The sequence below is a fragment of the Lepisosteus oculatus genome, chromosome 4 (genome assembly GCF_040954835.1).
Source record: "Lepisosteus oculatus isolate fLepOcu1 chromosome 4, fLepOcu1.hap2, whole genome shotgun sequence".
NCBI classification, from domain to species: Eukaryota; Metazoa; Chordata; class Actinopteri; order Semionotiformes; family Lepisosteidae; genus Lepisosteus; species Lepisosteus oculatus.
The window spans coordinates 29813763-29934075 of NC_090699.1; the positions used below are offsets into that span (position 1 = coordinate 29813763).

The 120313-nt window shown below is 40.9% G+C and overlaps 1 protein-coding gene, 1 long non-coding RNA gene and 1 pseudogene across 4 annotated transcripts; all 3 read right to left on the reverse strand.

Moving 5' to 3' along the window:
- Positions 1-1296: 1296 nt before the first annotated feature.
- On the reverse strand, positions 1297-60937 carry unc5b (unc-5 netrin receptor B). 2 transcript variants are annotated; one of them, XM_015347035.2, is made up of 17 exons: positions 60215-60937; positions 22887-23108; positions 21998-22141; positions 21242-21345; positions 19440-19620; positions 18765-18932; positions 18401-18565; positions 17835-17867; positions 15305-15499; positions 13477-13824; positions 12894-12981; positions 11453-11621; positions 10609-10842; positions 9197-9346; positions 6157-6321; positions 5531-5709; positions 1297-5295 (listed from the first exon to the last, which is right to left on the reverse strand). In XM_015347035.2, exons 1-17 carry the CDS (start codon positions 60297-60299, stop codon positions 5130-5132), a joined length of 2796 nt encoding a protein of 931 aa, XP_015202521.1. In that variant the 5' UTR covers positions 60300-60937; the 3' UTR covers positions 1297-5129. The 2 variants fall into 2 exon arrangements, with proteins under 2 accessions (XP_015202521.1, XP_015202522.1); XM_015347036.2 differs by lacking the exon at positions 17835-17867.
- Positions 8775-8892, reverse strand: LOC138238467 (5S ribosomal RNA; annotated as a pseudogene).
- Positions 60938-76151: 15214 nt separating the features above from the next.
- On the reverse strand, positions 76152-119997 carry LOC107077325 (uncharacterized). 2 transcript variants are annotated; one of them, XR_011189434.1, is made up of 5 exons: positions 119784-119997; positions 118543-118646; positions 82004-82113; positions 80992-81140; positions 76152-78564 (listed from the first exon to the last, which is right to left on the reverse strand). It is a non-coding gene; the product is annotated as an uncharacterized lncRNA (long non-coding RNA). The 2 variants fall into 2 exon arrangements; XR_001478377.2 differs by having other exon boundaries at positions 80992-81175.
- Between the last annotated feature and the right edge of the window lie 316 nt (positions 119998-120313).

Sequence of the window (120313 nt, forward strand, 5' to 3'; positions counted from 1 at the left end):
ATTTAAGTGAAAATAGGTCATTTTACTCCAGGGGGCAAGTTCTAATTGACCATATCTGTTGTTACACAGATTGCAACCTTTTGCAGTTCACTGTCATATAAAACTGCAAGTCCTTTGCTTTAAACTCACCACGGGAGCAGCAGAGTCACTCTTACAGCTGCTGGATTCAGGGACTAGGTAAAGTACAGTACACTCCATAGTCTAAAACGTACAGTCTTTTGTCATTGGTGTCATAATTCCAATTGCGTTTAACAAATGACCTTAAAACTAGCCAAACAAACAAACCTCTTTTCTTAGTCTTTCCACTTTGGCAGGTATGAAGCTCTGTGACTGATTGGTATACAAAAAATCCATTTGTTGCACATTAATAATGCATTAGTACAATTTTGTCCCCAGTGATGAAGGTAATTAATTATGCTGTTGTTTCTCAAGCATGTCAACTCATTACTGCAAACACTCCCCACTGCCAGGCTCTCCCTGCCAGGCTGGCTGCCTCCTCTCCTGGTACTGCCAATCAGGCTGTACTGCAACATCAAATGCACCAGTGCAAGACAAGCCTCTAGTTTCTATGCATTAACAATCGGCAGCTAGTGTCATGTCACAGAGCCATTGATTATTTCAAAAGTGCGGCTCTGTGAAATGATCTGGGCACTGATTGAGGGTCAACCAGCCTCCATCCTGTTCCCTCCCATTCCAGTTGGGAATCTGTGTAAAGAATGTCACTTATGAGCCGGAGTAAAGGAGTAGACAAGAATTTAAGAGCACTTGTGTGAATATTGTTGTATCACAGAAACACCCATGAAAGCATATTCAAGGCCACTGCTTCAATGTGCTTTCACCTAATAATACACTAACATAGGATGTTGTGAAGTGCTACATAAATATTTCAAGATGCTAATTACCTTCATAGGGGATTCTGGTGTGTCCTTTATGTTGTAACATTAGGAGCAAGCTTTTAATTTTTCAATAAAGGACAACAAACTTACCATGTTGGATAATGCTTTGTGAATATTCCCCAGGGTCTCTTTCTCACACTAATAGTTACGGTTCTAACAAGTTTCCGAATCTGAATTATTTTCCTTAGTTCCCATGTGAGAGCACTGCTGTGCTGCTATATTGCATTGCAATGTTGTTTCTCCCTGCTGTGGAGTGTAGCATGCTTCAAAACGTCAGTTATCCAGAATCGAGACACGGGTCCTCCGTGTCTATCTGACCAGCTCTTTACTGAATGGTCATGTGACCCCATCCTCCTCCCTATTAGAAACTCACTTACAAGATATCACAGGAGCCAAGGGATTCTTGTTAAACTAGGAAATATAATTTATTGCATAAAAATTATTTTGTTACAGTAAGAAGGCTAGACATTTATTTACAATTGGTCATTTTTACAGAATTAAAGAAACACTTTATTGTTTGTTTTAAAAAGAGGCGTCGGCTGCATCTAGCATATTCTATTGCTTACAGGTGTCAAAAAGATCAGATTACATACAGGTAAATGAAGCACAGGAGGGAAATAAATATTTTTCTCTTGAAAAAGCAAATGGAAAATAGTTATGTTGCAGCTTCATGGTGTATCACCTATCCAGATTTCTGCATAAAGAAATACAATGTTTTGGTGAAATTAAAAATGTTTAAGTCTGCAATATTAAAGATCTTGTTTTAGTCCAACTAAATGCTTGCCATAATTGCACATTGGTATAAAACTTAGGAAGGTAAGGATGTCTGTTGCTGCTTTGTTTCTGCATGAACGGCAAGGCTGGACAAGACCACTGAGGCTCTCTCAAATGCACATGGAGCTCAGCACTATCAATATCAAAACTATCTAGGGATCGCATTGCACTTACAGGCCAGTCCTTATGTTATTGACTCTTCTTTCCAGGTCAAGACTAAGCCTTACTCACAGCAGCAGTTGGAACAGACCAATGCATCACCTGCTTTCTCTTTTAAAAATACATACTTCCCCTCTGAACAGGCAAGAAAAGTCCTACAATGCGCATTTAATTTGTACTTGCATAGTACTTGTACATAGAAAAAAAAACATACACACTCATGGTTATTCATGGTTGTGAAAGTCGAAAGATACTGCTTAAGTTTTGGTTTTTCTTTTTCAAGAGTTAAACACTTTTCCCCCAATAGTTAGAAAAATAAAAGTGATAAAAAGTAATCATAATAACAGTAATGATATGAAATTCATATAATAGTGATGGTGATCCTGGGCTCAGTGATAGAGCTGTAAAATCTAGTACAGAACATAGTGAAGATTTGTGCCTCTGACACACTGGGGGAAATGGTACAGGCTGGCAGGACTGCCTATCTCTGCCTGCAGGTACTTAATGTGTTGGGCCAGCACTGGCTCATCCTGTTCACAGACAACTCAAGAGTAGCGTAATGTTGACCACTAGAATTATATGCTTTACCTTATAAATACTCCCTACAGATAATTAGGAAAGACCTGTTGATTTGCAATATTAAATTGCCAGCATGGAAAAAGTTGTGCACACTGAATGAAGACACACAGTAGCACCAGAACTGGTCTCTCTTATTCCAGATGTGTTTAGAGTACAGGCAACAAGTGTGAAAAAAGCCAAAAAATAGAAAGTGTCCCATTTGTGATGCACATATGAGTGAAATATTTTTTTTGCTTGAATCTGGAAATTTTTCATGTCTTTTTCCAATGCCACTTCTCATGCCAGTGTGCCAATACGATTACATGCTGTTAATTACAGCAGTTTAACAGTGTCAAACAGCTGTCAGTCATCACCCAGCGTAAACCACAAGACTTGGTGACCACAAGTCAAAACTGCCAGACCACAGAAGGTAAAGACATGTTCTTCACCTCACAGAGGGAAGTGGGGCTTTCTTATCTATTGGGAGATCACCCTGCAGATAGCCATCTGTATCCAACAACTGGCCAATTTGACTGTCCAACAACCATTTCTGGACCAGTTTTAGCTGTGTATGAGGAGGGCACATGACCTCCTAGAGGCCAGACTGTATCCTGACCAGCTTTGCAGTGTATATATATATATCATACTGTACATCTTTAAATTATAAAGAGGGTGGTAGGGGTGAGTTTCAGGCAGTATTCATTAAACACTGGACCTGGAGATTGTGATAAAAGTAACAATTATGTCGATACCATTTGTTTAGTAACATTCATTGCTATAAACAAGGTGATTAAAGTTTGCACTTGGGGTGTTTTAACCTTTGTTACTCTTTTCTGGACAGATTTCACAAATCCGTAACAATTAGCCCATTGTGAAGACCAAGTGTGGATGATGTAATGATGTGTTTGGCTGAGCTGTGTTCAGACAGGACCCCAAACTATAAAGAAGTGGGACATCCCACTGCCCTGATGAGGGTCCTTCACTGGCTGCACATCCCCTTTTTGACCGAATCATCCGATCTGATCCCTCTTCAGGGTGAGTGCCATCTCCTATCAGGACCAGGATGGTGCAATGTGATCAGAACTACACCTAGCTCAGCAAGCAGTGTCCATGAACATTAGTCTAACAAAGCCCTGAGCCTTTTACACTGGAGCATTTTACACAGGACGTTTCTCCCTTCCTGCTACCTTTAGAGGTGCCAATTGTGCTTTAAAATCTCATCAATTTCTTTCCATTATCTCCACTGTCATGAAAACAAATGACAAAATGTGCAAGAAAGTTCTCAAAAGGTTTTTGCTCCACTGCAAAGTTCTGTACCATGAAATAAAACAATTTTACAAAAGAAGATTTCAGAAATGGCATCTCTTTTTTCCATATCTGTGTTAACTTTCTATTTTTGAACTTTCACGTTACCTTCAGAAAAAATGGGATTACATTTTGCCAAAAAATAAACCTGTAAGTATTTAATCCAGAAATTTTCTTCTGCAAGTTCCAGTCATTTATAAGATTTTAAGATGCCCGTTGCATAGTAGCAGACCCATTCTTAGCTTTCCTATAACTTTAAAGGAACATACATGAGTTTGTTACCCCAGCTAACCCGACTCAGAAAAAAATGGAATGGAGCTAAACTGATACGCAATAGGAATCCACAGTGAGTACTGCCAATCTGCAAGATGACGGACACTGAGCTCCAGCCCCAGCAGAATAGCAGTGCAGTCAGTCCAGTCTACACCCCAATCTCCTGCTGCAACGGGCTATGCATCCTCCCAGCACCAAATATCAGACTAGAGCCCACTAACAACCACTGACTCCAACATAATGTGAGAATAAAACACAAAATCCAAAAATATGGATAATAACTTAAAAAGTGCGTTTCCTAGGAAACTCTTAATGGTATTGAAGCTGTGTGTAGCTTATTTTGCAAAATGATGTAAAGATGCAGAGGGAAAGGGAGAGAAGTGAGAAAGATCCAGATGATCCAATTGTTATACCTGGATATTGAGTCTGTCACCAAGACAGTTGAATTATTACTATTCTTATATACTGTGTGCCTCTAGAAGGGCCTCAACAATGTGTCAGCACTGTACTGCAAACAGGAGGAGTTCAAAATAAAAAATAAAAAAAAAAATATGACAAACAGTCCAGACTGTTACTAAAAAAAAACATATCATTCAGGCTCCCCTGGGATTCTTTGTCCAAACCCACCCACTGATCTGGTGTACTGGATCCATACTGGAGTGACCTGGCGAAAGATTCTAAGGCAATAAAAGGGAATCAAGCTCCCTGTGGGGCACAATCACACAAACAAGCAGGCAGCATCCCCACACCCCTACACACACCCCCTGCCCCCTGATCAAATTCCCCCACCCCCCTAAAGCAGCAGAGTCGATCAGGCGAATCGAAGAAGTCCACTGACACGCAGGCACAGGCTTCGCTGTGGGGTACGGCACAGTCTGTGCACAGCCCAGCTCTGCCATTCTGTGCGATGGTACCTGATGCAAATAACACTGCACTGCGAAATCCCTGAGAGACCTGGCCAGAGCGTCCTGTCTGTGATAGGCCTCAGGCGGGCCTGTGCAAGATGATGAGGGTTGCTGTGCACTGAATCGGTAATGGGGAGCTCTCACTTCAATGGGTGCAGAGTGCCACATGTGGAGTTTCTGGGGGACACACGTGGAGCGTGGTCCTCAAGGTTTGTGAGCTCACGGCGCCCCGTTTGTGCTTGCAGTCTCGCCCGCCTGCTTAACAGTCACCCTCGGTTGCCATGACGACCAGCACCTCACTCTTGCCCATCTCTTCCAGCGCGCTGGCCAGCGAGTTCAGGTCGGCGTCGTCATGGTGACACGCCTCCCACAGGTCCAGCAGCACGCCCGTTGGGCTTGGCTTTGTGGCAAAATAATTCAGATACCTGCAAGAGAGACAGAAAGAGGGGTGAATGCTTACGAATGACTGTGCTTCAGTGAGGTTTAGAAAGAAAAGTTAATAAAAATGACAATAGAAAGAGTCTGATGGAAAGAAAAATAATACAATACATTCAGTAAAAAATCAACATTGTGTCAGAGTCACAAAGAAGTTCATTTACCCACTACGCACTATTACAGAGAGAGCGCTTGCCTGACTTTTTGAATTCCATTTGGCAGTACCTGTCAAAGCCTAGTCGGTGAGCCAGAAGTCTCCAGTCACTGCCACGGGCACTGGGGGCATCCAGGCTGGCACAAATCTTGTTGCGAATGGAGGCAGGTAGTCTGAAGGCGTAGGGGCCCACCTGAGTGGAAGGCACACAGCCCCCAGCCACTGGGAACGGATTGAAAGGAGTCACGTCCTTGGAGGACAAACAGAGATGCATGTTACTCGGGGAAGTTTTACAGAACACCCATTTTGAGATGTTTGTCAAAGGTAAAGATGCAGAGTTGAAGACTTCTGTTTATCTCTTTCATTTGTGTGCATCAGCACATGTATCTTCCTCTATTTCTCTCTCCCTGTCTCCTGCCCACAGGACTCCTGTCACTCCTGCTCCCCCCAGCTTTTAGGATTATTTTCTTATTTATTGTGAATCCCACCCTTTTCCAAGTGCAGCTGTTATTTTCTTGCCTGCCGGTTTTCTCAGTTGCCTACCGAGATGAAATCTAATTTTGCAATGAAACAGAGGGAATAAGTTCCTGTGCAAATGTGAACGGCGCCTCACTCCTTGTCCATCTGAGTTTCTGCAGTGTGCGAGTGCGCCTGCTTGGTCTGTCCCCCCGGACCCCGCAGCGCAGTGGAATATTACCTCCTGCAAGGAAGTGTGCAACTGGAAAATCTGCCCCTCCCCTTCCACCTGGCGCACACAGATCTTGCAGGTAAGCTCCGAGACAGCCAGACTGCTCCGTTCCAGACTGAAGGTACAGTGCAGCGTGCGCTGGCTGCCGCTCCAAATGTGATAGAAAGGGATCTCCTAAAGGAGGGAAGGAAAGATGACACATGGTAATGGGGATTCTGCGCGAGCTGCACATCTGTATCGAAGCACAATGCAGTCAGTATCTGCATATCCATGCGCCATCTTGTACGATATATAAGAAGGCTTCAGTAGGAAATAAATCAGTGACTGAACACCAAACCTTTTTCATATTTGTAAAAAAAAATTTTATTTCGTTACAGTAGTTCAGTCTGTCCTGCTGGGCCATGATAAGTACATTCTGTAAGGATGTGGCATTGGAGAAATTCATTATTTTATGTATTGTGTATTTTTATAGTAAGAGTTCTAGAGTGCAGAGTGTTCTAGAGTGCAAATGAGAGAACATTCATTTTGAGATATGGAATGAAAACAATTCAATACTGAAAGAAAACAGCTGAGGTAGAGGAGGGCTAGAAAGCATGAATCTTCATTGCTCCACTACTAAGCATGAAATTCACAGCACAACTGTTTTATAACCATTTTATTTTCCATGTATAGATCATTTGAGATAACTTCTCAGCCAAAACATAAATATTTTTATAATAATATCAATGTAGAAAAACATAACAATTCTCCACACAACAGTTCAATGGGAGAGGGAGGAGCCTGAAGAAAGACTGGAGTGAAACTTGAAAGGGTGGAGGAAAAGGAAAATATACCAATAAACTATATGTTTTAATAAAAGTGAAACAATTTCATGACAATATATTTTCTGAAGGTGACGTAACTTCCATACACTAAGTAATAGCTTTACCATAGACAAAATGGCAATATTTATTTGCTTCAATCGTACTATATCCAGACCAGTACTGTGTTCTAGAACTGTAGAATCCTGTTTCTTAACTCAGGGTGCCCTATCCCAGCAAAGCATTCTGCATTGCTCTGCTGCTCTAAGGACACTGCAGCACAGGAGGGTTATGCCTTCACGAGAATTCCACCTACAGTAATGCTCTCCCATAAGCCACATTTCCATTGTAAATGGTTCCTTATAGAGACAGACTCTCATAAATGAGTTCAAGAGGGTGGCTGTGTCAGCATGCGTAGGCGGCAAAGAAACAAGTAAAGGTTTATTCCATGATGAAAAGAGACGCAACGTTTCGGTTCTGGAGCCTACTTCGGGTGTGGACAACTGAAGAAGGCACCACAGCCAAAATGCTGAGTTTCTTTTCTTCTCTTTTCAGCATGGAATAAACCTTTACTTGTTCGTTTGTTTCATAAATGAGAACAGGAGGCTTATCTTTGTGCAGATGGCTCTCACACCCCTGTGGAAGGATGGGACAAGCTGGCCAGTGATGATATTGCAGCCAATACCCTGTCTACTTTCAAGAAATGGCTGGATGAGATCCTTGGATCACTTAGCTACTTGACGGGCCAAATGGGCACCTCACATGTGTAACTGTTCTTAAAACTCTAAACTAAAGAAAGAAAATTACTGAGAATAATTGGATGCAATTATATTAAAGCACAGCAGTAATCTCTCATTCTTACCCATACTAAATAAAAACTGCAGTAAGGCGATAGAGAATATTGCTCAGTGAGTGCGGAATTTCAAACTAATCCTCACTCTGAAATCTCTCCTCCAGGAATGCTCTTTCTTTGCAGGGTGAAATCTCTATAGCTGCATTCCCTCGTCTCTGTGCTTTGTTTAATATACTCACTGGCTGGAGTGAAATGAAAAACAAATCTCTTGTTGCCTTTTTTTATTTTTAAACCCATAATCAGATCAGAGCCTCTTTTGATGAATTGCAGTGGATTAATTTGTGCTGGTTCGCTCCTTCTCTGCAGACACACTCCCTGCTCCTCCCACCACACCTCACACTGCACACAACTGAAAGCACAATGTGGATCTGAGGAACTAGATCTCTGGTGGTTTAGAAAGCATTCTCTGCAAGCCTTTGCATGCCTTTGTAATAGAAAAACATTTCATATGAGAAGAAATTTCCACACGGTCATTCAGCTACAGCAGAGTGGTGTCCCAGCTGTGAGCAGGGGCTCTCAGGTAAAATAGGGGACTGTTACTGAGCTTAGGAGGTGGATTCAGGAGCTGCAACAGCTCAGATTGGTTGTGACTTAAATAGAAACAGTCTGCAATCAGGAGCTGCAGCTGTTGCTGTTTTGTTGCTCTGATCAGAAAGGTTTTCTAAGCCTATAAGATAAGATAAAGATACTTTATTAGCCATACACAATTTCTTGCTTTAGTAGAATCTATCTTTTCACATACCCCAGCTTGGTCTCCATGAGACACACACACAGGGGAGAGAGAAGCTTGGGGCCAGAGCACAGGGTCAGCAATTTATACAGCGCCCCTGGAGCAGCTGGGGTTAGGGGGTCTTGCTCAGGGGCCCAACAGAGTAGGATTCCTCTGCCAGCCGCGGGATTTGAACCAGCAACCTTCCAGCCAGAGGCACAAATCCTTAGCCACTGTGTGGCCATAGCCATAGCTCTGCCCCTAAAGCTTACAGCACCTGGTATTCCCAGGCGGTCTCCCATCCAAGTACTAACCAGGCCTGACCCTGCTTAGCTTCCAAGATCAGACAAGATTGGGTGTATTCAGGGTGGTATATTGTAGTATCTTTTTTGTGGTGACCAAAATCTAACACGGCATTGTACAAGAGGTTTGAATAGAGCATTTTAGAGCTTAAGCATAACTTCTCTGGATTTAGATTCTACACTTTTTGTTATATACACAAGCTTAATTGCTTCTGCCCACTGTTTATCTAAATAAATGCCCAGATCCCTAATATGAAGCTTTCTATATAGTAACAGCACCTGTACAACATGGATAGTTTATGTTCCTACTACCCAGTGTGGGCCCTTTGCACTTACCAACATTGAATTTCATTTTCCATTTGTCAGACCTTGAACCGTCCCTTACCTGGTACTTGGCAAGCAGTTTGCTCCTCCAGTGGGAGTGAGGGATGTCGTGGATGGACAGCCGCAGGTTATGGTAGCTGTCTTTGAACAGCAGTGGCTTGGGCTCCTCCAGTAGGCAGCCCCCCAGACTGCGCTCTAACTCCACCACCTCCTGCAGCGGGAGAAGGAAAAAGAAGCACTGTAAGCTCCACTCCTACTCAGAGGCACATTATGCTCCAATTCCCCCACCTCCTGAAGCGAGTTACTGCTGTTGCTGCGACTGTGAAGAGGAAGCAGACCGAGGTAGGATGTGTGAGGGGGGTGTCAATGTGTGTTTGTGTGGCTCATTTTTCTTTGATTACTGTTGTTTAATTGCTTTGGCAAAAGTAGGTCAATCTTGTCATGGCAACAGAGTTGTTTTTAAAACAAATAACAGAGACACTTTAGACTCTAAACTTAACTGTGCTGAAAAAACATACAAATATTCCATCTTTACAGTCTGTTGGAATCTGGGTGACAGACTCTCTTGCTTTGCCTGCTTTTCTTTCCATTTAAGAGTGGAAGTAAGACTACTATTAATTGGCAGTGTGAGTCCCTGGCTGTTTTAAAACTAACAATGTAGTAAAAATTAAATATTTTCACACAGGTTTTTAACTTCATTTCAAAGAGTTCCTGTCTTTCCGAGCACACATATACAAAATAACACAACAAGCATGCGTCAGACAGCCCCTCCAGCTTGTAAAACCCGAAATGTCTGAAACTGCTCTGCAACAGAGCTCTTATTTCTGTCTCTGTTTCATGATCTGAACAAGGGGGAAAAGGAACGCAGTGCTATGGCTCATTAGCAGCCCTCTCAGCTAATTGACTAACAAGCCCCAGCAGCAGACAAGCTGATAACATTGCAGCAGACCAAGGTGTTAATTCAATCAACAGCATCTCATCTCGTTTGCAGAGTGTATTATTGGTAATGAGTTTGGCAATAGCTTGACCATGTTCCTCCTGTATCTTCTTTTTAGGTGTGTAATCGTCTTTTTGTCTCACAGTATAGGGTTGTAAGAGGTTTAAGAGGTGTCAGAGAAAGGCAAAAGACAGGGTAACAGAAACATACAAAAAAGGTGAGTGTGAAGAAAATTAACAAGGTGTGGAGAGATTCTGGAAGAAAGGCGGACTGGGACCAAAAATACAGACAGAGTGGCAGAATAAGTGGCAGAATAAAATAATAGTGTAAAAGTTGCTTTTCTAACTCTAAGAAACTCATCTCATCTTCCAAAATGCTTTCTAGTGAGTAAAATGTTTGAATTCTATTCTCCCTTGAGACATTGTCTCCTGCTAGAGCTTCCAACATTAAAATTGTATAACGGCCTCCAAAAACCCCCCTGAAAATCAAGCTGTGCTCTGCAGCCAGAAGCCCTGCCAATCCCCCGGCAGCCTTGCCTTGAGAGCGTGAGGGGTGTCCTGAGTGCAGTAGATCCGGAGGCTGTAGTCGAGCGACAGAGAGGGCATGGGGGCGAAGAGGGCAAGCTGCAGGCGCTTGGAGGCCGGGTGTGAGCCGGACTGCCCAACCAGGCTGTAGGTGCCCAGCTGGTCCAGTAACACGTGGCAGCACCGCGACTCCAGCTGGCAGTAACAGGGCGTGGACAGGTTCTCCTCTCCCAGAGTCACCACCTCCTGCACAGAAACACAGCCAAACACACGCCTGAATGCTTGAAACACACTGATAAATAAATCTCGGACATCATGCTTTTATAGAGAGGTTCTCACTCTACCATCAATGTCCATTCAGCACCCCTAACCCTAGAAACACACTCATCTAGGACTTATAAATATAAATATATATATAAATATATAAAATATCCTGAGAATTCATAGAACCTGGAAATAATTATACAAATGACAAATTCACGCAACAAGAGTCAGAAAAATCGTTTAAAAACCGGATTATACAGAATATTCTACTCACAGTATATTATTTACTCCTGATAGACCAAATGCAAATATAGGGCCTCATACACTCAGCATATTGATCACACCACACACTGGCATACACCAGGCCAAAATGGGATTTTTGTAGTTTTTCCACTTTTTACCATATAAACACCATATACCCCAGATTGCCACAGATTCCCACCGTCTGAAATACACTTTACCCTATACGCTCTACAAGGCTATTACTGTGCAATACTACTCTTTCTTCTACATGGACCAACAGTAAACTTTAATAAGGGTGCAGCAGCCATGCAGTCCAAACACAGACAGGAATGCTATCTGGGTCCCTCACCTCCCATGTGCCCTGGTGGCACTGAGTCTTGAGCTGCAGGGTCCAGTCTGAGCTATCCAGGTCAGCACAGTGCGGGACAGTCAGAAGCACAGGGCGGCACAGCAGCATGCTGGTCGGACCGCAGGTCACCGCTGGGCTCAGCACCGTCTGGGTGCCATCCGAGGGCAGTCTGAAGGCACAGAGGGCATCATCAGATACAGGGCACTGAACTAAAATAATCATGACTCCTTACACTCACATAATGCTTTTCTGGACACTCCACTCAAAGTGCTTTACAGGTAATGGGGACTCCCCTCCACCACCACCGATGTGTAGCCCCACCAGGATGATGTGATCGCAGCCATTGTTCACCAGTACACTCACCACACACCAGCTATTAGTGGGGAGGAGAACAGAGTGATGAAGCCAATTCATAGATGGGGATTATTAGGAGGTCATGATCGGTAAAGGCCAATCGGAAATTTGGCCAGGACACCGGAATTACACCCCTACTCTTTTCAAGAAACACCCTGAGATTTTTAATGACCACAGAGAGTCAGGACCTCGGTTTTACATCTCATCCTTTTTACAACACAGTGTCCCTGTCACTACACTGGGGCATTAGGACTCTCACAGATCGCAGGGTGAGCGCCCCCTACTGCCTCCACTAACACCGCTTTCAGCAGGAACCTTAATTTTTCCCTGGAGATCTTCCATTGTGGTACAGCAGATTTATACCTGCTGAGCTTTAGTGGGATGAGAGTTGCCAGGTGATAAGGCTGCTGCCCTACATGTACAAACTGCTCAAGTGTCCAAGTTGGTGAAGGGTTTACATTAGTGTAATTAAAGTAAAGTCAACATTTGCCATTGTATAGCAAGTTTAGTACATGCTTTTATAGCCTGTCCTGAATATTTCAATGTTGATCTCTTTCCCATTTTTTCACAAACAGTTCACGCACAGTTGAAAATTTCAATTTTGTCCTCATCAATATAATATGCATATTCGGGGAAAAAAAAGAATTTCTTGGAAAAAAATGTAAAATACAGTAAGTTTCCACAAAATGTGCCTTATTCATTAGCAAACATTATACTGACTTTGACAAACCAGGCCCAGTAAAATATTAGAAGTATTTGCCTCATGCAAACCAGCTGTGGAATCAGCAGTGTGCTCCATGCAGTATCATAAAGCCATATTTGATCACTCCACACACCAATTATACCAAAACAACCAGCCACCAGAATATTAGCACTAAAATAAATTTAACATTTTCATGGATTAGGTTTCCTATGAGATTAGATGCTCCAAATGTGACCTCTGCAGCCCATAAAAGACTGAGGAGGGCTGAGTGCCAGGAAGGTGCTGCCTGTTGTCCCAGAATCCCAGAGAAGACTTCACGCACATCTGTCAATGTGCTGTGTTAGTGCAGGTGGGGGTGCGTGGGTGGGGTGCTGTGGTACTCACATGGTATTTTCCCACTTGTTGATGATGAGGTACATTTCATAGAATTTCCCCTGTGGAATTGTTCCTGGAGGGACCAACAAACTGACCCCTAGTGGAGAGAAAAAAACAAGAAAGGACAAAAAAAAGAGTTCATCAGAAAATTATTATTATATTATAATTATATAATTCATGTTGCCTTCAAGTAGGGTGACACATAATATCTGGAATCAGCAGTTATTTTTCTGAGATTCTCACCCAATCTGGAATTGCTAATTGCTTTTTTAGGAATCTGCTTTACAGGTAAGACTCTCACTATGCACAGGGAGAACCATAACCTACAACCGGCCCAGCTCCCATTCACCTTTTGACACCCTGAAAACTATAGCGCCTCACAGTATACTGTGAGTCAGAGTGGTGCGTCTCTCAGCGGCGTCAGTGTAGGTCACTCCAGTAGCTGTTTCACTGGAATCCAAGAGAGGCCTGGCTGACTAATGCCGGGAACAGACAGGCGACATCTGGGCCGCAAAACGAGATAGAGCCCAGTGGAACACGTACACAGCACACTTACTCTAGATAACCTAGACATCCTTCTGTGAGCACTAACCTGTGTTTGGGATGGTCAGCCTCCCGCCAAGGCAGCCCAGAGTGGCACTAGCGCTGTGTCCCGGCTCACGCGGCAGGGTGTGGCTGTAGGGGGTTGGCCCCAGGCCCTGGCCTTTCATGTTCAGAGTCTCGCCGTCCTGCAGCCCGCTCCCATTGGGCAGCTCCAGCGAGGACAGCGTGGAGGAGTTGTACACCTTGATCTTGAGGCTGGGGAGGGGATCCAGCAGGGGCGAGGTGGTCATGGGGATCTTGTCAGCAGAGTCCTGCAGGGAGTACATCGGCCCCCGGTATGAGCCGGCTGTGGCTGTCAGGTCAGGGGGGGCAGAGGGATGAAGGAGCTGGGGGTTATCTGTCATTGAGAGAGAGAGGGATTACTGTTTATGAGACGCAGACTCAAATATGTGAAGCTATGAGATATCAATGCGAGTGGGGAGGGGAAAGATGAGTGGGTATCTGAATGAAAAGAGCAGTTAATTCAAACTGTTGCAGCTATGAACTTTACTCCATTAGACCAAAGAGAACCAAACCAAGTGGGACAATGTACCAAAAGTGCAGGATTACAAGGGAAACAGTGCTGTACCATTCCTGTAACCGAGAGTACAGTATGTTTCTGGAATCTCCCCACTGTCCTGCTCCACACTGTAGCCCACAAGGCCAGGTTACATTGTTTTGGGGGGGTCTGAGAGAATTATTGTCCTCCATCACAGAACAGAATGCAAGCAGGATAAGACTGTTTTATAGGAAGGTAAACCTTATTGTGTGACTAAGCACAGGTCATAAATTCCCACTCAGCTGGATGCGTGTCAGCATGTAGTGTCATGGCCATGAAGGCAATTCTTATCAGAAGCTCAATTTCTGGGAACAGAATTAAGTAACTTTCAGAGTGGTATCATTCTTTCTAGCAGCTCTATTATCTCTGGTATAGTCATAACTTACACCTCCCCCAGATCTACACAGGCTACATTCACATGAGCTAAAATATGAAACACACTCCAAAAGAAAGCTGTTAATTCCGTACTGTGATGTTTTTCTATATAGATGCTCTAGGACAGCTCAGTTTTGACTCCTTTGCTCTGAGCTGCTAATTGGCAATTATATCCCGCACAGGAGTGAGAAGAGTTGTGCAGTTGTGAACTCGGCACTGCACACTACCCAGGAGGCAAATTAAAACGCCGCACTGCAGCTCTGTAGAGCTGAAGACCAATGTCCTACAATGAACACTGTTTCACAGAGGGAGAAGATACAGGACAGAAAGGAGATGTTGGGGTAGTGTATCTGCAAAGGATGAGGCAGGATGAGACATAGTGAACTATAATTGTGCCTGAGGTATATACCTACACTCATGGTAAGCTGGTTGGCTCTATAGGTGTAGAGGTCACACATGAGTACTGAGTCCACCTGATAGGTTGTCACCCAATATAGGGACTTGTTTTAACAGTATCAATAATTAGGCCAGTTAGAGAAATCCCTTTGAGATTGAAGATGGAAGTAAACTGTAGGAAAATCTATATGAGGACATAAGGGGAAGCTACAGTACTGAAGAGAAAGAAGAGACAGTCACTGTCTCATCTTCCCATGCTCAAACAGTCTGACCTCACAGGGTGGAGAAATAGCAGTGTGGAGAGAGGTGGAGAAATAGCACCGTGTGAGACACTGTAGGATAAATAGTATCTTTACTGAATATCGAACAAGGGCTAAAAATGGCATTTTATGTTAACCTGAAAGTTAAAGCTTATAGATCAGGAAGTATAGAGGGTATATTCTGACAGTATCCCTGCCCACGAAGGCAGCAGAGGGGCAGGAGCCCCAGAGCACTGACTGACACTGACCTTGCCGCGGAGGCTTGTAGTTGATGGGGTGGAACCCAGCAGTGAGCGCGGCAGAGGAGTCTGTGATGTCAGTGTCAAAGTCGCGGCAGTGGCGCCGGTATACGACCACGCCCACCACCATCAGGATCACAAACGAGAGGAGTATGGCCACTACCAGGCCAGCGTACAATGCCACATCCCCTGAGGCCTCGACAGCTGTGGACAGCAGAGAGAGACAGAGCCCGGTAACTTGTATCTCATTGCATGTTCCTGTACCTTACAAACAAGTTTGTCTTCCTACATTTGTGGAGACTTCCCACAATGTATTTACTCCACACTGAGTGAAAATTCAGGTTTGAAAACAAATATATTGTGCGAATATAGTTACATCTTCTATCATGAGTTCATATCTTTGGGCGAACATTTACTCTGGGCACAGTGATAGTAATACATGCACACACACTCAGTGCATTGACAAAAAGAGCTCTATCCCCCAGGGAGAATGGTCCCTGGCTTCTACAGCTAGATTTCAAGCACAATGGCAGAAAATCTCAAAACCAACAGTAAAATACAAGCCAGAAGCTAAAAGTAAGTGGAAGTGCTTTTTAAAAAGAGAACCTGGGCAATTTGTTACACAAAGGGTTGGGAACATATGGAACAAGGTACCCAGCACTGCTGTTGAAGCTGAAACCTTGGTTTTCTTTGAGAATTGGCTGGATAAGATCCTTAGATCAATTAGCTAAAGAACAAAAAACAAAGTAGATGATCCAAATGGACTCCCCTTGTTTATAACCATTCTTGTGTACTTAACATACAATAATGTAGAGACAAAAAATAAATAAAAATAACATGTGTACAATACTTTTCATCTCAAAAGATCCCAAAGCACATTATATGCAACAATTTGTTGAGTCTAGTGTATGTTTAATTTCTAAGGTGATGGCAGTAGCCTTTATGTGACAGCAGAACTGAGAAATCGGCTCACTAATGGAATTAAGGAGGAACCTAAGGAAGGTCAGAATGTACAGCCTCAGGTGGAATTTAGCCAGGCCATCATCGTTAACAGCCTTACTCTAACGAGGTCACAAGTTTTTATTTATCACGAAGACAGATTCCCAGCATAAAGATCCGCCTCCTGGTGAGGACAGTGCCTATTGTCACAACACAGATAATTAGCAGTGAGCAACAGCTAAAGTAGGATTTATCTGAAACACCGTCTGTCAGTTCAGGAGGCCAGGGCCATGGAAAAGTACAAGACACTCACGCTGGAACTGTTGTGCATTCATGGAAAAACTGAGCTAATAGGTTTGTTAACATCACCATCGTGATCACCATCATAATATCTACTACTACTAAAAATACATATATATTTCAAATTGAGGCATTTGCAGACAAGAAATCCTAAACCACTGTGCAAACATCTATCCATTTGGCAAAATGAAAAAGTGATTTTAAAAGTGAACGTGACAGTAACCAGCCTTGAGGGACTGACGCCACAGTCTGTATTCCTAAAAGCACAATTCTCTGTCACACTGGCTTCATGGACTTCGTCTTAAACTGAGTATATCTCACCAGTCACGCACAGACTTCAGTCTTCGGGCAAGACTGAGAACAAAAGAAACATTACAAACGAGAGCCATTCATCACATCTAGCCCATTTGGTTGCTCGTAGATAACTGATCTAGGGATCTAATAATCCAGCTCTTTCTTGTGAATACAGAAGTTAGTGACGGATGAGAAGGAGAACTTTGGTTTTGCGGAATCATATGGCAGAGTCAATGTATTCAATGGTATTCAATGCCGCTTTGTATTTTAATGTCAGTGCTGAAGTCAGCACATCAAAAGAGGAGAAACTGCTAAACTGCTCTAAACATACTAGATGACCTGTGAGAACATTATGGGAGATATAATGGAAGACAAGCTTTGCAGCAGTCAGGGACAGCAGAAAATGATGAATTTAGAAAATGGATGGGTGGATATATTACAGCAGTCGGTTCTGCAGTACATAAGGGGATCTAGCTTCTTGGCATCAGGTAAAAAATGACAGTATAACATAGGGAGAACAATTACATTGCAGACACACCACACTCTATACCAACTGCTGCTGGCACATAATGGCTGCATTTTGTCACCTATGTGGATGCTACACTGCAGTAGTGGATGAAATAGGTCCTAACTGTAATGTGATGTTTCTGGATGAAACGACTGTATAAATGCAAAAATGCAAAGTGTTATTATCCTTATTGGCCAATGAGCCTGTGGTGAAAAGTCGCATGACTGGGTGTTGCCACCAGGGGGAGCCATTCGCTAAGCAGGAGATTCATGGCAGAACAGCACTGAGAAGAGCACACTGGTCATGCCCTTAATCAATAACAGTGAACTGTGTGAACTGCACAATCAGGTCTTTAGCCTAATATCCTTCACATGATGTACTCTTCAGTTTAATGTCACCGTTTATACCCCCTCTCTCACCCATCGAGGTAGTGAGTGCACACACATTGAGTGATTAGTAACAGAACAGACACAAAATGAAAATGAAATGAAAACTTACGATGGATTTTATGTTCAACAAAAAGCTTTTTATCTGTTTGAAAGAAAAAACAATAAAATGAGACCAGTGGAAAAAAATCAGGCAATGAAGTTAAAACCAAATATGTAAGATGTTAAAAGAAAAAACAAGAAAAAAATGAAGTTTGCGATATTTTAATAAAAACATATTAATTACAATTTATTAGTTTAATGATCCGATAACTATCACACTGCTCAGCCTGGAGAACCTAAAGTGAAACTAATCCATGATTTCATTACGATTTGGACACTCTCCAGTTGTTATCTCATTAGATCAATTACAATGCAACAGAGCATCACTGGATCAGACAGACAATGTAATTTGGGAAGTAAAAGTAACATACTACTATGTAAAAGATGTGTGTAAAGTTTTGAGGGCAATTACTGCTTTATTCCTTGCTTCCTAGCTGTCTCGGAGCATTTGTGAACATCAGGAAGCCTGAAGTTCATTGACAGCATTAGCAACATCATTCACTTGCTAACAACAACCCCTAAACCGCAGTGCTGCCCCACTGCCGGCCCCCACCTGCCCAGAGGGGCATCACTCACTGTGCATGCAGAGCCCGTCGGTGCAGTTCTTGTTCTCCAGCAGCACGCCGCTGCAGTCGCGGCCCCCGTTACGCGGCGCGGGTGCCTGGCACTCCCGGCTGCGCCAGTGCGTGCACTCCGTGCTGCAGGCCGACCACTTTGTCCACTCGGTCCAGCCTCCATCCACTGCAAGACCCAGACAGAGGGCACTTCCTGTGAGCCGCCGTTTCTACAAAGCGCTCCGAGACGCGCGCGCCCACCTGCTGTACGGTGCCGCCGAGTGATTCCCCCCCCCCCCTAACCCCGCCAGCTCAAGGCGTGGCTGGGATGGTGGGCACACAGTACCTGCACAGCGGGGTTGCACCGCTGGCAGCGGGGTACTAACCTGGGCACAGGGTGGTGCAGGAAATGCGATGGAAGGGGGCCCCGTCACAGAAGGCTCCCCCATTCAGGGGAGCGGGGTTGGTGCAGGTGCGCGTGCGCCTCTGCCAGCCCCTCCCGCACCGGGCGTTGCAGGGAGACCACTCCGTCCATGTTGACCAGCCCCCGTTCACTGGAAGGACAGACAGGCGTGGAGGCACTCAGAAACACAGGCCGGGCCAGACGGGCTTTCATCTCAGCGAAACACCATGATGTTGTTAAAGGTCTTTTAATAAACATGATATCAGACACACCGAGTCAGACGGGCAGACAGAGACTCAGACAGAGCGAGAGGGAGATGGAGAGAGGGAGCAGATATGTGGGTCTGTTGGCTGCAAGTTGCTCTCGGGAGTCATGCTGGCACCGGTTCTTACTTCAAAGCCTTGCTTTTTTAAAAAAGAAAGGTCTAGGTCTATCATCTGGTACTGTGAAGGAGGAATTGGGTCAGGATTGCTAGTTGTGGGGCCGATATTGAGTCAGGGGTATACAGCAATATGGTTTCAGCATCAGCAGGCCTATGGCCTTAGAGGGAAGGTCTGTAGGCATCCCTGAATAAAAATGGCAGAGCTGCACTGATCAGTAATGCGTGGGTTGGATAGCTACAGTGGCATCAGGTTTGATGGAGTGGAGTCCAGCCTACCATATACAACGACAGTGGCTGTGGTACTGCGGCGCTTGGCCACGACGTTGCGCGCCACACATGTATAATTGGCCGTATCGGACAGCCGCGCCTGCCTGATGATCAAGTTGTGATCGATAGTGATCAAGAAGTTAGAATCCATGGACGGATCAATAGGGTCCTCGTTCTTCAGCCACTCCACCTGCATGGAGACAGAGAGACACAGAAATGGCCAGGGTTGGGCCATAAAAATCCAAATAAACACGACCTTGTGCTGTTCTTGGCCTGGGTTCTCTCATGAACAGCTTTTAAAGTGAAAGAGGCAAAAAAAATTTAAGGAAACATTATTTTAAGAAAGAAGGAATTAAAGGATAGCAAACAGTGTTGTAAGACCCAGGTCTCCTAATGTCCAGCTGATGCAGGGCCATGTCCCCTACCAGAACCCTGTGGTCGCGTCCTGCTCTCTCAGCTCTCCTCCTGTCAGCAGGAAATACTCACTATTCATTTATTTAAACTCATTTAAACTAATTCAGCAAAAGGGCCCACTGAGCTGAGAGCACTTCTCACTGTGGCGCCTCTTTAAAATGCTGAAGGACAGTCTAATTACACACATCCTTAAAAACCTCCCCAAACAAACACACAAGCGTGGGCACACACAGACAATAGAATACTTTATTATCCAATAAAGGGAAATTGTGGGTACAACATGAAATGCGAAGCACTGGAGATCTTTAAAAAAACATTACATAACAGAATTATTTAAAACGTAGGAATGCCCCAAAGAGAAAGCTTTTAAAAAAGTTGGTTTTCTAAATGGTATTCCATTAAAAATGATCCTATGAAATGCTAAAGAATACTTAATAATAATGGCCACTGTTTATGGCTTTTTGAGAGGGTGGGGTGGTCTGGTTCACCTGAGTCATGCAAAATCACAAAATGTTTTATCTGAAATGGCCATTTTCAAACCACACTCCTGCTCTAGTGCAATCCCTAACTGCAAACACATTATATCATTCATAAAATTGTATTATACTTGTATCCTACATGACTACAAATAATCCAGCTAACATAAACCAGAAAACCAGATCTGATTGTCTCTAAGCCTTTCTAGTTTAGGGCAATATGCAGTCACAGGCTATCAGAGCATCCTATTCACCATTCCTTTAAAATGTGCATAAATGCAAACCAGAAGGCAATAAATACCAGCTACAAAATCCCTTTATCTTTCCATCCCCTAGTATATTTGGGTGCGTGCTCTCTGGAGTACAGCTCTCCATCTTTAAAGGGCACTGTGCCAGGTAATCTGTCTGCAGCAGAGGAAGGCATTTCTCTGTCATTATGCCTAATGCCTTTCTAATTAACTCACTCAGCCAGTCCTCACACCGAGACATACACACATACACATGCAACAACACGTAGACACTCTTCTACACTCATGCACACATGAACTCAGATACACACAATGACACGCACACACACACACACAGTGCTTGACACTGCGACACAGCAGGACAGCAGCTCCTGTCCCAGCCTCTATTGATAAAGGGCGTGTCATTGAGCATGCAGTAAAATCGACGTATTGCCTTCGCAAGTGTGATACCAATTAACAAAATGAGGGACAAAACTGAGTCAGGTAACAAAGCAATCAGTCTTTCCTCTAGTGTAAAGTTATGGCAACATAACTAATTTCTTTGAGCAAGACACAGTCAAGTAATGATGTGGGGGCATTTAGAGTTTCACATGAAAGAGGGGGGAAGGAAACAAAAAGGTCAGCGGGGATTTTTAAAATCATACAGCAGAAGCCGCAAGGCTTCAACAAGTACCTCAGCGGCGGGAATGCCTTCTGGTGGGCGACACTGCAGTAGCACCTGGTCCTCCAGGGGCACCTCCTTCCCCAGCGGCTCCTGCTCGAAGTTCTTCCGCAGGTCTACAGGAGGCGACAGAGAGCAGGGCAAGGCAGGGAGAGAAAACGATGGAGCCTCAGTGAGGGAGGGAGTGAAGCAGACGCAGAGAACGTTTTTTACAGATAAAGAGAAGGGACAATAAAGCCATCTACACAACCACAGACAGCGGACTTCGGTGCTTTACTGTAATCTTTAGAATTGAGGAACTGTGTAAAATAGGCTTGCCACCAACTAAATCTATCGAGGAATTACCATTTTTTCCTATTGTAATTTTAACATGTTTCATTATAGTTTCTGGTCAATGAACACAGCAGAATAGGGAGATAATTACTGAATGAATTCAACATAAACCGATTACTGCACATGAAATGGGAATCACTACTCTGTCTTCAGAATGAGGAAATCTCTTCTGAATGTGGGTGAAGGATTTCTCTGGTTGCCCACTGGAAAATACTCTTCAGCGAGGTGAAGGCAAACAGATCAATGCAATTGTAAAGATTAATTTGGTTTGTATGGCAATATTCATTGACTGACAGACAGCAGAGCATAAACCATACCTGAAGGATTGTTCTGTGTCAAATATAGAAAAGATGGAGTCTGGAGATACAGAGTGGTAGGTCGATGCAGTTAAACATATAGTCAGCAACCAACAGACAGACTGTCAGACAGACTCACAGGCAATGCGCACATACGCCCGTGTGCTCTTGGTGGTGCCCGCAGAGCTCCAGGCCACACACTGGCACCAATAATCCTCCAGCCCAAACAGCTCCTCCACCTGCGTTCTGGACACAGAGATATCCACCTCTCTCACCACCAGCCCTGACAGAGAGGAAAGGCCACAGCAGAACAGACACTTTAACTCCAGAAAAAAAAGGACAGAATGCTACAGAATATTGAGCATGAGCAGGCACACAACAAGCCTGTTAAATCGAGAGGTTTCCTCTGTAATAGAACTATTGAAGGGTGCACAATGTTATCTGAGTATATACACTTATACAAAATAATTTACAATCTCTGGGCACAGTAAGTAGACATTTTAAAGCAACCTATGGATTTATACATTTAATAAACAAATTTGGAAAACAAAAGGTAAAAAAATGTCACCCTTCCATCTGCACCAGAATTTCTAAACCAATTACCAGTATGTTGACTGCGGACACTTTGCCCTTAAAAGGTGCTCTCCTTTGGATGAGGCCAAAGTGGTCAGTTATATAAAGGAACTGACCTCTTGGTCATTAAAGATCCCTGGTCTCCTGGCTAAAACGCACTCTGGGCCTGTAAAATCCAGTTTCCCTAAATTTCCTCTTAAATGCAACCAGTCAGGTGATTTCTCACTTTCTCTCCTGATGTGCTGTGTGGTGGGACTGGTGCTACGTGTCACCCTGGCTGATGGATGAAGAGGATCTCCTTCAAATATTTAAAGTGCTTTGAGATCCTTTGGAATGGAAAGTACTATATATATCGGTAATGATATACAGGCACTTTTCTCTTATTAAAGGTGTATTTACAGTGTTGGAGTAATCTGTTGCGTCGCAGTAATGACGGAGGGAGCCAGTGTCCGTACCTGTGATCTGGTCCAGGCTCTCGCGGGTCACGTGGTCGTTCTGGTTGACCCACTCGCCGTTGCACTTGAAGTAGATCTGTGTGGCAGGCGTGGCACGGCAGCGGAGGTCCACTGGCTTGTTTTTGACGATGTAGGCATCTTCTGGCTCCTGCTGGAACACCGGCAGAGGCTCTGCGGGGGCAGAGGGGAAGGAATCCGGCAGCACCTCGCTGTAATCACTACCTGGGAGACAGACAGATACATGGACGTTAAGACTACTCTGCAAATTCGATTCACAGGGTGCAACAGCCAGCGCGGCCACTGCTGCAAGCCAACCTAGGCCACTATTTCGAGCCTCGGATAATGTCACCTTCCGCACATCTCCAGCACAGCTCATGACTTTCTCTTAGCACAGACAGTACTTCCTTCTTCACATCTTTTCAGCAACACAATCATAGCATAAACCACACTTACGCAGGTCAGCTGTGCACTTAGCATAAACACATAAACAGGTTCAAAGAAAGGGCAAGAAACACTGTTGTTCATTAGTATCCACATGTTAGGACTGTCGCTACACATTGTGCTAATGGGTTCAAAAGAGAACCAGACAGAATCTTCACTATAGAAAAGAAATCAATTTGTTTTATTACGGTCCAGTAAAAGACAGAGGAATAGATTGTAAAGAACCATTTTTCTGTACCAGGAAAGTGTCTATATACCAATAAATGTGACCTGGAGGACACATGAGATAATTCAGTCACAACAGGACTGAAATGTCTTGCCATTTCAGAAAAGACCAACAAAGCATGGGCCCTGTCTTTGTAGTGAGCTTCTCAAATGGTTTTGGTGTTTGACCAACATCACCTAACCAAGAACAGTGCACTGTGCATTATACAGCTCACAAGAGATGCTGAGGAGTACTCACAGAGACAGACCAGCCTAGCTCTAGCCCCGCTTGTATTGCATTCCGATAAAGTTTTCCAAAGTCACTAGAGGATAAGAGCCTAGTGGCCTATCTTACATTAGATGAGACTCAGCTCACCACTGGAAAAATGGAAAAACTGTGAGGAGTGTTTGTCTACTGCTCATTCCACTCCTCTGTCTCTGAGATTCCCCAAAACTATTGACCTAACCAGGCACCCCTGTCAGGAAGTCCTTCCATCTGTTGACATCACTGCTGAGTTTCTGCAAACATCTAAGCTCAACATTGCACTGAGAATGCAGGCATAGTAATGAGAGATATGAGTATGTGAAATTGTGTGCTCACACTAAGAGATTTCTTACTGACTGTGTGTATACAATGTGTGCATAGAGGCCTGTGTAAGGGAGAGCTGTGGATAACGCAGAAGAAACATCAAAGCCCGAGCAATGCGAGAAAAGATCGAGACTAGGTGTGACTACATATACAACGGGCTCAAAGGCAGGTGATGACATGACCACAGTAAAAGCAGAGATAGTGAAGTCAACAGGATACAGACAGCCAGGCTGCACAAAAGCTCAAAGTGACCCTGGCAGGGAGCAAACAAAGAGCCTACAGTAATGTTGTCAGGGAGTGAACTCAGCCACAGCAGTGCCAGGGGCTACCGTCGCACAGTGTTGTGGGCAAACTACTGTGTTGTTCTGTGTAATATCAGATCTGTTTGCTTGGTTTGCACCATATTTCTCTCTATTACAAACTTTTTGTAGGGTTTTATAGTGCCAGTGCACTTGCATCCAGCTGATCTTTATATTTACAGAATATCTACATGTGTGATTGACCTGCAGTTTTAAAGCACAGAACATACAATCCTAAAAGGTTAACCAGACAGAGTAGAGCAGAGGAGTTTATTGTCATATGTACATGTACATTGGAATTCTTATTTGCATTGATCTCACGGGACATACACAGCACGATAGACAACACCACAGCATGTAGACTATACATTACAAACATAATAAACAATAACACGCTAATAAACACACTTCTCGTGTGTAGCTCTCTCTCAGACAGTACTTTGTTACTCCATAACAATCTCCTCTATCACTTGACAGAGTTGGGGATCTGGGGGCACCATGGACAGCACATATAGATACACAGAGGAATGACGAATGACCAGACTCAATGGCCACAGCTCATAGCGATCCAACCCACAGTCTGTAGAGGGTGGTGAAAAACTAAATACAATTTGGAAGAAGTTCAGTTTTCAGTGGTTATGGAATTTCTTCTTATATGACCAGACAACAACAGCAGATATTTCCTCAGTGTGTTTTTGCCTTGCATCTTATTTTAAGCGAAAGATTCCTTCAGGGGATTGTGTTGAGTGCTTGCATTGACTACTAAGCTTGTTGCAGTCTACAAGGAAAATGCATTTGTTAGTTGGCTGTGCTAAAGAAATATTAATTACAGCTTATTATGCCAAACGACTTTTAATTTACTGACTTGGTGAAGCTGAATAACCCAATCAGCCCTAGCTTCCTGAACTGTGCTTTCGATGCAGGCTAATTTCAGACAAACACTGGAGCGCAGCCCTAATGAGCTAACAAGATTACAGGCTTCTGCCCCTAGAAAAAAAAAATGAAACAGACTGCACAAACACAGTTTAACTCTGAACATGCTACGGCACTCTCCTGAAGACTGCACTTCTACCCACAGGGTTGGAGGTCCAGTTGCACAGACCGGGAGCAGTGCATGGCTTCAACGCCACATCACGCCCGCACCGAAGTGTCAGACTCAATTTAGTTCACTCCTGCACATTCAGTTTCTAAAAGACAGACATGAGAAAGCAGAATTGCTTGCATGAGAAAGGTCACTGGGAGCGAAGACTGGCTTCCTAAACACAGAACACCATGCATGTCTGTCACAGCAGCTCAGCCTCTTCCATAGCAGAATCCAAACACAATGACTCCCGGTCTCACGCAGCACATTTCATTTAGGATGAATGCCAGGTAACAATGGAGAGGTTCCTGCCAGTTGGGATTACACCCTTTTTTTCTTTCCTACATATCTCTGAAGAATTGGAGTGGCACAGGAGAATATTTTGCCACATAAATTACAGGCTGCATTCACAGTCACTTATTCCCCTCTTCCGGTTTGCCTCATCTCTGTTCCTCCAAAAGCTTGTGAAATCACAGCAGGATGGCTGAAGATGTTGGTGCCTGCTTTGCAAAAGGTATTTCACCGCAGATGCTATTGCATGCACTACAACTATACTCGAAAGCCATTGTTGAGCAGTAAGCCTAGAGCCACTCTCCATTCTTCCTTGGGCTGCTCTGTCACATGATTGGTAGATCCCTGCAGCCCAGCACAGCACTCAGCTGTATAGCACAACTTTTGAATGAAAAATACAGATTGCCCCTTGTGTCAGTAAGCAATTGCATTTCTATTTTTACTGGATGCTATTAATTCTAACACAGACAGCAGGGCTAGACAGCAGAGAGAAAGAGAGGGAGAAGTATTGAGAGGCTATGCTGGAAGCAAGCACTGTACATTCACACAACTGTTGAATCCTGTACAGAACAAAACATTAACGCGGATGTCAAAAGATCTTAAGCAAAAGCTACAAAATATTCTCAAATACATACTACTGAAGACTTTAGAATGAAAACAGAGAGCTTGAACAATAAGTAAGCATTTGCAAAACAGGAAAAAACAGATTGCTGGTTTTATTGGAAACTTTGTTTCCTCTAGATGTACACATCTACCAGACCTCACCAGCCAGCAATTTTCCCTGGAATGCCTGCTCTTATAGAGTGCTCTAAGAGCTTTTATTTTCAAGTCTTTTATTACAATAATGACAGGCAGGCTGGGAGGCTCTACTGTTATTTTCTTGTTTTCTTTCCTTCATAAAAAGAAGCCAAACTTGAGAGAGGGATAATGACAGGTTCCACACGGCAGCCAGGGAACAGGATCCTTACTGTCCCTGCGTACTGCGCCAGCTCAGCAGCTTCACACTTCTAAAAAGGAAACAAAGGAAGATGAGACAACCAGGATACAAGAGAAAGATGGACTGAAAACCTGTCCTCCCAATGTGTAAGAAGAGTATATTTGACACCAGTTAAGGGTTTGCTGTTTTCTCATGGTATTATACTGCGAGCAGCTCTTTTCTAGGTTACAGCAATGCACAATAAAAACGCAAAGCTGAGTGTTAGCAGACAAAAGGTCTCCGGCTCCATACTGATTTCTGACATTCCTGGTGTCCTCGTTCCCGCTCCTCACAGGCTCCCAGCTCAGATCCACACACACACTCGGCCCAGGGAGTCTCCAGTCATCTACCGAGCCTGATCCTCTCCAGCCTGTCATTACCTCACCCAGAGACTCAGCCTTTCATTACCACTCCCCCCTCAAAAGCTGCATGCCTGTCTAAAGTTAGTTTTTGAGTTAATTGAAAAGTGTTACTCAGGAAATAAGAGAGCAAAGCACGAAAATCCAGATGACAGAGAGGCAACAGGCAAAGTGGATAATGACAGACCAGGCTGCACTGAGGCTGTGGAGATAATGAACAGCAAAGGTGTCTTCATGGATTCTACGTGCACGACACATACATACACTGCAGCGTGCACAAACATACTGTATCTAGCTACCTCATACAAACATAGAAACTAGTTATAGAAACTAGTTATGACAAAGGTAATGACTATATGGGCCTTCAATCAACGCATCCTATAATATCTTCATAATGAACCTACATCATGCGCAAAAGCCCTAGGTATAACAGTCATTCAAGACTTCCTGTGATGCACAGGGGTACATATCCTGAATTGAATTCCTAAAAGGAAATGAGCGTGAACATAGCAGAAAGGCACAAAACAATCCCAAAGATGACCTTTTTGGCTTGAAAAGACAGCTAGCTATCAGTATTAAGGCCTGTACAATTATTGGTCATCAGGCATAAGAACAAACATTATTTCTAGATCAATTCCTGACTCATTTCCAATTACTGGGCTGAGCATGCAAAGCAAACGGCTCCATTGAAGTTGAGAGGACAGGCCTCAGGCAGCAGCAACTACACATACAGTAGGACACATTTACTTAAATAAAATAAGACTATGAATCTGAACTTTCCCTTGGTCTCCAATTAAGATAACTCACATTTTCTCCTTGGTGCTAGGTAGTGCTGTCATAAGCTAAAGGGCAGCAGTGATGCCAGATAACATTTTCTGCACTGGTATACATCTCTCATGGATGCATAGATCTATGATGTACAGTACATAGATCTCTCATAGCACAGATCAGACCCAACTTTTAATGGGACAGTGTAATTCCAGGCTGTACCAGGCTCTCATGCCTACCTGCCTAGCACTGCTCGGAAGAGTAGGGATGTTAGCCCTGGTGTGTTGGTTGAAACCTGGAAGGGCTATTACATAATCAGGCCAACCTAAATTTAATTGTGAAGAAATGTATCACTTCCCCAGCTGCTGCATACAGGTGACGCTAATGTGTAAAGAGTGATGGCTCTCACCCTTACAGGTGTTGTAAAGTAGCAGTTGATAATGTTGGGTCTCTCCTATACGTAAAGCAAGGGCCTAACCATTACATAACCAAAAATAATACAATTTTTTTTTAATTCAAAAAAAAAAATTCCAAAGGTTTGAATTCAGCATAATCAACAACAAACATCAAAGCCAGCACCTTTTTGCAAAGCTGATGTTGGGAACCTACAGTATGAGCATAACCAGAATTCTGTTGCAATCGTATAGTAATAGTGGCTGGAGACCTGCAAAGTGCAGAAACTGCAGTAGTATTATCATGTGTCTGCAAATAGATCTGAGAATCATCAGCATAGCAATGAAACTCAAGTCCTTGATAGCAAATGATGACCAAGAGGCAATACGTTAAAACTAAATTGCAAAGGTCCCAGCACAGAACCCTATGGAACACCCAGAGTAAGTCGAACAAGAGAAATTAAACAAAAGATATTTAGAAATTGGTTCAAAGTCAAACAAGAGAGAAGTCCCAGTGATCCCCAGATAATTATTTACAGTATATGATCCAGTAGGATAGCAGCACAGTATGTTCAAAAGTGGATTTGATGCACGATTGGACAGTAATGGAGTTGCCTCAACTGTTACAGAAAGTTTTGGAGAAAAAGGCAAATTGGAAATTGGATGGCAGCTAATTATTAGTTGGATCATGGCCAGGTAACTTTACTATAGGTGAGATAATATTTCAGAGCAGGTTTTTCTGTATAACACTATGTCCTTTGTCTAAAGTTTCATTCAAGACTTATGAAGAAAACATTTTGAAATATGAAGAAGTTCATGTGGGGAATGCCATCAGATTGTGAGAAAGTAAGGTCAATGCCTCCCTAAACCGTAGAAAGAAAACAAACCTTAAGCTGTTGAACCTTCTCTATACCCAAAGTTGTAGAATCTTCTCCATACTTGAACAAGGTGGCACAAACTCAGTTTTTTTTTTCCACTCTATAGTGTGACATTAAGCTCTGCTTGTTCCCGTTATGTAATAGGCATCAGTTTGTTATCTCCAAATCATCTCCCTTTTCTAAATGATTTTAATTGGGAGAAATCAGTTTAATGTTAATGTGGTGATATGGAAGCAGTCTTCCAGAGATATGGACTTAAAACACAAATAAGCTGACAAATCAAAATTCTCACCAGGTTAGCTAAATGGGAGTAAAAGAGAAAGGATGGAAAGACCAGGATGCAAACCGTGTAAAATACCATCAGAAAGACAGAGGATAGAAGTTAAACAGCCAAAATAATTAGAATGTAATACAAAACCGATAAGAAAGAAGAAAAAGAACGGGAAATGCACTTTCTGCTCCACTGGATTAGAGAAACATTTTTCTGCAAACTAAATCAAATCTCCGAAATAGAACAGCTATCAATCCTACTGGAGGATGGAGAGAAAAACAGTAGAGGTGTCAGCCAAGTACATGATCTACTGTCACATCCTGGGAGTCAAAGAGCAATTCTCTCAAGTACTAATACTAATAAAATACTAATACTAATAAAATACTAATACGGTACAGCCTTACAGGTTTATATATGTCTTAATACTTGCTATTACTTTGGCAGTGCCATAATTTTTTCAGTCATGGCAATACATCTTTTAAGAAAGACTTTTACAGACTGATGGAAAGATCAGATGGGGGAGGAAGAAAGACAGAAGATGCTAGCCAGGACGTCAGAGGTGAGACTCCACAAGAAAAAGAGAGAGAAAAATAGAAATAGATATGTTAAAGCTAGTCAGCCTCCTCATATTATATATGTCCACAGCTGTACAAGTTACCCCAGCTGTGCCTTATGGGACCTACTGAACCCCCCACTGATACACAGACATAAACATACTGTACAAGGCAAACCAACAAGAGCTCTTCTCATTAAAATGTACCCCAATAGTAGAGGTTTGAACACTTCTCTCAACCTTATGGTCAGTAGTGTGCACCGAGTCTGAGGGTCTGTCCTGCACAAGGTAGCGGTAGCAAATCTGTTCACTGAAAAGCTGGAGAACAGACTCCTAGCATAAGGGAAAACTCAAAAGCCAGTAGTAAAATGGCAATCATTCTGAGAGATCTGAGATCTGTGATCTTGTCAGAGGTACTCGGTTCAACATGCATTTCTGTGTGAAGCTGATGTAGCAGAACTTGGTCACAAAGCTGGAGAGACATAATGTGAGTCAGGCTGTGCACCATCTATTTCCTCTCAGTTTGGGAGCACGACAGTATGACTAATGCCTGTCATTTGCAGCTAATCTTTAATTAAAACTTGCTGTGCTGTTCTGTATCAAATGTGCAAATTATTTTAAAAATCAAGAAGTGTGAATGGGTGACAGGGATTTACAATTATACTAATGTTGCGCCTTTAATTTCTTTTGAGATTTTTAAAAGGAATAGCCATTTTCTGGTGTTAACCTATTTTTATGTGCATAGCAGTTTTAATGATTATACTCTTTGACACTGATCAGTTTAGGGTCAAAAGGAAAATTGAAATTCACAGAGACAGAAATTCTTAGTTTGTCACCATGAGGACAGCAGTCAGCAACACACCAACTCACTGCTACAAAACACATACTCTAACAGCAGGCTGCCAGCACACACACAGCCAAGTACAGCTGTGTGTGACTGCTAACAAGAGATGCAAACCTCTAAACTCTCAACTCATAACATGTTAATACCTAGAGTCTTTTACACTTAACTTATAAGAAAGCATAACTTCTCTGCTGTAGACAGTACCCCACCACCACACTTAAGCCATCAGCTTCTCTACATTCTCCACAAAAAAAGCACTCACATTCCTTTCTTCTAATTGCAAATTATTGTTAATTGCAATTAAATGATGGTGGAAAGGCCAGGGGCTATACAATTATGTATAAAAATACATATATTTTACCTTTACGTAGGACTCTTCAATTTCCATTTAGGCCACAAGACAGAGGCTTATTTTAAACCAAGTAGTTTCTTTAATAGGTTTGAAAATGTTTATACAAGACATTCAATATAGAGTTCCCTCCTGACATAAAAGCACTAGAGACACTCAGAGCAACATTATGATAGCTGCTTTGCTACTAAAGAAGAAAAAATAAAACCAGTAATAAAACAGGCGGATACTGACTCCATTGTGTGAGCACCTCACTGGAGCAAAAAGCAACTTTTAGAGGGATGGATTCCCATCTTCCACTCCACTAAAGAGCCATAAAAATGATAAAGCAGCTTCTCTCTGCTCTCCTGCCTCTTAAAAGCCCACTCTCCCTGCCATGCTGGCCTCACAGGGCAGGGAGATCAATATCCTGACAATATACTGAACAGGCGGGGAGATTAATGAACTTGTCTTCAGCACAACACACACAATGCTGTCTCACTGCCTTTTCACCTGGTAACCAAGCTGCCTTCACTCTGCTGCTATTTCTAACGCAGTCCTAAGCCTTCCTTAGTAAAGAAGTCATTAACTCTTCCTGCATTCCTGGCAGACAGTTTCCAGTGTGGGACAAGTGCCCAACACTGTCCCACAGTAGACCTCTCTACTGCCTGGAGAAGCGGAGGGATCTCAGTATAGGACACACTTAACCGCTGACAGGTGGACAAACATACAGTGTGGAGTTTTAACAGAGTAGAGACACCCATCAGCAGGGATTGTTCACACCTTTCTGCCTGCAGAAACCATGTATTAAAAAGTCATTACTTGAACACAGCAGATCTTTGACAAAGTGGTGCCCCTCTGCTCTCCTCCTGGTCCTGAAGAATTTCTAATGTAGTAGCCTTGGCTAAACTTGAAGGTTTGGTTTAGACAAAAATACGCCTTTCAATACAGGAATCCACTGATGGGCAGCATTTTAATTAAAGACAACAACACATTTTATAGTTTAAAAAAATAGTTTAAAGAGTTTAAAAACACTAAGACCCTGCTAATCATGAAAAAGGTGAGCTGCTTCTCATTGAGCAGCCATTGGCTGTTTTGGAGAGTTACCGCTGAGCAACGCTGTACTCTAATCCAGAACTCACATTGAGGCCTGCAGTTTCCCACCTGTGCATACAGAGGGTTAAAAAGTGAAAGTTATGTCATGAACCACATTCTTGTACCTTCTTCAGACAGATTTAGAGAGACAATACCTACATCTGAGATATAACCAAATATGGCTGTGAAAAAAGAGTTTTAACTGGAAATCCTTTTCACATCCCAAGACGGGACGTTGCAAATGTACTGTATGGCCACTGATGGTAATCAGATTCTGCTTGCGACTGACTGATTCTTCAAATCTGTTCGATCTAGAACAAATGTACTCCCCACTTCCTGGCAGCCAGTATAGTAAAGATAAATTAATTTATGCCCCCCCCCCCCCAACAACATTAACTTTGGAAAATGAATTTTATTGAGAGTTACAAAAAGTGCATTTGTGATGAACATCCTCTGATGTTCAAAAGAAATAACTAACTGCAGATACAAGATGCCAAATACTTTCAAATACAACTCTGCTGATGTCTGGTGGAGTAAATGAATAAATAGTACTGCAGAGTCAAAAATGTGTTCCTTTAAATCCTAAAACAAATATAAAAAGATGTGGTGTTGACAAATTGCAGAGAAACAATGCTGGGAAACTGTGCAGTCAAGTCTTTCTATTCCATTAAACACATCTGTGCATCTAAATCATTGTTCCGTTTCCAACGTCTCCTGTCTGCTGCTCTAAATGACCAGCTGGAAATGACTTGAAGGCTGTTTACCACACACTGCTCCACTATATCACTCTGCACCAGGGCACAGGAGCACAACAGACAAAAATTAAAACAAACAAAACTCAGGAACAATCTCCCAAGACCCGCTCGCCCCTGCACAGAGCTGTCATTGTGTGCTGCTGGGGCTGGTGGCTGGGAGCGGCCCAGAATGTGTGTGTGTGAATGGGGATCTCTGAATTCCATCACTGGGCAGAGGTAACAGTGCCTGCTGCCCCAGGTAGGGGGTACCTCCGCATGCTGAGCCCATTAATCAAGTGCAATCAAAAAAAGAGTCCCATTTCTTCAGCCACAGGGGAGCAAAGGAAGCTCATTCTCCCCTCTGACCACCCACTGCATGGGAACAGAGCTGAGACACTGTAGATCTGCCTCTTCCTGCACTGCTATCCATCATGGCAGTGGTTAACATGTCAGAAAAAGCATTGACTGTCACTTTGATGACACATTTGTGCATACTTATACTGTTCAATAGTAGTTCACGAAAATCTGCAGCCGTCTCTGGTGCTTTTTATAAAGGAGCTTTAAAAAGTTAATAAAATAAAGGCTTTTCTTTTGTATGCCATGTGAAATTAAATAAAGGGATCTATTTGAGGAAGCAAAGCAATTCTATGTGCAATATTACAGGTGAAAGTAAGGGCAAGTATGCTTAGGTTGGAGAATAGAAGCCTCCTCTTTACACAGAGGGATGGCCGTGTGGAACAAATTACTGAGCTACGTTGCCACTGTGGAAGAATCAGCTTCATGAGATTCTTGGATCAATACACTACTAATCACCAGATGTGCATGACAAGACACAGCTTTCTCTACCCTGAAACCTTTCTCATATTTTTGCTTGACTGCCAAGCCTGTTCTAACCGAATCCCGATACTCTGCTTGTGATCAAGCCGGCAAGCTAATTTTGCCTGCTGTCTCTTAGTGGCACGGTAAGGAATGCACTGGACCGTAAATATTTTCCACCTTGCCACAGCTCCCAGGGGGAGTCGCTAATGAATATAATAATTGTAACAGTAAAGCCAGTGACAAATAAACTGTGCATAGCAGTCAGTTGGTGCATTAGTGAACTCCTGTACTCCTTACACTCTGGATGTCTGCTTCCTAGTTTGACCTTGTTACTATATTCCACCCCTGTTTCCCACCCCCGGCTTTCTTCTTCCATTCCAAGGTGTTGTCTTCTCTCTCTTATTGTACAACAGCGGCTGCGTTTTGCATCACCTGTTGGCAGATGGTTGCTCAGTGTGTGCTAGTTGTCAGGGCTCCTCCTGCAGAGAGGTGTGTCCCGCTGGCGCTCTGCACTCATGCTTCTATTCCGGCTCACACTGACACCTCGCCTTCTCCGTTACAGCAAAGCCCAGCCACGCGGCCCAACGGTACGGGGATAAGAAAAGTGCACATCACTCGGTTACCTTTCCACAGCTCAGGAGCCCTCAGACGTGCAACTAGCAGCCAGGAGCCCCTGTTGGAACGGGCGAGTGAGAGAACAAACCTGCTGGGCACTAGCCTGTTGTAGCTATGGATGTTCTCAGCAGAAGCGGCTATATAACAGCGTCAAGGTCTGTTATCATGACTAAGTGCAGGACAAGGTCACAGGTTAACAGACAACTAAATCCCAGGGTCACCTTATGAAAGTTTGCTACTGTGAATCTCTATTTCAAGCTTGTCTTTGTGTCATGGTTTTAACAGGCCTTTCCTGTAGTTTACAGCACTGTTGCTTTTACCATAGTGTGTGAAGGTAAACCTTATTAAGGGTAAATGAGTTCTCAATGTCAGGGTCAGAGAGTACCGTGTTTCAGGGAGAGAAAAACAGTGAGCGAGAGCAGCTGAAATAAAAGACACTGTACACGCCATGGGCACAATGACGAGGACAGACACTCCCTGAGACACCCTGCCTCATTTCCCCTAACTCCCAGAGCCACACAACAGTGAGTGTGTTAGAGCTGGATCCCTTTGCTGCCATTAAAACACTGTAATTATATCACAAGACAAGCTGCATTCCATCCTGAGAGCCATAATTACAGATTGCTCTCTCAGCCCCTGTAATTATAAACTTCACAATGCTTTGCCTTCTTCACCCCGGCAACAGCGCCTCTCTGTAATCCCCCTGCCTTCCTGACTCTGCCACGACTGGTGTGTGTGCGCTGGGGGTTGGGGGGGGGGTTGAGAGTAGACAACACCAGCCTGGAGCTTCATAGTACAAAATCCCATAAACATGGAACAAAAACACAAATGAAAATAGGAACATGAAACAGACAGGCATGAGACAGAAAGAGACGATACACGTGAACAGAAAATCTAATCTCTAAACTTCCTCGGTGGCTTGCACCTAAACATAGAATTTGTACAAGACTTATTGATTCACAAAAATGATGAATGTGCTCTAGAAAAAACTCTAGCAGTCTGTGGGCAGTCAGCTGGGAAGTGTGCTCTCTGTCTATGTCTAACCCTGTTGGCAGCTGTGCGGCCCCACCTCCCACCGAACCCAGGAGCCTCTTGGGGCCGGAGCAACAGCATGGGTCAGCCCGTGTTATTGTTCAGAGTGAATACCTCATTGACTCCCAGTGCTGACAATGGACTCTTCTCTGGGGGTACTAGCAGTGACTCCGCCGTCATTCACACTCACTGAGGGAGCCTTCCTCTCCCTTCCTGAGTGCCACACAATGCCCCGGCTCCTGGCCTTCCTCTTACACACTTATTCAACAGCCTGGAAATGCTTCTGTGGCTTGGGGGGAGGAGGAGACATGACAGAGGAACACAGCCTGAGAGCCTGACTCTGACTGGCCTCCCTTTATTTGCAACCATTCTTATGTTCTTATGAGGGATAAGACATACCCGTTCCACCTGGCACCCCGCCACCATTACACAGCAAGCAGTGCCACCATCAGTTCTCCAGAGGAGACATTACTTCAACAAGACGATGAACAAAGTTTCACAGAGAGAGGCTTTAGGGGTGCACACAGGCAGTAACAGACAGGACAAGCCCACAGGGACAAAACGTAAACTGTGTGGCCGCGGGCACAAGGAGGCTGTTTAGAGCTCTGCAGAGAAAGTGAGTTTAATGCTGCATATGATCTCTCTCTCAGCCCAGGGGAGCAGGCAGGACATTTACTCAGAGATGCGTTGGAGCTTCACACACTGACGCACAAATATCAGCCCCCCCGGGAGGATGCTGCCATTGAGAGAATGGCACGGTGGCAGAGAATGCTATGAACACTGGTAGTTTCCATGTGCTCAGTACTGGAAATAATTAAGAAAACAAAAGTGGGTATGAAATGCAAACATTGTGAAGTAATAGTTTTGGTGTAAAAATGATGTTATGTAATATAGTATTATACTCCTGTACTAAAATCTCATTGGATTGTGGGGCAACCCATCAGAAAGTGCTAAAACTCTAAAAATCTGACATAAGAACAGGCAGCAATACAATCGTAGGGTTTTAAACGATTATGACTTAAGGGAAGGAAGTCTCACATGATAAAAGGACAGAAATAAAAGATTTATCTATCTCCAATCAACTGATTTCAGCCTAACGTTGTGTCACCCTGTGCTGTATATACAGCAACACTGTTGGAGTGGGGTCTATGAAACAGGTAGGGTTCACAATAGAAGCAGCAGAGGAAGAAAACTCCCTTTCCAAAAGTTGAAATCCTCAATATAAATTATCAATATCTTGTAGGTAATAATCCTGTAGAGATCTAACAATTAACCTTACCGCAAGTACGGGTGTTAACAGTAAGATGCACATTGGCACAAAATGACCTCAGTGGGCATGTAGCTGCTGATAAACCTTTGCTTCATCCGTTTGGCTCTGTTCCCTTTCTTCAACAAATGTTCCAGAGCAGCTACACACCCACTGTGACTTCAAGTAACAAATGTTTGCCTGCATTTCAGTATAACCTGAGAGGACCACATTTAAAATAACCTTATTAACCAACCTTTGCTCTTCATCATGTCAGTACCTGACCCTGCGGTGTAATTACAGTAAGTGAGGATCTGCTTGGGAACATTACTGGCTGACAGGTATTCCCCCGAAGATGTTTTTAAGCTCTTTAAACAGGGCCTCTCCGACCCCATTACAAACCGGTTTGTCAACAAGGCCTGGGGATCAGGCTCCGCTACAAGAGCCAGACAGTCTGCCAGCGGGACGGACTCTTTCAATTGCCCATGAAACACTGCAGCAATCCTTGCAAACCAGCCTGTCCCCTCGAGGCAAAGAGCCTTCATCAGAAGGTGTAGTCCTTTGGGTTTCATTAGAGGCTTGTGTGCAACACTGGTTTTTGATTACAAGATTAAAACAAGAGGGTCATGGCTTGAGTTGCCTGAGCATTGTTCCTGAGACACGGAGATGTTATCTAATGGAAGTGAAAAGGCTTGCAGGAGTGCAGGAACTCAGGGTGTGTGGAACATAAGACAGATCAGTCTCACCATTATACCAGCTAAGGTCAAAGCGGTTTTAGATACATGATTCAAGAGAAAAGACCACACAGAGCAATACTACCAGGTACACTTTGAGACAGTCATTTAACAGGATAAAAACAAGTCCCAGACAACAAATAGCTTCTGGTCAACAAATAGGGTATTCACACAAAAACTGCTTTTGCTTCGTTGCTATCAAAGGCAGCATCACTCGCAGAATCTCTCCCAAGCACTTATTCCGCTTGCACCCTGTTATTGTTTGTTGTGGCAGTCCTAGTATTTGCTAGAGTTTTTCTGGAATACTACGGGCAGCCCACCTTACCTCGTTTTCATTTTCAAACCCCGGGTTGTTTGTGTTGTAAGATAACGAAGATAGCGATGGTAATTAACTTCATTAAGTGGTGCTCAAGTGAGTCAAAATAGAAGTGAATCAAAAAGTAAGAGGTTTTCTCTCTCTCCTACCATGTGATTTCTTAGTGTAAAAGAAATTAACTAACCCTGCAGGAAACTGACAGTAGTCCAGAGGGCAGGTTTCAGGTGTTATCTTATTTTACACTCTTTCTTAGAAAGACCCTTATCTAACCTTCCATGCTCTGGTTTGATCTCTCCACTACAAACAGATACCAAAACAGCAAAAGAAATCTACAATAGAACAAGACAGACAGTCTCAAAGCAGATGACAGTGAGGCTTGTGCCCAGGGTGGGCAATGAGAGATCTGGATGATGGGCTCACATGGTTTGAAATTCCTGTAGGACAAACACACAAATGCCTTTCTTCTGCTATATACTTTCCTGAAAAACAGACATGAAGGACTGCAGGGGAAAAAAAAACCTGAGCAGCGCAAAGGATTTTCAATCTATATTTGACCAACTGAATTTTCTCTGTCAAATTTAGATGCCTGTATGGGATTTATAGTACTGATAACACATCAAAGACTGGTTGCATAGTTTTGAAAGAATCAATTGAGAAAAATTCCATCTTTTTCTCATCCCAAGTGATAAAACAGGCAGCCGAGAAAAGCTCATAGTGAAAGGTGACGGAGTCTTGCACCACAGAATTCAGCTGCCTCTAATTAGCGCCCAATAAAATCCAAACCAGAAATCAATTACAGCATAAAACTGCCAAAAGCATTGGCCAGGTTTATGCAGATTCTACTGAGAAGATGCCAATCAGGCTGCAGGTGATCAGCCTGATGATGCCTGGACAGTGCAGTCTGTGCTAAGGGCAGACAGGAAGAGGATGAGATCTGGCTCGTTGCTCTCAGGTTCTGGCACAGAGGTGACAATGAGCTGCCATCTGACCCCTCTCAGTGGGGCTGTGGGCATGCCAGGTCATGCTGCCAGCTCTATATATAGCCCGTGTTTTGGCAGAGACTTCCATATCCTGCAGAGCAGTGTTGGCAGGCAGGGCACCAGAGTAGATCTCACATCATCACACTGCTCAGTGATCCAGGGCGTCAAGGCAAGGGAGGCACACTGGAGAAGACTCCAGACTCCAAATTTAAAGCAAGCACCTTCTTTATGAGTCTGTTATGGAGTGCTACATAGCCCAGCATATTAAACTGTGGAGGAACAAAGGAAATATGTAGGTGATGCAACACCTTGCATAAAACAGGGTTGAGTCTTTCCATATGAGTAATGGAAGACCTGATTGGGTACACAGAATGCTGATATTCCATAAAATGCTGAAATGTTGTGGAAAACTGGATTATTCCTTTGCATGTGGAATGCTTTTCCTGACCACAATTTGGTATTGCTGACAATTTCTGATTGTACAGCCCCTCCCCCAGATGTGGAATCTTCAAAGGTTAATCTAATCAGCTTGACTGCACTCGTGCCCCAGCATGGACTTTTCCCCAAAACACAGTTGGAGCAATCTTCTGTTTTTCTTAATGCGAGTATCACTGCGTCTGTATCAGGTCTGTTATCCAGTTATAGGTGCATCAATTCTTCAAGATCACAGGTGTTCTGCACGGAAGGTTGCTGTTGTGCTGCATGATGGCTGAGGACTCATTCATTCCACTGCATGGGAAATCCCAGTTCCAGTCAGCTATTGCCCGCTCAGTATTGAAGGGCTACAGGAATGCACTCCTGGCATAAGGGCTCAACCTGTATAGTGAGCAAGCAGCTTTACTCACTGAGCCACTCGGTAGTCCTACAGTGCTCATTTTGATATGGCAGATTTTTAAATTGAGATATCAATTAGTATTAATCTAGGCCTACCTCTCTTAAAACATCCTAGATTATAGCTAATAAGAGTATTTGTGAAACTCACACAGAGAGCCAGGGATTAAAGGATAATTCTGCGACTCTTTCACACACTGCAGCCTGGCACTGCCTGCCCTGTGGCCCTGAATGCTGTCTTCTCAGGGATCAGAAAGAAGCCAGAACCTCGGCTGTATTTAAAAGATAAGTGGTCTTTAAAAATAAAGATGACTGTTTTTCTGCTTTTGTTGGAGCCTAGAGGCTCCCTCACTCAAATATTGTTGTTTTTGGGCACATGATCACAAATGTGCATGTGGGTGTACTGTATGTGTAGAGGTCTGGCCCTGTCTGCTGACAGTGTGTGTTTAGGTGCAGTGGTGTCTGTGTGTGTTGCTGTGAAAGGCTGTGTGCAAGTGCTAGTGTTTGTCTGTTCGCAATAAGCTGATGCCTTTCCCCCAGGAGAGCACTTGATCAAACGTACTCCAAAATTACATCAGAAATAAAGCAGTGCCTAGGTAACCACAGGGTGAGAGAGGGAGGAAAAGGAGAGTGAGAGAGTTGCAGAGTGAAGAGAGCAAGAGAGACAGACCCATGCTCACAAAACAAAAAAATCCTTTTATGCGCCAAAATCCTGCTCCACAATGTACATAATCTAACAGAATCCTGTGGCTTTGGATGACCTCACAGCAAAGTTCTGCACACTAACAGCTCTGAAAATACCTACTGAACAATGAATTGTGGATATTACTAAGTTCTGGGAAATGGAAACAGACCAAGACTTATGAGCATAAAGTCAACTGGATTTTATAAGTGAAAAAGGAGAAAGGAGATGAAGACAGACACTAGGTATGGCCTTTAACTGACATATAATTGCATTGTCTTGCATCAGAGCACCCTGCAGAGAGCTTCATGGTATCCCTGGTGTTGCAAACAGACCCAGAAGAGCTATAAGACAGAGGGAGTCAAGCATCAGAGCGAATAGCCCATCCTTTCTGCCATCACATCACACAGCCCTCACCCTGTTGTACAAGCAGATGAGCAGTCCAGGGATTTGATGGCTCCACTCTCTCCACAGTCTTTAAATGGGCTTCAATGGGCAGTGTGGTGGCTCTGTGGCTAAGGATCTGTGCCTGTGGCTGGAAGGTTGCCGGTTCGTATCCAACGGCCAGCAGAGGAATCCTACTATGTTGGGCCCCTGAGCAAGGCCCTTTACCCAAACTGCTTCAGGGATGTTGTATAAATGGCTGACCCTGTGCTCTGACCCCAAGCTTCTCTCCCTGTCTGTGCATCTCATGGAGAGCAAAGTTGGGGTATGCGAAAAGACAAATTCCTAATACTAGAAATTGTATATGGCCAATAAAGTGATCTTATTACGGGAGAAATGTGTAGATGTTCTCTCCTGTGAATGGCCACAACACTTGGACAATGATTTTCTCTACCTTTGTGGATTTAAAGACTCAGCCATAAGTCTGAAGCTCTTGCCCCCATGGAGCAGTGGGTCATGGATTGCCTAGTTCAATAGATGAGGAGATTAACCAAAAAGTTTGGAAAAACAAGATAAATTGTAAATAAGGAGAGAAGACAGATTTAGATATGAGCAAGGAACATGAACAAGGGGTGGTGAGAACATCAAGTGGATGGAAGGAGAGAGGGAGAGAGATATAGATGGGAATTGTGAGGGAATATTGATCCTGTCAGCCTATAAAGCCACCTGGCCTTGTGAAGGGATAAGCCCTCTGTTCTCATTAATTATAGCTAATGCTGGATTTATCCTTTCTGTCTTAATCTCACCACTGATCAGCCTTCATTTCCCTAATGATTTTACTGCTGACCTTTTTAGCTTTTCAAAGTGTCACAAAAAAGTGCTGTGAAAACTCTGCCTTGTTACTGTGCTGATGTTAAAATTTACACAGTTTACAATTCAAAAAAATAAATGACAGCCTCAGTCGTCCTCTCATGTTTTCAGATAAGAGTGTGTTTTTCCTCTTCCTTACGGTTAGACTGTGATCTATCAATTAGTTAATCACTCTTTTCTTGAATTAGTAATTTGTAAGAGCTAGCCCTCCTTCAAAGCAACCTGCACATGTACAGGAGGAGTCAACAGGCACAAACACATAAGTACCAGAACAAAGCACTGTATGTAAACCACATAAATTAATCAAACATTACAAATGCAGTACATTTAAATAACTAAAAACAAATGTGATTTGCAGTAATGTAGTACTTAAATGCACCTGTTTAAAAGAAGCAGCTCTTTCTCTGCTGACTTTCTGTTCGCTCTGGTCCTTCTCCCTGACGTCCCTCCCTCTTGGTTGCATTACTCTGTGATTAAAAGCTCCTTCACCTTGTGCCATCATTTGCAGACTCTCTACACTCCATTACTCATTTAAGCTGTATTTAAACCAACTTCATTAAAATGCCCACCTGGTTCATGGTGTTCATCGCCTGGGATCCCAATCCGGATATTTGAGAGGAAACTGTTTTAAACACAAAGCCCCCATGGGAGAGGCTGTCTAATAACTATACTTTGACAGCTCTAATATCCAAGTTTAAAACATTCTGAGCAGGTGGATAAAATCAGTCTACTTTTAGATGCTTGATTGCAATGAAGTTCATTCAAACAAACCTGAAAAAAATGTCGGGAAGCTGATATCCAATTTTCCACGGGCTCTATCAATTTTTAACTGCACAACTCCCATTTTTACAATGAATATTTAACCATCTAAACCATTTAGATGAATATATGAACCATCTAAATAAAACAAATGACAGCTGAATGCATTGGAAAGTATAAGGTGCACAGTTATTTCTACAGCAAAACCCTTTGGATTTGGTGTTTTAAAATAGATTTTGAATGGCTGTCCACTTTGTGTGAGTCTAAGCTTCTTCAGTTCCATTCATCTTCATGTCAAAATTGATCAAATTCAGTCTAGTTTCACTTCACTTTTAATTGCTCCCCTTTTTTCTTATTTTCACATGCCCTGTTTCTGTTTGTAGAAAGGGAGCTGTCTTTCACTCTCCCGCAGCAATGGATAGTCAGTCCCAACCTTTCTGCTGTGTTACGTGCTGTGTAAAGTGCAGACGACAATGAAATGACAACTCAGTGTCTCTAGGTTCCTCACAGGATAGGAAATGATACAAGATCCAGACCAACAGGCAGACAGACCCATTCAGCCATACAGAGATGTGGAGTCCGGAGTAGTGTGTGGTGGTCTTCTGCATGGTAGTTAAAAGGTTTGTGTTGCTTATTAGAAAAATAAAAAGACCCTTTTCATCAGCATATTGCCTGCAGCTAAACAGACAGAAAAATGAAATGAAGAAGCACTTTTACTCAACATTGAGAGAGCAAACAGTTTATCTCAGCAGCAGTCCCTATGCCGTGCCAGACATGGGGTTATAAGAGGTGGGAAGGCAGAGAGAGAACCCTTCAGTGCTTTTTTTTTTCCAAGCTCTGTGTTGCATCACAAGAAGATTTGATACATTTAGAATACATTTATTTATGTAAGAAAAGTTACCTTCACATTGTGTTGTGCGTTTCCTTCTTTCGCACTAGGCGCTCATAAATAAAAGTTTTTATTATGTCATCGCATTAAGTTTTATACAGAAACATCAGCACTTCAGTCTATGCACCTGTTCCAAAGGATAAGGTCAGGACTGCATCAGCATCCCTGGGCACAATACTGCCATCGCACTTCCTGCTGTTGTCGGAGGAAAGTGTAACGCCCAGTGGCACAGTAGGTGTTAATGGCCAGGCTGGATTGCTCCTGCGAGCCGAGAGGCTGTGTCAGTGCTGACAGGGCAGCCTGTCCACCTGGTTAGAGACAAACCAAGCCTGAACTGAGCTGACACACGCACACATTGAATTAACCTGTTTTTACCCAGTGCCGAGTGGAAAATGTTGCTTTTTTTCCCCAAATCCTGACACACTCCATAGATTTTCCAAAATCAAGATTATGTAAAAAAACTTTTTCAATGACCTAAAACTATACTGTAGCCATTCTGTTTTTATAATTATTTTAAAAAAATACCGAATTGTACTCTGGAGCCAAGCTCTTTAAAAATCACTCCGGGAGACTTGCACACAAACATATACAGTATATTATATAGGATGTCCTGAACTGCTCACTTGCCTTGCAGGCCTGCTTTTGGAATGTATTAAGACAGCAGGAATGGAGTTCACCTGAACCTCTTGAACCGAAGGAAACATTAAGCTAATGCAGACCTGTTGTTGTGATGTCATAAGCATGAAGCTGGACTGACTGAAACTTCTGAAATAAACAGAATCCTCCGCTTTTTCTGTGAAATGAAGCATCATTTCATTTGAGGTTGTTCTGCACCGTGCAGTCCAGCTGTCAACATGTTCCCAGTAACGAATACCTCTGGGCTTCTGTCAGTGAAGCCTTGTGCTCTCCTTGTGTTCTCAATAGAAATAGTCAGCAAATGCTTCTGAAATCTACATCCTTGAAAAATCTGAGAATCAAAGTGGAATCCAGACCTTTAAATTACCTGCAATTTTACATCGCCAACTGATGTATTACAGAAAGCGTGCTTTTTCTTGCCACTTCCTGAATGGTCTCTGAATGAGTACAATTCTATAAAACGCCACCAAGATGTGACATTGTTGTTGCAGCTGACACAAGAATATCACTCCTGCATCCATTTTGAGAGGCAAACTGAACCCCTGCCATTCAATGCAATGATCCCCTGTGCATCTCTAGTCCAAGCCAGATTACTCCAGAGAAGATTGATGTTTGAAGAAGAAGAATCAGTAATCGGTTTATAAAAATCATAGAAAACAGCTGCATATTTGGTCTCTATGTATATCCACTGTTTTCAGTAAATCACAGTTTCTTTGAAGTCTACAGCTGATAATGATCAGTAAGTCAGCCTGTGTTCAGTGCTCAGGCTGTTGTTTTTGTGGAGTGCTCTGGTGGTCTGGAGTGCTGCTTGTTCTTAGATATGAGTGGTATCCTACTGGGGCCCATTACTGTAACTCAGGCCATTTAGCCCTCCACTTCAAATTACTAATGTAAATTAATGCATAATTGACGTCCCCTGGTCCTAAATTATTTAAATTATTTAACAGGCGATTAGTGCAGAGCTCTGAAGGGACAGAAAGGGTGAGAGAGCCCAGGGCCACAAACTGGGATGTCAGAAAATATGTGACAGAAGGGGTTAGCCTGCACAAACACATTTTGAGACTCAGCATCTTAAAATAAAATTGTTATACTGGCTTAACCTGACAGGGGTAAAGAGGAAACCAGGGCCCTTGGTCATTAATAACCACCCTGTTCTACACCAGAGAGAGAAAGAGAGAGGATCTCAAACAAAGAGAATGTCTATAAAATACCCACATCCTGGCAGGAGATTTTTCAAAGAATCTACATACACTCCGAGAAAAAGTAAAGCTCTTCCTTGCAAAGGTGCTATGAGCAAGAAACTGAGATAATCCAACAACTTCTTGGGGCACGCAGGTGTAGTTATGGAAAGAAATGACAGGCATGCAGAGCAACATATTCCAAAGTTTGTTTCCATATGGTCTTTCAAACTAAATCGTCCCTTTCTCTGTGTCAATACAGGCCACTCAATGTGACGTCGTGGAGTTTTCGGTCATGTAATATTTATCTTTTCTAAGATGACAAAAAAAAACAAGTTTGCAAATTAACCTACAGTGGTTCTAGGATCAGTATCCTAAGAGATTTGAAAGACATCCCCCAAATTTGTATAGTGATCGTATTAACAAATAAGCATAATTAGCATGGAGGTGTTACATGGTGTAGTAAAAGGCTTCTCACCTGAATTTACAGGATATCACATGAACAGGATATCGCACAGTAGGGTCAACTTCTGACCTCACAATTCTGTCCTGCTCTGGCCATTTGATTGTCCCAGAACTGTATAATAAATATATTCATAGAAAGCCAAAGATTTTGTTCAATCTGGGACAGCAGTCGGAGTTTAATCAATTCTGAACTGGAAAGCGGACCACTGCAATCCATTTTGTGAACGGGGAATAAGCACAAACAAAACCTAATCTGAATTATAGGCTGAGATGGATTAGGGCGCGATAATCCTGGGATAAACCAGAAATGAAAATCCACATTGCAGCCTTGTACCGGGTCACTGGGAGGGAGGGATAGGGTTAGCACATATGACTGCCTTTATTAAACATCTAAATCAGCCTTGAGTCTCATAACAACAAAACAGATGTTAAGAAGAGCAAAACAGCAAAAGTAGGTTTCTCGTTAGGTCAAACAAAGGCTACTGTACCAAACACTTTTGGAACCAATTATTACAAAACAAAGTCAAATTTGTTCTTACAAATCCAGCTACACACAGTAAGCGATTCTCCCTCCGTGACAGTAATGTACTGAGAGAAAGGACACAGACAGCACACAGTGGAGATGCCGGTGACTGCACAATGACATAATGACATCACTGTACAACCAAAGACCAATAAGTAACTAGTTCCAGAGATAAGGTAATGTTGTTGGTTTTTCTCATTTCTAAAAAAAAAAGTGTGATTTATTGCTGGCTGTGCTTATTTATAAAACGTATAGTTTTTATCTTGATCTTGAAACAGAAAAGTTGCAGAAGTAATTCAAACTTCTGATGGAGCTTTACTCCATTTTTATCCGACATAACTCCTGCCAGAACTTTCCCGAGGGATGCCCATAAATCTGACTAATGGTGGACTAATGGCAGAGTCTACAGATATACACAAGCTATGGAATGATTAAACCGTAGAATAAACATTTTCAGATTCATCTGCTGCCTGCAGTCAGCAACAGCAGGCTTTTAGCGTTCAATGAACTTTGCCCCCCAGAGTCTATCAAACCTATGTCAGACCCTCCCACAAGGCTAGTACACTCCTCCCACTGAATTAGCCCACTGCAGACACACCAGGGCAGCACTACAGACCAGTTCACCCTGACACAAACTCGAAAGGAGAGGAGAGAGGTGAGGCCACAGGGGAAATTAGGATGTAAATTGAGGCTTTAACATAGCAAAGAGGATTGGTAATATTTAAATTCCTTTGAGTCCAGAAGGGTCATTTACTTATGTGTGCTTTGCAATTTGAATGAACAGTGATTTCTGTCTTACAGAGAAGAAGCCCACTCTGTATACTGACACTGCCTCTGAACATGGTTGTTACCTCCTCCCCTGGCCTGTTGACTCCAGACCGGGTCTTAGAGTTAATAAAGCACTGCTGTCCAGGTCTCTCGAGGTCCTGCTGACCACACGCAGAGCAAATGTCCATCCCTGCTGGCTCTCTGGGGAGCTATTCTCATGTAAATAGGGCTACTGTTCTGACAAAGAGCCCGTCAGCCCTCATGCAGTAATGCAACACCCTCTGAGCCCCGTCAGAATCCAAGGACAAGACCTGCTTTCTTTTCCAGCTTTTCAAGTCCAACACTTGATTTCTTAACACCTAGAAACTAAATTCTATTCTCTCTCAAGATCAATAATAATGGGGACGAAACAAGTTCCGCCACTTAGGTTACGGCCTATACAGAGTGTGGTCTTTTCCGTTTTCTGCAGGATGTCCTTGTATTGTGCCATATTCAGTCCCTCAGGCCAGCCTGTTAGGGCCAATAACTTTTAACGTAGCTTGTCAGGTGCAAGGACACTCAACCTGGGTGTGAGAAAGACTGAACAACTCAGGGCTCAATGAGGCCTAAACACTGCCAACTCATATCACAGTCATCACACTCCAGTAATACCATTTCCTCTTCTTTTCTCTATGTTTAAAGTGCTTGTTTTCTTGGATACGAAAAAGGAAGAAGAGGCTCTTTTATATATAGTCCCAGAGGGCACCACCAAGTTTAATCTTCACAATAAAGAGGAGTTCCTGTGTTCGTGAGCTGTGATTTAAAGCCTATTAGAATCTGAATGGAATAAAAGGCTAAAAACAATTCTCACAGGAAGCCTCCTGTTAGAGAGTAATTCTGGGATGCCTGCAAATGCAAAATGGCAGGCAGCTGAGGAAACCTGTTGTCAGAGCTGGGCAAAAAGAAAGGGTTTTTCCCATATGAGGAAATGAAGTCAGAAAAAATCAGTTGAATCTTTTCTGACACACCTTCTGTGTGGAACAGGCTTGTTTCCCCTATGTTAGCGCAGGGTTTGTCGGAGAACACCGCTTTGCTCTCTCCTCCCAAAGACATACCGTAGAATGTGTGAGTAAGCTGAACTGTCCTTTCCATGTCGATCATTAGCAAGACCTGTCTGGAGTAGACCTGCTACATGTACAATTCTGCCTTCAATATAGCTGGGATAAGGTTCAGAAGACAGCATTCCTCCATTCAGAGGAGAACATGTTTCACACTCACTCTTTATCGAACACTGAGCATTTTATTTTCCTTAATTCACACTTTCTATCAATTCTCAGCTGCAAATGGCTTTCTTTGCCTACATGGCCATTGACAGTGAGCTGTCCTCACCTTATCTTTCACCTCTTTTTCACAGCAGTGCTAGGTAGCTTTGATTAATGTCAAATAAATGACAACACCATGCCTTATTAGTGCTTGCTCCTTTGATGAGAGGCCTGCAATGTTTTAAAAAAAGTTGATTTTCGCATCTCTGCAGAATTTCTCCTTACAGACTTTTAATAGCTGAGCGCCAACCCCCCACTGCGCAGCTCCCTTCTGTTCACGGCAGGACTGGCCACTCAGCGATTCAGCCTAAATTCTCCATCAGCACATTGCTGCTTCAGCCCAGAGCTACCAAAGCTCCTTTGTAAATAGAAACCCAAATACTTCCCAATTCACTGATTTCCTTATGCATGGTCTGCGCACTTACACAAGGACCTTTACTAGATATCATCAGCACCTGTATTTTCTCCAGTTTTATACCTTTGCACTTGAATTTGCAAATGCTGTTACAGCCACCAATAAAAAGAATCGTACTGAAACAGTTTCAAATAAAAGATATCTTGAATTTGCAAAAGCTAAAAGGGCATATGGTCTTTTTATTGTCCTATCCGTGAGTAATTTATTGTACCTTGTGTCCTTCATATAAAAATACATGTAATAAAAACTGGCACTCTGGCTGAAGGTCCCATCTGCAGGTGTTGGAAGGTATGCACAGTATACTACACACTGCTGGGGGAGCCGAGAGACCAGTGCTGACACAGGGCTGCTGTCAGAGGGCAGGCATTCAATCGCCCTCTAATTATCTTTGTGTTTCCGTCCCCCTGCCTTTGGGACAGATGTGTAAATTGTTGTGCTAATGCTGAAATAGACTGTGGAGTCTTTTAGGCCAAGATTGATAAACTCTGCAACCCTGAGTGCATTGCTGTCATTTACTTCTTTAGAGTAATGTTGCCAGCCTGCAACTAAAAAAAAAGGAAACGTGGGGGTCAGCTCATTGTAGGAAACCATCTGTCTGTCAGAGTGCCTATCTGTCCAGCCTGCCAGGAGATACTCTGCTATTTCTTTTCATCAAACAAGCCTATCTGTGTGCATTTGTGTAGACCTATTTATCTGTTTCTAGGTCTTGTAGTCAATCTCCATATCAATATAAATGCTTTAATACACCCTACACCTCATCACACTTAATGTCTGTCTGTATGATACATTCGTCTGACTCTGGCTCTGCTCCAGGGAACACTCTGTTTCAATGCTGGGAAATGAAGCTGCTCTTTTGCATTATCCCTTAGTTAGAGTCAGCTAGCATTGTGGCCAAAGTTTGCTGTCAGTCTATCATCTTATTGTGGAGAAAATAAGTGCCCTTCATTCCATAACAAAACGCCATAGAAAAGTGAAAATATGTTTGACTTCTGCCCAGATTTACAGAGGTCAATCCAGGTTTGTCCTGAGCCTGTCAAAACAGTCCTTCTGGAAAAAATGAAGGCTGCTGCACTTTGTGATCCTGAGTCACATAGTGAGCATTCAACATTGTTAGGCTGTCTGACCCTCTACTTTTAGAGTATTGGTTAATTCCATTTCTAAAAGGGGTATGTGTGTGACTGCCTCTTTAAGAAACTGGAAGAGCAGGTCAAGACCCTAGCCCATCTGTTTATTAGCAGGTAAGAAGCTTGAATTGCAGGCGCCAGACTGGGATCTTATCTCTGACTGTCAACCAGAGCCACACACCCACACCACTGGGGCTGTCCTGCAGAGCACAGCACTGACTACCTATATACCTGCATGTCAGCGCTTCCTCTCCCTCAGCTCAGACTCTATTCAAGTCAAACACACACACACCTATAACAGAGTGCAGCAGAAGGGAGTAACCCTGAATCACTGTCATATTCTCACTTAAAAACAGTTTCTCTGAATAGTAGCTGAAAACTTCACTGTCTATGGACACAGAGACTTGGGTAAGGGTCTTTCTGTGTGTCATTCTGAATTTTCCCATATTCTTATAAAGTAAGCCAACAAAAACACCGAGCTATAAAAACACAATCGCAAGAAAAAAAAACTGCACCAAACAAGCTCTCTAAGTCTGGCAAATTCCATTTCTGATATAGCTCAGCTTAGGACAGGATCAGAAAAATTTGTCTACAGGTATTCTACAAACTTACATCTGAACAGCTTTAATTGATCTCTTATGCAAACCCGCTGTTACAATGTGTGCTCAATTTCCCTAAACAAACACGTAAAACAACATCTACAAGTTACACACAATAGCCCGGGCGTGTGGTATCAATTTGCATATCAAATCAAAGTAAATCAGTAGTGAAATAAGATTTGCTTCACTGCTTATCAGTGAACATATTTGCTAGAAAAACAAATCAACTGCAAAAAAGATTTCTAGGGAAAGTGTTTTTTTCATATTAATAATAAGCAACAAAAGTGAGTTGAGCCCAGACTCCAAGGACACTCACTGCTGATTAAGTTGTGTGTGACAGTGTTCGTAGCAAACTTTGGGTCTTTTGGATGACAAAAGTGTGCAGTGAGGCGTCTGGCTCTTTGAGATTATTCTGTTTCTGTGTGAACCAATGCTTAAAAGAATTTAAACATTCTAAATCAATGTTGAAGAAAATGAAGTACTATTGAAAAGAAGGATTAACAGGGCATTTCTGTTCACCTTTTTTGTAGAAATATGGCAGCTACTTCAAATCGTTAGAATGAAAGCTTGGATTTCAAAACTACACACTGTGACATTTCAATCAACTCAGCTATGGCCAGAAAATTGACAAACGCACATTAAAAATGTTCTGTACTGAAGATCTTGGAAACAGAAAAAGATTTGGCTTTCTACTCCACAGAATGCTGTAAGAAGGATAGCAGCATAGTCCTACATCTTGAATGTCAGAAGTGTTAGGTTTTATCCAAAGTAGAGCTGTTAATTACATTGCATGACAGATTTGTTTAATATTTCTGCTACCCTCCATCCTTCCCAATGGTTGGCAATTGTGATTCAAACACTTGTCAGCTTGAGCATCTGTACCATAATTGTAATTAACCTCAGCTGCCCTCCAGGATTTAATGAAATTCTGGGTATTGTACAAAAGCTGAGGAGCTTGCACAGAAACTGACCTGGAGATGAGCAATGAAACCAGGAGAGACGACACACGAACAGAAATAATCCCTGCTCTGTTATGTTTCCATTTCTGACCCAGTAGTTCTGGATAAGGGTGGAGCAGTGGCACTGTGGCTGTGGCTGGAAGGTTGCCGGTAGAGGAATCCTACTCTGTCGGGCCCCTGAGCAAGGCCCTTAACCTTAACTGCTCCAGGGGCACCATAGAAATGGCTGACCTTGCACTCTGACCCAAAGCTTCTCTCACCCCGACTGTGTCTGTGTGTCTCATGGAGAGAAAGTTGGGGTATATGAAAAAGACAAATTCCTAATACAAGAAATTGTATATGGCCAATAAAGTGATCTTATCTTATCTAATTGCAGAGCAGGCGCTGACCCGGGAACACTGCAGGAGACCAGTGAGGTGGAGGGGGTGGGTGAGCTGGGGGTGAGCAGGCAGATCCGAATGAACACGAGTGGCCTGACTGGCGATGACCCACGCTGCCTGCGCACAGAAGGGCTGGCACTCTCCCCAGAGATATCCCGCTCAGAACACGCTGGCCCCAGCGCTGCTAGTTTAGGAAGATGGGGACCCATTAACGAACAGTCCACTGTGCTCCCACAGTCTCAAGTACTTCCATTCACAGTCCCGCAGTGAAATGTGTTGCATTGAATAATAAAATACAGGTAAATCCCCTAAATCAGTATCTGCAGGGGGTGGTGTTATAACACGTTTTCTAGTGGGGTTGCTTTACAGCCAAGCGGATCCACACAGCCACCGACACAGGTACATTATGTAACTTTAGCAACACTCCAAATGCAGTAAACAGATCTGGAGCTATTAAATGCCATGCACAGTTTTCCTTATTGCACAGAGACTCTGTTGACTTTTCAAAATACATTGTGTTACATTGTTTACAGGCGACTGTGTTCATTTTTTACTAGCTAGGAGAGGCTGTGGCAGTGCAAAATGCACTCAGCCAAAGCACATTGGAAGAGAGTGGACAAGAGATGCATGCTAACGCCAGGATGAGGTGCCATAGAAAGACGACGTGCGAAAAGAGAGACTGAGCGCTCCCACAGCCCTCCAGCTTAAGCAGAGCCCACCAACATTCAGGTTCTCTGACCTTCTGGCACTGATGTTACAGTCTGCCGACCAGAGAAGTCTGCTTCTTTACACTTTAACAGACGACACTGCTGTTTGTAGGAATACAAAAGTTCATTTGAAGACATTACCTATAATACTTCAAAATGTCCCATCAACAGCTTCTTAACATAGAAAGAAAGTAAGCCTGGTTGCTAACTTGTCGCTCATCTCCAGAGCCAATCTCCCAACAGCAATCCCTTGTCTAAGGGGACTTATAAGTGGTTCCAAGACTTTGTTTCTAAACCTTTAATCAAGAGAAAATCTAGGATTATGGTTCATTAAATCAAGTGCACTTCAAAGGAAAGAAGCAAAAGGCGTTAGGTGTTTGCCCTGCTCAGTCACGGGATGAGGACTGTGCAGAATGGGACCCTGCGACAGCAGAGCCATCGTTCGGGTCCTCTTCAAGGAGGTGGTGTTAAACAGTGTCTCTGCGGAGGTCCTCCTCATTCCCTCACAGCTGCTGTGTTATGTTAAGAAGCCCATTCCGCAGTTCTGGTGGTCACAGCAAGGCAGCAACAACCCCGAGGCAGATGGAGCTAATAAGCGTTTAACTTGGAAAAATGCGATTTTCCACACTTTTTTTTTTTCAAAGAAGTAATTCCTAAGCTCCGCTGGAGGGCTGAAGAAACACAGAGAAATGAGAGAGAAATGGAGAGGGACATGGGAGCAAAAGAGAGAGAGAGGCTGTTGGAAAAAAAAAGGGAGAGCGAGCAAAAGAAAAAAAAAGATGATGAGAGAAAGAGAAGCCGAAAGAAACAGAGGTTGCTGCATGAGGAAAACAGAAAGGGTCCTGTGTAGACAGCTCCAGGACAACTCAGATATTACCTTAATCGCTCCTCCAGTTAACTGAATACAACTTTAAAGACAGAGCCTCCTTACTAAGACAACAAAAAATGTCCTTCCTTCAAATCTGGTAGAGATAAAACAAACTACATTCATCAGCTTAGTGGTACTCTCACGGCAAGGATATGAGGACTAGTGTTGTGCATTGCGTCAAACAGACTTATTTTTCAAAAACAGATCTGTCGTATTTCAGAACATCTTGCCTCGCTGTGCCTAGAGCACTGTGCATGTAACACTGTCGAGATAAACTGCAAAACAATTTAAAGTGTCTTTGATTCCAAATCCCTAATTATGTTTGCACAAATGTAAGATTGCACTGTGTTGGAGAAAGTGAAAATAAAACACCTAGTTAAAAATAGAACCCTACAAAATGCCTGGTTTTCAGATGAGAAAAAGAGTTTTCTGGATGTCTTTTGGGTTCTTGCTGATAAGGAGCGGGATTACTGTTTTATGTAACCCTGCATGAAACTTCTGACTGAAAAAAAAACTGCAATTGCTGGGAACGAAGCAGCACCTCAACATCAGAGGTATTTCAAGAAGATTGAGATCAAATTCAAGCCTGGGCAAACACCTGGTAGATGTTGTTAAATGTAGACAAGTTCTGGGTTTTGCATGCAGGTAGCAAAAACAAACTATAAACGACAATCACTATGACAGAAGGAGCTACTTATGAAAATAACTTAAGAGTTTATGTTGACATTATTTACATCTTCTGTGGGGGGATTTCAAATATGCAAATAAATGTAAGAATAGATAATAAAAAGCACACCATTCAAATCACGTGGTGATAAAATTGTACAATGCACTAATAAGGCCTCAGTTACAATTTTATGTGCAGTTTTGGTCACCGTGTTATAGAAAAGATATTGCTGCTCTGGAAACACCCCATGTGAAGAGCAGCCAGATATGTTCTGGGGCTTAAGGGGATGTCCTGCAGTGACAGGATAAGGGAACTGGACCTACTACGTCTCGACCAGAGAAGATTCTGATGGGACCTGAAAAAAAGTTTTTAAAATACTCAAAGCTATTGTCCGAACTGACTTCTCCAGAATGAGCAGTGAAACACAAGCTAGAGGGCACAAAAGGAAACTATCTGGAAGTGCATTTAAAACAGCAAGCAGGAGGCACATCTTTACCTAAAGGGTTGTGAGAGCATAGAACAAGCTGATCATCTGTGTGGTTAAAGCTAATACCCTGGCTTCTTTCACGCAATGGCTGGATTAGATTCTTGGACCAATTAGCTACTAACTATCAAACGAGCTAGATGGATTCATTCATAACTATTCTTATTTTCTTACTTACTCAGCCCTTTTCAAAAACAAATGACAGATCAACCACAAGAATAGCTAGTATGTAAGATATCGGACTAAAAAAGAGTGGCTAATGCACATGTCTGTCTTTACTGAATTGCATTTTATCAGTGTTTAAAAACAACTGTCTGTCTGAGGACATCAGTATTTTGTAGTGCGTCTGAACAGGTTACAAACAACACACACACACATACATTACTTGTAAGCACAAACAGAAGAGCACTCAGAAACACACACCCACACACCCAAGGATATCCCTGCCAACCTCCCCCACACTGTTAGAGAGAAACTTCTTTTCAAAGCTTAGGCTCTCCATTCAGAACAAGCACAAAAGAACCCCATAGAGATATTATTCCAAACTCTGTGTATTACTCCCCATCTGGCTCCTGGGATCCCCACTCTATTAAGAAGAATGGAAAGAAGAAGATGAAGTAACGTGGCTTGTAGCTTGTGTCTCCCAGCTGTTGTAGTGAATGTGGAGGGTCTCTCTCACATGTTCTGTGGTTTTGTCTTCCAAACCGTTTGTTTTAGTAATGGTTTCTTACTAATACTGCACTGACCACTGAGCGTTTCTGTTCTCCATTTTTGTGCCAGTGCTGTAAGCACAAAGCTGTGAATATGGAGTACTCAAAGTCAAAAAGTGTTTTTTAATCAACCTTATATGTGCATGTAATCAATGTTCCCTTCATTTATATGTCACTGGGTGGCATGCACACATTTTCAGCGCACACTAGATGCCATTCATTTGTATACTGCAGTAAAGGTCATACGATCTTTTAAGTGATTTACTTTCTTATTTTAGTAAATAACTATTTACTTAAATCGAAATAAGCCACCCTCTAGGATGGACAACACAAAGGCCTTTTTTTCTTCCTCTATGGGGATGAACTTTCAGACATGTAGTTCTTCATCAATACTGATACATAAAGCCAATATTTTCTGTGCAAGACTTTGTCTTATTCTTATATGTCTGAATTACAGATTGGATATTGCAAATCTGTGTCAGATATGGGGGTTCTGGGACTCGGAGTCTTGTTGGGGCTACAGCTGCTGACAGGGGCGGAGCCTTCCAATTTAAGCAGAGACTCAGCTCTAAGTTAAGCAGGACCCATAAGCTGACTGGGGTGTGTTCAGACTGCACCAGCACAAAAATGAACACCATAAACATCTTTAAAATATTAAAGACAGTCACTTTAAACCGATGAATAATACAGTACAGCGAAAACACACAAATAATCCTCCTTGTTCCCGCTTAGTCCCACCTCAGCTGTAAAACTAATGCACTGCTGTGGTCAGCGCTGATGATCTGGAGGCTGTTCAAATGCTCCCCGTCTCTCTCTAACAACTGAGCCCAGTCTGTCTAGCTCACTGACTCACTGCAAGGTGAGGGCAGGCAGACACACCTCATTTGAAGGGTCAGTCCGAGGGAGAAGAGTTCGCTCGTGTCGAACTTTCACTGGTGCTTTAGTCCAACTCTCGATGCCCTCTCTTGAATCTCTTCAAACACAACACCACAGCAAAGACTGATCTTGAACACGTTCTCAATAGCTGTCAGAACAGTGTCTCGGCAGCGCCGTTAATTAATGTGCACGTCAACACAGAAATTTGCTCTCCTCACCAAACTTGCACAAAGTGTGCGTTCAGCAGAAATGAAGAGAAAAACGTCAGAAAACACTGTTATAACTGGTCGTTCAGGTTTTACTGAACACCACAGTTTTCTTCTGTTACACCAGCTGGCAGCCTATAAGAGGAACTGCTGTTTCAGTGACAGAAGGAGTCAAAAGAGTCTTGACAAAAAGGTCCTTCCCTCATTTCCTAAATGTAAATAAATATTTTAAAAAATGTTTTTCAGAATATTTTCTACGGGTTTCAAAGCAGCCCTTTTAATAAACATAAGCTGCTTTTCTCTGCCTCTTATACAATGCCCGCAGGCCATCTAGACAGATCAGACTGGGTGAACAACATGAAAGTTTTGCAAAACGCAAAACCAGTAACTATAAAAGAGAGGATGACAAATACAGGCTCTTGTGGCTATATGCTTTCCGTTTAGTTTTCATTAAAATAATTACAAATCAACAATAATAAGAATGGAAAGAGATTTCCTTTTTCTGCAGCAGAAAATGTAATCCATTAAAATCTAAGTCAGCCCTCCCATGTCTGATTATGACAGTGAAAGACATAAACAGCTTACTGATTCTCCCATTTCCCCCAGTCTTTCAGGTCTTTCACGCAGGGGTTCTCTAAGAGTCTCTAGATAAGAATATATCCAAACCCCCTCTCTGAGCTGGCTGAGATTTGGAGCTAAAAAATGCTGAAAGAAAAGGGATTTTGGACACTGAAGCCAGATAGAGTCGGAGACAGAGCTCTGAAAATTTCCAGTCTGCTCAGACGTGCTGTTACCCTCGCTGTAGATTCCTGAGCTGTGCTTTCCATTAGTCAGCTACAGAAGTCCATATGGTGCCAAATGGGATTTTCAATCGCTTCAATTTAAGCTTTTTTGGGTGAAATGCTATGCAAAAATAACCCAACAGAAATAAAACAAAAGATATTATTATACATTTTTGTCACAACATCATGCTCTAAAGGGCAGCTCAGGTGAATGTCCAACAACATGAAAAATTATACAACTTTTCTGCATTAATACAGACACTAATTATCTTTATGTTCAACACGAGTTTACATTTGCATTATCATACTTTTTTGTGATACTTAACAAAAGCGAATGGTTATAGCTGATCAGCGCTGAATTACTGACAATAATAAAATAAACAGAGATACCCAACCCTCACACCTGAAGAAGGCTCCACGGCCGAAACGTTATGTTATCTTTATTCTTTTTTTTCAGCATGGAATAAACCTATTACTTGTTCCAGAGATACCAAAGTCAGCAACGAGACCCCAGTGGCACTACAATTAAACAGCACTAGGGCAAACATGGTTTGTTTCTGTCCCAGAGCTCCAGGCTCAGTGTGCCACAAGCAACCTGTAGTTCTGGTTAGGAGTTTTGATACCTTTGTTTTTTCTCCTCGGTGGAAGTCACGTTACATTTCCAGATTAACAAATGCTGAGCAAGAATTTCCCTTTATTTAAAAAAAAAATCAATTTACCATGTCTTTATTGTAAAGAAGCAGTACCTTATTTCTCATTTCAGAAACTCGTTCAGATATTGGATTTAATATCTAGTTGAGCCATCTTGTAAATCCAGCTTCTTATTTATCAAACTGTCGTTTGGACTGTCAGCAGTGAGAAGAACTCTTTGATCATTTCAGACATGTAGCCTACAACTTAGTGTTAAAGGATTATCAGTAATACAATTATAAACTGAGGAATATACAGTATGTATAGAGAGAAAGAGTAAGATCATTGTTAAGGTAAAAAGCAATATGCATTAACTTTAGCCTGAGTGAAAGCTGTAAACAGATTATAGACTATGTCAATAAAAGATTTACAGGCAGGCACATTCAGATTACACGTGTTATTTCCAACAAGAAAGCATAAGCAGAAGTTATTGAGCCTGGCACGAACCTTTCAGAATACCAATTTAGGAGTCCATGTAAGAGTTTTAAGAAGGCTTGTGTATAACGATAGAAGGGTTTCTAGTCTGTATTATGAATACACACTGTAAGAGGTTTTTATACATATCGCTACACCTTAGGAGCATTCATCTGTGAGGCTAAGGCTTTCTGGTGCACAGTGCCACGCTCCTCTCAGATCATCAAGTACAGTCTGATAGCCGGTAATAAAGAGACCCCTTCATTTTGTTGAAGCTGTGTTGGAATTTAGTGATGTATTTTGATATTAATGATAAGCAGCATGGAAATTATGTTTGGGAATAAATAGAACAAGACCCGTCAAACAAAAAATGTAAGGCACTTCAAAAACTGGAACACTGACATACCATTAACTTCAAACTCGGAATTTTACTAAATATTTTGTAAAGGAGACTAAAAGTAACGCAAGAAGACGCTCCCCAAAAAGACGTAAACTAATGCAACTAAAGTGACCATGCTCTTCAGGCGTCAGCTCTCGACTGCTCAAAACAAGAAAGGCTTTTTTTTTCTTTCGTGAGACTCCTTTTCAAAGAGGCCAGGCACAACTCGAAACTTTAATTACTCCCCGCACAACAGGGGGCTTCGCAAAGAAACGCCCGAGCACAGAGCCCTGAGAGCAGTTTGCGCCTCTGGTACAGGACCCCGCACTGTCCGGCTCTCTCAGCACAGCCCAGACGTCAACCACAAGGTCCAAAATCAGGAACGGGGCAGGAAACACGATAACGTCTGTACTAAATACGAAATGATTTCCCTTTCTTTTCATATTTAAGAGGAGGAATGCAGAGGAGAAAGAACTCTCAGTCGCAATTCAATGACCAATTTCTTTTCCTTGAACTCGGAATACAGAACATTGTCAGACGATAGCAATATTACACAGCTCTGTATAATTTACAAGACAGACTAGTCACTGAGCCTAACTAGTGTTACAAATCCATTAAGGTAATGGTTTTCATCAGAGGAAGAAAGACAACAGAAGCCCCAAAGCTGCAAATTACAATCCCATTTTCTTTGAAGGTCATCGTTAAAACGTCGTAAACCAGCTGAATACATGAAAGAAGAGATACATTTTTAAAGCCCTGAATATTTATACTAAGGTATACAAACACAAAACGTTTTTGTTTAAGCAGTAGGTAGCGTTGAGGTCATTATTCGCTGATGGTTTAACTTCATGTCAAGCTTGTTATATTATTTATTAGATCTCTCTTTAAGTAAGGCGGGTTTCAATAGGGCTTTTTGGGAAACAAAACTTTCTCGTACAGCAGCGACACAAAAGTATCTCACTTTAGTTACAATGTAACTAGGCTACAGTAAAGTGTATAAGATGCGTCTACCTTGTCAACGAACTTGACTTCCCCACTTAGCGGACTCAAATGTCTTTAATACTCTTTAGAAATCAAATATTAAGTTCGAAAGAGAACGAAAGAGGAGAAAATGTCAAAGCTGTAATTGCTTAATAGACTACTTCAGCTGCATAAATCTGTAAACAGCAGTATTCAATTTTTAAAGTAATGTGTGTCTTTAGAAATTATATGCTCTCTCCATCACTGACATGGGGAGGCTGGGCCTCTGCTCTGATTTCCTTTATTATTATTCCGTATAGAAGTAATTTTATCTGTCCAAAAACGATATTTCAGCTGTTAATTTTGAATATTGGCAACTTTGTTTACATAATAACTAAATAAAGGTAATAACATGCTAGACAGCATGTCGTTCTTATCTATTTGTATGCAGTTATATTCTGCAGTTATACAGTACTTCGACCTGCAGTAATACAAGTTTATTTCAAATGCAAATGTAAAGGCTTTTCTACTGTCAAGTGTCATGGATGGTGTTACATGAATTTCATTTACTTCGTTTAATTGGTGAAGTAGCGGCATCACAAGTCTTGCTCCAACGAAGATGTTAAAGCAGAGATTACTAAATTCTCGAGAAAACGAAACGACAAAAAAAGCAGTAACTCGCAAGCTCTCTCCATCATCGGAGAGTTTTACGTTTAAACTGCTGATTTATTCGACTGAGCCGAGAACAACAGTTTTAAAAGTTCAATTTCAGGTTGATGATAACGTGTGTTACATTTCTGCTGTTAGACGTATTGCAACTTAAGCATAAAGGTGGGTTTCTGAAGGGTAAGTCAAGTGAAAAACAAGTGTCTTAAGTCTTAGAACAAGATATGAACAACTGGTGACTTTTATTCTTAAGAACCGCAATATTTACACGCTTATTCAGAGGCATTAATTAGGATGGTTATTCATCCTACCTGCTTCAGAGACGGAGGAGACGCACATCAGAAGAACCAAGACAGGACCGACAGCCCAGGAACGCTTTAACCGTGATACGTGCATCGCTCCCCGGCTACGCCACTGTGCAATGTCCCGGGGTGTTCTTGCAAGCGGTTCCCCCTTTCACCTCCACAATTAATTTTAAAACTGTAGACTTTGAAGAAAACAGACTTTTCAAATTCGAAATAATATGAGACTGGCCTTTTCTTTTTCTATTATCCTTATGAACGAAGTCAGATTAGCACAAACAACCCCGAAATGAATCCTTGACTTTTGTTCAAAACAAAAAAATAGGCATAAGTAATGGCTTTCTTTATAATTTCCCCGTTAAACAGGCAGTGGTCAAAAACGGTAGCTAAAAAGAAGCATGGATAAAATCAAAACTTTCATTACTGTTCGGAGTAAGAAAGATTCTTCTCTCCATGAAAAAAACAAGTTTTGTCAGAGTGACACTTCCATGAAGCTCATGCTTTTAAAAGTCTGGGGGGGAATAAGAACCCGGGTTTCCCTCTCAGTGTTAAAGTTGTCTGAGACGTGTCCACTATAGAGTGCGTCTGTCCGCTCCACCTTGCGAACTGCTATCTTCTTGCCTTCATCCTCTAGCTCTCAGCTCCGCACAACAATACCAAGGTGTAAACACGGGCGCAGGGAAAAGCCTGCGCTCTCTCAGCGAGCGAGCTGAACTCGTCTCCAGACACCGAGCCCCGGACAGCCAATCAGAGCGCTCACAGCCCGAGCAGGAAAGTACAGGGAGCAGGGAGCGAGCGAGTGGAAAACTCGGCGACGGAGCCTCCCGACTGCGGGGAGCTGGAGTTGCGCGCTTGATGATGATGAGCAGGTGGGGAGAAGGAACGCTCTTCTGGCGATGGAACAGCGCCGGGGGAGAGAATGGGGGATCTTCTTGTGCTCCAATACTAATACGTTCATTTCATTACTGCTGCTGCTGCAAGTGCTACTAGTACACGTCCTTAATGTAAATTCCATGTGTATGTTGCAACTTCAGCAGCATCCATTGCTACTGCTACTGGTGTTTCTACCTGGTGTTGATTGTAGACCTGCAGCTCCTGCAACAAGTGCTATTGCAACGGCTAAGCCTTGCTGTTCTATTCCTTCTTTCACGTTACATTATAACTGCTGTTACTCTGTAGGTAATCCTGCGCTCATGCTTCTGCTGGCAGTGGTTATATCGGTTAATGGTTATAGCACGGATGTCTCTGTATTGTCATTACACATTTGTTTAGCATTAGGTAACCGAAAAGACATCTTGACTGTAAAGACAAATGACAAAACAATTTTTAACACGATTTTCTTCTTCAAACTGAACCCTGCTTCCATGGATACTGTGGATGTTACTCTTTCCCTCGCAGATGCAATACTATACATTGTTAGTTAAAATAATTGCTCTCAGACCAAACACTTTGAGCAGTTTTTTATATGTATGTGATATTATTAATATGTGCATGTGAGTCGTTTAGGTGTCAGTCAACTAGGTGGGGTAGGATACAGTTCGGCATCTCAAGGGTTAAACGTTTCTCGGTCCTCGCTTGGTATTTTTTATATTCATTCTATGACTGTTAATACTTCTATTACATAGTCTACTCCCTCTAATACCTTTACAACTGCGACCGAGAAAAAACAGTGACTTCCGGAAAGCAGAATTAAATAAACTGTATTAAGCAGCAAAGAGTAGACAAATCCAAAAAAGCGAGTTAAAGACCAAAATCGTGATCATTTTGAGCCGACAATGGTAAAAATATCAAGTCTCGAGTTCTAATAATGCGGTCTATTGTGTTTAATTAACACCCTTCTTTTCGAAAGTGTTAAAAGATCCTCCAATCTATCACTTAATTCAATTAAACTTTCGCTCAGTCTAGCTAGGCACCAAAACGTCATTATCAAATCTAACTTTAAACATTCAGTCCCATGGCAAAACTATGCAAAGTACTTTTTAAGATTTTCACCGAGGCAGTTGATATCTTTTCCTCATAAATAATTCTCAAAGATATATTTTAAAAGTACACAGTTTAATTCCCTGCTCAGTAAACATGTGGTTTGTATACATTCCGATGTTCAGGAGCCTACATTATTCTGTATCATATGGTAGATATGGAAGCTTTGAGCTATAATGAAACACACATCACGGTGAAGAATACAGCAGTGTGATACTGAGGTCAACAAAAGACCGGTAGATTGGCAATAGCGTCAAAAACAGCCACATCGTTGTTTTGCTTCTTCTCTGCACTAGAGGGCGACAGGTCATACTTTACAGGTTCCTGGAATTTCCTGTGGGCCTGCTCTGCTGATACCCATCGGGTTATAATACACATAAAAGGTAAAAATCACACCCAACCATATTCTAACCACTTTTTGCAGCACAGAGTTCTGGGGGATCAGCAACCTATTTTGGCAAGCAGCGGGCACAAGGCAGGATACACCCTGGATGAGATGCTATCACAGGGTGCACACAGATACCAAACCCACATACCTACAGTACTCTCACCAGGGTAACTTTACAGAAGCCATCTAACCTATCATTATGTCTTTGAACTGTGAGGTAAAAAAAGAGCACTCAGAGGAAACCTATGCCAATGCAAGGAGAACATACAAATTCCACGCAGATAGCAACCCAGGAATTGAACCGAGCAACCCAGCATTGCAAGGCATGTAGCACCAGTGGCACAGTGGCACCACTGCATTACTCTGTCACTCCAAATTACACATATTTACACACATAAGTAATTATTTACTTATTTCAAGAAATTAATATGCAACACACCCCTACCTCTGTTGTGGACGTTACTTAAATAGATCTTGTCTCCAAATTACATCAGCTCAAGTATTGTCCAGTTGATTGACAACCAATACAGATTAAAACTTTGGAGCATTAGCTCTGTATTTTACCTCAGAAAGTTCCTTGGCACATAGTGTAAAAATCCCACATTGTTCCAAACTGCAAGCACCAGTGCTTTACATAAAACTGTGGCTCTTGATTGATAAAATGGAGAAGAAAACACAGAGGTCACAAATGAGTTAATTTACTTGCAGAATAAAATTATAAAGGTAGGCAGGGAAAATGATCGTACTAAGCTAAAATAACCATTCTGTCATTTTTTATTCTCTTGTAAACTGTTGTAACTGAAGACAGCCACATCCTTATCAAATCTGTTGTCATTTCTTCATATAGACACAGGTTTGTCTGTAGCATTGCACTGACACCCCCAGCCTGTGTCTCTGCTCTGCTTTTCAGTACTCAAGCGCTGGTGCTGTGGGAGTTCTCATCATGCTCCCCTGAGTGTTCTCAATAATTCATTCACCGCAGGTTTGTAATCGTGATCAATAATTCATGCCATTTAATGTTGTACAAGTGCAATGTGACAGCCTGGTTCTGTCTGGCAGAAGTTCGCTTAAGTCAAGAAGGTGGGAGGTGGAATCCTGACTGACTGACTGTGATACTGGGGAGTCCTTATCTCTGTGCAACATAATTCACCTCCTCCTATTCTCTATGCCCCCCTATGGCCCCACCTATCAGGGATCCAGGGCATGTAGCCCTTCAGCTGTTGTCCAACTAAACTGATCCTCGAGCTGGGATGGACTTTTCTCCAGTGTAATTACAGTATAAAACCCAGCTATTTGGAATATATTGAGAATAATACTTTTGTATACATTTTAGTTTTATATATTGTACATGAATTGAATTTTTAATTTCAGTGCAGATTATAAATTTGAATTCTCCTCTATAATTGTCTATATTAGTTAAGTAATAAACTGTTAGTCTTGAAACACTGGCATTTAAAATATCATAACGGACCCCTGTATAAAGAGTGGTTAGGTGTACTTATTACCTCAGTAATAAAAGACCTTAAGTGCACTTCAAATATGTATGTAAAAGGCATTGAGTAGCACTGAGTAAGCTGGGTTTCAGTAATGAAGTAGTAATACATTCCTATTCTGAAGTGTTGCCTTAGGTTGTAGAAAGGTCTGCCTCTCACATTTCAGCAGGTGGAAAGCTGTCACTCCCTTCTATTTACTGAAGTGCTTTCAGTCCTGTTGGCCAACTATGCATTCATTGATTTGCAGGAGGTCTAATAAACCAGTTCAGGCCTGAGAAAGGACAGTCAGAAGCAGCAGGCTGACAGAGATGACAGAGATGAGGCTGTCTAAACCAGGATCCCGTTGGATAGGTCAGTCATAAAAGCCACTGAGGATACAGCAGCTATAAAGCATTGCTTGGGTTTCAAAGAATTCTTGTGTTTTTAGGCAAAAAGGTATTCATTTATGTACAAAGTATGCACACATACGTACAGGAAAGGTAGGGTTTAAGGTAGATTTATGACCAAGTGGGAGTTTTACATACAGTGTCCCTCGCTGTCCTGACTCCAGAGCAACTGAACAGGGAGAAGTTATGTCTAGTGAGACATGAGAGTTGGAAGTTACAGAAGAGAATATATACTAGAAGTGGAAAAATATACGCTTTTTTTAACGCTTTTTCACAATCAATAACAGCTGATGTAAGTGACTGATGATGTTGGGTGAAAAGGAGTTTTAAGACATCCTGGGGCCTTAGAAGCTGAGACAAGAGACCTGAGCTTGGAGGGAGGATGCTGGGATATGGCACACCATTGGATGTAGGGAAGGGAGTGTGGAGATGTGGTGGGGTTACAATAGAGCAGGCCACAGACTGTGTGGGAAACTACTGTATGGAACAATGGCAGGAGACAATTGAAGGAAAGAAGAACACCATCTCAATACCAGTATCTACAAGATTATTAAGATTTTGGTGGCTACAATACTCTAAAGGGATGTAGTACTTTTGTGTTGCATTCTGAGAGGTTTTTGGTGATTAAAGATTTAGTAACGATACACTCAAGTCTCCTAAAATATTTATCACAGAGCCCTCAGGTCTCCTTGTGCTAGGGTCGGGTATCAATGAAGGCATCCATCCCCCACACCCCCACCGCATTGACACAGATACCGCTGATGACGGCAGTCATCATTCTTTTTGCATATGTCTATACCACACAGCACGCATTTACTCTCCCTGCAAACATTTCTCGTACACTGCACACACACAGCTCGTCCTAGTTGCTTTGCTTGTGCTCTAAGTCTGCAGGGAGGCCAAACTTATTAGCAAAGAAAAGTCATTACCGAGTCTGACACATTAAAAAAGATGGTTTTCCGTTACAGAAATCCAACTTCAAAAGCTGTAATCACACAGAAATATGATTACTTTTACAATATCATTTAGACAATTAGCATATTTCCTGGAGCACAGATACTTTTCTTAAAACTTATTTTTTTTCCATTTGAAAGCTTTGCTGCCGTTCCCACTGCATTCCTTAAACGTGTCACGGTTTGCACGCGTGAGATGAAAATTTCAACAGAGAAGTCAATTTTTTTGCATAATATCATTTTTTTAATTTGAGAAAATTCCATGATATATAACAAGGATGGAGCGACATGCTCAACCCCTCACTCTGGTTCCCTTTTATAAACACCAACTTGATCTTATTCAGCAGCCAAGAGGCTCAAATATCTGAATGGCACAGACTGGGTTCTCAGCCTTCCAGCTTGTCTCTGTCATTGTCTTGTTTATTATTATTATTGTTGTTGTCATTATTATGGCTCCTATTATTGTTATTAATTGCTTATGACAGACTAGACTTATGCTGAAGATCATAGTTGCAGCTCCAATTCACTCAGGCCGTTTCTCCATGCATATCATGAACAAGTATTGCAATCTGTTACTTACTGTAGCCATTAGTTCCCTTCATTTCCCCTGAGTCTCAAACAGAGACTTCCTGTGCCATCATTTTCTGAATCTGCATCCGTTCTTTGTTCACATGAAAATCATACACTTTTACTCAGCTTCGCCACCTCCAGTGTCTCTTACACTTTACTCCTCAAGTCTAGCAAAACACTCTTAAAGAACATATAGCTGCCCCCTAAAAGTGTCCTACACATCCCATGTCAAAGTAATTCTTTTTACCTCAACTAATTCAGTTTTGAGGCAAATACTTATGCAATCCACATATTGTAGTTTAAGACTTTTCTTTGCTGTTTTTGTAGATATTTGCTGTTTTTGCCTTCTCCCATAAAAATGATCTTTTTGAAATTAGGTTTTGAGTAAAAATGTGTTTACATAGTTGCAATTCAACACAATGGGACATTTTTTTGAAGGGGGAGAATATTTTTGCAAGGTGCTGTATGTAAGCAAAGTTGGATGTACTGTATGAATAAAACATGGTCAAGGAGTCATAAGTCATGATACAGTATCTTTGTTTTGTGAGTGTTGTATTGTACATTAATACAAGCTAGTAAAATAACAAGGAAGCCCTGACTGTCTACTCTTTCACACAATGACAGACCAATGAAAAACACATTAAAGAGTCATCGTTAAATATGTTCACATATGCGGATAAAGTAAACCCACAGTAATACAATCTCATTAGTGAATTGAAGTGTAACACAATTAACAGCATTATAAGCTTGATCATAATATTTCCACATCTTAGGGTTTGTTAATGCTTTAAAACAGCTTGGTTAAGAACAGCTATAGCATACTGAAACTACATTGAATGGGATATTGTCAGATTTTGTATTTGTGCTAAATACATAATTGTATACAAAAGATTTAGAAACAATGTTCTTAGTGCAATAAGTCTATTTTCAGATTAAATTGCCATTATCAGTCTCTTACTGCCATCAGTCTAGCTCTGCATTTTTTCCATTTGTAAACCCCTGTCAGGTTTTCAAGGTCATAAATCACCATTGCAGTTCCACTTGGTTTAGGGCAGTTTCTTAAATGCATGTAGCTTGCAGGTCAATCATAATTTAAATGAAACTCACTTGTTGCCTGGCCTACAAAAGTTGATCTATCGAGGCAGGAAAGTCTCTCGCCTTCCTGGATTCTAAATTCTCATCATGATCTGGAATTCCAGAGCTCAAGAGCCTCTCTGAGCCTGCATCTCAGGGCCTCCGACTGCTTGCCTTGGGCTATGTGGGAATGGCAGCTGTTTTAATGAAATTAAAATAAGAAAGTCGGAAAGTGTGAGTATCCATGTGGAAACCAGGCCAAAACTTTTAAGAGATCTGCATAACAAAGGCTCCCTTACATTGGTGCTCTGAGCCTCTGTCGACACAGCACAATTATATATAAATAACTACCTGTCAAAATACCTGTAAGAGCTCCAGCCCTTTACACTTCACTGGACTCCACTAGGGGGAATTAAAACTCTTAAAAATTCAAACTTAAAAGGCTGTTTGAAACATTAAGCACTATTATATTGTGACCTGCTTGCTGTCACTCATAGCGGCAGTGGTCTGTGGTGAAGCACAGCCAAACTAGACATGTTCTGTGTAGACTTCTGAGTGCCACAACATCAGTAAAAGGTGATCACATTTATTACTGGTCTGTGTGGAAAGCTGGGATTGTGAACACTTTTGGCTTATAGTAATATAAGGAAATCCCAGTGCCTGCGTTTCACCATGTTACTATGAAGCCCTCTTCTAAAATGCTGACATGACCTCATAGTCCTGGGAGACATATTTGACTGGATGCGATTAGGTCAGTTCTGGTGAAGTCTGCGCCCAAGAATGTGTTGGAACGGGTAACTCACTTGTGCTGTAGCGTTTCTCCGGCTATAGGAGGCATTCTTTCTATCTGAGGGATGTTTAGTCAGGTCAACTCTTCAGATTTTAAAGATGCATGCAAAGCATAGTAATCTTTTGGAAAGTATGCTTTTTTCACTCCACGGTCAAATTTACATCCTAATCAGAATACCCACTAATGCCTGGGGCAAAAGTCCATTGATTAAGCTGCAGAACTTATTTCACAGAAGGCCTGGAAGTGAGCAGTAAGGGGGCGAAGAGATATGATGTCCCATCTCATGGATGAGTGATATTGTCAGAATTTGATTGATGGTCACCATGCTGCACTCTCTGTTCTGGGATTTCAAACTGCAACGCAAAGTTTCCAACAGAAATTCACTTAAATCCAGTCCTTTTCTTGCAATCAAAACCCTGTCATAGATTGTCTGTCAGACATCGTTCTTTATTTTGGGTTTTCTTCTAACCTTTTCTAATACAATTCAGAATGCCTGTAAGAACAACTGGATTTCATTTCTATTTCTGCCCTGTGGTGGTCTTCATGCCCCCGTTCTCTGATAAGGTTTTTAAATTTTAAGTAGAAATAGACCCTCAGAATAGGATGATCTAACAGTATCTAATGTTTTTCACCTTTTCATCTAGACCTCATGATACACCAGATGAAAAAGGAACTCTTAATCAGTGATAGATTAAGAAGGCAATTTATTAATTTAGAGAATATTTTAAATTAAAATTTAAACTTCCTTCAGTTCTCAAGAACCTTTTTCCCTTAATTAGACAAACTTAATTGGCCAACAACTTACAAGTGGACTTCATTTTTAAAAATAGAGGAATTGACTTTTAACACTAACTTGATTGTTGCTATCCATATCCAGGACTGGAATATGTTTTATGCTGATAACTTACTTTTTTAAATTCTACAATAGATTAATTGGATGTTAGCTAAAAATCTCTAAACCTGACCATACCCAGGTCTGGGGTGTGTTAGGTTTTTAAAAACTGTTCATAACGACATTAATAATATGCTAAAATATTGTTAACAGACAGTTATAACAGGGATATAAAATGAAAGTGTGAGCAAGCCATATTAATATAGCAAAGTCAGATATTTTTTACACAGCTATTGTTATTGAGTAAAGTGAGCTGTAACATAAAGCTTTCCATCAATGATTTAAAACACATTACAGGAGCTGCTTGTAATCCAACTCAGCACAGTTCATCAGAGGCGTCATACATTTAGAGTGCATACGTAGGTAATATGAGCTTTTCTCCCAGGAGCCACAGATGTGCCCCATGAGCGATGGGATTTCTTCTTCTTCTGACCCCAGTCCTCCATCACCTGAAAGCAGGTGTATTTGCATATCACAGCCCTGTTGCGGAAGAGGTATTGGGGATCACATTTCAAAACGTTTTGGAAAGAGAGTGTCTCCAGGTAGGCTTTGAGCACAAAAGGAAAGCACTAGTAGCTCAGCAGGTACAGCTCTGCACTAGCAGCACAAAAGAACAGAATCCAGTTTCCTCCAGTTTCAATTCAATAACCCACCACTCAGAGTGACAGGTGATGGCTGGGTCTTCAACTTTTCATTGTATTGACTACAGCTATCAAATAAAAAAAACGATATAATACAAGTCTTTCAAAATGCAACAAAGGAGTATTGGAGCCAATAACATTTGTTGCAGTTTAAATCTATGTCTTTATGCACTCACTGGACAAAATGGGAAGAGCCAGGCCAATGAACAGACTCCTTGAGTGACAGGAAATGTAAAGTCAGTCAGAGGACCCAAAATAATTCCCAGATCTCTCTCCTTTTGAAAAGTGGTGGAACACACAGTTCCACACACCATTACAAACTTAGCTGTAGGTGATTGAGGCAGAAGAAAGGGACTGGGGAGGGAATAATTCAAAGCCTTGTGGAAAACTGGGATACATCCACATCCCGTTCAAGCTCTTCTTGCTGTTTGGAGGGTAAACATATTGTTAGATGGATGATATCCAAACCTTATGGCCAATGAGTGTATATAGAGATTGATAAATGAATATTGCTTCAGACATGAATAGAAAAGCTCTACCGATAGCAGTACAGACAATCATTTAAATACCTACCACCTTTGCCTCTTTTTTTTTTTGTCACCGAACATAAATGGAGCTGGAAAAACAAGAATTGGATGTTTTATTGTACTGTTTTTAGGTGACTGTAAAGTCGAGTTGAGAATGGGATTGTATAGAACTTATTATTAGAGAAACTGCAGCAGGGAGCAGAGAATAGAGCTATTTCACGCTCCTCAATAATGTGATATTCCCAGTGACCTGACTGTTTTTAGTGGTGATGAAATTAATTTGATTTAAAAAATGTAAAGATTGAAAGATACATTCTCTATGACAGTAACATGTAAGGGTATGATAATTGAGAAGCTATGAATAGCAGTCGGTTCTCCAATTTGCAGCCAAGATAATTGAATATTATTTTTAACCAATAATTAAATTGACCCATCTGAAAATCTAATTATTAGTTACAGGACAAGGGAGCTACATAGACCTGAATGACAGTCTTATCTGTGAGTTTTTAGATTATCAAAGTATTTTGGGTTAGTAATTCTTTCACAACTCTTAGAAAATAACTGACTTTTCAGTATATAATTGTAGGGTACCATTGCTGAGCATACTGAATATTTAAAGGAAGTCTATTTAGCTGTGTTCTGCTACCTGTGAATGTAAGTATTTTTCTGTGAAAATTCTTCTAATTTCCTGTAGTTTTTATTTCCAGTAAAATGTACAGTATATATATTTTTAATTGGAACATTGGAAAAAAAACAGTTTTTGAAAAGGAATTTTAGAGTGTGTTTAATTTTTAAAATTGCAATAAGATTGCTAACCAAAAACTGTTTTTTATATTCTAACTATGTGTCTCTTTTGTAGTGAATAGACCTTATTTTGTATAGTTTATGTTCAAGGATGGATCATGTGATGTGGACTATTGAATTTAGGTTTGGAATAATTCTGACTGATCTTTCTGGGTTATTTCCAGAACAGCCTTATGCATATTGCATTGTGGTGAGCTGGATATATTGCAATATAGTATGCATATTCTAATGAGTTTCTCACTGGATATATCAGCTCCTTTCTCTGTACAACTCTCTATGCAACCCTTACCTTTCTCTCTACCTGTTCTTGCTCTCTGTATGCTTATCTTTCTTTGCTACCTTCTCTCTCTGTATGCAAGCAGGCTTTCTCTGTCCTGTTCCCCTTTGTCTCTTTCTCTCACTGCACTCCTTCTCTTTCTCTCTGGGTGACTGCTCTATGTTCAGAGGGTTCAATAATCAAAACATGGATTGGGAATAGAACACAAATGGGGAATTCTCTCTGTATCCTTTCTCTTTCTCTCTGGGTGACTGCTCTATGTTCAGAAGGTTGAATAGTCCAAGCATGGATTGGGAATATAATGTAGGTAGGGAATCCCTCTCTCTGAACCACTTTCTCTTCCTTTCTCTCCCTGTGTATACTCTCACTCTCCTTGTGTGCCTTGCTTTCTCTCTATGGTCCTGACTGTGCTGGCTTGCAGTGCCTCAGTCACCTTGGTCATGGCTGTGTGGTGATGAATGGGATGTCAGTGGTCCACAGCGCCCCAGTGGACACAATGATAAAACTCAATTTCATTGTCAGTCAAGCTAACAGACATTTAAAAAAGTAGAGCTTTTGCTTCTTAGTTAATTAGAAGTGAGATACATTACAGGGAAACAAGGTAGGAGAAAGGGATTCAAGTGAAACTGTCTCCAAAAAACAAGAAAAAGGGGAGACTGAGCTTCACCTCTACATGTGAGGCTAATAAGAGAAAACACAATAGAAATGTATAATCGTATCTGTATAATCAATACAAAACAAATTTTACATCAGAGAAAGCATAGCTTTTTGAACTTAAGCATTTATGAAAAAATAACTTTTTGTGCCCATTCAAAAGCTCACTCCAGAATAAAACCAAAATATGTTACCAATTCTTTGACCCTTGGTCATTTTTCTCATTAAAGAGAAGAAGGATTTTTTTTTTGGAAAGAGCTTGTTTTATTTCAAGAAAACATTTTCTTGAAAAAAAGTCCTGGGACACATGTCTTTCCCATAACGATGGAAATGATTTAACCCCCAAAGTGTTGGGCACAAGCTGTTTGGACAGAGATTGTAACCTTGAAGTATGGACTTGTGTCTGCATCTGGGACAGTAATGTTTCAGTTCAGTGTGCTGTGCCTGGGGGCTCTTGACCTTTCTAAGATGAAATGTCAGAGCACAGCAAAGAGGAGCTGGGCCATAAACACGCAGTGGAGAAAGGTCAGCTTTAACCCTTCCCTCACCACAGCCTGACTCACCTGCCAGCCTGCAAGCCACCTTTCCGTTTTCACCTTGTCTTTAGCTCCTTGTTTTCAGATGTGGAACTCCAGCATATTTTTCTACTTCTCCCTTAGCTAAATTTTTCTCCAGTTTTTTTTTTACCAGTAGGCTGATGTGCATTCAATGTACCAAGTCCCCTTTTGGCTGAAAACAAGGATAAACTCAAGTCATTAAAAAGGAAGCACATTGCTTTTGATTGAGTTCATTCCAGAATTGTGAAAATACCTCCTAGTCAGAGTAGGACAGCGCTGCAAGGTTGAGATGTTACCCCAGAAATCAGTGATATGTTCCATTGGAAAAAGTTTTCTTGTGCAACGATTGCTCAGAAATTCGAATTTTCTTTTTCCCGTAATTCATCTTTTTGAGTTGTCCTTTGATCATACTAAGGGGTTTTAAGAAATTGAAATTGAACAGGAGAAAGGGAATTAAAGAGGTAAATGGGAAGTAAAGAACAAGTTGCCAAAACCAAATCATTACTACTGTGCTCTGTCCTGTCCTTTAGACATAGTTGGATTTCCAGGCCTCTATTCACAGACAGTAAACACCCTCTTTTGACTTCAGACTCCCGCAAAGTCCACAGTTTTGGGTTTTTTGTACTAAATTAGTGTGGAGACAACCTGAGTGAATTCAAGATTTATGACTGGGATTTTAACAAAAGATTTCCAGCAGTGCTCATGTATAAAACTAACACTTGAACTCACATTACTGTGGTGCTTATAAGTACGTGTGACCAAAACTCCTGAGATTTTAAAACCTTTTGGGAGGCTTGCCTTGAGGTGTTATTATATTTGGGGTAAGCTGGTACTGTTTCACGATCAATAACCCCTCTACATCAGTCAAAGGACTCATGTGGATCACACTTTCACCAAGTCCTCGCTTCTTTCTTAAAACAATTAGAATTCCCTCTGGTGTTTTCCTTTTGTCTTAGCGAAGACACATATAAAGCAGGTAATTTAAGAACATAGCACACATATTGACTATAACTATGAGGCTAGCACTGTTTTGTTGAGTGGGTGTAATGTGATACCATAAAATACCCCCCCAATATCTGGTGTGTTCTGTCAGTGTCTTGGATTATAACTACATGCTCACACTTCTCATTTGAAGAGAAGAAATAGACACTGTATTGATGATACCAGACATCATACACAATTTGCCACCTTCCAGCGAGCTGCAAAGAAGCTGACCTTTAGTCCTGGACATTAAAGCTGATGCAAAATGGCAACGAGGAGTAATCCAGCGCACATAAACGCTGTAAGTGAAGAAATTATGAAAGCGAAGTCTGTATGGGATTGAAGACCTCGTATTTTAGTGGCCAGTCTTGCATAATCAATCATGCGGTATTTGGCTACATGTGGGGAGGAAACAAACTACACAGCAAGGAGCTTCAGTGCCAGGGAAAGGAGCTGGAGTGACTGAGGGCACCCACTGTGCTGCGGTCAGAGTGAGGAGGGGGCAGCCCCTCTGTCAGCAGAGATGGATGAGGCCGAGGCAGAGTGAAATGAAACGTCTGGCGCGGCTGTGAGCGGGGCCTCACCTGGGACAGGTGCTTACTGTGATGTATGTGTGTGTGAACAGTGCCAGGTGGAGAGCGACAACAGCTCTCTGCAGTCTATGTGCATTTCTTTCCTTCTCCCTCTCCCTCTCGCTCTCTCACTTTCTCTTTCCCCTCCAACAGAAATACATAACTCTCTTGCTTTTATTTTAGTCTCTTTCCTTCTTGTGGACTTTAATTCTTTTCTCAACTCTGTCTTTATACATCTTCCAGCGTCCCATTTCAGACCTTCAGCTTCCATTTATCATTTATCAGGAAGGCAGCACCCACAATAATGTCATCCATCAAATGTCCTTCCCTGTGGCCTCTTGTATATATTTATAAGATACCGCCTCATACTGCATATAGCCTTGTGCAGCTGAGAAATGTTTGCATTCGCAACATTAGGATGGTTACGTTTTTGAAGAATAGCCTTCAGTTTGGAATTCCAAAATAAAATGGCCAGTATAGCACATTCAGCCATTCCTTCATCATCTTTCTCACTTGTCTGTGCCACCCCGCTAATAGGTACAAATTGCCCTGAGCCTGCCTCTCAGCCATGCATCATTTAGCAAACATTCTACGGAGAATGCTGTGCCTTGTAACCCAGAGGCAATGTAGTCTAACGGTGAAGGCTGCCAATTCCCATAGCAGATATATTATGGCGGTATTCCTGGATCCTCTCGTTACACCTGGTCCCACCGCACCCGGGGCCTGACTGCTTGCTGGGGCTGCCTGTTGCTGAGGGACTCTGTCATCGTAGGTGTCCGGCCTCCTAAGCCCCTCTAAGGATGTTCCTTTCAGTGCCACAGTACTCCGAGTGGCTCAGCTAGGAATGAGGCTGTGGGTGTCTCACTCTACCTTGCTTTTCCTCTCAGTGATCAATGACTGCACAGCACCAAAACTCCACCCATCCAATACCAGGAAGCCTGTTATTCTTGGGATGGCTCATAAAGCACCAGAGAAGCACAACATAGAAAAAACTATTTTGTGAAAATGATGGAAGATAGAAGGAAACATCGCCATCAGAAAATGCTTGCAATTTCAGTTTTCAGTTAATGGACGAATCTCAGAAATCTCGCTAATTTAGTTGCTTCATATACCGAAAGCAGAAGTGTCTGTTTATGGCAGCAACAGCACTCTGCCTCTCAGGCGTGAAGCGCTGCAAAGCATCTTCAAATGAAGATTCGTTAATAGGTCTTGACAGCAACATGCCAAAGTTTAAGCATAAAGTATTTTAGAGTAAATATTTTTCCAGGACCATTAACATCTTTCCTCAAACTCTAATATCACTTTATAAATATCAGGTTAGTCAGCAAATGAAGGAGTAACATACTGTGGAAACTCTCAAACGGGCTATACTCCCACACAAGAAGAAAGGAACATCAACAGCAGTGTACGTGGGAAAGGAGCTGTAGAGGACAAAGTGACAGTTAATCCCAGGTAACAGTCACTTAGCAGAATTAATTTGCAATTAATTAATTATTTATTAAAAGCTTTAGATGTCTCTTCCTCGATACGTTGCTACAAACGCTTCTGAAGTTGTGCGTGTGATGTTTCAAAATGAACTGTAACTTTTGTGCAAAAAATAAAAGTATTCATAAGACTCCAATGCAATTATCTAGGAACTCACACACCTTATTATTGAATTCAGTCAGTAAACACAGTTCAATTACTGAGTCCACACTTCAGTAATCACACCTATGCTGAGTAGATTAATTGTAAAAATAGCTAGAGAAAAGGAAATGCCAGATAAATTGAATAAATATTTTACATTAAACACTCAAAAGAGTTGTAGTTTCCCAACAGTTATACATAATAAGGACAGCGTGCATGTTAATTTTATTGAAAGAAAAGGAAGCTGTGTACAGCTCACGCAGTCTGCATGGAAAATTCTGTAGAGATGCAGGTGCAGGCATGCTCTGACTGCCAGGGCATGCGTGGCTGTGATTCACGCTATTAAATCACACCGATATCTCCTCATAGCGGGAAAGGGCAGTGGATGAGGGAGGGGATCAGAGAATAATCACCAGCACTGAATCAGAGCACAGAAAGCTCTGTCCCTGCTTGCTCTTCATGAAGACCCTGCTGTCCATTCCAGCTCTCTGGGATGGGAAAAACTGCTGCTGTCAATATAGGCAGGAGTGACAGATTGTAATTGCTCGCAAAGCACTCTCCTGTGCTCTTTGTCTTTTACAAGCTTGTTAAATTGGATTTTACAATATAAAAAAAATATTCCAAAAATGTTTTCATAGCAACATCCTTCTGTTTAAATCCAATCCATTTCTTGGATCACAGCTTAGATGAATGAGGTCAGCTTCCCAGAAAAAAAAACCCACAAAAAGTACAGCTTTGGACAAAACAGAAATACAATCATATGTCTTTATTTTCAGCAACAGCCAGCGCTAAAACAGAATTAAAATAAGAAAAACATCCCTTGTAATTCCATTCTACTTTGCAAGAAGTCTAATAGAAATTTTTTATAGTGTGATGTAGCCTCAAAACCCAGTTTTGATGACAGTTAACATGTGTTGAAGCGGTATTGTTTATAAGCTTCAGCATTTTAAAAATTGTAACCTTCCACAGCAGGAAAGGTTGGGAATATTGTTAGGTATTCTGGACATGGCCTGAAGAGAGACATGCCTCAGGCAAAACTGATCTCCTTGTCAGTGAGAAGACTTGTTCACATGCTGCAAAGGAAGGTGATAATTTCTGTAAGGAAAGCCACCTGATTCCAGTAATAACCACCCTCACCTGCCAGCCCCCTGACACAACAGCCCTCACACCTCAGAGCTTCAGAGATGATGCCCGCTGTGCCATCACCCTGGCAGCTCTTATACTGTATATCCCAGCGCAGAGGGCTGGCAAAATCTGAACAGCAGCACTTTGCTGTTATTTTGAATGATTTGGCATTCTATACGTAAAACAGAGGACGTTATATTGCTTTTTTGTTAACTATTTGGTCTCCACATAACGACAGAAGGAATTTACAGGTTGTTTACAGGATGTTACAGGCCCCTATGAAAGTACATTGCCTAAATGTGTGTATTTGTTTTTGACTTGACACTTTTCATAACTAAAATCAACATTTTTTAAAAGGTTGATCAAAATTTTGCAAATGCAAGTGATCTCCAATATCCTCTAAAGACAACAATTAAGTTTGTTTTCACAGGAGTGAAACTATTTTATAATAAACAAATTAACAGTGTAATGCTCACAACAGCGCTTTAGACAGAAACGGCACAATGGATAATTAATATATATTTTTACCACCAAAATCAAAACGCAACACCACGGAATATACAGTATATCTCATAAAACAAGGCAACCTAAGCTTTTCAGAAGTGTGTTTCATAATTAGATATATCAGCATAAAGCAAATTAATATTTTTTCATTGGAAAATTCATCTCGTGTTTCAGTTTAGAGAGGCACAAAAGTCCATCGCTAATTTATCTGTTCTCCAGCAAAACGCAATTGCAAAAGGAAAAGTTTGCCAGAATAGATACACATTATTGCCCTTTACCTAGAAAAAAACTAATTCCAGAAATCATATAAATTTTTTTATTTTTGTTCAATCTGGTTCAAATTTTTATCCATGGTAGCAGAAGTTTTAGAGAAGAGATAGAAAAAGAAATATACGTACTAGGTACTAAGTGTGCCACAACTTGAGAAATTGACTTTTAAAGAAAGACAATAAAATGTATCTGTTATTTTGTCCTGTTTTAATTCTGGATTTTTCTTTCTAATGTGTGTACTGAGAAAGATATACAAATAATCTAAAAGTTCACACAGAATGTCCAAGGGGTTCTCTTTAATTCAAGACCCTAAGCCAGCCTGTACTGTGTAAACTTTCCAAGATAACTGAAGAAATTTAAAGGTACAGAATGACATTGATTTTGACTTCCATTCGGAGTGGAGAGGGGATGGATAAGCTTAATCATCAGGATCATGGCAACTGTGCATAGTTGAGCAATGGCACTCGGAACAAATTCAAGTTAACAATGGGGAACAGTTTCATGGAAGAGGGACATTAAACACCGGACAGATTGTTACTGAACACAAACAGTGATCACACAGAGCTGAAATAACACTCTCTGATTATTGTAATCCATATATTGCATTCTCACAGACATTTCAGATCTCCCAAATGAAGAACTGCTATCAATAGCCATTGAAAGCTGAATTGATAGATACACCATATTCTTCATAGTCTCATTTATATGTAACAGATTTCATTGCCCCATGACGCACAGTTTTTACAACACAGCTATGTGAATAGTTTGTCTAACGTTATGAGCATCCCATTCATCATGGGAGGAAATGTATTTCTCATTAACAAAACGCATTTTGTTCAGTAGTTGAGAGTGCTGAAGAATTTGTATGCAGAGTTCACGGGTCCTCATGTTCCATGTGCTCCAGCCTTGTGTACTTCTGTAGAAATGACAGTTTTTCGTATCCCCATAGAAGGGTGAGGGTATTTCTTTCATGGAAGGAAGGAGTGGTGCAATGCAAATAAAGCTTCCAGAAATGTAATGCATATTCACAATTCTATATGCGGCTGGCAGGCATGGTGGCACCGGGCTGAGCTCCTGGGGTGCTATCTGTTGCATGTTTGCATGTTTTCCCTATGTTTACATGGGATTCCTCCAGGTGCTCCAGCTTCCCCCCACAGTCCAAAGGCATACAGTGAGGTTCAACGGCATCTGGGAAAATTGGCCCTGATGTGATTGTGCATGATGGACTGGACTCCTGTCCAGGGTGTATCCTGCCTTGTGCTCGTTGCTTGCCAGAATAGGCAATCCTTGTGACCCTGTACCGGATAAAGCATTTAGAAAGTGGATGTATTCAAGATAAGTGTATTCAATGTGATACCCCCCTTATTTTTGCAAAATAAATTGTCACTATAACAAACTAAAAAAAGAATTAAAAATGCTTGCAATGCTATTACCGTGTAGAAGCTAACATTCTCCCTCCATGTCATTGCTTCAGCATTCAATCATCAAACATTGAAGAATAGTTTCAGATGAGTGATTTTATACTGCATTTGAGTTTACTGGAACCCTTTAATATCCGAGGTAGTCAATTGATTTAAATAGTCAATGGTTTCAGCAAGACTGAAAGGTAACACAATCCAAAGCCAAATTAACTGAGGGACTGGATTGTACATGAATGTGGTCTCCTCATGGTGTATTTCATTGGCAAAGAAAGCTGGATATTATGGTAATTTTCGCTTTGGCAGAGTATAGAAATGTACAAGTAGTGAAAACCAGTGGCATCATTCGGACTATCCATCTCATTTAGTAGATAAAAGTAAAGAATTGTACATCAAAAAGACATGATCTGAGGTTCTTGTCAAATACTAAGATTTCATCCAGTTGTTTTACAAAGGATGCCAAAGTACTGCCTGCAACCAAATTTATAAACGAGAGAAGGTCACATATCAAACTGTGGAAATGTTTAATCTGATAAGCAAGATCTTAAATATTGAGAGAAAATAAAACGAACTGGAATTTGAAACTCCTGACATGGTGCCCTCTTAGAAGACAGAGACTTTGATATTATACACTGTATAGTCTGAGAGGATATTCTTAGTTTGGGAGACTTACACTTTAAAGTTCTGTTTTTTGTTTTTCCCTGTCCTCTCTGCAAAGTTCTCTGTCTGAGGTTGTCCCTGGATCATCAAGTCCTCTCCTGACAACAGTCAGTGTCTGGTCACACAATCCAAAACGGACTTTAAAACACTACTAAATTTGCAAAGTGAGAAGTCATTGAACTTAGTGCTCTCACTGGAAGATCAGCTGGGAACAACTAATCATCACTGCAAGTCCCAATGTAGTAAGACAAAGTTGTTAGACAATGACAGTATTTGTACAGGTTATCATTCCTATTTTTTCCTCAACATGATATAGTATAATAAGTTTAGCAGTTTTAGGAAGGATTTTATCATACATCTGTTCTTCTCTATGCTGCAGTCTGTAATTATTTCACTCATGATTGCCTTATATTAATTAGTAGAGACAGAAAATAGGAGCATTGTACAATAAAGGTCTTTTCACCTAATTTGGGAAACAATAAGCCTGCAGAAGTAAGGCAGTGTTGGGGAAGTTCACCAGCTGGCGAGGGTGAAAATGAGATTACAGAATTACAAATGCTCCAATCACAGCTCATAAATATTTCATAATGCAAAATCAAAATGACGAGCTGCCACCGCACACAGAGATAATTGTTTAATTAATATCCCATCAACTTAATGGAAAGTCAAGATAGGTTCCTTAATCCCTTTGCTCCACCTTGGATTGAGAAGAATGGTCTTGAACAGTGATGAAATCATAGACAGTGGCCACTTTATAATTGGAATAAATGTCATAAATGGTATTTAGTCAATAATAAAAGACTATGAACGTGCTGTCTGACTGTGATGATTTACCTCTCTTTTCATTATAATAGAAAGAAACAAAATTCATCTCCTACAACTCTGTTCTAGTATAACAGAGTAAAAAAATGGATGAAAGTGTAAAAAACCTGACAAACCTGATAAACTTGGAAGAGTGTTATGCATTCAGCTGTACAGTATATACTGTACTGTATTGTAGATGTGTTGTGGAAACCTCTGCACTTAGCAATTTTATTAATGTCTGTGATACAAATTTTTATTCAGCATGTGGTTTATCTCATTTTCTTCAATGATAAAGGAAGTCAGTCTGGGGTAGAGATCAAAACAGAATCACCAGCACTACAGGCAGGTTCATTTCAATATTGCCTAAAGACCCAGCATGCCTGGTAAAGCAGTAACTGGCTGGACCTTAAAGCCTGTAAAGAGCAAACTCAGTGACTCAGTGACTGCCAGGCATCAGTCAAAGCAATCTGGTGTCACAACACCAATGTCACATGAGCAGTTTGTTCTTGCCTGAATTCAATCTATTCTTAGGTATCACTCAGCCCTTGAATGTGTGACCCAGTCCAGTCTTAGTTATGTTACCTATAACTGGTTCACACCGAATGAGCCTGTTACAGTCAGACTTGCTGCTTCACCAGAGTTCCTGTACCCTAGACAGACCTGTGGCTGTTGACATAGTCTTCAATTGGCTCCAGCTGAAATGCTGCTCTGTGGACGAGACTTTCCCACAATACAGCAATGTACACTATGCACATGATGCAGTTTTAGAACAGAATATTTGGGAGGAGGTTTATTTCTCATCTCGCTCACTTCCTCTCTTCCTATGCATAAATATCTCACCTTCCGAGCACCGCTTTGTGCATCTTTTCCTGCACTCGATACTTGCTCTTTCCAGAGCAAACCGTGGGAATCCTCGGGAAGAGTGGGAATATCACGGTCTGGTCACAGGAATCCAATCTTCTTCAGATGGCTCTGTTTTCAAGGATGTCCTTTCAGCACAGGAAAAGGAAAAGAGCAGTGCAATCTGTATGGAATGTGCACAAAACCACCAAATAGTTCGGCATCCACAATTCATGGGGAGAAACATACAAAGGCTGCTCATCTGTACTTGTAGCTGGCTTGCTGAACATTCCATAATATACTGCACTGTTGATAAAAGTCCAAAATGTAATTATTTACATTGTAACTAATGAAATTACAGTTGGGGGCAAGACATGAAACCTTTCTTGGCTGGTTCTTTCAAATAAGTTAGTTCAGCAGCAGGTAAGGGATTTAGAGAGGGTGCAATTCAGAGCCTGTGACCATTCTGAATTGCTGTGCAGAGCTATTTACAGTAATTTGTGTTATCATGGGTGGCAATTGTAATTTGTGACATCTTTAGTGTCCTGTTCTTTCTCAACCAGCAGGCACCACTTCTTAAGAGAACTGACCCACAGGAGATAAAATGCACCAGGTTAATTTCTATTCAAGGCAACAGAACGATTATTATGCTCTTTTAGATTATAATTCTACTGCATACTGTAACTACTATCTACTGCCTAGTGTAACTACTATGCATACCACACCATTTAGACAGATTGTCCCTTCATTAACTGCAGGTGTTCCTATTGATTTTAATGAAAATGAGGGGAGTGCAGGCAGAACAGGTATTTTCAGCAGAGCTTGTGAGATTAAATCTAATGGTCTGCAGCACTCCCAATCTGACCTGGATGGTCAACTTCAAATGCGTCTGACAACATGGGTATGATCATTGACAGCAAATTCTTTTAACGTAAACTATTTATTCTAGTTTGGGGTGGCTTCCCAGTTCTCTGTTGGAGAAAGGGGGAGTGAACAGGGATGATACACCTACCCCAAGTGAATGATCACCGTAGAACCTCTTCCGGTCTCCTATACATATATAGCTTGCTGCTCGAGCATCTTGTGTTTCTTGTCAGGTTGTTATTTCTTCAGCCATGTGAGCTACGGAATATAAAAATTAAATAGTTATCCTAATAAACTTCACCATTGTGTAACATTTATTAGGGCCTGACCAAACTACTGAAAGTATTGAAACAAGGTGAAGATGTGTGTCTTATTATAGAGCTTGATGTCTGTTTTATTCATGTTTGAGATGAAGAAACTCATTTAAGAAAAAGAGTTGCTGATATGGAACCCTGTCTTTCACAGCCTACCGACATTTGCTGTTCCTTATAGGGCTCTGATGCTGCTGTGTCTGAATGCCCTATCAGTGAACTGCATAGCCTGACTATCATGTTGGCATGTTATCAATCAACTGGATTCCCATTTCGTCATACCTCTATACCAAGAACCTGAAATTGAATTTCTAGACAAATGTGTTATAAAATGGAAAGAGTCCTTAGTGTGAACTATTGATATAGTATTGATGTTATGGATGAATAAGGAGGTTTCACTTTTTGACATATTTCTTTTATGAGTCTTCAATAAAAGTGGAATTTTCTGCATCCTGACATGACCTACGTCTACACAGAGAACCTCAAGTATGGGATGCAGTTCAGATCCATTTTCTTTTCAGTGATGTGTCTAACACATTTCACCAAGAGCCTACATCATCTTGCACAATAAGAAAAACAACAATGCATGACAATTGTGTATTACCTATAATAACAGTTTTACAGTGATTTTAATTCATGAAGCAGCAATCAAAGATTATACACGTGGACCCGTTCTTAAATATTATTATCTGTTTCTACATGCATTGTTAATTTTTGACAATGTGTAATTTATGAGAATCAAATAATTGAATGTAGAACAGGAATAATAAACATGCCAGATGCCCACGCATCAGTGATTCCATAGTGACTAACTGTATGAGACAGTTCTATTGGTCTCTTCAAAAGGGCTGTCATCTCCTGTCTGTTGCTGCTGAACATTAAGAAGATATGAGGTGGGATAATAATTCGTCCAGCGGACCAGTAACCCTGCCAGATCGTTATCCAACAGGACTGGGTAATGGGACGGCAGTCTCCTGGGAGAGGTGGGGCAGTTTCAGTTAGGGAGATCAGGATGTTTCCCAGCTTGGGTTTTTGATTTGGGTATTACCCTCAGGACATTCATAATTGCTTTTCTGGTTTACTGACAACTTTTTGCAGTTTTGTTGAAGTGAAAAGAGGATTAATGCATTAAAAGTCAGAGATTAGTATACAGATGAATATGGATCCTTGTAAAATAAAGGTTCGCTTCTAAATTATTGCTGCCAAAAGGACTGGTCCCTTGTGGTGACTTCCATTTCTCTTTTCACTCTTCCACTCTCATGATTTTTTATCTCTCTTTTCTCTGTTGGAGAAAGTGTCTTGGTGTGAAAATTACACATTCATACTGCTTTGTATCTTTTCTCATAGCAGATCCTCACCATAATTAATTAAAAGAAAGACCGGAATCAGAGACAAAGAAGGCCAAATAGACAAAAGTGTCAAAACAAGCAGATGTCTACCATGAGCAGTTCTCAAGAGTTGATGAAACATTGTGGCATGGTGAAAAGTGAATGACAGTAACTGACACATTGCTGAGGCAAACAAACAATTCTACATAATAAATTGTTTGAAAAAATGATTGGATGTACTCCTATAAAAGTGAGTGTGTACAGGCCAAAATGTTGATGTTGTAGTTTAGCTTAATAGGGCACTCTTTAGCTGCAGGTCATTAAAATATCAACATGTATCATATATATTACCTAAAAATTGAATTGGACATATGCAGTGGAAAGAGAAAGGCTGGGGAATTTCTTTGATATAGTGTACGTACAGTAGTCCACATTTTTATTACAGAATTTCTTTCACACATGACGTCATACATAGTGAGAAAGCAAACATAAATAATATTTTTTTCTAGCTTAAAAAATGTTTACAAGCCTGTTTTGACCTTTTAAGCAACATACATTTGGCAGTGTTACCTCAATCAATAGGCAGGTCAAGTGCGCTCTTTATAGTGACCAGAAAGATAGGGTTATTTGGGGGAAACATTTACATGGTAGGAGCAGAGAGGCATCATCAATCAAAGTCTTTCATTGACCATCTCTATCAGGAGTTGATAAACCTCCATACACGTGTGGACCCAGGTTTAAAGACTCTTTCCAATGCCTAAGCACTGGAAAGTGTATTACTGTACAGCTTGTTGTCCCACTAATATCAAAAAGATTGCACAGACAATGACTGAACACGTTCTCACAACCAGCATGCTGAAAAGCATGTCATTAGTGAAACTCATATTGGAGGCAAGTCATTGCTAACCAATCACAGTGAGCAGGGTATAAAACAGTACCTTCATAAATGTGAAGTGTTCTGTAGTATTCTTATAGTAGCTCCTGTTGACATATATCAAGACAGGCATAAACATCAGAACATAAGACACATCTTTTTTGCTGCAGGTGGAATTCACAGTAACTAAATATAACAGCATGAGCAGTAAGAGCAGTGTTTCTAGGCTGTGAGTGGGGCTTTCTGCTGCGTAGGCAACAGGGTAGTTTACTGAGTCAGATATTGAAATAAATAAGTTGTATTTTACCTGAGACCACAGCTGTGCCCACAGTCACATTATAGTATCCAGTGCTCTGTCCTTTGTGCTTGTTAACCTAATTTAATGCCACTCCTGCCCTGGCAGAATGCACCACTAAGTTCCACTGTAGTGACAAAGATACATAACCCTAACAGATATTTAATTAGTGGTTTTAAAATCAATGCCTTATTTTTCTATTTCAGTATAATACATCAGCTCCCTACTTTCCAGGCTGTCTACTATCAGAAACCACAGGCTCTGCCTTTTTCTGTTTTGTCTTTCTCTGACGTACAAAAATATGTTAGATAGGCTTTTAAACACAAGCATACCCTCTGTCTGTATTTAATATCTGTATCTGTTGGCCTTGATTAACTACTGTTACAGGAGATGGAACTCTGTTTTGTTTCAAATAATTTGGTGATGATTTTAGATCTTTTTTAATTTTAAAATTTTAGAACTAATCTGGTGAAGAATTCCCACAGGAGAAGCTTGTTTTTATTTTATTTTAGGGTGTGTGATACAAACTTGCAAAGACAGATTTCTGAAAAGCAGGTTGTTGAAATAATAACAGGCAGAGGGATGAAATGCCCTCATATCTCTTTGTGTTCAGTCTGTAAGGTGTAAGTCAGAGTTTTAGAGGTTATACTTCCACTGATTTACCAATCTTTGTTCAGACCTCCACCCATCAGCAGCCACACTATAGAACATAATCTGCTGCTATTCCAAAAAGAGCAACTATTTCTGCATTTATAGACAGAGGTTGGCAGCAGTGGGAGTTGTGATAAAAGCAAGTGTAATTAAATTTCCCTGCCTCCTCCTTTTCTGTAATTACAGAGCCATCAGTGGGAAGAATAGAGAGAGCCAGAGAAAGAAGAGAGGAAATAAATCTGAAATCAAAACAGACAATTTAGTGATGTCCATTGCTCCAGTGGGGCTTTTTTTTCTTAATGTCTTATTAATCTATCTGGTCAGCAAAAGTCTTGCATCCTATTAATTTTATCCAGAGAACTTGGAAAGTCAAAGTAATTAGGTTATTATTCTCCTATTGATGACATTCTGCATTGTCTTTAAGGGTGTGTGGGTGGGCTTTGGCTTTAATGATTCTAGAGGTCATATGAAAATGCGAGTCATTACTGCCAGACTTTTGCCACAGTCTCGCCAGAATATTCTGAATGATGCAGTTGAATGCTACATGATTCAGTGTATGAAAAAAAAATCTGTTTAATTACGAGTCTTCTGGAATTTTAAGTATGCAAGTGTCTTGTAGAGTAAAGAAGGTAGTGCATGCACATCTAAACAAAATGTACCACATTAAGCTTTGGTACTTTACCAGCCATTGATTCTTTAGTTTATACATATTTGTGAATGAACAATAAGTTGTTTCTTATCCACAAATATGTAAAAACAGCTTGTGTTTGACACAATTTAACAGTTAAACATTGAAAGCTTTATTTTGCTTATTTAATGTTATATAAGATATTAAGTCTTTTCCTCCATGCATGTGTCTGACTATTTGGTAACAGACTCAGACTGACATACATTTTTCTATCACTTTTGATATTTTAAATGTCAGATAAATCACAGTATTCATTGCTTTTTTTTCCCCCTGACTGAGGAGATTAAGGTTCTTTTACTCTGCGGACATCACTCATCACAGCTTGTTGCTTCTGGGTTTGTCAAGACTTTCTGGAGTTGTCAAAATCTGTAAAATGATGCTAAGTTTAACCCAGTATCAGCAGATATTAATGCAGCTGTCCAGTGACATACAAATACACAAAAATAATAAGGGTTCACTTTTTAAAATTGATTTAAATGAACATTTGAAAATCCATTTGTGATGCAATAACAGATTAATTTCCCTCTGTATTTATATATTTTAAACAGCTCATAAAGTTTTTCAGTGATTGGGATAAATACACAAAGCTATCCACAAAGGTAAAAAAGTGCACCTGATTATACTTGCCAGTGTTATGAACCCAGATGAAAAAACACACTGGTCTCTTGGCTGCCGTGTCAGTGATGACAGATGAAATTTAGTTCCCATTCGGGCATTGGTGCCATTTATATCTTCCCTCACAAACCAAGGCTATAAAAAAGGAGAAAAAATGTCTCCAGTGAATTATTACACACTATTTATAAACCATTAAGTGCCATAAACCTGAAATCTATTAGCTAAGGCACAATCACTAACAACAGGAGAGAATTAATTTAAGAAATAAGTTGGCACACATTGATATTATTAATTTCTATTCAGTAACCTCCACTTTACAGCACTATTATAAATTAAACTGAGCATGTGCCATATGAGCCTGCCTTTGTGAGAAACAGAGGAATAAGGCAGATGCTTGTAGATAGTGTGCATGTTGGAGGGCGTCTCCAGTTCTTTGCTTCATTGTGATTTGAGATTTTCAGGCTCCTCTTCCCATCTCTCAGTACCTCACCTCTGCTGTATGTTTGTCTATTCTTGCTTTCTGACACTGCTCCTTTTACCCTGTACACCTTTTCTGTTGCAAATGCATTGTTCCTCGGCTGTCAACACTGGAGAGTACTAATTTAAGCAACTGTTCTGAAGGAAATTCCACCCAGAACACTTATACCAAAACTAAACACTGACTTCCCTTCTCTAATTATCGACATTGGCACCCTCTCTTCAAGACAAGTTTTCCATCTCACAGGTACAGTTTGGAATTGTTTACCAGCTCTGCTAATTTTATTTACATTTTTAATCTGAAATACTAATTACAAACCAAGAATGGAATCATATTCACATACTGTACCTTCCCTTCCAATGGTAATGATAACCTCTTTTGGTCAATAACTATAAGCTAGTGTCAGTCACTCTCAAGCCCTCAGGCAATGCTTTGCCAGTATAAAAATAACAACTGCAGTCAATACATATATAATTGAACCATTCCAAAAAAGAAAAATCAATCATTTAAAAAAATGTTGCTTGTCAAACTATTAAATATATTATCGATTTCAGACTTTTTAATACTTACAATTATATATGTACACTGTTTTACAAATATCTTATAATTGTTCTACTCCTTTCATTCAGTTTTTCCCTTATTTATGCAGAAACAAAATGGTCTTCTACTGCCATTTTGTCTCCTTTGTTTGAAGCTAACAGTTAATCCTGATCGATCTGGGTTTTCCAATGCGAACAGTACCCCTTCAGCCTTATGGATGTGTACAGAAAAACAAATGATGTTAATGACAAGAAGCACCTGATAATGAGTCAATTAGATGTGATTCATAAAAGTAATCAATTAGCAACTACAACACTTCATATTGGCTGCTCATGTACAGTTTACTTGGAGCTGTTGTGATCAAAGTTTAGAAGATTTTGATAAATGTGGATTACAAATTACTAGATGCTTCTTCTCACATAGCTTAAACAGTCAAAAATGTTATAAAAGTAGAAAACACTAATGGAGTTTTTTGATAAAATGTAGATGTTCATAATATACAGTACGCTACAGCTCTTTATAATGTAGAAATGTAGTGCATTTGTATAGAAGGCTTAATTTATGAGTGATGGAAATTGATCATAAAGAATAATTTCTTAATCATTAAAGTCATGATAAAATCACATTAACAACTACTGACACATTTCCTCCAGCGACTTTTGAAAACAGAAGATATTGAAATCTAAGCCTGTTTCATTAGATTATATATTGTTTTTAACTACTGTATGAATAATTTATTACATGCATGATCAAAAGCAATTAAAAAGAATAATAATTTTCCTGAACTTAACCAGTTTTGTTTGTAGAATCAGATATCGTTCAGATTCTAATTTTAAGAAAAAAAAGCAACAGATAAAATATTCTTTATGAATTTTTTATCAAAGGCTAAAAACTCTTAGATATTGGGATTCTGTGGGAAATTACAGTTCTCAGAATTTAAAACACTTCAGATACATTTGCAGGGTGTTTAGATTTAAAGTTTTTTTAGGTACAAAATGTGCTACATTGCTATTGTTGTGCATTTTGTGCTTTAAAATAAAGGGGAAATTATCTAGCATTTCAAGGGATTATGCCTCATCATCAGCAGAGTCTGATGAATGGTTATCTGCTGGATCTAAGACAATGATTGAGCTGCAATTTAGGAAGTCTATAGAATGCTGAAATTTACTTTTGCTTCTGTTTGTATTTCCTGCACCATTCCTCGTCCGGCATTTGTTGTGGGCTGAGGAGGTCGATGACTTTGTCTAACCTCAAAGAATTTGCTTTTTAAATTTAGAGACTTTCAGATCATGCTGTAATTTCCTATGTTAAGAACAACACCATTGTTCATAAGATTTGTTCAAAACAAATCTGCCAGTTCAACAAGGGGAGATTGTATCTCAGAAAATAACAACAATATGGAGTATTGTACAATATAGAAATCCTTCAATCAAAATAAACATAACAGCCTTCCAATGTTATTGAAGATGATCTACCCAGCCCAGGAATGTTGATTATGAATACCCCTCTCTTCACTGTGCTCTATCAACACAGAAGGGGCAAACATGTTGGAAGCATTAGAAGTACTTAAGACAAACACACCTCCGGGGCCTTATGGTATTCTACAACTTGTACTTGAAGACCCAAGGAATGCGATTTATAGACTGCAAACAATACTCTTCCAACAGCCATTCAGGACAGGGGTAATACTAATACTGGCAAATTGCTAATGTAGTGACCATTTATAAAAAGGGTGAAAAAACTAAAACAAGTAAATATAAACCAACAAGTCTTACATCTATTAAATGAAATGTTATGAAAATCAAAATAGAGGATCACCTGCATGGCAATGGGATTCTAGGAGATAAACATGGTCTTGCTTCACTAACAAGCGATAGCAGTGGTGGATATAACCAGAGAACATGATATACTTGTAGGAAGCACTGAGTTTGAAGATGGCAATTATGAAGAAGACTTACAGTAGGTGTTTATGTTGACATATCATTTTAATCTTGCAGACAATGTAGAGAAGCAGAGAAATGGCTAACAGAATACTAGGATATCTAGTTAAAAGTGTAGAATCGAAGTCAAGAGATACTATGTTAAAATAGGCACCACTAAGACCTCACTTTTAATATTCCAAATGATTTTGATTTCCATGTTCCAAAAAAAGGTAATGCTACTCTAGAATCAGTCCAGAGAGGAGTGGCCAGTCATCAACCAAAAGAACCAAGTGGATCCAAAGGAATTCTTTTGTTTGAAGCTGTTGTCTTAAGTTCTGGACATAGAGAAATGTTCTTCTCTGACTCCCTGAAGGAACAGAATCTGTTTAGTCTCAAACAGAAGGCTAGAGGTCCCGATTCAAGTACTCTGAAACCTCAAAAAAACTGACAAATTCAATCTGATAAATCTTTCAGAATCAGTGGTGATATATGGTCCTGGGGATACACATGAAAACTAAAGGGAAGTACATTTAAAATTGAGAACAATGGGCACTATTTTACCCAAAGGACTGTGGGAGGAGCAAACTACCCAGCTGTATTGTCAAAGCCATTTCCTGGTTTCTTTCAACAAATGTCTGGAATATCCTTCTGTCAATTAGCGACCAGCAGCCAACCCCTTTCATTTGTAAGCTTTCTTATGGCCATGCCATCAATGCCAGTGCTCCTGAAGATCCGCCACTACAATCTCATTCCTTCCAGTGAGACCTGTGTCCCCCAGACTGTGTTGCTGGAGATTGGCCACTCCCCTCTTCGGTCACTGAGGTGAGCCTGCTGCTCAGCGTTCCTGTGCTGCTCTAACAATAAGGTGACCACTCTGTGCTCTTCATAGGTAGAGCTCTTCCTCCAGCTGACTGACAGATACCTATCAGACTGCATGACGATACACAAATACCACAGACCTTTTGAAGAATCATTTCAAACAGATTATCTAGGCGCACTCTCGCAAATGATTTTCGCCTTTAGTGTTCACATTTCCAATTAATATAAGGCAAGAAAGTGCTAATTAAGGGAGATTTAATAATTCAGGTAGCAATTTTAGCGTCTTCCTTCCTTTGTAACGGAAGGAAAAATAATGAGAATGTGAACATGGTTATGACGAAGATGTGTGATAGCTTTTCATTGCAAACAAGGGATCAGCATTATCGTCTATGTAGAATTTGTAATTAATGCAAGCATGAAAAGACTTAATACGTGACATTAGCTTTATCTACCTTCCATCTTTAAATATCTTCTGCTAACTTGGATTTTTATTTTGGGATTTATAGTAAATAATTTTATATGTAGAAAACAAGTAATTACACATACTGTATAGCTGCTCACTCTAACCTTTGTAGAGTTCAAATTTGAGTCTTGCGATATTCATCACCACAATTCCGAATGAAGTAACGGGTTGGCTGGATGCTGTCCCCATGAAAGTTGGGCCACAGGTGAGGCTATTGCTGCCATGTCCACAATATGTCTGTAGCCAGCTGTTAAGGAATGGGTGACAGGAGGTTCCTGGAGTGCAATAGCTATTGAGACTTAGAGGTGTCTTGATGTGTCAGTGTGCTGGTCCCATGGCCAGCATGTGTTAGTGTGGATGTATGTGTACATAGGTAGCAGCAGAGCACTTCTATGAACGTGACCTCATGGTGTGTGCTGTCTATCTCCTAACAGTAGCTTGGCATGTTTCTAACCTGACAGATAACCCAGCTGTAACCTGTGCATAACTCACAGTGATGTTCAAAATAAAATGGACTATTGTATGGCCTCAGTGAGTGAAGACCTTACTAAAAAACAGCAATGTTAATACATGTAAATACAAGGATCACAATAAACAATGCAAATATGGTTATGGTAATAATAATCTAACATTAAATCATCTTTATTACTTCTATAAGGTGCTCATATTTCTCGTGAAAGCAATACATTTTCTCACACTGCCAATTTGTCATGGGAAACTAATTTGAGGACAACTGCCTTGCACTACAGTAATATTGTAGCAATGTTATAACAGATAACCTGTCAGTCTGTGGCTCAGACCCTTTGCTTTCTAAGCAGCGGTGAGCCTCCAAGACTGACCAGCAAGGGGGCAGGGCATGCGACAGATCAGCCTGGCAGATATGGATGTGGGGGTTATTGCCCGTTATTACAAGGGCAAGAGACAAAGAGCTTTTGAGATGGAAATAAAGACAGTCATCAATTTAAATCTCAGGTCTAGACCCCACCTTCTCGCAAGCTAGGGACCTACACTTTAAAACATATGGGACCGCTTCCTTCCCTAAATTACCCATTCATCACTGGCGAAGGAGCCCGCGCCCCTGCCGCTGCCTGTGGCTTCCCCAGGCTGCCTGAGTAATCTAGCGTGACCCCCTCCCACCCTGGCAGAGAGGTCCAGGCTGCTGCAGTGGCACACAAGTCTGTGAATACGGGTCTGTTATTTACTGCTCATTTAACCCTCCACAGCCTGACACAGGCAAAATTTATGATGACAATTCTACAGGCGGACCCGCTCTGCTGCCCTGATCTCTGATAGATGGAGAAGAGAGAGAATACCTTATGACAGTTTACAACAGCTCTATTATAAATTCAGTTTTACATGTCCTGATGTTGCAGCTTGGGAATTGTACTCCTGGAGGAACGTGTCAAAGAGGGATCTCTCAGTAATGTCAATGTCAGGTTGGTTTTGATACTTAGGTGCGATTCATTTAATGAGATGGAGTACAACTCTCAGTGCTGACAATTGGTATTTAATTTTAAAATGTTGTAAATCCGTGTTTAATATTGCTTCTAGCACAGCCTATTTAAATGGCTGAAATCTGTCAGAAATGATGAGTGCTGAATCTCCTTAGTAAGTAAAGGCCATCGAAAATAAATATGTTGATTAATAAAAGGTAATTGTATAAACAATAAAACGTATTACTCCTCATCTCCGAGTAATCCAGAAATATAGTATTATAACATGCAACTGCTCCTGATGATATTGGAGCTGATGGAGATTATTCTCTGTCGACAGTGTGCTCATTCAAAACATAATAGCTTTTCCTATATCAATGACAAATGAAACGTATATGTGAATGAGATCTTCATTTAAATAGGCTCTTTGGTTATTTTCAAAAGATCACTTTAATTATTAAGAATGAACATTAGCATAGCACTCTTTGGGAAACCATCTGCTTTTGTTCAATGAAAATACCAATTGGGGTCATTATTTATTTGAATGCATAGCCAGCATAACACCTTCTTAGAGGCTGACACTCTGACACATACGACACACACATGACAGAATAACAACATTCATAAACATTTATGACAATTGCTCTAAAAGACATAATAGGCAGAAAAGTATCTGTCACAGCAGAAGGTATAGCATTACCATGAATACATAACTACCTGTTATGTCTTCTAGTTCTGAAGAATTACAAGTGATATTGCAGTACAGCAGTTCAGTCTCTCTGAAGGTTTTATGTTGCATATTAAAGATTGCATTCGAATACCGCATTATCCACATTGGTATAACAAACGTGTCAGTACATTGTAAAGAAATATGGGCTGAATGTAAATCAAGAAAGCTTGTGTATGTTTAGAGAAAAGCTAAAATTACTCAGCAATGAGAGCTGTACCTCATGATGTTAACCAGATTCTTACATCATTTCTTTAGTACTAAAAATACAATGTCAGCATTCACACAATACGTTTTGAATGGAATATTCAAGTGAAGCTAAAATATTTTGCAGTTGGTCTCAATGCAATATCCTTTTCCTCTGTGTTTAAGTAATGACCTGATCCCCTCTCCTCATCACCAGTTTCTCCCAGGTGTCCTGCACATATTAAAAACAGTGTATTTGGGGAGGTAACTGATAAAGGTATTTTGTTTAGGAATAGCAGTACCGCTGAGCTGGGGTGCAATCAATGTTGTCTCACAGAAGCAGCACACCACACAGCGCAGTGAGGGTTTGTCCCAGAAAGTGCTTCTAGTTTTCAAAACAGCCGAAAGTTTAGATGGCATTTCAAGGGAATTTCAGATGCCTGGTGGATTCCTTATGTGAGGTGCTACATGAAACAGTGCAGCTGATTTCTGCAGGGCTTACTGAATTCATATTAGAAAATGTACAATGTGCTTGATGTCTTTATCAGTGTTTTAAATGGTAATAACTGTAGAGTGTACAGAGGTTAAACGTGTTCTAATTGCAGTATTTCAGCTTTACTTTGTGTCAGATAAAATAAAAAAGTGGACCAGATTGATCCAAATCTCCTTTCAAAGCCTTCTAGCATTTCAATGTCCAGGCACGTTTGAAAGAAAAAGCAATCGCTTTGAGTCACGACTGACTTTTCTGAGCAAGTGCAGATGAGAGGGAGAAAAGGAAGACAGCTCTGAACTTTGTGTAAACCCAGCAATCACACTTCAGTCAGTAAGCTTGCATTTTGAGCTTTTGCATTGATAACATAGTTATCAGGGGGCATTGTACCTAGTAAAGAGCTCTCCTGCGTCATCCTCCAAAACACCTCACCAAATAAAACCATCATGACTTGACTATCAAAGGAAAAAGGTAAGGAGCACTTTCAGAAAATGTTAACTGGGAACAGTAATTTTCAAACAGGGTTTGATTCTTTTCCTCTGTTTCTTGAATGAAATCATTGAATGGGCTAGTTACTTTGTGCAAGATCTTGTCTCAAGTAATTTATCAACACTGCTATTGAATAGCTAGTTACCCTGTGCAACATTGGGTCACAGGTAACTACTGTAATTAGTGTGAAAAACAGAGAAATAATAATTCTTTAGTTCTGCATGGAGCTGAGTAAGAAGTGTAGTGTGAACTGGTGAAGCGGGGAGTACAAAGAGGTGTGTGAGCATGCTTGCTGATGTGTGTGCATGTGCACGTGTCAGTGTGAGATATGTCACACACAAAACTTTGACACTACTCATACATCCTATAAAATGCCACTGTCTCTCCAAATGTCACTGGAATGTCACCTGCTTCACTCTCTTGGTTTTGCTGATTTTCTTTTGTACCAAATACAGAACATCCACCCCTCCTCCTGCTATGTCAGTCTCTGCACTGGTGTGAGCTAACAGAACAAAAGACACAAAGGTGGGAGCTGGTGTAGCAAGGCTACCCTGTGATACAATGTTATCTGTTATCCATGATTTTTCATGACGACGTAAATGGAAAACTGAAAGCAAACACACTACCCTTTCCAAAGAATTGAGTTTCAGAAAAGCAGAGAGGCCTCAGGTGAGTGCAGGCTGTGTTCCTTTAGTTCTGTTTTGGGAGAATGTGCAAACGCCACACAATTTGACACCCAAAGGTGTGATCAAAATGAGATGTTAAACACTTTTTTGATTCCAGGTGTAATAGGGGTCTGTTTTTGGTTTTGGCAGTTGCTGTCTGTGTGTATGACAAAACCACAGGCTAAGACCCCACCTGCTTGCAGATCCCTGGACTGTTTTTCTGGGAGTAATAGCAGAAGATGAAACTGTACAATTGTAGGCCATATCTTAAAGAAAACCAAAGCAGATCAATGGACAATAGGTGAAATAGAGGTACTGTAGGAGTAAAATGTTGCTCTTTTACGGACTGTTTAAGAATTTCTAATGAAGTGTTTAACGCTGTCCACCCCTATTACTACTTTTTGCTGACCAAAATCCCTACAGACTGAGGAAGGTACAGGTGGGGTTAATTTGAAACGTGTTTGAAGCTCAGTACAAAGCTTTTCTTAACCTCTGCCATTAACACAGAGAGACCTACAGACAGCAGCCTGTCAGCTGGACTGGGAAACTGTCAATGAGCTACAGTGTTATAATGAAATAACAGTGCATATTTATTGCTTTGCAGTGCTGCTAGCTGACATTTGTGATTTTATTTGCTGATGTGTTTATTCAGAGAAATAGCAGGTCACAGAGTTAGTGCAGGTATCACAAACAGAAGTGGCAGAGGTCACCACAATCAATGCAATCCAGAGCTGAAAACTGCTCAGGCAGTAGAGTCATTCTGCACATGGCTAGAAATACTTGTATGGATGTCTAATATTATCAATCTTATTAATGTAAGGTAATCACAATTCCTATCCTAATGCCCTAAACATAAAAGAATCACTAAAGCTGTCATTGACAGGAAAGAGAATTCAAGAAAGTAACACTAAACAATGGAAGAGGACCCTTTAATAAGGACACAGTAATAAAAACATTTAAAGTGTCAGTAGAATGCAAGTTTAATTATCCATTAATCACTAAACATTAAACTTAATTAAGAGCATTGAATCTGTAATTAAAGTTTGTACACCTACAGGGTTGCATTTGTTAATTCCCTAATCACCAATGTGCTTACAAGACAAGGGAGTATTCAGTTCATTCAGGAAATGATTCTTCCAAAACTGAACAGATTCCAAACAACAGTTCCAATATTCCTCATAGAAAACATTTTGGGTTTTATGTAACAAAAAGCCTAAAATTCCATACAAAATTCACAACTGTGCTTGGAACTAGTTCTGAGGGTCAAAATCCCACTCCTTTCTTAAATTGAATTGGCTAAAAAAACATGTACTCCTTGCTTCATACAACAGTGAAACAATTAGCACAATTCAGTGCTGGACCCTGTTCACCAGTGGAGTGCCACTTGGCTATAGTAAAAATCAAAGGCTATCTTAAATCATTTGTGTTGTTTTTTGAAGGACTGTTTGTATGGAACAATAAGCAGCCCTGAGTGCTATGAGACAGAATGGTTCTAGATTGAACATGTAAAATGGGCTTCAGTGTCCTGAAATTCCACAGGATTTTCCTGAAGGCAGCTAGCAGGGCTCTCCCTACTGCGCAGCTCCTGAGACAGTTCTGTGTCTGCTGGCCAAAGAGGAGCGCTTGTCAGTTTTTAGCGGGCGAGCCATTCCTCCCCCTCTTCTTACACACGTGGGACACAGACCGAGGGTTCTGTATTACAAGCTGCAGATTAAGGGATTATCATTAATTAGATGTCAGGGACAGAAAAGGCTTTGCCTGTCTTGGCCATGATACAATATCTTTTAATCTTCCGTGGTCCAGGATAAAAGAAGATCAGTCAATTGACAGAAAAAAAGGAAAGAGAATGAATAAGGGACAAGAATGGAGAGAGGAGGAAACAAGGGATGGAAGGAAAAAGAAAGGCAGGATGAAAGGAATGGGAGGATGCATGCAGTGGTTTCTGTATTTGTACACTGAATGAGGTAGAAACTCAAGTCCTTAATTAGGAAAATATAGATCCTCAAAGGTGTCAGGGAAGAAAAGAAAAACAATAAAGAATTGAAGGAGGGTGTGAAACAGAACAGGGAGAAAAGAAGAGAGATGCAGATGGCAGAGAGGGAGAAATTGAGTTAGACTTGCTGTCTGATTGGAGATGAAATATAGTGATGGGAAACAGAATGACTGACAGAAACAAGGAATCCACGTAAGGTTTCATAGTCAGGAGTATAGAGGTGTTTTCAGCCAGTGGGAACCCAGCTAACCTGTAAATAAGATTAGTCAGGCCCAGGCCTGTTTTCTGCAAAGCACACAGAACCTTCATTAGCACAAGAGGAAGATGACTGTTCCATCGGACTGAGCAACTTCATTCCTGCTTTTTCCAAAATGAGGGCTGTTCTTCATCCTGACAAATTCAAAGCAAGCCAGAGAGAGAAAGCAGGTGGTAGACCCATGCAAGTCAAATAGGTGTGGCCAAGCACAAAGAGAGGATTACACACGCAGTGTGCCCAGAAGCATGACTTTCTTCATAAAAACACAGCAGCAAGAAGCACAAAAATAAATACACATCTTAAAGAAACAAGCAGAGGTCAATTCTGTAGAAAGAAATAATAAAACACAACATTCTGACTGAGGAGCCGCTACACAGTAAATGTATGCAGGTGTGTATTTTACTTTGTTGTGTTATCAATAACCCCATGTAACTTAATCTTAATGTGGACCCTATCCATTTCTATTTCCAACATTTTTCAACTTCTCTATATAAAATCAAACATTTTCTTAACATCATCCAAATTACTTTTAGGTTTTATTTACAGTAGTTCTTCTTTCCAGAGTTCTTAAATGAGATTTAGAATATTATAATACATAAATAATAGACATATAAATATAATATTATATTAGAATAATGTAACAGTGTGTAGCAGGACATGTTGCATGTGTAATGGTGGAGTATACACCATTTACCATTATGAGAACATATGTTTGCCCTCACAACTACTCCATCTAAATAGGACGCACTTCTTTATGAGTGTGCTGTGGGAGTATGGAAGAAGCTACCCAGCCGTGTGGCTGAAGCCAATACTTTGACTTCATTCAAGAAACATCTGGATGACTTCTTGGGATCAATAAGACACTAAGTGCCAAGCAGGACAGATGGGCCAAATGACTTCCTCTCCTTTGTACCCTTTATTATATTCTCTATAAAATAGGAGAGTTACAAACTGCTTAACTGCAGTTCCAGTGACTAACCCACAACAGGTATGGTTTGTTATTTCTTTCTGACCTTCAAAACCCAGCACATTCTCAGGTATTGTAAGGCTGAGCAGGCATGTTCTTTATGAATAAAAATACATTGACACAAAACAGAACTTGCCCTGCAATCAGTTCAGTATCTGGGGGAAAACAATGCATTAATAACATAAGTAATCAGGAATACACAGCATTTAACCAATTTAACAGGAGACCAGAGACTCTGCTGTTGTTTTGTGTCATGGGTTTTATAACTGTGTGCTTTATTTTCACATCTAATTGCACATCAATAGATAAAATTATTAATACAGGGGTTTACTAGGACAGCATATGTGCTCAAACCCTGGAGTCAGGCTGTCACAGGCACATCACTTCAAGCAACTGAACACCCAGCACTGCACTTATTTGGTGATGACAGAAGTAGACACTGAATTGTGCTCAGGTTAAATACAATGAAAGAACAAATTAAAAAGACCAGTAACTCTCAATTTTTATTAAGAATGTATTAAATGGTCAATACATCTTTTCACCATCAAATAAAGATTAAAGATGGCTTGTGTGACTGATAAATATACCATTTGTGTATATTTGAGTAACCATGGTTTAACCATTTAGGAATTGCTCAATTGCACTGAAAAGCAATAGTCCTGTGCTGATGAAGAGGACGATTGGTGGCAGCTTGCCTGTCTTATCTGCAGTGTGAAGGAGGCCTGCGATATCCTACCTAGATATATGCAGTGGATCCTCCAGGCCATGCTGGAGGGGAACAGCCCCATAGATAGGGCCTGGGTCCAGCCTGAGTACGTGCCTCCCTCTGAGACTACATAAGGCACTCTGGCCAAATTACTTTGGGGAACAAGAGAGTTGGAGTGATTTTGCCATTTCTAATTTGTTTCCTAAGCGTAATTCAAACTTTAAAACAAAATGTGTATTTGTGTGCCTGATAAAAGTGAAATGACATTAGTGCCCCTGGAGAGCTGGCTGCAAATTATCTCTTGCACAAACAGTCTTCTGTTCTCTCATCACTGACAGGGCCAGCCAGTAATGGCCCTTGCATTCTCTACCACTGTACAGACTCACTCAGTGTAGTTCAGTTAATCTCACTTTCTTGTCTTCTCCATTCCTACCATTCTCCCCTTCCTTTTCTCTTATTCTTACTTGTGTCTCCGGTATTACTGTCAATTCTAGGAATTTCCTTTAACTGAAAAGAAAATGGAATTGACAGTGTTTCACAGAGAGGTTGACCGTATGAACTGGGGGCAGAAGGAGGTTAGGATGGTGAGGTGCGTTTAGGTCTGAACTGAAGTCACAGTGGCAGGCTTGGCTACCGCACTCTGCCGTAGCAGGAGGAGCAATCTGTCAATGCCACTCACAAAAAAAGCGTTTCTTCCTAATTGACCATTTGTAGATGAAATGTCAAGCAGCTCATGAGTCAGGTCTACGGTATGTGTGTTTGTTTGCATGCCCATGTGTGTGCGAGAGCAAGAATCAGACCCTTTTGAAAAAGCAACAGAAAATCAATACTCCTCATGTAAGCGAGAGGGAGAGTAATGAGGGTCCCACACAAGTTAGTGCAATAGCCTGCCTGGGGGGAGCAGAGGGCTGTGATACATTGGGGGTTCAGGGCAAAGTGACCCCAGCAACTTGCAGAGGGTGCCTGGTCCCCTGCAGGTGAAGACTGGCACAGTCTCCAGTATTAGTTGGCATATCTGAATCAAATTATCTGAGATTTTAGTGGAACAATAAAAGTAGACTTCTTACCAGTGAATTTTGAGGAAGACCACTTGGAATGATCCAATCGTTAAGGTATGAAAACTGATTTTTTGTATGAGATGGACACTTATAAAAAAGGTATTGTGAAGATGTGCTGTCTTGATTAATTAGACCTGAGTTCATCATCCTGTCATCCAGCCAGTCCAGGAACTGTTGACCGTGTCCCTAAGGTCTCTCACTAAACCAAAGACCTACACTTTTCTAGGTCTGAACTCACATGTAATAAAGCAAAGAATGTCCTCCAATGAATATTGTGATGATAGATAGAAACCCCAATGAGAATGGAAGGGAGCTTTCTGATCCCTATGGGCTTCATTACAGATGTTGCTCTTGACAGAGACAGAGTAACTGCTGTCTTTAAAAGGTACACAGGTGTGTTTGGGGAATAGGGAAACAAGGGAGGCACTTATCCATGACCTTCCAAAAATAAAGTCAAAGACACTTGGGATGGAGAAGAGGCAGCAGGCCTCTGGGACCAATCCAGCTCCAGCCACAATGCTGCTCTTATTAGCCTCAGTGGAGGGAGCAGACAAACTTTAATAGCTGTGTTCCTCAGGGAGGACCTCCTGCAGGACACTGGCCAGTTTGTCACCTCGGCCTGACTGTGGCTCTGACGGTGGAACAAATAGAATTTGGACAGGACTTTTTCAGGAGGAGATAAAGTGGGCAAACACAATATATACTGTATATTGAATGTTAGCAATAATGATCCGAGAGTGCGCTGTCATAATGCACTATAAGAATGGAAGCTATGTATAGTCACTCCTTCACTATAACCACATGTCTAGGAAGGATGCATGGAGAGATAAACATGCTTACTTGACAATTTTTCACCTGAAAATGCTACCAAAGTGCACAACTAAATCGGAATGCCTATATATGTAATACTAGACAAGGGTAATGACAGTCAAAAACCATTGAACTTACTGGAAACTATTATCTTGAAAATGTTGCTGAATGCTGTCTCTTTTGGTTCCTGGGTTACTGACTTCCGCCGATCTGCTCTTAATCTCAGAGTTCAATCAAGTTCAAAGACACAAGAATATCCAAAGATATAGGACCACTGTCCACCCATCACCCTCAGATACATTTTTTTCCTCTTCCTGCTGTTCTTTGAAACCTTGCCCCCCTGTTTCTCCCCCGTCCTGTGCTTGGTCTGGGGAGGTCTGCTTGGTCTGCTCCTACCCGAACCCAACAGAGCATGGCATCATCAAGGAAGTTGCACCAATAAACCCCCTGAGGTGACCAATACTGGCATTGGAGGCAGCAGAGGACTCTAGCCCCCAGGCAGCTGCTGCCTGAGGAGAACAGTGTAAGGAAGTAGGTAATGGGTTATAACCCATTGTAGTGGAGACCTCAAGCACTACAATTTTACAATTTCGCATACTGCAATTGAGGGAATAATCATCAAAGCGGCTTGTGCAGGTGCTGTATAGAGCTATCAGTGCCAGACAGCGTGCAGGGATTAACCACACAGTTGATTAAACCCTCTTGTGGGGGTAGCCTTGTGGGAATTGAACCAATTATTACCTCCCCACTTCAGGATGCCTGCTCCCAGTGTCCACAGTTCTGTTAAGCACAGATAAATTGCAGACAGACAAAAGGCATTACAGGAAATCTTATGTCTGTAATTTGCATTTTAAAATAGGGACTAAATGGTTTATGTTTTTTTTAATGTTTGCTGTTTATCTTTTGTTTTCTTTTTTATTGCAGCCTTTTTCCTTTTCATTCAACGGTCTGATACATTGCAGGGTAAGTGCTTCAGTGGCCTTGCACAAAGAAGCTTCTTTTACCATGTAGGTTATAAAGTGAAGGGCTCTCAGAGGCTAAATAAGAATATCAGTGTGCTCTTTTGGCTTAGGTACTCAAAGACCATATGCTGCAATACAGAACAATCCATTACTCAAGGTTGTTTTTTTATTTTTTATAAGTCTTTGGAAAGGAGGACAAAGTGACACTAAAGTGTGGGTGTCATTGTCACTGCAGAGGTGAGTTAATCCAGCGCTTTAACATTGCAGGGTCCTAGAGACATCCTAGAGACAGCAAGTCCAATCAAGTTCATGCACAAATGCAAAACTGATGGCCTCCATTTTTTATCTGTGTTATATGAACGTACAACTGATTACATATCTGAATAATAGTTACTTGAGTTACTTGAACTAATGCTTGCATTAAATTAACTGAACAATGTGAGCAAAGCTGGAATATATGATATGATTAAGAATGGAAAAAGCAACCAAATCAAAACAGTAAAACTACTGCTACTGAAGGAAATACAGTATGTGAATTTCTTCCATGTGGAATTCAACTCTGAACCAGATCTGATCCCCTACTTTGTTTCATTTACAATCAGGCCTTTCTGCCAAAGAAGGCAACTGCACAGTTGCATTTTGAATTCCCTGCGCATCAGCATCAGTGCTCCAGTGGCAGTTACGGTTGCCAACGCAGACTGTTTTCCTGGCTTGAGAGCAGATCATCTGCAATACAGATACAGTATGTCAGTGCTGAGCAGTGTTAAAGCCTTCAGTTCTCACCGTTCAGCTGTGCTTTTGTGTACGCCCCATTGATCAGATTCCTGGGCTCAAGGTTGTTAGATTTTATTTATTTTCTTTAGCATTTACTTCCTATTCTGCTTCTGCTTTAATACTCCAGCTCCAGTGTAGCATTTCTGTCCACCAGCGACCCTGCAGCACCATCACTAATGTGAGTGCCAGCTGAATGTTCAGGCTTACTGGCCACCATAGTACAAAAATCAAACATTTCAGCCACCCTGTCTGTCTTTTCTTGTGAATGAGAAGCCATAAGCATTCATACTGTATACAAACCCAGGTTCTACCACACAAGAGAGAGAAAGTACTTCAGCAATGTATAACTTAAAAAATGTTCCCATTAAATACAACAATGATTTATCACTAAGGCTGAGATAAATGTGGTTAAAAAATGCATACTTCCTGTGTTATATGTGCTGAGTGTTATTTGTCATAGGTACCAGTGTAGGTCCCCTTGTCTAGTAGTAATGACACAAGTTTGGAAATAATTTGTTGTGGATCAGTTCTAACAACTCTTACACAGCCTCTCCTCACACAACTTCTCTGCAATCAAAATGCCATCTTTTAAATACCGAGGAGAGAAAAAAAGCTTCTCAATTTCTGGTTTTGTCGCAATATGAGGACAATTAGCAGTTCTTGGGCTATTGATAGCAGAGAATCGATATACAGTTGTGTGCAAATGCTGAAGCAGAAAGAAAAGAGATAGCTGCTCAGTGAATGCATAGATTGTGAGGAATGAGTCTGTAGTGGACCAACTGACAGTGGCCACAGTCGTTTTCCAGAACAGAACCACAAACACACATTTTCAAGCAAGTCGTGGCCATGTGACATTATTGAGGTTGAAAAATCTTTATGGTAATATGAAGTTAAGGTTCTGCATTATAATATTTAATGATACATTTTAGTGTAGGTTTATAAAGTGTTCCACATTTATGCCAACTTACTGTGCCTGTTCAGATGTATCTGATGAGCTCAATTTTTTTGATGGGGGTACCAGATGTACATTTACACAGGGGCTTGTTTCAGCATGAAGTGGTCATATGCAATTTAACCCCTCCTTGCTATTATTATTGTTGGAGATAATGGAATTTCACTGTATTTTGCGTTGTCCGTTTCATTTTAAAAATGTGCTCGCCCACCCACAAAGTAATGAGGCTCCTGTACTTCCGGAGGTGTCCTTGGAAACCAGCCTTTTATATCTCAATTAAACTATTCCCTCGGGTTTTTGTGTTTCCTTTTATTAAGGCTCTCATCAGTATAATTAAACACATACTCACACAGCATAGCCTTTTCCCCTATCTGGACCTTTGCAGGCTAACTAAAACACCATCCAACCTGCCAGCAGTCAATATGGATGCAGTGCATTATCATTAGTGTCTATAATTAATCCATCAGACTGGAGAGTCATTAACACAACAATGATGGATGCCCCTTGAGACAATCAGCCTGTCCTGTTTAACCCTGTGCTGGCTGTCAGGACTAGTTTCCTCATATAAGCTCTTGCTGGGCAGCAGCCATTAGCCCATGAGCTGCTCCAAATCCCCTGACAACTTCAAGCTACAGCAAATGTTAACTAGACTAATTGATCTCTTCATGGCATTTCATTTGACGCAGAAACCAAACCTACAACAATCCACTTACAGTAGAGCTCTGTGGACTGCTTTGTCATTTGTGGTAGAATAACCAGAGGGATAGGAGAAATACCTTTCTGGAGCTCCCTCAGAGAATGTGTTGGTTTGATTCTGTAGTGAGAAGGTAGTAGGACCCCAGCACCTCTCTGGCTGGATTGGAAGGGACTAGTGAGTCCTAGGCTCACTAGGACTAGGCTGAACTTAACTGGACTGAGAGCAATGGTGTTTTAGTTGGGGCTGTGAGGAAGCCATTCTTTCTTAACTTAAATTTCAAAATGCTTAAGACATTAGAAAGTGAAAGTGACCTAAATTCAGTGTTGATCCTACCACATGGGGTTCTTCTGCAGGAGGACTAGAGTGAATGCAGTATGGGTTTTGATGTTGAATCCATTCCTTTGTTTCTTTTTTTCTGTCTTCTAGTCCAGCAATCATGGTCAGCTTCACATAGGATGTAAAGTTTTGCAAAAGTATTTCTTAAAACCAAATATCATGGAAACAACCTGTGACATAATTTAGTAACTATTTCTGAAGCCCCCATTTTAATATTCTACAACAGCAGGTGCCAGCCCTGGTCCTGGAGTGCCACAGTCCAACATATTTTATGGGTCACCTGCCCTTAGAAGTTTTTGCTCTAATTTTTTTCCCACTAATACAGGTGAGCTGTTCAATGAATCAGAGATCGTGTCACGGCCGCACATAATCAGAGACTAGCCCCCTACAATTCCCGCAAGCTCCGACACATAAACTAATCATCCAATCACACCTCTCAGTCACCACCACACCACCTGCTTCCCAGGGTACTTAAGGGCTCATTACCATCACCACTGCGCTCAGTATTGGGTTTACCAGTGGAGCTCTCTGTTCTCGTCCTCGACACTTCCTGATTGTTGTTAACCTCCTGAACCTCCGGGTTCTTGACCCGTGCTTCGTCCAAGACTACGATTTCTGATCCTACGACTTCGTTAAGTACACCTGGCCTTCCCTAGACCTGTTCCTTCCTTGTTGTCGAGTTCCGCATAGGGTCAAATTCTACCTTTATTTTGGACTGCTATCCATAACAGATCATTGAAAATCCCAACACTTGACTGCCATCAAGAACCAGATTTGGCTAAATTAGCCAATTAAGTTAGTCAACATAATAAAAACTACTTTGCTCTAAGTCTTTAGGATTCCCAGCTGGACTGAACTGTGGCTTTCCAGGACCACGATTGCACTCACTGGTTCCATTATATAGCTACTGTATATATTACTATACTGTACTTTTTTATGATATCGATGATGATAAAGATACCAGACAAAGGTGAGAGATGCAACTTGGTCAAATTCTTCCTGCGGATCTGCAGCACAGTATAATCTGTGCTCATCACAGAAAAAAAATGTTCAGACAATAATCTATTTTCTCTAGTTTTTAATTCTGTAAACTTGTGTGCGTTCAATTTCAAAGTCCTAAATATTAAACTAGGAAATTTTCAAACAGGATGACATTTATAAACTGCACCAATAGTGTGTTCCGTGGAATTAATCACAACACCCATAAACAAATGTGATGTGTAGTGTGACATTGTCTTACATAAGGATGTGTAATTAAGAAGAAATCAATAAGGCAAACTGATCTTTATTATAAAATCTATAGGGTCAGAATACATCACCACAGTGAGTATGACACAGAGGAGAATCAGTCTGAGTTGCCACCTTTCTTAGTAGATGGGGAATTCTTGCTTCATCAAGGAGGGAGTTAAAGGCCCACATTGAACCCATGCTCAATGATCACAGTAAAGAAAGGTAGACCAGGGAGTCTATGGAGCAATAACTGTAAACACTAATTCTTAATTAACTGTGATCTTGAATATTAGAGCGGTAGGAATTTCTCGGTGAAATTCACATCCCTGCGTGTTACAGAAAAGATGTAAAATGGAAGAGCTGCACGACAGCAGCCTAGCATTTCCTTTTCTATATTTACGTCACTAGTTGATATTATGTTTTTCTCCATTCTCCCAGCATTGCATTTTATTGAACACATATTGTTTTAATTTGTTCTGTGACCTCACACCTGAAATTACAAATTTAATTTTGATAATCTTTTGTTTCTAATCATTTGTTTTTACCCCCCTAAGTTTTGTTCTTGGCAAAAGCAATTAATTAAGAACACATAATTTTGCCATATAATGCATTTGAAATTACAGATAGAACGTCTGTCTCCCTGCCTGAATACATCTGTTGACTTTGATGATAATGAAAGATGCTAATCGACTACTGGAATGTGCTGCCAGTTTACAATTCTTAAGGATTTTTTATGGCTCCTTTGGAGAAATTGCATTTTCTGATTCATTATATTTCCTGGCACCAGCTGACGTGATTGTTCTGTCTTCCCTGGCTAGGTATATTTTCATTCAGTACAACAGATGTTAACTCCTTGATGCAAAGAGGGCATGTGAAGTAAAGACATAGTACAGGATTGTAACAGAACAGCACAGTGTCGATACCTGCTCACCTCTTGGCAAACACTTGAGGTACCACAGTCCATATGCCAGGAATCCTGCTATCCGTATGCACTGGTGAACTCTCAGCAAAGTAACAGCAGGCAGACAAAGACTGCGTCTCTATCACACCTCAGCCACTTCTATAAAACTTCAGATTCACTCAATATAATCCTAACCATAAATAGGGTGTTACTTTATGCATATTGCATTTAAATAATTGACGGTTCTCATTAGGTGTTACCTTACTAACAAAGACAAAAAGACTGAAATGCAAAAAAGACAAGATTTGCAATGCAAAACATCCAATTTAAGCCAAAATCATCTCTGTGTGCATGCAGCCAGACGGACAAAGGCAGTCTGTGATGAGCATTGTAAAAGCGCACCCGTGAGTGAGATCACAAGCAGAAGGTAATTGGAGTCTTGCCTTCTTTCTGGTGCGCGGTGTGTGTATGTGTGCTGGGGAGCAGAGGTGGGGGGGACATTAAAGAAGTCCAACCGAGCTTTAGTGTTCACAGTCACTGATAAGATGCACGGTGTGTCCCCAAACCTGAAATATTAATGACAAAACACTGAGGATTTATTTTATTCGCACGTTTCTTCTTCACATTGCGCTTTTGTCCATTCATGGCAACTGGTCTGCGATGAAAGGTTCTGAGAATAAGACAGGTGCCATTCGTGATCCCCCTGGCTGGTCATGGTCAGCAGAGATAAGAGCACAACCAAGGGCAATGCAAATTCCTATTTCCTCTCAATAATGGACATCCATCATTGTAAAAATGCAAAAAAAGTTGTACATCATTAATGCACAATACATTGCAATCCTGCTTGAATTTATGCACTCAAATGGCAAATCCTTTTATTTATGACTGTTATTAGTCTCTACACATATTCTACTATGTCCACTGCCCCTTAGTGCTTTTTCCCTCACGCACACGCTGTACTGTGCTCATATGCTTAAGGCATACATGGCCTGGATTGCACAGGCAGAAACATGTACTTCAGCTCACATAGGCCAATACACCAATATTGCACGCGCATTTAGGGCATAGCATATACACTAACAAAATGTCAGCTGAAAAATGAAATTACATGAAAAATGGCTAGATTACCAGTCTGAAAACTGTGGAAAATGTGGAAAATTGATGTGCAAGCACAGTACAAATATCAGAATAAGCTTGTATGGAAAGAGGCAGAATCCATCTTTAACACAGAGGCACAATTTTTTACATACATGTAAAATAAGGAGGCACACACATAAATAGAAACCGGTGTTTACACTTAGGACTCATAAGTAAAGACACTTGGAAGGCTTCGAGGCTGCCTTTGAAAGCAGGCAGTGATCTGGACTTTAACACCATCCAGTTTTTAACACCAGCCATTCACTGCGATTGGAATCGACATCCTGTCCTAGCAGTAAGAGAGTTTAAAATCAGACTTGCTGGGTAGATGGAAGTATTGCAATTTCTCTGGGCAGATAAGAGGTCTGTGTATCTGCTCCACTGAAATATTCATTAAGGGTGATCTCGTTTTCTCATCTTCGTCTTCCGCACAAGTCCCAGCAGGCTGATGTTAAAGATTATTTCCCATAAATGCCTGTTTTTATGTCCTCAGGTGATCTTTTTTAAGAGGGTTTTGTTCTTCTTCATATTGGATTCATAGAAGGCCACCAGCCATGGAATAATTAATAAGGTGTCTTGTGTTTCTTTTCATATCAGCCCTTTAAGTACAAAGGGCATCCATGCTCATTATTAAGATTTTATTTAGCTTTGCAGAATATTATCATCCTCTAATTTTGTGATCTCTTTTGCATCTACATCCACCTCCTGTAAAATGGCTAAAAGCAATGACATATTACAGCAGTGCATATTAACACAAGGGGGGTTTAAGGAACAGGACAAGCTTTTAGTCACAGCATTGTTCTTCTCCTGAGCCCACTGTGTTTTTGTGTGTGTGATGAGAACTCCTAATCAGAAGCAGTGCCTGAGAGCACCAGAGTCCCCCATCTGTACTGAACCCATCTCTCCACATCAGCCGTGCTCAGTGCCTGCACGCTTAAAACAATTTAGATTTTTTTCTTTGTCCCTGTATAAAAGAATATGTAAGAAACTCTCCTCTAAACAGGAGAGGGAATCACAGCTGAAATGAGACAGCATTGTGAGAAACCCATGGATTTTACAGTACAGTGCTCTCCAAACGTAGTGGGACAGCAAAATGAAAACTAGTTTTGATTTTGCATTCAAGCAATGTGCATTTGAGATTATAAGATTAATAAGAAGGAAAAGTGCAATATTCAATATTTTGGAGTAAATCGACGCATCACTTTTATTTCACTTTATTTAGAACAAATATGTACTTTTTCTTTATCCAGGTGATTTCAGGTGGCTGTAGGTACTGGGAATTATCCATTTTAAGAACATAAGAACATTTGAAATGTTACAGATGAGACAAGTCCATTCAGCCTCTTGGCAGCTCTTGGCATCTAGAATTTAATTGCTCCAAGTATCTCATCCAGCCATTTCTTGATTAAAGATCCCAGGGTATTGGCTTGGGGACAATGGCTGACCAGATACTTCCATACTGCCACAACCCTTTAGGTAAAGAGGTTTAGAGGTATTTGCATTTGCATTTGAAAACAGGAAGCATGGTTGTGCTTCACCATGCAACATGACAATGATCCACGATATACTGCCAATGTAACCAAGGAGTTCCTCTGGAGAAAAAAGTGGAAAATCCAAATCAATGGTTAAGTCAATCTCAAATTTTAAAGGCAATTGAGCACACATTTAACATACTGAAGAAAATTTAAAATTAGGTTGGAACACCCCAAGAAAAGATAAGAACCCAAAGTGGCTGCAGTAAAATCTTGGCAAATGATTAGGAGTCTGGTGCACTCAATGGGTGGCCGATATCATGGAGTTATTGTCATGAATGGATATTCACCTAAATTTTACACCTGAAATCAAGGGTGTTAATTAAGTTAACTTTTGGGGCCTTAGGCAAGTGATTTGTAGCAATGTGATGAGGTGAAAGTGATAAGGAGGGGATTTTGTTTGCTGAGGGACATGTTGTTCCTTGTTCTGTATTTGGATTCCTATATTTTTATACCTTACACTGTTCACAAAAAACAAGTACCCTCTGCTTCTATTAACACTCTTAGGCATTTTTAAATTGGAAGTAAAACATGTTGTTTTTGACTACAGCTGGTTTTAATGCTGTGTTCCTGGGTGTCTGTTACTGATAGCAAGCCTCTGTGTTTTCAACAGAGAAATTAATAATCGTTTGTTAATGAGGGGCCGGTGCTAGTAGAGATCACCTTGACTGGGGCAGATCAATAGGGCATTGTAATTAAAGAGATGCTTAAGTGTGGGGAAGTCAACACTGCCAGTAAATAAAGCATGGAGCCAGGGCTTTCTGGAGTCAGAGTGGCTGGCAGAGAGAAATGGTGAGATCTACTCCAAGCAATCCATTAAGCACAATGCTCCACGCACATACACAGGCAAACTCACACATTCCTTGAAAAGTACATGTGTAATAGCATAATCAAAGATATGAACAAAACTACGACATGCACAGACATATCCTAAGGCAAACACAAAAATATAACAAGTCAGATTAAATGTGCAGCAACAGGCACACCAGCATGCAGTTAAGACAAAAAAGAGGCACTCACACCTGCACACAAATTGAATTTCAATTTGGAAATGAGCTTTTTTCTTCTTAATGGCACGCCTTCTGTTACAATGCACACAGATAACCTGGCAAATCAATGTACACTCACTAATAAAGCATTTTGTTACGAGACCTAACTTTTCAGGAATATTAACTCAATCTGCAGAAACATATTGATTGCTTTGGGGGAGTGCATTTTAAATTGAAACATGTATGGTCTGTTGAAAAAATAACTAGCCTCTTTCAGTTCTAAAGGTCACCCGTGCCCTGAATGAAGAAGTAATGGACTAAGCCAGGTTTGTATGAATCCTTGTATTATTTTTCCCTTTTAAAAGATTGCATTAGGTTCCAGACCATGTACAATTTAAGTGTTCATTTACATTTGTACAACATAAATAAGCATTTAAAAGACTCTTGTAATACAGTAAACATCTGCTCAAGCACCACAAAAAATAATAAAATATAAAATAATTAGAGATTGTCTTAGGGAGGGTTATAATAAATACCTCGAACTTTCAGCAACAACCTGGATTTTAAAACTAATCTTACATTTTTATTTAAACAACCATCATAAACGTTTACTGTATTCAGATTTGTCACTAATCTGTTTCCTCAAAATGTGTTCACCAATTATATATTGTTGTAATGCTTACTAAAAACTTGTGTTTGATATTTCATCTGTTTTCAAAATTTGTCTTTCAGTCTAGCTTTTACCTTTATTTATTTAACAGCCTTCACTAGAAAAAAGGACCCATTGAGAATAAAAATCTAATTTCCAAGGATGTCAAGGAGGACAAAACAGCAATGTGTGTTTCCAGATTAATTTGCTTTCTTTAGGCCATCTTGACAACAGAGGTTTACAGTAAACACACAGTTTGAATTATGACCCCTGTGAGTTTTGTGGCCAGACTCCTGCTGCTTGTTCACTGGTAGGGATTTCTTGGCAGTACATGACTAGCTCATTTGTTATTGAATCAGGTGAGGTCAGCTAGTTTATGACAGTGATTTATGCATACAGTGGTCTGTTCTGAGACAAAAGCTGACATTTTTGATTAAATGAATGAATCAATCAGATGTTTATCCTACAGTATTTTTTAATGTTATAGCACAGGCTGCAATTTAGAGTGGTTGTCAGGGTTTTGGACTCTGGACAAGTGGGTTATGGGTTCAAATCTCTGGTAGGATGATGTTGTACCCTTGAAGCAAGGTACTTCGTTCTATAACCTGCCAGTTAACTACTCTGCTGTATAATAGAATTTGTTCTAAATTGACTAAAAAAAGGGATAAAATGTTGCAACTTGGTGTAAAGATTAGGAGAAGAAAAGAACAACAGTGAGATAAATAAAAGTTAAGTGGTGACCAATGCTAGTGGGAATCAACTCTCCTGTACATACCTTGTAATGTGTCAATAGATTAATAGATTTGGGGCGTCACCTAATGTGTTCACCCAAATCCAGGTTAAGGTTTATGATCCAGGTGTTGTGAATTTGAGCCATCTTGTCTTCTGGGATTCCCCAGATGGTGGTACTCTGACAAGGGAAAATGAGGATTTGTCTCTTGGTGACACAGTGACGCATGTAATCTTATTTTGCCGTCAGTGAGGGGCACACCTCTCCTTCACCCGGCACTGAACCTCTGGTATGGCGTGGTAGGGTGTGCTAAAAGATGGGTGGCTTGAAAGTAGATGAGTGGGAGGAGTCTGCCTCCATTTCCTCATTCTCCCCCAAGTGCAGATGAGGTGATTCAAGACATTAAAAACAAACAATTGGTAAATACGGTGGGTAAAATAAACTTAATTGGCAAGTCTAAATTGAAGATGAGATGAATGATGGCTTGATGTGTTGGAAGAGCTTTTCTGTTCATCCTTTTTCTCCTCATTGATGTATGGATGATATAAGGAAAGAATTACAAAAATAAAAAATAAAATGCAATACAACATGCTACGTTCCCACGGAACTCAATATGGCATTTCTAAAGTCAAAAGTGAAACGAACACTAAGGGGTGGAGTGAGTTCACATTCTGGATAGCAGAAGAAAGGGAGATGGAGGCACTCATATGAGCAGTAATGAATACAGTATATGATTAAGCAATGTTTGAGAGAAATATTAACTTTATGCAGGAGAATGAATATACTGAGTTAACTTAAGTCAGTCAGAAGATGGTAAAAAGTCTGTAGTGAGAGAAGAAGAGGGTTAATTATGATCAATGTTGCAGTAACTCCAAATAAGACCTGATACAGATTAGGGACAGAAACTCTGAGAATTCAAAGGAAGACACAGCAGATAACAGCAAGGATGGAAGACAGGTAGAGGGCAGACTAAGATGACTTGCTGTCTGCAATGAATTCAAGTAGAAGAAGAAAATTGTTAGGGTCCGACCTTAAGATTTCAGTGTTAGTCTGTACTTGTCAAAGTCTGGCAATTTCAGATTTCTAAAAAAAACATTTAAAAAAATCAAGGGATCTCTTGACAATCCAAACACTGTAAGCTGTTTGCAAAGTTGAAACACTTTAAAAAACATGGGGAGAAAGGAGGGAGTGAAGATTTAATGAAAAAGGTACCCTCAATGGTGGAATACTGTAGCTTAAATCACTATTATTCAAACACTACTGCCATTTAGAACAACCTGACGGAGAAAATGAAAACATAGGAAGAAGTTATCTCCTTTTGATAATGGAACCAGTTCATGTGAAATCCTCTGCATGCAGAATCAGGTTCCTACAAAATCTGAGCCACTTACACCAATTAACGAGATAAACAATCAAAAGTAAGTAACTGACACTCTGTACCAGACAGCATGGTTAAATTATTTCAGTAGAGGTGACCCAAGTTTTTCGAGCCGTGTATATGTACACGTGCATAAGAGATAATCTTACTGAGGCTGGGGTTACCTAAAGAGGTTGTGGTTGTGATCACTGATTTTTGATGACTTTTCAAATGACTCAGTGTGTTCAATATACTTCGTGATAAAAAGGCAGGCTATCACTCCCAATGTCCTGAGTCATTTTTAGTCTGTTCTTTCTGCAGGTTATTTGTAAGCGGACTCTTAAGATTGATTTTATAGGCGCTAACACTAAAAGGAAAACAGTACACAGCCAGGCTGATCGTATTAAACCTGAAATATATATATATTTTTAAAGATCTTAATCCTATTGCATCACCCAAAGGACACAAGACACCTCATCCCATTTTAGAGTTATGTTAACCGCTGTGTAACATCATAGCAATTCCCTCGGCAGAGCTGTTTTGTCTCTTTTTCATTGGTTCCTACTTCATTAAAGACTCCCATCATCCCCCACAGCCCCCCTTTCCCAATCCAATTCAGACTGGCTCCAGTGAACAAGGCCATCCTAACGAGATGGGCCCAGAGGGGATATCTTTTCAATGTTCTCTAATCAGTGAAAGTAGAAATTGACTTTGAATCAGTTGAAGAGATATTGGAGATGGGAGAGCAATAGGTTTGCCAGGCTGAGAAGACTCAGGTGAGAGGGAGGAAAATGAAGGGAAATGTTGACGAAACCTGTTGTGTATGAAGATTTAAGCCACAAGAAGAAATCAAATAACGCAAATAGAACCAGATGACAATACACAAGAGACATGAGCTGAGAAACATACAACCAAAATAAGCTGTTGTAAATCAGAAGCAATGTGCTACTCACAGTGCTACAAATGGAATAAATTTCTCATATGTCACGGGTGGTACAAAGACTGAATCAGAGAGCATGAGTCTTCCAGTTCAAATGTGTCTGCAGGAGAGCATTCCACTTTCTTTGTAGATGACAACATGAATTTTAGTGACAGAAAATCGAATGAACTTGTGTGAATTCAGAAGTGAGAATCTTCTTTCTCATTTTCTCCGGTTTTCCTTTAGTTGTTAAACGATCGCACCTGTACAAAGTGGGATGCATACGCAATTGAGTTTACATATCAGATCTCAAACTATACTGATTACCAAAGCGGTAAGAGAACAGTGGAACATCCATTAATTAATGCATCCCAGGATGGCAGTAATGGATCTTTTACATTGAAACTAATACCAACAGCAGCTTGGGGTAAGTGCCACCTGGGACTGAAGTACATATGTTTGGGGGCAACCTATTGCACTGATCTCTTCAATCTCTTCATGTTAAGAGGCCCATACTCTCCATAGCCTGCTTGGAGAAATGGTATCAATATCCTTTTTTAATGAGCCTATTCACTTGCTGGCTGATGCTTATCTAACAAGGGTTATCCAAGGGTTTTCAGATCAGTGGTGTGCAGGGGATGCACTATCACCACTCTTCCATTTGCTTTTGATAGGGCTTTGTTGGAACTTGTAGTCTCTCTCAGTGATTGTACACACTGACGTTTTTATTGACTGATAGACTAATGAATTGGTTGCATTCTTGAAGGGCGCTACCTTCATAACTAGAACAGTCTAATATTTTTGTGAGAAATAAAATGGACTAAATCCTTGCAGGCACTAAAAAGTGCCAAGGGAAAGATGGGCAGTGAGCTGAGCCTAGATTTTGTTTTACATAATATAACACGCACAGTAGTGTGTTGAAAGATGAGCACAAAAAGTGAGTGTTGTCAGGGAATAGAATTCAAGAGAACTGTTACTGACTTTGGACAGCACATTGGTATGACAGTTGGTACTATTGCCTGACCGTTCTTTGGTCTTCCATTTGCATGGTTTTTCTCTGGGTGTCAGATATTCATTATATCATCCAAATTGTCCCTACATGTATGTATGTGCTCTGCAATGGACTAGCATCCAGATTAGGGTGATGAATAAGCGTATTTGTGATTACGGGTGGATTGGAGGATTCCCAGTGGTAGTCAGTTGTTGCTGTTATTCTTGTTTCTTCAGAAAACACACCTTTTTGCCTTATTGAAAAAATGTAATTGCATCATTAAAATCTATAACAGGGGTCTCCAACCCTGGTCCTGGAGAACCTCAGTCCTACAGGTGTTATACAAAGCTTTTAAACGCCAGTTTCTCTAGGAACAATTTAACCATAATCAGTTAAACAGGTGGCATGTTCAATTAAGTAATTATTTTGATAGCGGAGATCCTTCAGAACAAAACCCAGAATATTCTTCAGTTCTCGAGGGCCGCTGTTCCCTTCACTGATACATTACTGTGTTAATTAATAAACTCCTTAAACAACTGTTCCTAATCTTTAAGTAACTGGTAATTTGGGGTGACCTAGAAGAATAAATGGACTGGTGCTCTCCAGGTCCAGAATTGGCAATGCCTGATGTAGAATGTGTCAACGTAACCACATTTCTACAGACACAAGATGAAGTGAAATATGATTGTTTACACCCTTATCCTGCAAACTTGTCTCTGCACCACTCATTCCTTCAGGGCAGTTAGTAAGCACAGAGTGCACTAAACCCTAAAAGCCCTCTGAATTGAAAAATCATCAACGCCCCAAAACTGGAAAACAGCGATGTTTGCTTCTGGCTTCAAGAACACACAGGGTACATGAAGGATATCTGTCTGGCTTGTTTGGGAAATGAAGATTTATCACCTTCATGCGCACAGACCTTCATCACCAATTCCCTGATGACCCTCCCCCCTTGGGACTTTTTGCCATGATTCCGAAATAAATCATATTGTACTGAGCTGTCCTCTCTCCCAACGCTCTCCCCACTCTGACTCCATTTCATTCCCCTACACCCACTTTTCTCTTTCCCCCTTAACTCATTCTTCATTTCCTTCATGACTGCAAGAACATTTTGATAACCTCCAGTGAAAGAAAAAGTGAAAATAACATTAGAGAAGAAAGCAAAAGAATGGAAAACAAAAGGTTGATTTGATACCAGATTGTTAAGTATTATAATCACTACCTGATGAGGATCCAGCTGGATTGTAACGTGTTGTAATTTAATGCAATCTTTTTGTCATTTTCTGCGCATGTAATAATGATTGTGACCTAACATTTTGTTCAGTGACTTCAATTGGGAATCTGTTTTACATGCAAATGGTGTTTTTGCAGCATTAAAATTCTGGTACTGTGCTCTGATGAGACCTTACACTGTGGACTCTTCAAGAACTATTAATCCATATTGGTACTGGATATTGCAATGTTTCTTTTGCCTTTTTCACAGACAACATAACTCCCCCCCCCCCATCAACATCCAACACACGTCTGTCCTACTAGTGAAAGAATAAAGGAAATATGAAAATTAAGGTAAAGTGAATTTTAAAATATAGCCATCCTAAGACAGAGGACAGCTCTTGTCAACTCCTGAGAAACTAAAGAGAAAATAATCCCAGAATGGGAAGGGGATTAGGATGGGGTAAAAAGAACCAGTGAGATGAAGAGGAGACAAGTGGTGTTCATGTCCCAGCATCCAGAGAGGACAGAATTAGTGACAGTGAGGCTGGAGATAGCTGGAGTGCCTGCTTTGTAAGAGAACACAATCATTCTGCATCAGATTGATTGGGGATCGCTGCGAGCCAGCTCTTTAATTTAGTCAACATCAATTTAGTGCCCCCTTGATATTAGATCATTTGTCCTACAGTCATTGCATCTAATCAAAGCTAATAAGCATCACGGAAGGTGATGGTAAAGGGGGAGAAGTGTTTGCATGTAGGCATCTGAGTGATGCATGGGCTCTGGAGCTCTTGTGCGATTTGGAATGAGAACAAAGTGCTGTCTTACCTGTCTCAGCTGAGACATACAGTATGGTGAGCATTCCCTGGGGCTTCTACTTTGACAGCCAAGAAGGGAGTCCTTCCACTACCTTTCCTCTTGCTGTGATTTCAATGTTATGCACCGTAGTAAAACGTGAAGAATTGTAAGCTAAATCCTAAGTTGCAGTAAGAAATGAACCCACATATGAAAAAACAACTTCACCATAACCCTTTGTATGTACTGTACTAGGTTGGATTTGCTTTCCAGTCATACTTACTAACCTGGACAGGACTCCTGCATAGATCTGAGAGGACTGAAGTAACCACAACACCATGTGAACTGCATTGCCAAATGCAGTTCTTTTCACACTCTGAACTGCTGAGTAGATTTACAAGTTCCAACCACACCATCGTCTGCTGATGCGTGTAACCACTGGCACAAGTTACTGGTCCATAAAAAACAGGAAATTCCACTGACACTCTCCCTTGCAACTCCAGCCATGTACATTTTAGTTTAGAACTCCTAGCCACGCTCAGCAAGTAGCACAGCTTGCAATCCCTCACATGCACTCAGGACGGAGGCATTTTATTACCATCTAGAAAGCTTACAATACAACACTTTAATGGGTGAAACTGCATAGGGCAGCTTAAATGTTACAGTTTGAAAATGTTTTGGGCTGTAGTGTACAAAAGTGGATTAAGTCAATTATTTTTCACATTTTATACTCCAAATCTGGAAGCTTTTTGAATTAAAATTTACTCTTTGCACTTATGAATGTAGAACATCTGGTAACTTTTTAACATGAATTACCACCACCCCTGCAGCAGTCTTGGAGAGAAGACAACAGACATATTGTATCTTCAAACCATTGGCTCCCATTCCCACCGTGACACAGGAGAGGATTTGGCATCCTCACTCTCAGGTCACTGCACAGTTCTTGCAGCATTTAAAGTATGTGCTGACCCTTGGGAGCTGCAGGTCACGGCGTGTGAACAGTGTAGGTGAAAGATCTTCGGTGAAATATAAGGTACATGTATTGGCAAAATCTTATTTCTGTACAGCATTTAAAAACACAGTAATCTATTAATAAAAAAAACATGGTGTTGAGTATTTTTGAACTCATTAAACATTGTAAATTGTGGAGCCAAACGTATTCTCAGAATTTAAGGGTTTACTGTACAGAGAAATATTTGTGGCAGCATTAGTCTATACAGTAGGACTACTTTGCACTCTTAACATTAATCTTCACTCTAAGCCTTTTCTAAATTGACTGATGAGTTGAATGTTTTGGGAAAAGTTTAAAGTCTCGGTTTAAAGTTTCCCAAGCGGACAATGTTAGGCAGTAAGTAAGGGTGATTGACAATTTTAAGTAGAAGGTAAAGGCACTAATTATCACTGCCTTCCTGTGTGGGTGTTTCTATTAGATCAGAGTGTGAAATACAACCTCTACCATTACAGTGTTCTAGCTATTACCTGTGCTGAAGGTTAGCTTGAATGTAAGGAGAAGCAGCCATGAACTGATCTTTTTTATACCACTGGTAAAGTCACATTTGCCCATCAATGGCATTACACCGCACTGTGATAGTATACCAGTGACTCCCCGGATAAATGTTCTTACTGTAAAAAGCGATGCGTTGGGAGATTGCTGTACTGCTGAGCGAAAGAGCTGTCAGAGTACAGAGCCATCTGAGAGTGGGCCTGCTGATGAATTGTCATTAAAATTATAACAAGGAACAGAATATGTGCAGACCTACCTCGGAGTGACCCTGCAGTGCCCGACCTGTCAGTGTATGATTAGACTGGCTCCCACCCCAGGCGCTGAGCTGACACATGCCAACGTGCTCCTCGCGCCTCAGCTCTGAAATCACAGGAGGGAGACAGAGTGCTAGGGAAGGTGTCAGAGAGGGAGGGGCTGGGCTTCCCAGAGTTACCAGTACTCATCACCTTCGGCATCTGCACATACAAATTACACTGTTAATTCTTTTTATCTGTGCTGTTTCGATGTCTAAAAAATGTATGGATTTAAAATCTCACAATTTCAGGGTCCTGGAGCTCACGCAAATGACCATTTGTCATTTTATGGGACCCATTTAAATTAATTTACTGAATTGTGCAATAATTCACTTTGCAGCAGGATTTCAGCAGCAGCTAGAAATACAATCCCCATGCTCAAGAAAAGAGAGCCATTGGCATTAGCGTCCTTAAAACAGAAATTTAATAAAAAATATTGTCGATGCCATGTACTTTGACATCGGCAGACTTGGTCTGTATAATTTATGATATTCTTTTTCTATTTCACCTTTTATTTCACAAGGGAAAAAGCATTTGCCAAAACCTAAAAGAAGCACCTTTTTAAACTATTATGCTCAGAGATTATTTAACTAAAATATTAAAACAGAGGTGATTTTCTCATAGCACAAAAAAGAAGAGAAAATGGATAATATCTTGCTTTGAAACATTAACAGTGACATAATGTGGTTACACAGTTTTCATCGCTTAACATCTAATCTACTCTAGCAAAACTTGAATGTTTGCTGAGCTGCTGCCTTAAACATGTTTTCCAAACTACAAGATTTAGGACTTTCAAGGATTTAATGTTAACTAAAGGTGTTTTCCAGTGTTAGACAAAATTGTCCTTAATATTTTCAAAGGGACAAAGTGCAAAGCTCTCTCCTTGCCCTCAGCCTTTGCCTTCACAACGTCAGACTATTCCTTCTCCTGAAGTCGAAAGCCGTCGCTGAGACAAGCCATAGGAGCTGCAGATAGGCTGTCCACAGGACACAAGTACAGTACCATCAGATGTAAAAATACAGAGAATTACAACTACAGCCCTACACAGACAGAGGACACACAGGTTCTCAGACTAACATACAAGTTTTCAGGTGTATCAGGACACACAAACATGCACACTCCACTCCTTTTAGCTTTTTCAAATGGTTTTTAGGAATGAAATAATAAAAATTGAACACAAAAAATACAAGGAATGGAAACTCACGTGAAGAGAAAATGCGGAAAAGGGGGAGCAATTAAACAAGGACAGAGTACGAGAAAAAGCATCACACCGCCCATCACATTTCTTTATCAAACTGTAATCTAGCTGCATTTCTTTCCATAAGAGCATTTTCTGCAAATGAATGCAACCTAGAGCGATTTAAGGGCATCTCAGTTTCCACTCAGCCTCTTAAAATAGATATTTTATCTGCAGTTAGACCAGTGAACAAAACTGTTGTGCCTGAAGATTGATTGTAACTTGGGAGTTGACGCTGAGCAGGAGCAGTTGAGGGCTCAGTGGCACAGTCACATCTGACAGCACATTAGTCACATACACCCAAAATCTAGTACAGGACACTCTGTCACATAACACTCCCAAAACATGTGCAGGTACATCCTGTCTGAGTGCATCTTTGACAGAGAGGGTCAGGAGCAGTCTTCATCTGGAGGGGCTGGTGTGGTGCTGTGTACATACTATACAGAGGTTTACAACGGGTCGGCAGCTGTGTTAGGTGTTTTAGAGGGAGAGACACT

Bases quoted from the DNA above. Each gene is read 5' to 3' on its own strand.
- unc5b (XM_015347035.2), bottom strand. From the start codon at position 60,299: ATGCACGTATCACGGTTAAAGCGTTCCTGGGCTGTCGGTCCTGTCTTG. The intron at 19,621-21,241 runs GTACTTGTTGAA...GTCTCCATGCAG, and splicing joins AAGGCATTCCCGCCGCTGAG to GTGGAGTGGCTGAAGAACGA. The intron at 18,933-19,439 runs GTAGGCTGGACT...CTGTCCTTCCAG, and splicing joins AGCCACTGTCGTTGTATATG to TGAACGGGGGCTGGTCAACA.